The sequence below is a fragment of the Malania oleifera genome, chromosome 1 (assembly GCF_029873635.1).
Source record: "Malania oleifera isolate guangnan ecotype guangnan chromosome 1, ASM2987363v1, whole genome shotgun sequence".
NCBI classification, from domain to species: domain Eukaryota; kingdom Viridiplantae; phylum Streptophyta; class Magnoliopsida; order Santalales; family Ximeniaceae; genus Malania; species Malania oleifera.
The window spans coordinates 151,169,537-151,281,487 of record NC_080417.1 but is presented as its reverse complement, the minus strand read 5'-3'; the positions used below and the strand labels follow the sequence as shown (position 1 = coordinate 151,281,487).

The following is a 111,951-nucleotide window of genomic DNA, read 5'->3' as shown; positions in this document are numbered from 1 at the left end:
ATTGAATTTTTGTAGAAGCTCAATTATATTTATATATATAGTTAGGTATGGTACGAATTCACTAGTATAGTATAATTAATGTTTTAATATTTTTTATCAAGCAACTCGACTTTATATTATCCACTCAACTCAAAATTTTATCATAAATAAAGAAAATTGTGCATACTATTTTTTGCATAAAATCTAAATACTTAGGACAATTATGATTAACTACGATGCAATAATAAATAGCTATTTTAATAATTATGATAATACACAAACATCCTTACGCATTAATCATTGCATTTTGTCTTATTTAAATAGTAATTAATTGTTCTTATAAATCACAAGAATAATTATCAAATAGATATATTAACTATCTAAATCACACTAACGCAAATTTAGAGTAAATAAAGAATATTTAATAAATAAATAAATAAGATTAAAACTTTTAACCGAAGTAATTTAAGCTAAGGCGCAGTATAACTCGACTCTGATTAGATCCATAGGGCTCTTTTGATATTCAAAAATAAGAATGAGCATTTGGTCGATATGATTAATTTAGTTAATTAATTAAATTAATAAAAAGATTAATTACAAAATCTTGTTAATTGAATTGTTCCAAAATTTGTAATTAATGGAATTTAACTAAACTAAATATAGTTGACATATATATAATTTTAGTATATATATATATATATAATTATCAATTATTAGATTATATTAGTCCATTAATTTGATTAATCAAACATATAAAACGTAAAAACTGTATATCAAAATTTAATGAAAATCAAAATCAAAATAAATAGAATAAATTTTTAATCAAACCAAATCGAGTTTTTTCCCATTTTATTATTAAAAATATATAAAATATTAAATAATACTTTGATTGGGAAAAAATTTCCCAAAGTAATGCTTACGTAATCTCGCAGCTTGATGCTGCGAGATTTAAAGTGATGGGCCGCTGAAAACACGATGTGTGGCAAGGAGATAACCAAATCTCGCAGCTTGGAGCTGCGAGATTTAAAGAGAATAGCCAATGGGAAGTTAACATGTGGCGCATAAGGGGAGAAAATCTCGCAGCTTGGAGCTGCGAGATTTAAACAGAGAAGCCTCCCACTGATTGAGTTGCAGGGAACTTAACTGGATGCTGCCGGCAAGGATGGTGAGCGACGACGGCGGCAAGGGGTGTTGGCGACGGTGGCGGCGAGGACTAGTTCTGCTTCAAGAGGTGTTGCAGGGAGGCTGGGCGAGTGGAGCAGAGAGCGGCAGCGGCGGCGGCGGCTATTGTTGCTGCGAGTTGCCGAGAGGTTGAGGCGGGGCTCGGCGATGAGGTGGCCGAAGAGGGTGAGGTTGAAGTTGCCGGGGACGGAGAAGACGTCGTTGATGCCGATTTCGACGAGGTGGCGGCCGAGGGTGGCATCGGAGGACGCAACGACAGAGGTTGAGGCCGACGAGGTTGAGGCCGGGCTCAGCGATGAGGTGGCCGAAGAGGGTGAGGTTGAAGTTGCCGGGGACGGAGAAGACGTTGTTGACGCCGATTTCGACGAGGTGGCGGCCGAGGGTGGCATCGGAGGACGCAACGACGGAGGACACAACGACCGACGGTGGGATTGCAGGCGTCCAGCGCGCAGATCTTTGAGTCCATGGCCGAGAAGGAATTTTTTCCACGCCTCACCCTAAATCTCGCAGCTCGGAGCTGCGAGATTTGCTCCCTGCCACGTGTCAGCTTTCCAGTGGCTACTTTCTTTAAATCTCGCAACTTAGAACTGCGAGATTTGGTCTTCTACTTGCCACGCGTCATCTTCTTAGTGGCCATCAATTTAAATCTCGCAACATCAAGCTGCGAGATTACGTAAGCATTAGTTTGGGAATTTTTTTCCCCTTCGGAGTATTATTTAATATTTTATTTATCGTTAATAATAAAATGGAAAAAACTCAACCAAATCGGTGGAATCTATTTGGATGGTTTAGGTTTGATGGGATTGTGCTCGCTCCCCGTCAAAAGAGAGATGCCTAGCTAGCGTGCCAACAACCGGAGCCACCGCGTGGGCCCTGAACCCGGCAGTCCGCGGATGTATATATTATATGAGATGACAGCTGGGAGAGAGGGGGGCCGGGTGTCCTTCGCTGCCGCCCTCAACTGTCCACGTGTTTGGATATCATTGGATACGGAGGAAAAACGTGGGTGGGGACCACGTTTCTGTTGGATCCAGCAAAGAGACCGAGGGCGAGAAAGAACGAAAAAAAGTGAAATGTGAACAACAAACAACTGCCTGTCGTAGTAGCTAGCCAGCTGAAATCCTAGAATTTGCAGTAGGCCCGGACGTGGGTCTTCCGTCATACGCGTGCTTGGGTCAATGGGTGCGCGATGCAGCTCTACTTTAGGAGGAAAAAAATCTTCTTCTTAAAAAGAAGCTATCATGGAAAAGTAATTAAAATAAATACATAAATACAGATGTAGCAAAAATGTTATTCTTCAAACTACTAGGTTTTGAAAAAATTCACCGCAAACCAAAATATCAAAGGAAAAGAAAACAAAGAAAGAAGAAAAATCTTATTGTCTGAAAAATTTCACATTCTCTCTTCCTTTATCCATCGGGAAAGAGAAAGGAAGCAGAAAATCGACGTTATCGTCAAGTAGGAGCCATTTAGAGGTAGAGTTTCGAGATCCCTGAACAACAACGAGAGCTGTGAACTGAAGAAAGAGGAGGAAGAGGAACGCGTGGAGGCCACGCATTGTCAGAGAACAGATCGTCGGGAGCAGTCGAGAGCTCTCCAACTTCCGGCGAGTTCCAGTAGATTTGTTAGGGTTCGACTTATGCTCGAATTATGAGATTCGGCCGGAAAGACCAGAAGAAAAGTAAATTACCGAATTTTTTTTTATCTTTAGCAGAGAGAGAGATAGAAAGAGAAAGTGTAAATTATTTTATACATTTAAACAAGCTATTTATTTTTAAAATTTTTAATATGAATCTAAAAAAGTTTTTAAAAAATAAGCCAAATTTTTTATAATATTTTTAAAAACTAAAAAATAAATACAAGAAAAATTTTGTCCATAACTAAATGGCCCCGCACAATGAGTGGCAAATGTATATATCTAGGTAGTTGTAGACTTGTACGAGTCTTTAAATTGCACATCCAAAGCATTAAAACATTTTTTTTATTGTGTAAAATAAAACTTAAACAAATATAGTTGAACTTTAGTTTACTTTATGTTTCTAAAAACTTTTTATCTAACTTCTCTTAATTTATTTATTTTGATGTATTAAATATCAATGAACTGCGAAAATAAGAAAATGGAAAAATAAAAAAAAAATAATGGTAGCTTCCGACCCGAAATAACCATCTCAAAATATTTGAAGGGAATGATGAGAGACAGATTTCACATCCTTTCACAAGCTAATGAACTAGTTCATTAAATGAATTTCAATTTAAAGAAAAATTGAAACATGAAGAATAATGGTATTTTTATTCCAATAACTGAAACATGAGCACTACGTTCTTAAGGAGAATACTTGCTGGGGTATTTAAATAAGTTTATAAGATATAGTTAACATTAAATGAAATATCATAAATCCCATGAAATCTGAAATAAAATTTGCGTTGTTGACATATATGTTTCTTTTGAATCAATAGGTTCTGATTTGTTAGCATATATGATCATCAAACAATTGACTTTTAATCTTTAACACTCTTTAGTTTTTGTCATTTAAATATGCAGCGGAAAAATGCAATCATTACGACTTGCTTCGAAATTGCTTTATGTTTGAAACAATCGATGTAACCATCAACGGTATTAATCTCATTGCGTGTTGAGCTGCGATGCATTGTTAACACAAATTACTCAACTTTCAGCTTAAAATTGACCTTTGAAGTTATGCTTTGATTCAAATAATTTATTACTCAAAAATTAACGAGCTTTAACTAGTATGGTCTCGAATTATATATATACATAATGAACATGTTGAATTCAAACAAAACACTTTTAACACTGTATTTGGGAACATTGAATTCAAACTTTATATTTAAATTCAATATAAATTCAAACTCATAACGTCATATTAATTCCACAATTAAGCTAACATGATTCAATTTGTTTAAATTCTCACCCTTTCTCAATACAAACATCAATACCAAGTCAATGCATTAAATTATATCGCATGAAATATCTCAAATAACAAAGTTTAAAACTTTGATGTTTAAGGTTCAAATTCTAATATTAGATAAAACAAGTATTAAATAAAAGTAAAAAATATTTTTTTATCATACCAAAAAAGAAAAAAGATAATCACCGCTCAAAAATATATGTCAAGTAACATTATGATCACGGATAACCAAAGCATGACGATGAGGAGGATTAGGCGTGAAATAGTCGGAGATGACGTTGACGGCGAAGACTTCAGCAAAGTACATCATGATCGCGGATTGACAACCAAAACACGAGGAGGAGGAGGAGGAGGAGGATTGGGTGTGAACACGCCGGCGATGACGCTAACGGCAAAGACTTCAGTGAAGTCGTCGGAGGTGGACCAATGAAATTGAAAGGGCCACCCATTTAACATTTTGTATTGAATGCACTTCAACTTGTACTAATTAAATTAAATGAAAAGTAAAGATGCTAGTTTGGTTGATATTCATGGCGGCCATTTATTGCATGTAACTATGGCAATTGGATCGCCAACGGTCAGATTTTCATCCAAATTTGTCCTCACTTAAATTTTGTTTTATCTTGAATCCGTCGGTTTGAATTTTACTCAACGAAGTTTAATGTCATGTTATTTTAAGATTTAAGTTTGATTTTTTAAAGAAAATTTTGACAGTATATTGTTGGTATATATTTATGTATGAATGCTAATCTAAGGTAATTAATGTGAAAGGGTGTAATTTTGGGACAGGTTGATAATAATGTACACTCGCACTTGAATTAATAAAATAATAAAAAAAAAGGTTTAGTTACGGGTTTAATAATTCTTTAAGTTGACTAATATAATATAATTGTGCTCGTATATAGGTAAGTAGAATGTATGATTTTATTTTTTATTCTATTTTTCTTTCACTTAAATCTTGATGTTTAATATTGATTGAAAAATGGTAGTTGTTGAAACTTGAATCTTGACATTTAATTGGAAAATATTTTTAGGAGTTTACCAACTGAATTATCCATATCGTACTTATATCAAACTTTAAGTATTATTTTATGGGCTAATATCATAAAAATCTACTAAATTTTCTCCCTGTAAAATTCAGCCCACTAACTTTAATTCAAACAAAAAAAATGTACTAAATATCTAAATATATGGACTAATTTTTTATTGAGACAATTTTATTTCTTATCAATTATTAATTGTAATTTTTGTAATATTATTTTTTTGGGTAATAGTTTTTTTATGGCTTTACAAATTTCTTTAAACTTGAATTTTTTAATTAGATATTATTTTTTCACAGCATATACCTTATAGTAAAATTAAATGGATTATTATAACGTTGTGATTTGGAAAAAATTATCATTTAAGAAGTCATAAGAGTTTCTTTTCTTTCCATGCATACTAGTCAATTAAGAAAATTCATCCTTAAAATTCAGTAGTATTCATATAAACTATATCTAAATACTTTTTTTATACTCGCACAAAATCTAAATTTAAGAAAATCAAAATTTTTTATTTTCTTTTAGTGGTATCTTATTGTTCTAATGAAACATTGACTGCTATTATTTACATATTTAAGTGAATAGCTTTGACATTTAATAAATATTTCCTCAATTATTTACAAATAAACCAATTATTTCAAAGTTATTTTTAGGTTGCAATTTATTAAGTTCATCTTACGAGGCATATGATTATCGGATTTCAATTACTTTCCTTTTATAGTCTTAGTTAAGCTAATTTTAAACTTTCTAAGGTAATGATTATAATTCACAAGGTTCCAGAGTTGAATAAGAAAAAGTATGTGTTGTGAAAAGAGTATGAAATTGCATAGTGAAAATTATAAATATAGCAAAATAGTGAAGTACCAAAATATAATTCAAACACTCAGTTTATATGAATAACAACAAGAATCAACACACAAATATACGTGGTTTGACAAAACTTACATCTATGAGAGTAATCGGCAAAAGATTCACTATGAATAATCAAAGTACACAATACAAAGGTTTACAATGATCTTCCCAGAAAGACATATTTAACAACCATTCAGAGGTTTCCCTCCAAATACCCAACCATTCCAAAGTTCAAATTCAAAATTTGAAAATTTTTATCGCAATTGTCGGCTTGATAGAGAGATTTTAGGGAATGAGTTGACCTAGTTGAGCTCCTGGTTGAGACTCTCATGAATTCATGTATGAGATATTTATCTACTCACGCCCATATATTTTTCTTCTTTTATTTATGAACCCCACTAAGTATAAGAACCACATAAACGCAACAGTATGCAAACTACTAAATGAGGGTGACTTAAATATAAAGCTATTATTAGTCATACCATTATAAAATGCATCACTTACTGAACTTCTTGGTTTTCGATTGACAAAATTTTGGGAATAGAAAGGCACTAACGAGAGCAGCATGACAGAGGAGAAGATAATGGGGTGAGGGGGCAGTTGGATTTGTTCAAAGAAAAGAGATAGTTTGATTCTCGAAGGGCTTTTTTAGTTCATTGCATCATGATTTTTAAACTTGGATTGGACCAAGTTATAATAATTTAATATAATGGTAAATATTTAGACACCACATTATCCTTAATTATTTTGGTTCATTGATTATTTAAGTGTTAAAATTTTTTAAGTATTGCATTTTTTAAAATTTATGGTTATCTAATATTTTAGGACATGAATTTAATTAAGTACGTATTTTTGTGTTATAATTATTTTTTCATGTATTAGTTATACACTTACCAGGGATATAATAATCATATTCATGAAATGCTTATTAAGATTCACTTGTCAAACCAAATATTGACATAGGAATAATGTATGTGTACATTTTTTAAAATTTTAAAATGTGAACCAAATATAAATATTATTCTCAGCAATGCATTATGAGTCTCATTCTCATAAATGAAATATTGGAAAAGGTCACTATATTAAAATATTTTTTATACTGCGAACCAAACGATTCTGAGGGTGTCTCTAGGATGGCCAATACTTTTTTTTATATAATTATTTTTCTTTAAATTTTTTATAAAAAATGAATAAATGAACAACAACACATTATTTTATAGTAAAAGTTGTTTTATAATAATTACAAAAATATCATTTGTTTTTCAAAATATTAAACTTATATAAAAAAGTTAAAAATATTTTTTAATTATTTTTTAATTATCTTTTTGTAATAATTTTAAATTTAAAAATAAAAATAAAACTGTATTGGTATTTAAAAAATTATTTTTTATTTTCTTAATATGAATCTTCAAAGACTAAAAAATAAGCTAAAATTTTTATAACTCTTTGAAACACTGAACAATAGAAAAATAAAAAATATTTTGTACAACTAATAAATGGACTCTAAAAATATCAGATTTTTATGTTTGATTATCAAATAAAATAAGAAAGAAAATAAAAAAAATGCACAAAGTTAGAGAACAAAAGATTAATTAAATATTGTTAATATTTTTTTTCTTAATTTTTTAAATGAATGAAATAAATATATTTTTTAAATTGTATTTATTTGATATGCAAATAGCGTAATGAAAGTGGAACTGTTCAAGGGCTCTTCCCAGCTATGACCTGTTCAAGGCCTCATTTGCATGTCTTTTTTATCATTTATTTCCACGAGAAAGTAAAAGTCAATGGCGTTTTTTAAATGAATAAAATAAATATATTTTTTAAATTGTATTTATTTGATGTGCACATAGCGGGCTCTTCCCAGCTATGACCAAGTTCAAGGCCTCGCATGTTTTTCATCTTTTATTTCCACAAGAAAGTAAAAGTCAATGGCGTCGCCCGGACTCGAACCGGAGACCTTCAGTGTGTTAGACTGACGTGATAACCAACTACACCACGACACCTTTGAACTTTGGCTGGTAATTGTTTTTATTTTATATTATAAATCGTGTGTACTCGTTCACGGACGTTTCGTGAAGCCCACGTGAGACCCAGACAAAAGTGTTAAGCCAAACCATCCCCGTGTGGCATGTGGGGGTCACGGCTTTTCATTTTGAAATTTGAACACCATATTGAAAACAATGAAAAAATGGTTTCACTTTTTGGGGTTGGGTGCGTGGACACACACAAAATAAAAAAATAAAAAAGAGGACAACCAAAACCAACTCCACGGTATTTTTTTTTTAAATATAACTAAAAATATTAAATGACAATTAATTGTTTAATTTTCATATTTAAACTCTTATAATATAATATCTACACTGTACTATTGAAATAGATCATTATGTGTATTATATATATATATAATATATATATATATTATTTACATATATATCTATAATATTTATATATAGGAATCTCTTCAAACTTCCACCATTAATTTCTCATATTAAATAAGCTAACACTTTAGTTAATCCATACAACCATTAATTCATATCCTTATCATATGGGACATATTCCCTATATGTGAGATCCACATCATTCATGTGGGACATATCATTTGGGATATAAATCCTACATTCTCCCACTTTACTCATATGAATGATATTAATATGGATTAACAAATAACCATAATGTGCACAAAACCTTAGCTTATTTATACTTTTCAATGAGATTACCATAATATCATAATTAAACAACCCATTAGCACAAGTCATGGCTATAAATATCATTAGAGCGACATCTTCCCTTCCATGTACCACAATACTAATAAATTACTTAACTATGATTTATAATAGGAAGTTATCATACTGTCCCTGTAATGTCTTTGTCAAAGACCATTTCTGTTCAACACTGAACCATCTCCATAATCACGTGATTTATGGTAAACAGGAATAATGTTCAGAAACACTTTTATTGATATCATTATACATATTATAGAACAAAACATAAAGATCCACTATTATACATCAAGGATTACAACAAAGACCCATATGATCAGCATGTTCTTTAAATGCCTTTGATGTCAATCCTTTCGTTAAAGGATCTGCTATCATTAACTTAGTCCTTATATGTTCTATAAGTACTGTCTATTTCTGAACTTCCTCCTTAGCAGCCAAATACTCGAGCTCCATATGCTTAGCACCATTAGAGTATTTGTCGTTTTTGGAGAAAAAGACTACTACGGAGTTATCACAATAAATTCTCAACGACCTAACTATATTGTCGACAATCCCAAGTCCTGAGATAAAGTTTCGTAACAACAAAGCCTGAATTGTGGCCTCAAAGCACGCCACAAATTCAGCTTCCATAGTAGATGCTGCTATGATAGTCTGTTTGGCGCTCTTCCATGATATTGCTCCTCCAGCTAACAGGAAAAATAGTCATACGTTGACTTACGACTATCAACGCATCCAGTAAAATCTGAGTCAGAGTAGCCAACCACCTCCAATTGATCTGTTCTCCTATATGTGAGCATACAGTGTCTGGTTCCTTTTACGTACCTCAAGACTTTCTTTGCAGCTTTCCAATGCTCCATTTCGGGATTACTTTGGTACCTCCCGAGCATCCCAATTGTAAAACTAATATCTGGTCTCGTACAAGTTTGCACATACATCAAACTCCCAACAATAGATGCAAAAGGAATATTTTCCATACTTTTCTTTTCGAATTCATTTTGTGGACAATCTTTTAGACTGAACTTGTCCACTTTACAAATAGGAGCAGGAGTTGGTTTACAATCAGCCATATGAAATCTTTATAGAACTTTATTAATATATCATTTCTGAGACAACCCTAACAATCCAAGTGATCTATCCCGGAATATTTCAATTCCAATCACATAAGTTGCCTCGCCCATATCTTTCATTTCAAAGTTCATAGAAAGAAATCTCTTGATATCATTCAATAAGCCAAGATCATTACTAGCAAGTAAAATATCATCAACATATAGAATCAGAAAGATAAACTTGCTCCCACTGACCTTTAGATATATACACCGATCAACAGTGTTTTCTTTAAAACCAAAGGTCGTGATGGTATCATGAAATTTAAAATACCATTGCCTAGAAGCTTGTTTAAGTCCATATATTGATTTCTTTAATTTGCAAACCATGTGCTCTTTTCCTTTAATCATTAAACCTTCAGGAAGATCCATATATACCTCTTCATCTAAATTTCTATTTAGAAAAGCAGTTTTCACATCCATTTGGTGTAACTCTAAATCAAAATGAGCCACCAAAGCCATAATGATTCTAAGAGAGTCCTTTTTAGACACAGGAGAAAACGTCTCTTTATAATCAACACCTTCCCTTTGAGTGAAACCCTTTGCTACAAGTCTAGCTTTATATCATTCAATGTTACCATTACAGTCGTGTTTGGTCTTAAAGAGCCATTTACACCCAACTGTTTCAAACCCTTTAGTCAAATCAACGATGTCCTAGAATTTATTCTGTTCCATAGATTTCAACTCATTATTTATGGCATTGATCCACTTTTCAGAATCATCGCTCTTAATGGCTTGTGAAAATGTAACCGGATCCTTACTAGTTCCTAAATCATAATCAGTCTCTTACAGATATACTAAATAATCATTAGAAATAGCTAGTTTCCTTACTCTTTGAGATCTCTTTAATGCTATTTCTTGTGATTGTTCTACAATTGGCTCAATGGTGACATTTTCATCATGAAGTGATACATCATTAAATTGTTGTTCAGTGTTATCACCCCTTTCAACAACGAAAGGGACAACAATGTCTGTTAAAGGTCTAGATATCGGTATAGGAACCTAAATTTCTTTAATGACCACATTTCGTGATATATCACTCCCACTAATTTCACCATTTTCAAGGAACTTTGCATTGCCGGATTCAACTATTCCCATACTATGATTAAGACAGTAAAACCTATACCCTTTAAACTTTTCTGGATATCCAATAAAATACCCACTCACAATCCTTGAATCCAATTTCCTTTCATTTGGATTATAGACTCTAATCTCTGCTGGACAACCCCAAACATGAAAGTTCCTTAAACTTGGTTTCCTTCCCATCCACAGTTCAAAAGGAGTTTTCTGAACTGCCTTACTAGGAACCCGATTTAGCACATACACTGCTGTTTTAAGGGCTTCCATCCATAATGAAATGGGTACTGAGGAATTACTCAACATACTCCTAACCATTTCTATAAGAGTACGATTCTGCCTTTTAGCCACACCATTCTGCTGAGGCGTACCAGGCATTGTGTATTGAGCACAAATACCATGTTGTTCTAGGAATTTAGCAAATGGTCTTAGACATTGTTTTATACCATCATACCTACCATAATACTCACCACCTTTGTCAGATCTAATGATCTTCACTTTCCTATCTAATTGTCGCTCCACTTCCGCAACGTATGCCTTTAAAGCATCTATTGCTTGAGACTTTTCATGCAATAAATAGATATAGCCATATCGTGAAAAATCATCAATAAAGGTGATAAAATACTTTTCTCTACTTAAAGATGGAGAGTCAAAAGGCCCACATACATCAGTATGAACAAGTTCCAGTAGATTCTTACTTCTTGTGGCTCATTTCCTTGTATGTTTAGTTTGCTTTCCTTTAACGCAATTAATACATACATCGAAATCAGTACAATCAAAGTTCATGAGAACCCCATCCTTTACCAATCTCTCCATTCTTTCCCTGGATATATGACCTAGTCTTTTATGCCACAAGAAAGAGGAATTCTCGTTTATTCTATTACGCTTAGTTCCAATATTATGATGCAGAGTGAGGAGTGTTTCAGCAAACTTTTCATTAAGATTAAATTTATACAACTCCTCATACAAAATACCAGAGTCAACACATAAGTCACCTTTCATAATATGGAAACCTTTATGTTCAAAATACAAACCATAACCTTCATTATCTAATCTAGACATGGAAATTAAGTTCCTAGAAATATTTAGAACATACAAAGTATCAAACAGGTCTAAACAATGACCCGATTCAAGATACAACCGAACAGTTCCAACACCCATAACTAGCACTTGATTTCCATTCCCTAAGACTATCATGTGTTCATTTTCCATTACGCTCTAGATCATAAGGTATCCCTGCATCGAATTGGAAACATGAACAGTAGAACCAGAGTTAATCCACCAAGTGTTAGAAGGAACTTGTGTCATGTTTGATTCGAAACATACATAAGCTAAAGGCTTACCTTTCTTTTCGAACCATGCTTTACGTTTCAGGCAACTTTTCTTTAAATGCCCATAGCTACGACAAAAGTAACACTTGGGACCATAATGTTCCTTCCTGCAAGCCTCACTACCATAGGAAGTACTCGCCACCTTCAATGGATCTTTCTTTAAACCTTTCTTTATTTTCTTTCCTTTACTTCCAGCTGCGTTACTCGTGACATTTATTGAATGTTGTCCCTGTTGTTTGAGTCTTGCCTCTTCTTGAACAAACATGCTTGCCAATTCATTCACATTCCATTTTTCTTTAATTGTGTTATAGTGAATCTGAAAAGGCCCGTACTGAGGATGCAAAGAGTTCAAAATAAACTGAACAAGGAAGTTTTCATTAACATTCATTCCCAAAGTATTAAGTCTAACAGCCAGATTAGACATTTCTAGGACATGTTCATTAATTCCTTTGCTGCCATCAAATTTCATTGTGGTTAGTTCAGCCATCAACCTTCTTGCAAGGGACTTATTAGCTGAACAAAATCTATCTTCCACTGCCGTAAGATATTCCTTTGCGTTATCTAGTTGAGGGAGTGTTGATTTAATATTATTTGTTATACACATTCGCATAAACATCATACTTAATCTGTTCGATCTTTCCCATGACTTATACAAAGCTTGCTGCTCCAAACTACTGGTTTTAGTAATAGCAGTCGGTTTATCCATTCGCAAAGCTAAGTCTAGATCCAGAACACCTAGGTGAAACTGAATCTGTTCATTCCAGTCAGAGAAATTTGTCCCATTGAATATTGGAACAGAAGAAGCCAACAAATGCAATGAAACAAGAACAGACACTACAATAACACAAAATGCTCACTACATTAATGCTTTGAGTTTAGAACATTTCATTAGTAAATTGCGTTCAATCTTTGGATCAACTTATGCAATATACTAATCCTTACACTTACTGGTAATTTTCATTCATCAAGACATAATTGATAACCTTTATAAAGATTGATTGGTCTGTCACCTTTGAGCAGACATCCCAATCTAACTATCATTCATTAATTATCCTGATTAAATCAATGATCATTTGAAAGTTGGTGTACCTTTGGGCTAGCCATAATATTCAAATAATCATTCTGTAATAATTTTGCAAGATTATATCTCAATACAATGTTTATAATTTTTCTTAATGAAATCACTTTGGTGATAACAAGCTAATCATAATATAAACATTGATTGACTCCATACTCAGCAAAATCAATCCAAGTTTAAAGCAGATAATCAATTTCTTACAATGAGAATTTTACTTGGATTAACATTTTGTTTTATTTTATGTAAAATCTGGCAGCCCATGTATTAAAAACACTACAGCCCGTATATAAAAAAAAACTGACAGCCACTGGCAGCTCATGTATTAAAAATAGTGCAACTCGTATATAAAAAAAAATTGACAATCACTGGAAGCCCATGTATTAAAAAAAAAAAAACTGCAGCCTGTACATTTAAAAACTGGCAGCCCGTATATTCAAAAACTTCACGGTACAGCCAAAACTGCAATTACTTTTTTAAAAAAAAAAAAAAAAAACAAAACAACTTATCTATGCCATGTTTCATATTCATTTCAGAGTTCATTTCAAAATACCAATCCATAATATACAACAAATAATCAATTCCCCAATATAAGAATTTTACTAACTTACTTTCATGTAAAATTCTCTAACTTATGCATGCATAACATGTGAGTGTTACATTATTAATCAAGTTATAATAAAATTATTCGCATGCATATCATTCAGCAGCCCTACTTTAATATCACTATATAGGGAAAAACCGTCAACGATCCACATGTAAGAAAATTTTCAAACCAACAAAAAACCCCATAAATCCATCAAATATCATATATATTTTCAGGAATCATTTATCATATGAATTCTTCAATTCGATTACAGAAAATATCATGAATATAAATTTTCACACGAACCCATAACAAGATTGTAAGGGGTTAAAAGAAACAATCTTTATCATGAAAGGAAGATCATGATAATTTCAAACCTTGCTCTAATATCACCTGTAAAAAAACTTTCATAAATATATTGCAGCCAAGGATCTTCAATTATCATGAACTTTACATCAATTACTTTATGCAGAAAATAAATAAATCATAAACTGTAAACTTTACATACCGGAATCGGCCATATCGAACCTATCGAGAAGAATACCTAGCGAATCTGAAGAAATCGTTTCTCCCACTTCTCCTCTTTCTCTTTCCTTCCTTCACCAGATCTATGAGATCTCCTGATGATTAAAGAAATAGAGGCAGAGAGAGGACAATTCATTTTTTCCTATCTTTTCTTTAATGCTAACACCACCATGTAGCTAACCCCTTAGAGCTTAACTTGATGTATAGCATACCTTATAACTACACCCATAATAGTAGCTAATATATATATTATATATATATATATTATATACATATATATATATATAATATTTATGTATAAGAATCTTGTGACGCCCCGATTTTCGTACAATTTTTTTTATAATAAATAAATAATCACGTCATAAATCCACAACATCCACAAATCGGCCACGTCAACAATCCTAGTACCATTCATACAACCCGACCGCATTGGGTACTGGGTAAAAAGTATTTTATTATATTCAACCTAACAGCGGAAGACAATATGCACATATCAGTCAGAATACAATACCCAGAGTATCAACATACATACAAATATTCACACTACCTTCCCATACTAAAAATTACTATTCAACTCTAAGGGAATTACATCTCCCCTAGTCCAAAAACTCACCCTGTGTATCAGGGTCTCAGCTCCCTACTATCACGGAGCTCTATCACCCGGCCGGTCTCTGTTCCCTGAAAAATTTAGATAAATTAGGTGAGACACATCTCAGTAAGAAGGAATAAATTATTTACATTGTATGGCCAAATGAGTACAATTATAATACACTTTACTTTTCAAATCACCATTTCATTTGAGAAAATACAATGATATTCACATACACATAATCATATAGATATACAACACAAGCTTTTATAAGCTTTAAAATCATTTATCAAATTCAATGATTTCCAACACATATTTACCCGCGAAGTTCCTGAGAATAGGGAAGATTACCCGCCCATACAGGTAGCTTCCCTTTGCCCTAACATGTTGTGCAGCCGAGTATAGCCACATCTGATACCCATCAGGGCACTCACCTTACTCAGTAAGCCCTCAGGCGGAGAGTTTCACTTCGCCTTAATTATTTATATTATTAACTCACACTGTTCCATTTCTCAATTTTATCATTCTTTATTTCTCAATTTCCATTCTTTCTTTCATTCCTCATTTAAGCCAATTTAATCATTCTTTCACTTTTCATTTCCACTTTACTTTCCGACTCATGAGTATCCTCGGTATCAAATACCAACATCACGTCTGTAACTCATGGCCACCCTGAGGATCTTTCTATACACGCCATGCTTCCCCCCATAATCAAGGTTGTGCAGCCCGAAGGCTGGATCTAATCGAGGTTGGCCGACCCGGTTAGATCAAATATCATATTACATATCGCGTCTGTAGTACGACTGGCCGGCCTAATACCCTGATCCGGACTCAGGGGGCCCAACAACCCTACACAATGGCACAGTCGACTGTCACGCCACACGCTTCAAGAGTCCGTGTGGTTGCACTAACACCACTCGCAACGGTACCATGCTGAATATCATAACCATCCAACAGGGTTTACCACCACATACCCGCAATCATTATGCAGTATTGGCATTTCATCAATTATATTCCGGTATATCACAATTCAGTTTAATATAAATATTCTTATCATTTTCTGTGCACATTTCATCATCTCGTAATATCATATATCACATTTTATGTATTTTTCACATTTTCCCAAAATACTCATTTCTTATGCAAATAATTTCCACTCACAAATAAATACCACATTTCATTATTTTCCAATATCAATAATTCACAAAATCCCATTTTTTAGGCAAAACATTTCTACTCATATAATAATACCATATTACATTATTTTTCACTAATCAGATCAGTAATTCTCATTTCAATATTTTCTCAGAATTTACACATTATTATAATTTACACTCCAAAATATCACAATTTACAATTACTCAAATGCGACACAATTTATCTGATATTTATATCATAATAATTTTCAAACAAAATATCATATACTCAATTTCACATATTCATTCAAATAATAATTCTAAAAACACTGCTATAATTTATTCCTCTTACCTAACTTACTGAGAATCTCCCTAGAATCCCAAATTCTACGCTCTTGGCGCCCAAAATTCAACTCCTGCAATTTGCATTTTTCCCTAAATTAATTAATCTATTTCTCCAAAATAATACCCATCTAGCCTTCCCTAGACTCCATATACCTCAAATTAATATTTAAACTACTATTTAACATCCCCACTTAATTTTCTAAATTTTGCCTGCGGGTCCCAAAATTACACCCGCGGCTCTCACCCGGGCCCTAAATTTCAGAAATCCTACTTCAACCCAAAATGTTTAATATTTTAGCATTTCTAAATTAATGCTAATTAATTAAAAATAAGCCCCTTAATAACCCCCGCACCCCAAATTTGAGGTTTTGGCCCAACACCCCCACGAGAATTCCGTCCCACTAGACTTGTAGAGAATCATCCCTAGATTCTCGTGGTGGTGTCCGTTCATCAATTGGACTTATATTTTGCAAAAAATTAAAGAAAAAGGAAAAAATGGCTTACCCCAGGGAATACGCCTACGCCGGTCCTACCACCGATCCACTCCGATAGAAATGACGGCAGCGACGAATGGAGTCCAGTGGTATCTTCAGATTTTCGATCCGGCGAAAATCCGTCAAAAAATCGAGGAGAGAGGGAGAGAGAACGTGAGGCGAGAGAGAGAGAGAGGACATGCGCTGCTGCAGGAGAAAAGAAAAAGAAAAGAAGAAAGAAAGAAGAAGAAGATTGGGGGGGTGGGTGGGTGAAGAAGATAATTTAAAAAAAACAAAACATTCATCCTGAAGCTTTCTGAAGCTTCAGGATGTTAGTTACAATAATAATAATAATAATAATATATTTAATTAATATTAATAATAATATATTTTATTAATAAAAATAAAAATAAATTTTAATTATTATTATTTTTAATTATATTTTTTTTCTTTTTTTTTTTAAATTCAATTAATTAATTAATTATTATTATTATTATTTTTTGATTTTGAAATCAATCCACTAATCTTCTATAACCCTTTTTAGGGTTATTACAAATCTCTTCAAATTTCCATCATTAATTTCTCATATTAAATAAGCTAACCTTTTAGTTCACTTATACAACCATTAATTCATATCCTTATCATATAAGACACATTCCCTATATGTGGGATCCACATCATTCATGTGGGACATATCCTTTGGGATATAAATCCTACACATTATGCCCCCTATGCTTCCAAAATCCAAATCCAATTTTTTTAGAATTTTGATTTATTTTTTTCAGAAAGTGGTTGACTATTTCTCGAGTGTTTCACTATAAACATAGGTCATCATACGCATAAAATACACATAATTTATAATAGATTTCTCATTCTAATTTATGTAACCATGTGTATTTAATTATTATTTTTTTCATAACTTTTCTTCTTTTTTTAAAGTGAATTTCTTCTCCTTTGTTTTATCTTTTTCATGATTGTTTGTTATTATGGTGTGATTATCACGAATCAAACTCCCCAAAGAGGAGTTCTTCTTATGATTTTGTTAGGGTTTTTTTTTTTTTAAAGTTAATTTCTATATTTTGATAATAAAATCATAATCTTCTAGCATTCATAATTTATCATTAATTTAATACCAAAAACTAGGATCTTGATTTCTATTAGTGTTGTGTTTTGATTATAATTGAACTCACAATTTCTCTATTTTCAATCATTGTTGATAAAACAAGTTAAAAATACCATTTTTTTTACTTTCTTATGGTATTAAAATTGAATTCTATTAATTAATTGTTAATTTGACTTCTATTAATTAATTGTTAATTTTTTACAAATTATTTGTATGATCATAAAATTTTGATTATAAAACTATAGAATGAAATAGTATAATCAAAATTATTGGAGTATCCGACAATAAATTGAAGGAAACATCTGAGCAAAAATAACAACGGAGGAGAAGGATGAAGAAGATGAGGCCTGACAAGGCTAGTCTCAACACTGTTTGATTATTCAACTTAATCACCTTCGAAACTTACTAAAACCACTCAATCGCGAACGAGTATAAGACGAGCAACATGAGGATGTCGATAAAGTGAACAATTGTTTTATTTTTTAAATTAATTTTTTGAGAAATTAAAATGATTTTATAGGTTTCATTATGGTGTTTAATTACGAATGGGTGTTAAGAATATTAGAGAAATATACACTTTCCATTTAGAGTAATATATACTTTCCATATTTTTTCAATTCTCTCATGTATATATACCTTTGTAATCCTTGTATTATGAGTGAATCAATAGAGAAAAATTAACTTTTCTCTAAATTTAACATGACATCACAGCAAATTCAAAACCAAATTCAAAACCTAATTTTTCTTTCTTTCTTTTCCCTAACCTTCATTGCCGCAGCCTCCCGCAACCTTTCGCTCGTTTTTGAACGCTTGCAACAGCTTCCCATTGCCGTTCCTCACCGCAGTCTCCTGCTCGTTCGCTCAAGCCTTCCGTCTCTCTACAGTAGACAACAGTTGTAATAACCCCAAAAAGGGATATAGAAGATTAGTGGAGTGATTCAAAAAAATAATAATAATAATTAATTAATCAAAATTATAAAAAAAGGGAAAAAATAATAATAATTTATTTTTATTTTTATTTTTATTAATAAAATATATTATTATTAATATTAGTTAAATAATAATAATTATAATAATAATAATAATAATAATAATAATAATAATAATTATTATTATTATTATTATTATTATTATTATTATTATTATTATTATATGTTTACAATCCACAATCCTCGTTAAAGTTTATGAGGATTTCAAAAGGGAACAGAAAAAAAAAAAAAGACCTAGAGAGGGTCTCTGTGCAAGAACCCCTGTAACGACCTGCTCCTTTTTCACATATTTTTTTTTATATATATAAATAAATTATCATCACATCATACATCCCAGCTCAGCAGGTCACAATCCACCCGGCCCGTGGGCACCAGGGATATAACAAAACATACAGTAGAAGCCTACGCAGTAGAAAGTATAAAATCATATACATCTCATCATAAAGTGCATAACACATACCAGAGTCACTACAATTACTATCTCGCAGTATATACATCTCAAAAATGAAATCTAGGGACAATCCCCACAAAACCTAACTGTCCCTACCAAAAACTTACCCTTCCAAAGAGGGCAAACAACTGATCTAGATCAGCGGGGCTTTTCCCGCTCTCCTATCAGGGGCTCCTGAAAAATGTATAAGATTTAGGGGTAAGACACCTCTCAGTAAGGGAAATAAACTAATACCAGTGTGTGGCAACATGAGTATTATGTGTTCTACATATACCATACATAACATATTCAATACTATTTATCAAATCTGGGAAAACATACATGTCTCATCTCATACACTAATAATAATATAAAACAATCCTGGTAGGTTAGCTGGCTGTTGTCATGTATCACCCCCACATAATTGGGTTGTGTGGCCCGAAGGCGAGACCTGACAATGGTTGGCCGACCATTGCCAAGTCAAACAGTAGTCTGTAGGTCCGATGGGTCTACCCAGACTGGTCCGTACACCAGGGGGGATAACAGCACACTTCTTGAAAATAACCACATCGACCATCCAATCTCACACCACTCCGTACAGTGGCGTTAACACAGATATCATGATCACGAAGACCATGGACACATAGCAACGGTACCGTGCAAGTGCTAGCCTAGACCAAGCCAACCAGGTTCTGATATCATATACATATACTAAAACCGTAATACATAAATATCTCATATCATTTATTTTCACATCAATCATATCATTTCACATATATACGTGCATCATGAAAATCATCGGCCCGTACGCCGGTATTACACATTTTAACATAGCACGGCCCATATGCCGGTAAATCACATAGCACAGCCCGTACGCTGGCAAACCACATAGCACGGCCCGTACGCTGGCAAATCACATAGCACGGCCCGTACGCCGGCAAATCTCATCCACATAACATGGCCCATACGCCGGCAAATCACATATACATATAAAAATATCTCGGCCCGTACGCCGGTTTTCCATCATAGAAATCCATATCGTCCCCATTCCAAAAAAAACAATATTTCACAACATTTTTATACTCATGCCACACTAAACAAATTTTCTACGTATTCAACATATCATCATTTAAACAGTATTTTCCAAATATAAATCATATATATAAATATATTTATTTTTCCTGAAACCAGATGCTATATATATATACATACATTTTCTCAAAATAAAACTAATTTAGTTTATCCCCTTACCTGATTCCTGAAAAGCCCCTAAGAAAATCTTTCCCGTACCCACGAGGTTCTCAACTCAATACCCTGAAAATGAAAACTCGCAGAATTAAAGTTTAGTATTTTCGTACGTACAATATTTTCTATAACTACCACTAAGTCAAATTCGACTTAAAAAGTCTTACCTCAACTTAGGGATGATTCCTAACGTTCCCAATCAATACCCTGGAACTGAAAATTTCCAGTATTAAAGTTCAGTATTTTTACGCGTATATTACTTTCTTCAACTGTCAAAAATCCAAATATTGAATATAAAGTCTTATCTTGGATTTGGGATGAAATCCAACTTCGTTTTCCTGACGATCCGTTCCGGCAGACTTGTAGAGAACTTCGCCAGGAGCGTCGTGGTGGCTTCGGTTTGTCGATCCGGCGTAAAACTAGCCCGGAATCAAAGAGAGAGAGAGTCGTAGGAGAGAGAGAGAGAGAGCACTTCCACAAATATCCAATTTAACTTCTTGAAGAAGCTTTCCACTTTATATATATATATACACCTTTAACCTTTATGTTAAATACATATCCTAATAACTTACTTTTATATATATATATACACACACACACACACACACACACACACACACACATATATATATACATGCTTCAATATATATATATATATATTTTCCTTATCATACTATTCATTTTACTATTTAATTTAATTAATTAATTTTATTTTATTATTTTATTATTATTATATATACATATATATATTTTTAAATTAAATTTTATTATTATTATTATTTTTTCCGGATACTACAACCCCCCCCACTATACTCTCTCTCTCTCTCCTCTCATTCCCTCTCCCTCTCTCCTCAGTTTCGTGACGAATTTTCGTCCGATCGAAAATCAGAAGATACCGCTGGACTGCATTCTCCGCTGCCGTCTTTTCTACTGGAACGGATTGGTGGTAGGAGCAGCGTAGACGTATCTCCGAGGGTAAGCTAAATCTCCATTTTTACCTCATTTCTTGCAAATTATAAGCCTGATTGACGAATGGACACCACTATGAGAATCTAGAGATGATTATCTACAAGTCTAGCGGGACAGAATTTTTGTGGGATCGTCGTGGGCAAAACCCCAAATTTGGGGTACGGGGTTATTAAGGTATTTATTTTTAATTAATTATGATTAATTTAGAAATGCTAAAATGTTAAACATTTGGAGTTGAAGTAGAATTTTCGGAATTTAGGACCAGGGTGAGCGCCGTGGGTGTAATTTTGGGACTCGCGGGCATAATTCAAAAAATTAAGTGGGGGTGTTAAATATTAGTTTAAATGTTAATTTGAGGTATATGGAGCCTAGGGAAGGTTAGATGGGTATTATTATGAGGAAATAGTTAATTAATTTGAAAAAAATGTAAATTGCAGGATTTGAATTTCGAGCGCCAAGGGCGTAGGATTTTGGGTCCTAACGAGATTTTTAGTAAGTCAGGTAAGGGGAATAAATTATAATAGTATTTTTAGAATTACTGTGTGAATTAATATGTGAAAATGAACATATGGTATTTTGCGTGAAAATTATTATGATATAAATATTAGATAAATTGTGTGGCATTTGAGTAATATTAAATTGTGATGTTTTGTAGTGTGAAATTAACATATTATGAGTATTAGATGAAAATTGTGTGGCACATGACATGTGTTAAAAAATGTGAAATATAATGATGTGTATTTTATGAGAAAATATTAAAATGAGAATGGTTGATGTGATATTTATATGTGAGTAGAAATTATTTGCATGAAAAATGAGTTTGTACAAATTATTGATATGAGTATTTTGGAAAATGTGGAAATACGTGAAATATGATATATATTATTATGAGATGATGAAATGCGCACAGAAAATGATGAGAATATTTATATTGAACTAAATTGTGATTTACTAAAAATATGATTGATGATATGCCAATACCGCACAATAATTGCGGGTGGGTGCTATTCCTTTCCTACTGATGTCGTTAGGGAGGTATGCTCAGTATGGAGATTGTGTGTGTGTGAAGTTCCTACTGATGTCGTTGGGGAGGTATGCTTAGTATGGAGATTGTGTGTGTATGTGAAGTTCCTACTAATGTCGTTAGGGAGGTAAGCTCAGTAGGGAGATTGTGTGAATGAAGTTCCTACTGATGTCGTTGGGGAGGTATGCTCGGTATGAAAATTGTGTGGTGGAGTTCCTACTGATAATGTTGAGAAGGTATGCTCAGTATGAAAATTGTGTTATAAGTTTCATACTGATGTCGTCGGGGGGGGTATGCTCAGTATGGAAATCGTGAATGTGTTGAGAATTGTAATTATGTGACTATTGTATTGTTGACCTTATTGGTCACACCCAATTTTGATTATGAAAAATACTCTTAGTACTAATGGTTGTACTGAAAATTGCATGTAGGTTCACCTTATGCGCGCTTTGGGACTAAAAGACATATCATAATGGCGTGAGGTGTTCATGCCGAAGAATGAGAATCTATGTGTTGTATTTTGTATTTATTTGTTTATTTCTTCATTCTGGGATGTAATTTATTATGAACTGTGCGCGTGTATGGCTTGTAATAATTTGCATCATGCATGGTAGGTAGGTATGCTCAAAATGACCATAGTTAGATTTTAGATACCTACACAAACCTTAGGGATAATAAACAAATGCACAAAAAGTCTGGATTTTTTTCGGTAGGATAGAAAGTCCTTAGGTCTCTAAACAAATGCACAAAAGTCCCCATTATCATCTTTATATCAGGGGAACTAAATTAGCTAAAATTGGACTCAAATTGAAAAGGTTGAGAGGGTTTGGGCGACCAAACCTATGCCGTGTAAAGCGGCTCGTGCGACCGAACAAGTCAACATGTTGACTTGTTTTTTGGCGACTGAACCTATTTTGAACGTATCTTCCTTGGGAACCCGAAGGCTTTTTAAAGCATTTTTCAACTACTCCGGCGACCGAACATTTACGTTCAAAAGAGGCTCGGGCGATCGAACTGCCTAGTTCGATTAACCGAATTGAGAGTCGGGCACCCGAATTATCGAACATTTGCTACTGACTTTGAATCAGTTGACTGACTCTTCCTTCAGGCACCCGAACCTCTGAAAATTGAATTTATGACTGTGTCTGTTCGAGCACTCGAACCTTGCGGGATAAAATAATTTTTACTGATTTTTTAAATGGGGTAAACTGGGTTAATTTTCTTAATGGCCTTTTAGACAATTCTAATTATAACCATTGTGTCCTCAACGGTCAAAAAATCCTCCTTGCCTATATATACCAGTTCATTTGTCTTAATTAGGAAGGATTAGCAAACTTAATTAAGAAAAAATTTTCTTAACTCTTAAAATCCTAAAAACCCTATATTAGCCAAATATTTCTTGAAAACACTCAAATACTCCTCATTCTTTTTCTCTAAGCAATGTCAGTATTTTTATAAGGCTATTGTGCTTAAATCTCTCTAGCTTATCTCTTGGTATATTGATTAATTGATTTTATTTGAGGGTATAGCCTAAAATTACTTCCACCAATTTCATTTGATAAATCTAGTGTGGAAAGACTTTGAGGGTTTTTGGTTCTTGCATTATTGTTGCAAGTTACCTAAACCTAGATTTTTGTGTGCAAAATTCCTTTTATAAAAAGTTAGTCTTTCAAACAACTTCATTGTGCTTTATACATTGAAACATCCTATTGAGTTTGTTTGATTTATCTTATTTAGCATATTTGAAACCCTGATCTGATATTGTGATACTCAAATATTGTGTTTCAAATCTTACTTAGATACACACTCTAGATCTTGATTGATTATCATACTTGATTGAGTGGTTAGCACACATTAGAACACTGAGCATATCTACATATCATTCGTACTTACATTATTGACTGAGCTATATTAGTGCACAGATCTGCTTATGCTAAAGCGCATTTCCGTGTATAAACATTTTTATACACATTGATTGTATTTTAGGCACGGGCTTAAAGAGGGAGACTAGCTGTAATAACCCCAAAAAGGGTTATAGAAGATTAGTGGAGTGATTTTCAAAAAAAAAATATTAATTAATGGGATTTAAAAAATATATATATATATAATAGTTAAATTTTTTTTATTAATAAAATATATTATTAATATTAATTAAATATATTTATTATTATTATTATTATTATTATTTCTTTCCTGAAGTTTCAGAAAGTTTTTTTTTTTTCTTCTTCTTCTTCTTCTTCTTCTTTCCTTTCCTTTTCTCTGCAACAGACTTTCATTTTCTCTCTCTTCATTCTCTCTCCCTTTCTCCTCGATTTCATGACTAATTTTCGCCCGATCGAAAATTCGAGGATACCACTGGACTCCATTCTCCGCTGTCATCATTTCTACTAAAGTGGATCGGTGATAGGAGCGGCATAGGTGTATTCCTTAGGGTAAGCCATTTTCCCATTTTTCTTTAATTTCTTACAAAATATAAGCCCAATTGACGAACGGACACCACCACGAGAATCTAGGGATGATTCTCTACAAGTCTAGCGGGACGGAATTCTCGTGGGGGTGTCGGGTCAAAACCCCAAATTTGGGGTGCGGAGGTTATTGAGGGGCTTATTTTTAATTAATTAGCATTAATTTAAAAATACTAAAATATTGAGCATCTGAGGCTGAAGTAGGATTTCTAGAATTTAGGGTCTGGGTGAGCGCCGCGGGTGTAATTTTGGGACCTGTAGGTAAAATTCAAAAAATTAAGTGGGGGTGTTAAATAATAGTTTAAATATTAATTTGAGGTATATGGAGCCTAGGGAAGGTTAGATGGGTATTATTTTGAAGAAATAGATTAATTAATCTGGAAAAAATGTAAATTGTAGGAGTTGAATTTCGGGCGCCAAGGGCGTAAGATTTTGGGTTCTAACGAGACTCTTAGTAAGGCAGGTAAGGGAAATAAATTATAACAGTCTTTTTATAAAAATTATGGGTTGAGAAATATGTGAAATGACATATGTTATTTTACTTGAAATTTATTATGATATAAATATTAGATGAAATTTGTGTGGCATATGATTTATATTGAGAAATGTTTAAACTGAGTTAGATGATTTACCCTGTGAAATATGTGATATTGAAATGTGTTTTAATACGAGAATTGAAATGTGGGAAAATGATGAAAATGAAATGTGCAAAAAATGTATTCTCTAAGAAAATGAAGAAAGGTGAAATATGAAAATGTGTTTTGAGAAATATTGAGTAATTGTGAAATAAGATATGTATATGATAGTATGAGATGAGATGAATTATGAACTGAGAAAATATCATTTAAATGATAAAATGTGTTGAGAATACTGATATTGAAATGTGAATATGTGAAATGAAAATATTTCAATGTTAATTCTACAATATGAAAATGAGAAATGTGAAAATACGTGAAATATGAATGATAAAATGCCAATATCGCATAATGATTGCAGGTATGTGGTGGTAAACCCTGTTGGATGGTTATGATATTGAACACAATGTTGTTGCTAGTGGTGTTAGTACAACCACACGGACTCTTGGAGCGTGTGGCATGACAGTCGACTGTGCCATTATGTAGGGTTGTTGGGCCCCCTGAGTCCGGATCAAGGTTATAGGCCGGCCAGTTGTACTACACACGTGATATATGATATGATATTTGATCTAACCGGGTCGGCCAACCGCGGTTAGATCCCGCCTTCGGGCTGCACAACCTTGACCATGGGGGGAAGCATGATGTGTATAGAAAGATCCTCAGGGTGGCCATGAGTTACAGACGCGATGTTGGTATTTGATACCGAGGATACTCATGAGCTGGAAAGTAAAGTGGAAATGAAAAGTAAAAGAATGATAAAATTGGCTAAAATGAGAAATGAAATAAAAAATGGAAATTGAGAAATAAAGAATGATAAAATTGAGAAATGGAACCACCTGAGGTAATAATATAAATAATTGAGGTGAAGTGAAACTCTCTGCCCGAGGGCTTACTGAGTAAGGTGAGTGCCCTGATAGGTATCAAATGTGGCCATACCCGGCTGCATAACGTGTTAGGGCAGAGGGAAACTACCTGTATGGGCAGGTAATCTTCCTTATTTTCAGGAACTTCGCAAGTAAATATGTGTTGGAAATCATTGAATTTGATAAAATATTTTAAAGCTTATAAAAGAAAAGCTTGTGTTGTATATCTATACGATTATGAGAATGTGTATATCAATGTATTTTCTCAGATGAAATGATGATTTGAAAAGTAAAGTATATTATAATTGTACTCATATGGGCACACACTGTAAATAATTTATTCCTTCTTACTAAGATGTGTCTCATCCAAATTATTTAAATTTTTCAGGAGACAGAGATAGGCTAGGTGGTAGAGCTCCGTGATCATAGGAAGCTAGGACCTTGATATACATGGTGAGTTTGGACTAGGGAGGTGTGATTCCCTAGGGTTGTGTTGTTTTTGGGTATGAGATAGTATTGTGTATATGTGTACGTTGATACTCTGGGTATTGTATTTTGACTGATATGTATATACTGTCTTCCACTGTTAGGTTGTATAATAAAATAACTTTTTACCCGGTACCCAATGCGGGTTGGGTCATATGAATGGTAGTAGGTTTGTTGACGTGACCGATTTTTGGATGTTGTGGATAGCGAGTAATTATTTATTATTATTAAAAAAAAATTGTACGAAAATCGAGGCATCACACTAGCCTAGTGGAATAGTCCCGGTTTGGCTTAGACCTTGTTAGGAAAGCTAGGTGCATCATCCTGTTAAGGCGTGTCAGTTGAGGTCAGCCCCTTGAATTGACCTGGATTGTATAGGTGCTACTCCACCCGTTTAAGTGAGCATTATAGTGGTAATCCTTATGTTGGTGTGTCCAAGGACGTAGGCACAGTTGGCCGAACCCTGATAACACATCGTGCGTGTTCTTTACTTTTCGGCATTTTACATTTACCACACGTATATGTTTGTTTGATGATTGCATAGACTGACCCTAGGCTAAATTGCATTGTTGTTAAAATCAGTAGACCTAAGCAACAAATTTTAAATACCCAATTCACCCCCCTCTTGGGGTTGCACCATAACTATCATGTATTATGTGAAATACATAAATATGAATTTATGTATACATAGATATGTAATAAGTTAGAATGTGAAATGATTATAAGAAATGAAAGAGTGTGTGTTTTATAATATAAATAATTGAGGTGAAGTGAAACTCTCCGCCTGAGGGCTTACTGAGTAAGGTGAGTGCCTTGATAGGTATCAGATGTGGCCATATGTGGCTGCATAACGTGTTAGGGCAGAGGGAAGCTACCTATATGGGCGGGTAATCTTCCCTATTCTCAGGAACTTCACGGTATATATGAGTTGGAAATTATTGAATTTAAGAAATGATTTTAAAGCTGATAAAAGCTTGTGTTGTATATCTATATGATTATGATTATGTGTATATCAGTGTATTTTTTCAGATGAAACGATGGTTTGAAAAGTAAAGTGTATTATAACTGAACTCATATGGCCACACACTGTAAATAATTTATTCCTTCTTATTGAGATGTGTCTCACCCAAATTATCTAAATTTTTCAGAGAATAGGGATAGATCGGGTGATAGATTTCTAGCATCATAGGGAGCTGGGACCCTGACACGCATAGGGTAAGTTTTTGGTGGACTGGGGAGGTGTGATTCCCTAGGGTTGTATTGTTTTTGGGCATGAGATAGTATTATATATATGTGTATATTGATACTCTGGGTATTGTATTCTGACTTATATGTATATACTGTCTTCCGCTATTAGGTTGTATAATGAAATAATTTTTAACCCGGTACCCAATGTGGGTCGGGTTGTATGAATGGTAGTAGGATTATTGACGTGGTCGATTTTTGGATGTTGTCGATGACACGTAAATTATTTATAATTGTTTATGAACAAAAATTTGTAAGAAAATCGTGGCGTCACAGCAGCGGACGACCCTGCTTCCCGACGGCCGTCACCACCCGACAACGTCTTCTCCGGTGAAGAGCAGCAGCAACTCCCAATGACGTCTTAGTCTCTCGGTTCTTTGTCATCATCTCGGTTCTTCTGTCTCTCTACAGTAGATAGTCAGACGACCCTTCTTCCCGATGGGTGTCACCACCTAACAATGTCTTCTCTAGCGAAGAGCAGTAGCAGCTCCCAATGATGTCTCAGTCTCTCGGTTCTTTGTCATCGTATCAGCTTTTCGCTCCACCTCGTCTGTCTCCGCTCATCCTTGGCTGATTAATCTCTCTGCTTCTCTTGTTGTCATCGACTCGTCCTCGTCACTTGTCGCTGGTAGACTACCTCTCTTAGGCTCTTAGTCTCTCTTTGCTGCCTCTCTCTTTCCGGCGTCTTCTCTAGTATTCTTGGTTTGTGTCTCAGTCCTTCGACAGTTTCTCGGGAGGGGGCAAGCAGTAGTCCTCTCCGACTCTCTCTTCTCGGTTGGTGTGTCTTCTGCAACAACTCTGGTAGTCCCTCTCTTAATCCCTCTCCGTTCCTAGTTCTGGCAGCATCTCTCTCGGATACTCATTCCTACCATCTCTCATACATGGGAAAAACATTATTCCCTCATCATTTTTTTCGATATTCCTCGGCTTCTCAGTGGTTCTCCGTTCGCCATCTTCGGCTGTGATGACCTGCTTAATTTCCACATTTTTTTTATATTAAAAAATCACAGATCTCACTCAGCAGATCATAATCCATTTGGACTTGTGGGTACTAGGGATACATCAAAACACATAACGGAAGCCTAAGCAGCAGGAAACTTACAATCACAATATTATAAATACGAAAACATCCATCACATTACCATAAATACTAGAGTCATTATATCCACTGTATTTCAGTATATACATTCCAAAAATAAAATCTAAGGACATTTCCCACAAAATATAACTGTCCCTACTAAAACTTACCCTTCAAAGAGGGCAGACAAACAACACTAGATCAGCGGGGCTTTTCCCGCTCTCCTATCTGGGGCTCCTGAAAAGTTTATAAAATTTTGAGGTGAGACACCTTTCAGTAAGGGAAATAAACTAATACCAGTGTGTGACAACATGAGTATTCCGTGTTATAAATATACCATACAGAACATATTCAGTATTTGTTTTGTCAAATCTGGGAAAACATATATATTATCAAAACATGCCAGAACATACTGCATTTTCATAAACGTATTTCATCTCATATAATTATAATAATATAAAAATATTCCTGGTAGGTTAGCTAGCTGTTGTCATGTATTACCCCCACATGACTGGGTTGTGTGGCCCAAAGGCGGGACCTGACAATGGTTAGCCGACCATTGCCAGTCAAAAGTACAGTCTGTAAGTCTGATGGGTCTACCAGACCTGGTCCGTACACCAGGGGCGCTCACATACTTCTTAAAACCACATCGACCATCCAATCTCACACCACTCTGTACAACGGCGCTAACACAAATATCATGATCACGAAGACTATGGACACATAGCAACAGTACCGTGCAAGTGCTAGCCTGGATCAAGTCAACTAGGTTCTGATACCATATAACATATACTGAAACTGTGATACATGGATGTCTCATATCATTAATTATCAGATCAATCATATCATTTTGCATGTATACGTATATCATGAAAAATCATCGGTCCATACACCGGTATTTCACATTTTACCATAGCTCAGTCCGTACGTCGACAAGTCATATCATAGCACAACCTGTACGTTGGCAAATCACATCCATAGATCGGCCCATACGTCGGTAAATCATATACATAGCTCAGCTCGTACGCTGGTAAATCACATCCATAGCACGATCTGTAGTGAACCGAAGAATAATAGCTTTTTAAATATTAAAGAGGGAGAGAAAATAGAAACAGAAACAGAAGGAGTTCGTTGACGACATTGCATTTTGGAGAATAAAATAAATTTAAGAAAATTACAAGGACTCATGGACGAATACAGGGCTTCGTCGACGAGTGGTTAAGAAATTTCGTCGACGAACATAGGGCTTCGTCGACGAGAAAATATCGAGAGACAGTTCGGGCTGCTCTGAATTTCGTCGACGAACACAGGGTCTCGTGAACGAATTTTGTGAAGGGCTCGTCGACAAGGTGACGTGTCTCGTCGACGAACCTGGCCTTATGAATAGCTAAAAACCTGGATATTTCTCATTTTCACCGCACCTCTCTCTCTCTCCTACGACTCTCTCTCCCTTCTCTGTTCGTTTCCGGCCCCACTAGTTGCCGGATCGATGATCTGAAGCTACCACGACGCTCTTGGTGGAGTTCTCTGCAAGACTGCCGAAGCAGATCGTCAAGAAAACGAAGTTGGATTTCATCCCAAATTCAGGGTAAGGACTTTTATCTAGTTTTTGACTTCCTGGCAGTTATAGGAAATGATGTAGGCAGAAAAATACTGATGTTTAGTTATGAAAAATATCTATTTCAGGGTGTTGTATAGGACGCCCTGCGGGTATCGGGTTAGAGTACAATAGGGCTTTTCAGAGTTAAGGTAAGGGAAATATGCTATGCTAGGATATTTCTAAACATTATACAGTTTATTTAATTATGAAAATTATGTATTTAGTATCGTGTGGCTTGTGAATATGAATATGGTACGGATATACATTTTACGAATTTAATTTCATGATTTTTATGAATTTCAGTACCATGATTTTACGGATTTTAGTACCATGATTATACGAAACTCAGTACCATGATTATACGAATTCCAGCATTACGAATATGCAGTTCCATGTTATGATTATTCAGATTTCAGTACGTTTTGCAGCATCATGGTTATTATGATTACTTCAGAATCATGGTAAATCAGATAGATATAAATAGAAATATATTATATGATATTAGACCCTGTTGGACTTGCAGCTACAGAGCACGGTACCGTTGCTGCAGATACTATGTTACTTATTTAGTGCAAGCACCTATTCAGATAATACGTGGTAAGGTCGGCCACCTAGGCCCTTGAAGAGGTTAGGCTCCCCATCCAGATATGGGTTGAGGTGGGCAAGTCGACTGATGGAGTTCAGTGATTTATTCCTGGTTGGCCAGTTAGGGTAAATCCAGCCTACGGGCCGCACAACCTCGTCATGAGGGGCATGTCATGACACAGATAGTCATAAGGAACAGTTTCAGCTACTATTACTTACGTATTGATTTACAGAAATGGGGATCCTATTTATATACACTAGAAGTATTTTGAATTATAACCATAATACTGATATGTCAAGCAATAGGGAAAAAGGGGTGGTGTACTTTATTATTTGTGCCGTCCTTTTGCACTCAGTTATTCATGTTTATATGAAATAGATTTCATGATATATATATATATATATAGTAGCTCATTTGCCACACATTAGTAATAGCATATTTCTTCTTACTGAGCGCTGCCTCATCCCAATGTTGAAATATTTTTCAGGTGATCCAGGTAGGCGAGCATATCAGGCTCACAAATAGAAGGGCGTTTGTAGTGCCCTGTCAGCAGAGTGAGTACAATTTTGGGGAGTGTTTTTGTATATCCCAATGTAGTTAAGGGAAATTTTTGAAAAATAGTTATGTGTGTATATTTTGGGGAAAATGGTAGCACTCTAGTATTGATTTTGTATTGTATATAATGGTTTATGGTTATGTTTGAATGACTTCTGCTTCATGCTGCTTAGGTTAATACTATGGTATCAGAGGAGGTTATTTGCTATATAAAAAAAATATATATCAATTTATTAAGCAGGTCGTTACACGACCCGTACGCCAGCAAAATATATCCATATCTCAGCTCGTACGCTAGCAAATCATACACATAGCACGGCCCGTACGTCGGAAAAACATATAAAAATCTCAGCCCGTACCCCAGTTTTCCATTATAAAAATCCGTACCATAATCACATTTCTCAAAAAACAGTATTTCATAACAATTTTTACTCATGCCACACTAACAGGTTTTTCGCATATTCAACATACCATCATTTCCAACAGTATTTTTCCAAATATAAATCATATATAAATATATTTAGTTTCCTGAAATCAAATGCTATAACAATATACGTATTTTTCATAAAATACTAGCTTAGTTTATCCCCTTACTTGTGTCCTGAAAAACCCCTAAATCAAACACTCCTGCACTCGTAGGGTTTCCTGTTCAACACCCTAGAAACAACATTCCCCAGAATTAAAGTTCAGTATTTCTACGCGTATATCACTTCCTACAACTGTCAATTAACCAAATATTGAGTAGAAAGTCTTACCCTGGATTTGGGATGGTTTCCACTTCAACCCCACTGACGATCCGCTCTGGCAAACTTACAGAGAACTTTCCCAGGAGCGTCGTGGTGGCTTCAAATAGTCGAACCGGCGAAAATTTGGACTGAAATCGAAGAGATAAGGAGAGGGAACCAAATGGGAGAGAAAAAGAGGGTTCTGTGCTGAATTTCCATAAAAAATTTGAGTTTTTCACTATTTATAGAGTTGGATTCATCGACGAGCCACGTCATCTCGTCGACGAGTCCTTTAATAATTTTGTCGACAAAGCCCACTCCTCGTTGACGAAATTCAAACTGTTCAAAACCTCTCTCAGTATTTCCTCGTTGACGAAACTTGGCTTCGCCAATGAGGCCCTCTTATACCCTCGTCGACGAATCCCCTGTGTTCGTCGATGAGGTCCTGATAATTTCTCTTGGTTTATCCCTTCCAAAGTGCAATGTCATCGACGAACGCTTCCACGAAGTCGAACTCCTTCTTCTATATTGTTTCCATTTCCCTTCCTCTTTATTATTTAAATCTCATTATTATTCGGGCTGTCACATCGGCGCTCTCCATCTCTAGCGTTTTTCAGAAGGTTCTTGATTTTCTAGTAGCTTTTTCTCGGCGTTGTCTCTCTCCTCGTCAGACCGTCGTCTTCGTAGTGTTTTAGTTGTTCAGTGGCACATCATCTCCATCTCTCTAAACCCGATCGCGGCTTGCCTCTAGTCATCATTCTCCGGCATCTGATCGTGCTCATTTCTCAGCGGCAGCCCCCCTTCAGCTCTCTCAATCTCTGGCATCTTATCAGTAGCTTCTTGATTTTATGGTGACTCGCCAGCACGCAGTTCTCTTTTGGCTCTCTCTCGTTTCAACTCCGGTCGCCTTCTCCAGCATCTAGTCAGTTTTCTCAGTCGTCGGTGGTATTCCTTGTCTCAGTTTCAGCTCGCCTTAGTGGTCTCAACACTTCGACGGCATCTTCAGCTTCTCTAATTAAACTCAAAGATGATCAAATAGAAGGTTTATATTTTTTATCTTACTCTGACGTTATGGACGTATCTAATTCTTTAGTGGCTGCAAATATTGTCATAGATTCTTCAACCTCTTATAAGATCGCTATCCCTGGTCTCACCAGCGAACAATATCATCAACTGGATCTTTTATAGCCTTTGAACACCAACTCTGCCAATTTTGCTGATAACCTTGCCTCTTGTCATTCTGCTTCTTCTTCTAACATTGAATGAATTATTGATTCAGGTGCCTCCGATCACATGACTTCCAATTTGTTTTATCTTGATAATATTCAGCTTCTCAATCAGTCATGCCCTATTAAGCTTCCAAATGGTGACATTGCTCCCATAACTCATATCGACACGATGCGGTTTTCTCCTAATTTCTCTCTCTCTAATGTTCTTTATGTGCCTTCATTTAAATTTAATTTATTATCCATCAGCAAACTTACCAATGATCTCAATTGTGTTGCTATATTTTTTCCCACTTTTTGTGTCTTTTAGGACCTATCAACGAGGAGGCTGATTGGAACGTGTGAAGTACGGGATGGGTTTTACCTCTATAAACCTCCCTCCGCCTCAATTTTCCACTCTCAACGTGTTTCTGACACTACTCTTTGGCATCAACGTCTTGGTCACCCTTCTATTTCATGTATTCCAAAAACCTTAAATATTTCTTATTCTCATTTGTCTTGTGATGTTTGTGCTAAAGCAAAACACACTCGTTTACCTTTTTCTTTAAATACAAATAAGAGCATATTTTGTTTTAATCAAATTTATTGTGATATATAGGGTGGTTATCCTACTGTTTCACTTTATGGTGCACAATATTTTTAACAATCGTGGATGACTATTCGTGTGCTATATGTTTCTATCTTATGCGCATGAAATCTGATACTTTCTCTTGCCTTACGAATTTTTATGCCATGGTTTAAAAATCAATTCAATTGCACTGTTAAGCACATGCACACTGATAATGGTAGAGAATTTTTATCCACTCCACTCCAAACCTTTTTCCATGATCAAGGCATTTTTCATGAGCACACATGTATGGATACACCTCAATAGATGGTGTTTCTGAATGCAAATGTAGAGACTCGAAGAATTATCACAATTAAATAATAAATAAAAAAGATAAAAAGGAATTTTCTTAAGGAATTTCAGTAGGGTTCCGTCGAGGAGTGAAGAAGTGCTCGTGGACGAGTAGAGTTCTTGGGCTCGTCGACAAGGACATGCGTCTCGTCGATGAGAAGTTACCGAAAAGACTGTTTCCGGACTTTGAAACTCGTTAACGAGGAGACGGTGTTCATCGACGAGCTCCCTTCATTGAATCGTCGACGAGGCCATATGGACAAGCTTTCTATATAAGCTCAAAAACCAATTTTTTCTACGAAAAATTTACAGAATCTCTCTCTCTTTCTCTCTCTCTCTCCTATGACTCTCTCCCCTTTCTCTCTAGAAATCCGGCCCCGTTCTTTGTCGGTTCGACGATCCAAAAATTTGGGTATGTTGATTATTTTAATATTTATCAAGGTATTTGGTATTTCTGGGTTGAGGAAATGTATTAGATGGGTTTCTACTGAAGTTTTGTTGGGGGAAATGCAAATTTTAGGATGTTGAGCTGGGGAACACACAGGTGTAATTTTGGAGCAATTTGTGGGCTTTTCCATAAGTCAGGTAAGGGGATAAACTAAGTCAGTATTTTCATGAAATTATTTATTAATATTCAGTTTTTATTTTCAAGGAAATTATGTATGTTATAGAACTTAGTTTGGAAATATTGTTGTTATCATGAAAATGATTTTAATACAGCTCAGTAGGGAATATGATTTTGTGCAGATTTTATGAATAGAACAATATTTATTTTTGTGTAGCATGAGTATGAAATTATATGATTTTATGTAATATCAGAATATTATGTTTTCAGAATAAGCATGTTATTACTAATTTTCAGGAAGAAATTAAAAATGGTATAGGGATTTCAAACTATGAATGTTATATGATATGCCGGCGTAAGTGTTAACCTGACAGGTCATACCTAATTTTGATAATAACAAATATTCTTGGTACTGATGGTTGCACTAAGGCTTGCATGCGGGTTCACCCTACTCGTGTACTTGAAGTGAAAGACATATCATGATGGCGTGCGTGATCAAGTAGAAGAATGAAGAAGTTTGCGTTGTATTTGTAATTCTTTTACACGTTCTTCATTTTAGGATGTATTATTTTTATGAACTATATACTCCTATGACTTGTAATAATTTGCATCATGCATGGTAGGTACGTATGCTCAAATCGACCCTAGTTGGACTTTAGGTACCTACACAGACCATAGAAAGACCTTAGATCCATAATAGTTCCTATATCACTTACATAATTAGGGGAATTAAATAAGGCAAAATTGGAATTTAATTGAAAATCTTGAGAGAGCTTGGGCGATCGAACCTGTGGCGTTTAAAATGCCTTGGGCGACCGAACCTGGACAAAGTCAAATTGTTGACTTCTTGTTCGGTAGACCAAACCGACTTTAACACATCTTCCTCGGTCACCCAAACCCATGTCAGAACTCTTTTCACCAACTCGGGCGCCCGAACCTTTGCGTTCAAAAAGCCCTCGGGCAATCAAACTTGTATCTAGGCACCCGAATCACAGACAGAAACATTCTATCTTATGTTCAGCCAACCGAATCTAATTTTGGGCACCCGAACCTCTAAAAAATGATTTTTTGAGTGAGTCTATTTGAGCACCCGAACCTCAGACCGGGCAGCCGAATCTCGCGGAGTAAATCAATTTTTACTAAAAATTAAAAGGGGTAAACTGGGTTAATTTTTTCTAAACCTGTTTTAAACTTTTCTAATCATCCCCATTGAGTCCCCAACGGTCAAAAATTTCTTCTTGCCTATATATACGTGTTCATTTGCTTAGATTAGCAAGGATTAGCAATTTGATTTTTGGCCAAAATTCTCTCAATTCAAAAATCTCTTTTTAGCCTATACTACTCCCAAACACTCATACACTCCATTTTTCCTTGATCTTTAAGTGTTGTGAGTATTTCTAAAGTGATTGTGCCTAATCTCACTAGCTAGTACTCTCATTTGCTATATTGTTTGATTGATTTTATTTAAGAGTATAGCATTAAGTTCTTCCATAGATTTCATTTGATAAATCTTGTGTGGGAAGACTTAGTGGGTTGTGTTTCTTGCATTGTCATTGTAAGTTATCTAAGCCTATATTTTTGTATGCAAAAATCATTTTCAAAGTTTGCATTCAAACACTCCTTATGCTTAGTATATTGAGAACATCTTGCTGAGTTTGTTTGAATCAACTTGCTAGCATATTTGAAACTTTGATTTGATATTGTGATATTCAAATATTGTGTTTCAAATCCTGCTTAGATATACACTCGTGATCTAAATTGATTATCTATACCTATTTGAATGTTAGCACACATTAGAGCACTGAGCATATTTACATATCATACGTGCTTGCATTATTGCTTGAGCTATACTGGTGTACATATCTGCTTGTGAAGAAGTGTATTTCCGTGTACAAAAATTTTATATCATTTGTTGTATTCCAAGCATGGGCTTGAAGAGGGAGACTAGCCTTGTGGAGTAGTCCTGGATTGGCTTAGACTCAGTTAGGAAAGCTAAGTGCGCTACCCTAATAAGGTGTGTTGTATTAGGTGCTGCTCCACCCTTTTAAGTGAGCCGTAGTGGAATTTTTGTGCTGGTGTAGCCAAAGCGGGGATGTAAGCAATTTTGCCGAACCTCGTTAACATATCGCATGTACTGTTTACCTTTCCGCACTTTTCTATTACTGTACGTGTATGTTTATTTATTGATTGCATAGATTGATCATAAGTTTGTGTAATACTGTTGTTAGTGGATTGACCTAGGGGATAAAATTTTAAATACCAATTCACCCCCCTCTTGGGATTGCACCAAAGCTAATAATTGGTATCAGAGCCTCGTAACTTAGACTGTTGTAAGAACCCGAACTATGATATATGGATTAATTATGTAAAAGAAGAGTAAATTGGTAAATTGTGCAGAGTTCTTTGACGAGGCTATAGTTCGTCGACGAAATCCCTTCTGATCTCGTCGACGAAGTTCAGAGGCTCATCGACGAGGAGAAGCCGAGAGATTTTAAGATACCAAGAATCTCACGCTCGTTGACGAGGTCACCATTTCTTCGATGAGGAGTCTTTGGTGGCTCATCGACGAGGATGCCATTTCATCGATGAGGGCGGCCGACTGAAGGGCTATTAATATTACTTTCCTTTGCTTAATCACTAAGTTATCTCAAGAATATCCTTTCCCTCTATCTCTAAAACTTGAAGAGCTCTCTCTTTCTCTAGGTTTCTTCGCCGTTCTTCACATGATTCATAAATCCGACGTTACCGCGTAGATCAGGGGAGGATTCTCTACGTTTTTAGTGGATCAGAATCTCGATTCGAGTAGTTTTGGGTTTTAGGCTAAAATTGAGGTAAAGCTCGATTTTCTTTTCTCATTCGAAATATATGTAGTAGTATGAGTTGTAAGCTTGTATTGTACTGTGGTTTATAGGTTTTGGAGTCTCGATTTGTAGTTTTGGGGACCGTAGAGTTCGTAGTTGGAATTCAGGTTAAGGTAAGGGGATTCAGTTTATATCGGTTCATTTTTCGAAATCGAGATCGGTAAACCTGTAGGTTACGATCGTATGTATGTTTTGGCTACTTATTTGGGGAAATCTATTGGGTAAAATACAGGATTTTCGAGTTACAATTTTTTGAAAAATTGGGGATTTCGGGTATCATCTCTCCTTTGTTTGGAAAATCGTTGGTTATGTTTAAATTGTATTATTGAGATGACTGTAATCCATACTTGTATAAAATTGTATTCTTGAATTGGAAAATGATATGATTTTCAGTAAACCAAATAAGTGTGGAATGTATGGTTGTATGTAATTGTTCCACGTATTTTGTAAAACAGCTATGTGGCGGCTAATTACCGTACGCTGATGAGTATAGAAACATGAGTTTCAAAATGATTCTAGGTTTTGTGAAATCGGCTAGTGGCGGCTAATTATCGTACGCCAAAACAACTATGTGGCGGTTAATTACCGCACGCTGCTCCATGTACTAGTTCATTACCGCAAGTGAGAGTTTCCGGCTCTATATCCGAGGGTGTGAAATATCACCAGTGTGTTCCGGTTGGTCACCGAGCTACATCGTATTGGCAACGTAATCGCTGTGAGGCTCCTGTCTTCGCAGGATAGTTGCGCATTAGTGTGACGACACTGACCGTATGTTTGGGTATTGTATGTACTGGAATGGATTTGTGAAAATACTGGAACTGTTTGGAACTGTATGGAAATGTTTTCAAACTGTATCGTATTGTATGGTGTTATGTTTTACGTAAAATAACACTGGTATGCCACACACTGATATAACTTGCTTTCTTCCTTACTGAGAGGTGTCTCACCCCGAATGTATATACAAGTGTTTTCAGGTCCTTCAGGTAGCCGAAACTAGTATCCTAGCATCCGGAAGCAGGGGTATCATTTAGCTAAATTTAGTGCCTAATTAGGTACGAGTTTTGTAACCGGGTTGTCGTGATGGTTTTTGTAGACACTCGGAGTATGTATTGTAATTATGGGATCGTATATCTTAGTGTTGTATGGGTTTGTATATCCTAGTTTTGTATAGACTCTGGTATGGTATGTTATATGGATAGATGAAACATTTCCCGCTGCGTATTTGATGAGTATGGATGTATATGTGTATGTGTATAGGGCATCCGTATACCCCACGGGATTGGACCCTCTTATTGTATTGTATCATGTATGTTTCAATTGATACAGAGACAGATTATGTTATTATTTTCACTCTTGGAATCCATCTGCGGGTTCAGGGCATGACAACTTGGTATCAGAGCTAACCAGGTTGTTAGGTCTTGTAGACTTAGTTAGGTGTATTTATGTGTACATACCAGAGTATAGGATATAGGAAATGGGTAGTGTAGGTTGAGGATTGTGTTGTTACTAGACGGGGACTCATTGACGGTGTTCTGTGTCCTTCCTGGAATGACGATTTCAGAAAGATTATGGCAAACCATTGATGGATTTGTGTCAGTGTGACGGGACAGGCCTAGACCTGTGGGACTAGTAGTTAACATGATTAGGTGATTGAATGTGTTAACTGTGCATAATATAAGAATTCTAATCGATTCCTATTGTATTTTTAGAATGGAGCCCAAGGATAATAACTTGGAAAGCGGTTATGAGGGAACTGCGAGTGATGAGACTCCTACTGTGCCTCGAGGATTGACAAGGTAGGTTATGCGAGAGATCGGGCGCAGCGTTAGGAGATGCGAATGCTCTCCTACTGATGCGAGATGTACCATTGATAGGTTCACACGCATGCACCCTCCGACATTTACAGGAGGACCCGATTCGATTATAGCGGTGGACTAAGTCGAGAAGACCGAGAGAATTCTGGAATTATGAATTTGGGATGAATTCCAAACCAATTCCATCAACGATCAGCTCCAACAGTCTTGCAGAGAACTTCACCGGGAGCGTCGTGGTGGCCTTGGATTTTTGATTCGGCGAGAAATGGGGCCGAAATCGAAGAGAGAAGGAGGGAGAGGCGTTTAGAGAGAGAGAGAGGGGGGGGGGGGGAAGATTTACACCATTTTTTTTGCAATTTAACCCGGGTTTTGCAATTCATCGCAATAAATTCTTTTTACTCATGCCATACGATTTAAAATAATACACATATTCATACATTTACTAAAAATACGCCAACCCACATTCATTATTCACATTACTTAAAATACACATTTAATTATCTCCACAATTATCCAGAAAATCCATTACTTTCATCATTTCATTTTCAAAAATAATAACTAATAACATAGCCTTAGGCTCAAAATCACAGTTCAGACGGTTGACTTTTCTAAAATCCGCATAATAAACATATACCTACACATATTATTTTTCCATTTTTAACCGATAAAATCACAAAATTACTGGCTTAATTTATTCCCCTTACCTGATTTCCAGAAATTACTCCAGTAGGGACCCCAAAACAATGCCTGCGGTGCTCACCTGAACCCTAATTCAATAACCTTAGTTCAATCAAATCAACCTCAAATAAAATACTATTTTAACATTTCCTAGGTCCATAAACTCCAAATAAACAATTAAACTCCATAAAATAATCCAATTTGCTTAATTTTCTAAATCTTACCCTAACCTTGGGGTGGTGTCTTGAAAGCCTAATTCAAAAATCCGCTTCGCTAGACTTGTAAAGAAACACTCTTGGAACCACGTGATGGTTTCAGATCATCAGTTAGGCTGAAGATTTGAGAGAAATTGAGGAGAGAGAGTGAGTTTACCTTACCCCAGGAGTGGTGCCTACAACGCTCCTACGAAAAATTCACTTTGGTGAAATTGACGATGGCGGAGAATGGAACCTAACGATATTTTATGTTTTTCGATCGACCTAATATTTGCCGAGAAAATGAGGAGAGAGAGATGGAAGGCGGAGGAGAGAGAATTGAGAGAGCGCAACTCTCTGTAAATTTTTTTTTCAACTTCACTCTGTAGAAGCTTACAAGTTAAACTTATATATATATATATATATATATATATACCTTTATTCCAATTATTTATTTTTTCCATACTATTCATTTGATTTGTTTATTTAATTAACTAATTTAATAATATTTAATTAATTAATAATATTTTTTTTTCTTTCCGGGTTACTACACGCTAATTAAAGCTTATGAAGGGGTATTTATAGATTTTTAGAAAATTATAACCGGTAGGGACACATCCCGTGACAACTCGAACAATAATGAAATTTAAATAATAAAGAGGAAGGGAAACAGAAATAGTAACAGAAGGAGGAAGTCGACGAACGCGAACGCTTCGCGTTCGTCGATGACATTGCACTTTGGAAGGAATAACCGAAGGAAATTATTAGGGCCTCGTCGACGAACACAGGGGATTCGTCGACGAGGTTATAAGAGAACCTTGTCGACAAGAAGATACCAAGAAAGGGTTTTGGGAAGCTTGAAATTCGTCGACGAAGGTGCAGGTTCGTCGATGAACTTTTTATAGGACTCGTCGACGAGGTGACGCGTCTCGTTGACGAATCGAGTCTTATAAATATCAAAAACTTAGATTTAAACTTCCTAATTAAGAAATCTCTTTTCCCTTCGATTTCGGGCCGGATTTCCGCCAGTTCGAGGATCTAAAGCTACCACGACGCTCCTGGGGAAGTTCTCTCCAAATCTGTTGGAGCGGATCGCCGGTGGAACTCCGTTGAAAATCATCCTTGAATTGAGGTAAGACTTTTTATGCTGAATTTGATCCTACTATAGTTATAGGAAATGATATTCGCATGAAAATACTGAAGTTTAGTACTGAGAGTTTTTATTTTCAAGGTATTGAGTAGGAAATCCTACAGGTGTGAGTCCAAAATTTATAGGGGGTTTTCTCAATAGTCAGGTAAGGGAATAAACTAAAGTAGTTATTTTTCCTCGCAAATTACCATTATTTCTTAGCAAATTGATTTTCAGAAAAACATGTATTATATATGAATATTATTGAGTAAATGTATATTTGGGGAAAATACCGCTGTATACAGGGGTTACGATTTTAGATGGAACGTATGATTTAATTCAGCATTGTGTGGCATGAGTATTATTTTTCATGAAATGTATTATGTTACGACAATTTTACAAATAAGCATGTTTTCAGGAACTACTTAATAATGCAGTATATGATGATTTTGAAATACATGATAATTGTTAGAAAATGTGTATTCCCAAGAGGGGGGGGGGGGAGGGTGAATTGGAATTTTAAACTTTCTTCCTAGGTTCAACTAATCCTACAATCAGTATTACACAAACCTAAGGAAGATGCGATTCCAAATGCGTAGATAAAAATGATGTGAAAATTAAATCAAACGCATCGTTCACACCAAAATATACATGTGCGGTAAATATAAAGTACAGAAATATAAACAAGGCACACGATATGTTATCAGGGTTAGGCCAACTGTGCCTACGTCCCCGCCTCTAGCTCGCAAGTCAGAAGATTCCACTAATAGCTCACTTAAGGGTGGAGTAGCGGCACCGTTTACAACCAGGTTAAATTAACACAGGGCTGACCTCAACCTTAATCAGGTCAATTAGCGGGGCTGACCTCAACCTACACGCCTTAACAGGACGACGTACCTAGCTTTCCTAACCAGGTCTAAGCCAATCCGGGATTATTCCAGGGCTAATCTCCCTTTTCAGACCCGTGTCTGGAAATACAACAAATGTGTATTACAATCAAATGATACAGTGATTGTGCTTTCGTGTAAAGCAGATAAGTACCTAGATATGCGCAATAATATACACCACAATATGATTCAATATGCAAGCTCAATGTGGTCTATATGCTTCAACTCTCGAAAGTATTTTCTATCAGTGTAATGCGTACGTGAGAGTGTCAAACAAGCAATCTTTGTATCACAAGATATTCAGCCTATAAGTTCACACAAAGATGTCAAGTCTTAAGGATTTCAATCAGCAAGATATCTCAAGCATGTAAGTATTAAATGATGTATATGCTTGGTTTGCAAAAGATAAGTAATCTTTGTATTCAACAAATAAAGTATGAGTGAGCGAATATTGCAACAAAGATCACTATCACAAACACAAATATTTTTTCACAAATATATCAATATAAATCACACAAGATATTTGAGCGTATTTTGAAAATGATTTTGCAATCCAAAGACAAATACAAGCTTCCTAAGATATTGTAACACAAATGCAATACTCAGAAGCTTAAGCAAGTCTTCTTAGGATAGGCTTATTAGCAAAAGCCCCCTAAGAACACTTAGGTCCAGCTCTCGTAAAAATTGAATCAATCAATCAAGAGAGGGAGAGCAAACCTATTTAGACTAACACTCAATCAACTTACAAAGGATTTAATCAGTATGAGAAGGTAAGTATGAGTGTAGGAGGCTCAAATATGAGTATTATAAGATTTGGAAATTTTAGAGAATTTCTCCTAATCAAAGTGGCTAATCCATACTAATTTTCTCAAATGATCTCATATATATAGACATGGGAGAAAATATGACCGTTGGGGACCTATTAGGGATTGTTGAAAAAGTTTAATGACATTTTAACCAATTTAACCCTGTTTAAAAAATATTAACTGCGGTAAAAAATTAGGGCAACCCGAGAAGTCCGGTCGACCAGAACAAGTTCGGTTAACCAAGTCTCATATGGTTCGGTAAACCAGGAGACTTTTGAACCGAGGGTTCGGTCGACCAGATCATTTTGAACTGGCTAGTTCAGTCAACCATACCGCTGGGATTTCTCCCGAGGACCCTCGGTCGACCAGGTAGTTGGAGAACAAAACTGGTTCGGTTGACCAAATGGTCAAATATTTGACCCAGGGAGGTTTCGGTCGACTAGGAGTTTTTGAACTACCTGGTTCGGTCGACCAGGGCAGAATGAACTGCTTGGTTCGGTCGACCGAAAGTGCACCAAATGTGCATTTCGGTCCCGTTTCGAATCATACAAACTCTATTCAAGTGCCTAACAAGTATATGTGAAAATGTGTGTGTCCTAGGGTCACTTGGGGTCCAATTTTAAGACACCGAAAAAGTCCAGTGTCGGTTGACCGAAGGGAAAATCCTAAGGTTTTTCTAAAGTCCTTTCTCATTTATGGTTTGTTTGAGCTTACGTATTATCATACATGTGATGTGTGTGAGCTTAAAACAAACCAGAGCCCTAGTTACTATTACAGACCAATCAAATGAAATTTATTACAATATTGAATAGAAATTGGTTTTCAAACTTTACTTGTTTTGTGCACATTTTGATCTTAACACTCTTAGTTCCTGCACAAAAACTTAAACACTCATTAGATATAATGAGTATTTGTCATAATCAAAACCGGGCGTGACCAATAATGTCAACAATAATTGATTTATTTTCAAAATGATATATATGAAATGTTCGGCACGAGGCTGTATTTATGAAATATTCGGCACGAGGTTGTATTTATGAAATGTTCAGCACGAGGCCGTAATTATGAAATATTCGACGCGAGGCCGTATTTATGAAATGTTCGGTATGATGCCGTAATTATGAAATGTTTGGCGCGAGACCGTATTTATGAAATCATGAAAAATGCTATAATATCATGTATTATATATTATCAGAACCCGGATGTTAGTTTAGTTCAGTTTCAGGAGCTTGGTACTGTAACTATATAGATTAGATATCTATGTTCAGACTTGTGCTAACCACCCCACGAGGGGGTGGAAGATGGATAGTCGATGTGGCTTTCAGTGTAGAGTTGTAGATGTCTACCTGGCAGTCTAGATCAGGGTGCGGCGGGCCCATCGTACTTACAAACATTTTTGACTCTGCAGTGGTCGGCCAACCATTGTCGGGTCGCACCTTCGGGCTGTACAACCCGTCATGGGGGGTAATACATGACATCGACTAGCTATTCATCTTAGGTATGTTTTCAGTATTATCAGATATAACAGACGATTTATGAATGATATGAGTTACTAGAAAAATATGAAAGTATACGATGATTCAGTATGTTATGACGAATGTTTACAGATATATGAAATGTATTGTATATGTATAACTGCATTATATATTCATGTTGCTACACAGCTGCATTTAGTTTATTTTCCCTTACTGAGATGTGTCTCACCCCCGAACTTAATTAATTTTTCAGGAGACCCTGAGAGACTGGCAGGTCGTGGCCGCCGTTGAGTGAGTTGAGCTTCCCTGCTATAAGGGTAAGCTTTGATCTAGGATCAGGAGATTTTTGTTGTAAGATCCTAGGTCTATATTGATGTTTTGGAGATTGTATTCAAATACTGTATTTTGGGAATGTAGTAGACTCTGGTATTATGTAATTAATGGCTTGTTGGATGTAAATTATTTTTACTGCTGCTTAGGTTTCCGCTGTTTACGTCATGCTATCCCCGCGACCCACGGGTTCGGGTTGATGTTATTATTATTTATGTTTATTATATGATAAGAGAAGCAGGACGTTACACACTCAGTATTTTGTAATTTGTTTAGTGAAAAATTAATTATGTTTTACCGCGGGTAATTACCGAAACCCAAGAGGTTTGATCGATCGAACCAAGGCGTTGGTTGGCTGTCCTCTCACAGCGTATTTTGAATTTTAATAAGGCTCAGTTGGCCAAGTAAAGGGCGATTTCCCCTTCTTCGTGGATTCGGTCGACTGGCCAAATGGTTGGTCGGCTGAGGCTGATTTTGAACTAAAAGGACGGTCAGCCGGGGAAGGTAGAAAAGTCAATTTCTTTGGTTGGTCAACAATGAACGCTATGTTTATTTTAAGGTCAGTCAGCCGAGACTTAGTCAAATTTGACTTTTACCCTACGATGTGGTCAGTCGAATGAGTTGTTTATCATATAAATAGGTCGGTCGACTAGGCCTAGTTAAAACCTAAATTTAAGCCCTATTTTTGACCTTAAAACATTTTAAAACCTTTTGTATGATTTTGACTTTTATGAAAAAAGTTTGTCTTTGAAAGGTTAGGTCTCGTAGGGTCAATATATGGTCATTCTGAGCATTTAGTCATATCATGCAGATGCATGCATTATTATAAACTAGAGATATTCTTCTTTTACTTTTCTGCTCTTCATGGAATGCGCCATATGATGTATTCTTTAAGTCTTTTATGACTTTTATTTTTAGTCCCCTTATGTATGTGTTGAATTATAACTTATTCACAAATTAAGTACACACATAAGATACTTGTACTCTGTCAGTTTTAAAATAGGGATTAGACTTAAAAAGTCAACAATACATTTATTGGGCTGAAACAGAAGTGTTCAAGCTTGTGGTAGAAATTTTTTCTTAATTTTAAAGACAGATACTTAAAACTAATTTGAGTTCTTATTGCACTTTAATATATTTTGAACAATTGTTTCTTATACTGTTTCAATTTGTTTAAACATTATTTGGTAGATTATATATTAACTTTGTCCTATAATTTTTGTTTGTAGAGTTTTGGATGTGGTTTATGGTGATGTTGATAGCAATGGTGATGACGATTGCTTGGAAATTATTTATTTTTCATAATGTAGATGAAGTAACAATAATTATAATATTGTAGACATTTATAACTTTATCATACAAGTAAGAATTATGTTTCAATTTTGTTGTATGAATGGGTTACAAAAATTAAGGGTGTACCAAAATTATGGGTTACAAAAATTTGATTTTCTAAGGGATAATAAATTCGATTTGGTTTCGACTTTGGTTTGTAATGACTAAAAATTGCAAGGTTAAGTTCGATTTTCAATATTAACCATGACCAAAACGTAATAAATTGATTACACCCCTAATAAAAATCACGTGTGTACAAAAATTTTCACACAATAGAAATCTAAAAACAAAAATTAAATTAGTAGAAAATAATCACTATTAGTCTTGACTAGAGACCAATGACTTTCACCATCACAAGTTGACTTTAGTATTCATTTAATTATTTGAAATTGATATTTAATTTTTAGCATTGATTTTTAATGAACTACTAATTAGTTTAATTTTTAGTGAAAATTTTAAAAATTATCTACTAATATTGCAGTTGATCAAATTATTAATGATTCATAAGTAATTGTATACAGAAGGTTTTTTTAGACGGTTGTGCTGTGCGAAGTATTCGTGCATCAGTCAAGTTTTCTTTTTGTTATACAGTGAATCCCAAACTTCAAGCTCAACATGACACGTGTCAACCACGTCATGCATCATGCACCACGTGGCATTTACACAGCAAACAGTTACTAGCTGTCTCGCGGGAAAGCAGAATCTCCTTGCGAGTTCATCAGTGTCTATAGTTCGACCTAGCTCGGGGAATAATGAAGATTTGATTTGAAGTATGGTGATGGGTTACGAAGAATTTAGGGCTGTAATGAACTTCGGGGACGGTCACGCGCAGCAGGTGGTGCCTATAACGGTGTTCGTCGCGGTTCTGTGTCTCTGCTTGATAGTGGGCCATTTGCTCGAAGAGAATCGATGGGTTAACGAATCCATCACCTCCATTTTAATCGTACCTCTATCTCTCTCATTGATTAATTTTTTTATTTTATTGTTTGTATATGGTGTATTGAAAAGGGGAGTTTGGTAAATCCAAAATCTAACAGTTTAAATTTTTAGATAAAGTGGTAATCTAACACTCTGGTTATCATGAGGTCCTGAGTTATAGTCTGGCCGCTCTGTGATATTTAAAAAAATTATTATGTGTTTATCTCCACGTGCTGTCCGACTGCACGGGGGAAGTATTAAAACTTGATGTATATTGTTGTCCACAACCTAACAGTTCTAACACATTGTATGATTACTGGATTACTGGTATATGCAAGTGAAAAATGATGTTGATCTCCTTTAGCCTGCTTCTGTGCTGCTTCAGCACGATTTTTTTTCCAGAATTAATTGTAAGCATGGGAAAACAAGGATCACTTCTGCACCTTTTCCTATCCGATATTCTGTTTTCAATTTGTGTGTATACGCCTACGGGGTAAGGGCAAGCTCTGAAATGATCTGTCACCTCAAATGTCTTGATTGAAGTCTGGGATCAAATATATATGTGACTAGAATACGTGGTGGGTAGCTAAATTTACACTCCGGTGTAGTTAAATCATCCAACAACCACCACTGTTATCCCTATAACTAAATTAGAAAAATTATTAGGTTGACCAGGTCTACCATGTATATTGAGAATTCCACTTGTGAGGTTATCCCACATTGAAAAATTTGAGAGGATGATGGGTGCTTATATTCATGATTGAGCCTAAAAACCAATAGACTTAAACTTTTGGGTCAAGTTAGTGTTCACCCATGTGTATCAAGCCCACCTATGGGCTCCTCCGATCTTAACAAGTGGTATCAGGGTCGACGGTTCGTAACTCTGGGTGAGTAACATCATAAAAAGTCAAGACGTGAAGTTAATTCTTTTGACGTGCTAATAGTTGGAGGATCAAGTGTGTGGTCGAGGCTAATAAGGGTCATCTAGGCTGGAAATGGATCCGAATAGGGCCAAGACGTGAGAGGTAAGATTGGTTTGGAGGCACGTGGAATGCAATCCGACACACATAAGGCGCCAGTGGTAAGACCCACCTGAGCAACTGTTGGGGAATTGAGCTTATTCCATAAAGGAGATGAATTTTGTTTAAGGGGGAGCAATTGGAACTCACAAGTGAGGGGGGAGATTATTGAGAATTCCACTTGTGAACTTGTCACACATTGGAAAATTTGAGTGGATGATGGGTGCTTATATACATGGTTGGATCCAAAACCCAATAGGCTTAAGCTTTTGGGTCAAGTTGGTGTTCACGCATGTGTATCAAGCCCACCCATGGGCTCCTTTAGTCCTAACCATGTTATCCATAGGCTTTTAACTTAAAAGAGTGTGACAACTTTAGTTTTGGAGAAATTATTCAGGGGATCTCCTCCTCTGTGTGTCTATTATCTAAATCATACATATATTGAAAATGGGTTCCCCTTTTTACATGTTTGCCTGACATTTTCGTTTGTGTGGTTTTTACTTTTTTAGTATATCGTTTCTTAGTTATCAACATGCCAATCCATATAGTGTAATTTTTTCCAAAGAGAAAATAATATTGGCCAGGCATCAGGGGGATGCCAACCTGCGGTACAAAACATCAATCACTTTGTTTGGCATAATTGGTTTATAGCTGTCATTTAGAACTTTATTTTTAGTTTTAAATGTGTCATACTATCATGCAACATGTCTAAAGTAATTCTCTATTTTTGGAGACTTGCTTTAATTCTATGTATCATATTATCGTCATTTCTATTGCAACTTACTCAATAGATTTAAGGTAAACAAATCTTTGGTACTATGAATTTCTTATGAAGCTTAATCTTTTCTCCATTGTTCCTCGTAGAGGGACTAAAATTGCAGTTGGTGTATTTTGTATTGCTTCTACTTATCTATTCCTCCCCTAGTTCATAAATCAATAACATATCATTTGCAAACAAGCTACTCTTTGGAATCTGACTTCAAATACTAGTGAGTTCATGCATAATAAATGTGAAATATGAGGACTTAAGGTAGAGCATGGACACCTGTTTTGATTGAAAAATTCCTAAATTCTCTTCATCATATTAGTCAATATTCCATTGTAGATATCGTTGATGACATTTCTATACATGCCACCTAATCCCTTATTTTGTAAAACCCCCATAAGCCCTAGTACGTAGATCCTATCATAAGATTTTTTTTTTTTTGGTTAAAAGAAACCATGTGAGTTTTTTTATTATTATTTTTTCCTAAAATTTTTCATGAATTTTATTAACTGATATATAGCTTCCATTGATGATTGCTTGGGCATAGGATGAAACTAATTTTTTGAAATCATTGTTTCTAGTTGTATTCTTTATATGCATACCACTTTCCAATTTTATTTTATTTTTTAAATTCCGTGAAATTGGTTAATGTTTCTTTATTTTTTTATATAATGTATACGGGTATTTGTTAAACAACAATGTACCTAAAAGCTTGGGCCAGCAATGTATATCAAGATTTAACACTCCGCCATGCATGCCCGATTGCATGTGGAGAGAGAAACAAACAATGAATAACTCCCATTACTTGGAAGAATATAACATTTTAACAAACTTCCAATAAGTGCAAGCAATGAGACTAGTACTTAGGACTTCCTAGAAACCATAGATTTGATGCCATGTTAGTTTACCACTTCATGTAAAAACTTTAAGTTGGTTGTTGGCAAAGAATGTATGTCAAGCTTTAATAGTATTAAAGTGCCTTTCCTCTACATTCTTGTTCTTCATAATTTTGTAAATAAACTAATTAATCATATTATTGTGTGATACCCCAAGCATTTCCAAGATTTGATAGGGATGTTTTATGGTCTTACGGCCTTTTCTTTTTGTTTTTCATCTTTTGAAATGCACATTAACTTCATTGGCTCTAATTGTGCATGTATATATCTCAAATTTTAGCTTTTCCTTATTCATCAATTTTACGGTTATGCTTTCTACTTGGCTTTCATTAAATAGCTTTTTAAAAAGGAACGTTTATCTTTTTTCTCTTGTTTCTTCTTCTTCTTCTTCTTCTGTACCTAGTATAGCGTACAAATTGTATATGCTTTAGCTTCACTAATTTTTTTCCCTTTGCATATTTTCATGCATATTAATATTTTTCAAAAAGTTTTCATATTTCTACATTTTTGTTACGTGTTCTTTCTAACTAATTGTAGATGATCTACTATAGAAGTTGTATATCTTTTAAGAATATTATTGGAAAAGATTAGGGGAAAAAGAGGGACCTGCATATGGTTTTTATTGATTTAAAGAAAGCTTATTTTAGGGTACCTAGGGAACCCCTACAGTGGATTTTAGAAAAGAAAGGGAATGTGGTAGGCATACAGATGTCATTAAGGATATGTACGATGGAATAACGATAAACATTAATTCTATAGGTGGAGAGTTTTGGGAATTTTCAATCACAATATGTGCACATCAAGGGGCTACTTTGAGCCCTTAGCTTTTTTGCTGTAGTGATTGAACTTATTAGAAGTATTCCAAATGAGGTTCCATTGTGTATGTTGTTTATAGATAATGTCTTAATTGATGAAATCAAGAAACTAGGGTGGAGTAGAATCTAAGTTAGAATTATGGCGAGAAGCTTTAGAATCCAAGGATTTTAGGATAAGTAGAAATAGTACAAAATATATGAAATGTTATGTTAGTCATAGTAGGAGAAATAATACAAAATATATGAAATGTAATTTTAGTAGAAATTTGATGGTCAAGAAATTAATAGCACTAGTAAGATTTGATACCTTGGATCTATTAGGCAAGTTGAATGAGAAATTAAGATGCAATACAAAAAGATAAAGCAAGTTGGAGAAGCACTTCGATTATGCTGCGTGATAGTAGAATATTCTTACAATTAGGAAAATTTTATAGTATGATTGTAAGACTAGTTATGTTATATGGTTAAAATGTTGGGCAACGAAGAGACAACATGTCGATAAAGTAGAAGTTGCCTAAATGAGAATGGAAAGGTGGATGAGTGGTATAACATTAAAAGATAAAAACAAGTTATGTATAGCTCCTATAGAAGATAAGACAAAGGAGGGGTAGATTAGATGGTTTGGGCATCTATAACTCCGTCATATAGTGCATGTGAGGAGTGTTGTGCTAGTTACTAATAGGGTTTGTAGAAGGGGGTGGAGGTTGACCTAAAATAACTTGAAATGAGATAGTGAATAAAATTTTAATGGCCTTGAAGTTGTTGGAGGAAATTTATCATGATTTCGTAAATTGGCGGAAGAGGATTCATGTAGCTGACTCTACTTAGTAGGATTTAAGGCTTGGTTTTTTTGTTGTTGTTGTTGCCAATCTTTTGAGATTTACTTATCTCACCACCAAGTCTCTGCTCTAGATTCATCTAAGACCTCTTTGAGATATTTCTAATTGAACTAGACCTTGTACTCAATATGGTGTTAGTGTATACATCATCTTATATTATCTAGCTGCCTTTTTTTATTATTTATCTTTTGATTTTGTTATATTTTGTACCTTTATGCTTGATCATTTAGCTCTCTCAAATTGTTATATATATAACTCTCGGATAGCATTCATGGTATGGCCTCGCTCTGGTCTCTTGCAGCTGGTTGTTTTCAAGGATTGTGTTTTTTGGATTACTGTGAGATTGTTAGGTGTTGTTATTTGGATTGTTTTTTTTTTTTTTTTAAGGTTAACTTCACTTCATAGGAAGATCTCTTATTCTCCTTTTGTACATTCTTTCTTCTGCATTGAAATCTCTTCTTTTTTTAATCAAAAAACTTTTTCCTGGGATGACTAGACCAAATGTAATGATGACAAAAATTAAATCATCCAAAGGAGATTTATTGTGAAACTCTTTTTTTTTTATTTAATTTTTTTTAAAAAAATCTGTGTTGGAACCTTTAATTTACATTTGGAAGGTTGTTGGATCTTCTGTGCTTGCTGTTTTCAGTGTCCAATTTCCTATTTTCATACAGGGATGCTTGGCTGGAACAATAATTTTGTTACTGAGCAAGGGAAAAAGTTCTCACATCCTGAGATTTAATGAGGAGCTGTTCTTCATCTATCTCCTCCCACCCATAATATTCAATGCTGGGTAATGACAGTTTTCTCATGGCTATATTCTCAAACTGAATAATTGCCTTGCTTAGTTGATTTACCTTGTCTCACTCTTTAAATACATCTGACAAAATACAAGAAGTGCAAATAGCGATAGAAAGGTCATACATTCCAAGGCATGGCTTCATTCCTTGGCTAGCTTTCTGGAGGAGGTCACAGATAGAGGACCAACTGATGGATAAAAGGGGACTCTTTCTTTCCTCTTACTGACTTTCTGTGATGGATGCAAATGAGGCATTTCCTATTTATTTTCTGCCTGAGTGTTTACCAAAGCAATTCGGGTTAGTGCGTTGGAGAAGATGGATATTAGAAGGAAAATTGGAGATCCCTTCTCTTGGCTACAAAGTAAACAAAGGAGCTATTTTTGCAGTTACAGTCTATCATGTTTGCTCACAAAGAAACAGTAGGTTCTTTGGAAATGTAAGGGAGATTCTTGGTAGAGTTATCAAATCCATTTTAGAAAAAATAAGAATCATCCACTGGGATGTTTGCACCTGTCTTGTTAGGGGCTGGTTTTTCATTTGGTAGGTTGCAGCTTTCATTGTCCTTTGTCTTTCTAGTGTTAAAATGGTTATGGTTTTGGTTAGCGAGATGTTTATTTACTAGATAAGTGTTGATAATTCCACTCTTGAGTTTGTTCCACGATGGGTGCTTATATACATGGTTGGGCCCAATACCTAATGACTTGAGCTTTTTAGGTCAAGTTGGTCTCACCCATCTATATCAAGCCCGCCTTTGAGGACTCTGGTCCCAACAAGTGTTATCAGATCCAGTGGTTGGAGTTGGGCTCGAATAATCATGCATGTATTCCTGCAGCTCTCATAAGTGAGGGGGAGATTGTTGAGAATTACACTTGTGAAATTGTCCTTGGAAAAATTGAGTGGATGATGGGTACTTGTATAAATGGTTGGTTTCAAGACCTAACGGCTTAAGCATTTAGGTCAAGTTGGTGCTCACCCATATATATCAAGGCCATTCATGTGGACTTCCCTAGTCCTAAAAGAAAGAATCTGGGTTTCTTCATGCAGATTTCAGGTCAAGAAGAAACAGTTCTTCCAAAATTTCTTAACCATTATGCTGTTTGGAGTGGTTGGTGTTTTCATCTCTTCACTCATCATTACATCTGGTAATTTATAAATCTAGCCAATACCTTTTTCTATTGATTACTTCTTGCTGCCAACTTCTATTAACATGGGCTTCTAAATTCTTGCATGTTATGTTAGTGCAGGCAGCTGGTGGCTGTTTCCTATATTTGGACTTCACGGGCTGAGTGCACGCGACTATCTTGGTGGGAATTGTGATCCTTGCCCAGTGTTATATGATATTTCAAATGGCATGTGATTTCTATATGGTATCTCATCTACTTTGTAATATTCTGACTGCAATATATTTTCTTCTTGTTTGGTCTCAGCTATTGGAACAATTTTCTCATCAACTGATACAGTGTGTACACTTCAGGTTAGATTTGCATAGATGAGTTTAGCCGTTCACTTTCATTTTGTCAATGGCTATTTCAGGGTTGGATGTTTTGTGACATTATATTGACATGTAGGTTTTACATCAAGATGAGACTCCTTTACTTTACAGCTTAGTATTTGGGGAAGGAGTGGTGAATGATGCGACATCTGTTGTTCTCTTCAATGCAGTTCAAAAGCTTGATATTACCAGACTTAGTGGCATGACAGCCTTCTATATTCTTGGAGATTTCCTTTACCTATTTTCATCCAGCACAGCCCTTGGAATCACTGTAAACTTTGACTCTTAAACTACTGCACAAGCTGTTCAATGTATATAACTATGAGTTGAATAATGAACTGATTGTATTATTTTCATGTTATTATTGGAAAACTATGAACACTCTGCAAGCTAAGCATATCAAACTGCACAGCTTAGCAAGAAAAGCATCCATCCGTCTGCTCGGTTAACATAATCCTACATCCAGAGATATAGGAGAAAAATCCGCAAACGTCAGCAAGGTGAATGTTACAAGGACAAGGAGTACTCAGTCAAAAACCTTACCTTGCTTGTGCCTACTTGTTCCACAGCAAATGCACACATCTTTTCCCTTCAGTCGCTTGGCCTCTCTCCCATGGCCCTAAAGCTCATAAACATGCACATTTTCAACCACAAGTTTTTATTCACATAACTACTTTCCACCTTAGTATTGTTGTTCCACAGGGAATAGGTCCTCTTCACCCACCAAGAATTCCTCCAATTAAAAACTTGAGGGGGTGCTTTAATCAAATGGCCACCAATTCTACATCGACACCATGATCTGATCATGTTGCTGTTACAAACATAATTTTGCTTTGTTTTGAGTTGAATCTTTGTGGCTCAACTTTGTAGAGCTTATACTGCCTGAAACATGTTTCCAGCAGTTTAGACTGTCTGAGTGACTAAGTTCTGATACTTAGAATACTCTACCCTAGCCATTATGTGTATAAGCAAGAAATGATGTTGGTGTTGGTGCACCCCCAGGATGTGGTTCAGGTTGTAGTGTGGGCTGCGGGAGTGCCTCTCATGAGGTCAGGTGTTCAAACCCTCCTGGACTCATTTCTGCCCCTGAACTCCTGAATTTACCCTCCCTTTGGAGTTGTGGGGTCAACTTCAAGGGGCGCAGGATTAGTCACGTGGACCGTAAAACGGACACGTGGATACCCGGTGCGTAATCCCAAAAAAAAGAAATGATGTTGGTGTCTGCCACTTAATGCGGCACATGTTTCAGATGATCATTACTTGGCACACACTTCATCTTTCACCTGATGACATGGCTGCTGCATGCATAATTTTGCTGTGATTTCTATGTTGGGATGTAGGAGTTGTGTGGTTCTATTTATAAAGTTATCATGTTTGAAGAACATTTTAAACACATCTCCTGGTTGGATTCCCTAGATGATCTAGTCAACAGAAATTATATTCTGGGATTACAAAGAATGAAAAGGAACAGTAATATTGAAAATGACTGAAACAAGTGAATTAATACCCTTTCAGCTGAGTTTTCCAAAGAAATCTGATCTTATATGTAGTTCGTTTGGTATTTAGTAATATATATTGAAATTTGAATGCAAGATCACAGAACATATTGAACATTTTAACGACAAATACTGTTTCTGGGTATCCATATCGGAGGGTCGTTCACTTAGTCGATAAATATCAAATGCCAGGTGAACCCTTTTATGAAAAAAAACTAAGTAAATCACTTTGCCAGTTGGGTCCATCTTCAATTGGCTTTCGATACGTTCCACAGCAGGTCAAGGGTTGAGGATTGGCCCCATATTCACTTGGCTATGGATATGTTGCACTGCCCAGGCCAAAGGTACATGATTATTAAAATTTTCTTGAAGAACCTTAAGCATCACCCAGAAATTTGTTTCCTCCATAATTACACACACACAAGATTTACAGTTCTTGGTGTTCGAAATTTCAATATTTTGTTTGCTCAACTCATAAGACTCATTGACAGTGTATGATCAGATTAAGTAATGACCACTGAATCAGATTAAATATCAATCATTGAATCAAATTAAATAACGACCATGGAACTTTCTTTGTAACAAATAATCGTGGAAGAGATACAAATCATCAATACACAAGACAATCTGTAGAAAACTTGGCAAATTGGAAAAAGACCCGAAGGAAGTATCTAATATTCTATTGATTCTTCTTGTTTTCAAGCTGGCTGAACTCCCTTGGTGTAATGAGTACTCCACTTGATTATCTTGCTCATATATGCATGTTAAAAGTCATTTACTGAAAACTTTGTGTTGCATACTGATTTGCATGAAAACTATCTTCACATGAGAATTGCTATTATCTAAAATTGATGAATGTTAATAGTGATTTAAGCATGAATTATTGTCAATTGTCTAACTGCAGCTAGTTTCAGTTTCTTGTGATTGTCTTTTATCTTGATCTGCTTCTTGGCTTATTTGTCTCTTCTTTTCTTGCAGGCTGGTCTTTTGACAGCATATGCCCTTAAAACCTTGTACTTTGGAAGGTCAGTGTTATTTTTGTAAAATGGATCACATAGAACGTTATATGGTAGATGTAATGGAACATAAGAAAGCTTTTCTATTTTAGACTCCATACACCAATAAATTACTCTTTTTTCACAGACATTCAACTGTTCGTGAAATTTCTTTAATGATTTTAATGGCGTATCTGTCCTACATGTTGGCTGAGGTAAGAAGGCATGCTCATAATTTCGATCAATTAATATGTTTAACTTTGAGAGCCTGTGGTCCTAAACAAGCCAAAGTTCAATAACTATAGGAGCTAAATGTTATATCTGCAGGAGAGACTCCACTACATGTCTTTCTTATATAATTCTGATTGCATGTGGCATTATGTTCTCCTATGATGATCTAATAAATAGAATACATTATTTTTCGAGCAAGTAATTGAGAGAGCTTTAAATTGTGCGTAACGGTTTGGTGAAGCCCATTATTTGCAGGCGTAAGAAAAAAACTCATTTAATCTGTGTATTTCACACTGCATGATAAATCTTCCTCAACTCTTCCTTTGAACTGTGCATCATATCTCCTTTTATTTCTGGTTTTATTTACCTTTTTTCTCCTTCACACATCACAACACTTCCTTAACTCTTCACTAGTAACAATTCTTTTGACTGCAGATTGTGCCCCTATACTCACTTTTGTGTCTGCCTTCTGCCCCCCCCCCCCTCCCCATAATGGCCCATTGGTAAAACTAGGAGAATGACAAAGTACAAGATGGGAAGGGATGAGCTTTGGTAAACAAATCAGCAAGCTTCATATTAGACTTCACATAAGCGGTAGTAATGAGCTTCTGCGCAAGTTTCTCTTGAACAAAGTGGCATTCAACTTCAATGTGTTTCGTCCGCTCATGAAAGATCGGATTGGAGGCAATATGAAGAGCAATTTGATTATCACACATCAACTTTATAGGCTAAGAATGTGAAAAACCCAATTCTTCCAACATATTCTTCAACCAGACAAGTTCACCAGTAGCATGAGCCATAGCTCTATATTCTGATTTAGTACCATAGTTTGTTTCGTACTCTTCCCAAATTAGTGCCAACCAAGATATAATACCCGGTTGTGGATCTCCTGTCGGAAGGTAACCCAACCCAATCTGCATTTGTATATCCATGAATATAGGTGAGACCTTAATCACGATATAAAAGACCTCTCCCAAGTGCACCTTGGAGATATCTTAGGATGCAAATTACTGGGAGTCCCAATGACTTGCCCTCAGAGAATCTAGAAATTGACTCACAAAACTTGTTGCAAAAGATATATTCGACTGAGTGACTGTAAGCTAATTCAATTTTCTAACAAGTTTTTGGTATTGTCTAGGGTTAGGCAGCAAATCATACATATCTGACACTAACTTGCTATTAGGATGTATGGGTGTATCAATTGGTTTGGATTCCAATCTAATTTCATTCAACAGATCAAGAACATGCTTTCTCTGTGATAAAACAATTCCCATATGAGATCTTGATACTTCTATACCCAAGAAGTATTTTAACGACTCAAATCTTTGGTTTGAAACTTAGTCTGTAGAAAAAGTTTGAGACTCTGAATACCTTTATCATCATCACCTATAATAATAATATCATCCACATAAACAACAAGAAAGATCTTACTTGATGAAGTACGACGATAAAACACAGAATGATCCACTACACACCGTTGAAGACCAAACTCAAGTACTACAACACTAAAACGACCAAACCATGCTTTGGGAGTCTGTTTTAAACCATATAGTGCCTTCTTGAGCCTACACACTAATGCTGACCTTCACCTGAGCAACAAACTAAGGTGGTTGGTCCACATAAATGTCCTCCTCAAGATCACCATACGAGGCATTCTTCAAATCTAATTGATGTAGAGGTTAGTGACAAGTAGTAGCCAAGGAGATGAATAGACATACTATTGTAAGTTTGATAATCAGGGAAACGGTGTCAGAATAATCTAAACCATACACCTGAGTATACCCCTTAGCAATAAGATGGGCCTTTAGACGAGCCATAGAACCATTAGGGTTGACTTTCACAGTGTATACCTAGCAACAATCAATCACAAACTTGTCAGGAGGAAAAAATACCAAGTCACAAGTGCCGTCGTCCTGTAAAGCATTCATCTATTCAACCATAGCATTCCTCCACCTAGAGTGGGCTAAGACTTCCGAAATAGATTTAGGAAGGGTAGTAGATGATAGAGCAGTAACAAAACAATAATAGGAGGGTGATAAGAAGTCATAACATAGTTGGAAATGGGATGTTGGGTACATGTGTGTTTACCTTTCCGAACAGCAATGTGAGCATCAACATCATGGGAAATATGATCATTACACGAGGAAACCAAAGGCATGGTAGTAGAAGCTAAAGGGGACTCTCTTTCTTGGAGCTGTTGTTTTGAATACCCCTGCAAATTAGAATGATTGAGACGATGAGAAGGACTAGAACTACATGGAGACTCAGATGGTTGGTTGGGCAAGGACAACAAAGTAGGACCTAGAAGATTAGATAGAGGAAGAGCCTCATTAAGCTCGAAAGAATTTAGGGGCTGGGTGTGGTACGGTGTAGACTCAAAAAAGGTAACATCTGCATGAACAAAGAGGCAATGCAGCATGGGATTATAACAACAATATCCCTTTTCACTATATGAGTAGCACAGAAAGACACATTTTATAATATGAGGATCCAACTTATCCATCCTAGGACTTAATTGATGAGCAAAGGACTCACACTTGAATATATGAGGAGGGAGAGAGAATAAAGGTGAATTAGGAAAGAGAATGGAGTAGGGAATTTTACCGATAAGAATAGAGGATGACATCCTATCGATTATATAGCGAGTAGTAAGTATAGTATCACTCCACAACACTTTAGTTACATGCATATGATAAAGTAAGGTGCGAGTGATTTCAAGGATGTCTATTTTTCTGCTCTACAACCCCATTTTGTTGAGGAATGTGAGCATAGGATGATTGATGGATAGTATCAAACTGAGTCATATAAGTAGTGAATTGTGAATTGAAATACTCTTTACTATTATCACTTCGAAGTATTCAAACTGGAAAACCAAATTGATTTTTTATTTTTAAACAAGGCACAAAATATATGAAATAAGTCGGTATGATCTTTTGTTAATTATAGCCAAGTTATTCTTGAATAATCATACACAAAGGTTACAAAATACCAAAAACCCAACTTGGACACAGCTCTACTAGGACCCCAAGCATCATAATGGACTAACATGAAAGGGCTTGCAACCTGTTTATCGACTTTGGAAGTGAAAGGGACATGATGGTGCTTTCCCAACTGACAAGACCCACGATCAAGACTCGACACAAAACTCAAATCAAGAACAAGACGTTTCAAATGAAGGATGACCAAGATGATAACAAATTTGGAGAGGTGTGGCAATTGCAGTGCAGGCAGTAGAAGGAGATAGGGGTCAAAGTCATAAAGTCCACCAGTTTCACACCCTCTGCCAATTGTTTTCCTCATCTTTAAATCCTAAATAACCGCAGAATTAGGGAAGAATGTTACTGAACAATTCATGGATTTAGTAGTCTTCCTGACGGACATAAGATTGAAAGGAAACTTTGCAATATACAAATTAAAGGGGGAGAAATAAAAGAAGTGGGATTGACAATCCCAATTCCCTTGACTGTAGTGGTGGATCCATCAGCAAAAGTACAACAACAACAACAAAAACAAGCCTTAAGTCCCTCTAGGTGGGGTCCGTTATATGAATCCTTTTCCGCCAATTCACCCAATCAAGATTGTTTTCCTATATTAGATTAGAACTATTAAATCCTTCCTCACTACCTTATTCCAAGTTATTTTACGCCTACCCCTACCCCTACCCCTTTTCATGCCAAACACAATAGCTAACTCACTTCTCATTACAGATGCTCTATTTGGCCTGCGTTTCAAATGCCCAAACCATCTAAGCCGCTCCTCCTTTATCTTGTTTTCAACTGGTGCTATGCGTAAATTATTACATATATGTTCATTTCTTACTTTATCTTTTAATGTTAAACCACTCATCGACCATAACATTCACATTTCGGCAACTTTATTTTTTGTACATGTTGTTTCTTAGTTGCCTAACATTCTGAAAAGCATAGCTGGCCTTATAATTGTCTTATATAACTTTTCTTTTAATTTTAAGGGTATTCTACGATCACACAACACACTTGACGCACTCCTCCGTTTTACCTAGCCTGTTTTAATTTTTTGTACTAAATCTTCTTTAATTTCCCCTTCAACTTGCATAATAGATCCAAGATATCTAAATCTATTAGTGTATTAATAGATTTAGATTTCTTGGATCAATTATGCAAGTTAAATGGAAAATTGAAGAGTAGAGAAAAAATTAGGTATACTTGTGATATGATCAATGGCAGTGGAGTCTATGACCCAATGACTAGGATGAGAAGTATTGGATAATAGGCATACTGTGGGATTACCTGTTTGGGAAAAAGAGGCAATGGGAAGAGAAGCTTGTTGTGATGCTTGATACTACTAGATCTTGGAAAACTCTTCCTCTGACATGGATACAGTGCGTTGCCACCCACTCGGCCCCAAAGATGTGGAGTCGGTGGTGGATTGGCTGCCCCCAATGGTGTGAAGTTGGTGATGGGTGCATGGGCAACACGCGAAAGTCTACCATGGAGATCTCATCACTGCTTAATATTATAATTACTTCGTTCACAATTGAGTGCACTTGCGAGGAATGCCTTTACCTCGTCCATCTCTACTACCATGACCACTTGAACCACCTCGATAAATTTTTCGATTGTTTGGTAGAGAACTAGAATCACCCTGTGTAGCAAAGGCTGTCCTCTCAAAGCTAGATGCAAGAATAGGAGAATGTGTGTTAAAGGAAGCACGAAGGAAACGAGAATAAACATCAGCAAATGATAGCAACTCTGCACTACTAAGTATCTGGGACTGGATTGCCTCAAACTTGGGTCTTAAGCCCGGTAAAACCTGAAGAACTGTCATCTTCTCCCTTTGCTTCTGCGTCTCATGAAAATCGGCGGTTATAGGCTGCACGATGTCAAGCTCCTCATGAATACTCTTCATCTCTCCAAAATAATCTGCAATGCTCCTGTCTTCTTGTTGTAACTGAAAGTACTCCTAGGATAAATCATACATTCTTGTAATGTTACTAGAGTATAGAAGCTTGGCATAATCCTAAATCTCCTTACACGTATCTAGATGTATGCATATCTGTACAATATGTGACTCCATCAAATTACACAAGATGGAACAACCAAGGCATCTTCTTGAATCCGCACGTCTTTTCTTTTCTCATCAAAAGGATCAGATTGGAGCAAGTGGTCAGATTTTCCTAATCCTACTAAAAAAACCCGAACAACTTTAGACTATTGAACGTAGTTCTTTCCATCCCACTTTTGAGTCGTTATCTATGGCAGCGATGAAGGAAACATATTTTTGGGATTCATAGACTCTATCCCAACACTCACGAACTTGTAGATACTCCAATGTCAAACAAGAAGAACAATCAAAACTAATTGGGACAATCACAAACTATGTGAAGCATTGACACAATCATAGACGAGGTGAATGACTTACCAACTGATATAGCACTGCCACAACCTCACAACTTAACTTACGAAAACTGCCACTGCTCCAAGAAACTCACAAAGAAGCCTTTACAAACATTGAACAAAAACTAACGGATTACCACGGGTGCATGGTCTATAGAGATTGGATAATATTGTCTAGAGAAGGAATTTGAACATGGCAGAGGAAACAAAAAATAAAAAGTGGTAAAAAACACTCTCACACGCTTGCATGTGGAATCGGCATTGTCAGTAGTTGGCCATCGCGTGGAGGCATGTGGGTGTAGGCTTCAGAGGGTTCTGTTTTTGGCTATATGGTTGGTTTTGTGAAATAATGAAGGATGGAGGTGGATCTGAGAAGGGCAGCGATGGGAATGTGTTTTTCGGCAATGACCGAGTATGATAGGGTTTTGGTTGGATCATGCTCTGATACCATGTTGAGGTTTTGATTAAAATGAATGATCTAACTTGAAGATAATCTCTCCTTCTATTTACAATACAAATCAAACACATTCCAAGGACAATAATACTCTTTACTACTAACTCTCACTAATTAACATACTAATACACTTAATAATAATAATAATAATAATAATAATACTAAAAGACATAAATAACCTCTAACAACTATTACACATCCTACGTATTATCTCACATCCTTGATGCAACACAAGATAAAACCTATATTGGATAAAGGAATTGTGCTCGTTCCATTATGATAGCAAGGTCTTAAATTTTGATTTCGACTCAAATTTTGAAGCTCCAAAAGTACGGAAATTTCAATTTCGATGTCAATTTCAATTTTGATTTGAAAAAATATCGAAAATTAGTAGTAAAGCATGGAATTCTTTGTGAAACTTTAGAAATGGTTAACAAAGATAATAATATAAGTTTTAGGACTAATATATTACAAATTAAATACATCTATGTTTTGTATAAGGTGGAAAAGTTGTAAAATAGTATGTGTATCAAACATATTTGTAAGATAATGTAATTAAGCATGTTCAGTTAATACAAATGAATCATAAATCATTTTAATATTATTTATTATACAAATAATGATAATTTAGACATGAATGGTTAAATAAAATGTTACTATAAGTTTATTTTTTCATATAATTTCAAAAGCACTTGTAATAATCTTTTGTTTCGATAAAATAAATAAAATAAATTAAGATAGAAATTTCACTTCACTCCTAAATTTTTCATTTGAATTTTGACAAAATTTCATCGTATAATTAAAAATTTGAAAAGTTTCACTAAAATTTTGATATTTCAATAAATTTCGGATGATTCGTTGAGATTTCAATGGAAATTATGCTAGACGGAAATCGACTACCAATTAGATTTTGAGGGTGACAGAAATCGGAAATTTCGACAATTTCATGGAAATTTAAGACCATAATTATGAGACAACTCCCACTATCCCATATAAAAGAAAAAAGAGAGAGAAAGAGTGGCTTATATACATGGATGGGTCATGACTTAGCTTAAGCTTTTGGGTCAAGTTGGTGCTCACTTTATTTGGTATCAATTTTATACAACCTTCTTTGGTGCTAAGAAATTGTATCAGAGCCAATGGTTCATGACTCAACAAGCAGCTAGTAAGACAATAACAGTGAGTGGCAAGTATGCGGCCGAGGCCAATAAGGATCTTTAAGTTGGTAGATGGGTTTGAATCAGATCAATACATGAGTGGTGGGATTGATTTGAAATGCATATGAAATTAGTTCACTTGCGTGATTATTGGAAAAATAAGCTTGCTAACATGAGAGATGACTTTCCCTTAAGTGAAAGTATTACTAGAAGTTCACAAGTGAAAGCAAGTTAATGGAAATTCCATTTGTTATAGTTGTCTCACATCGGAAAAGAGAGTGAAGGTGGAGTTTGCCTATACACATGGATGGGTCAAGACCCAATGACCTGAGTTAGTAAGCTGGTTCTTACCTATGTCTATAAGGACTACCCCAGCGCTTAACAAGAATGTGGGATATATTTTTGTTGTTGAAGCACCTTCCCACCTGCCCACAAGGTCACTGCTGCTCTCTTGTGCCAAGGTATACCACCTACCCTGGGAGATGATTTTATCCTATAAATATGGAGCGGAATCCTTTGTCCATATCATGCAACCAAAGATTATGGGGGTGGATAGGATATCATATCCAAGTCTACCCCTTCTTATCCCATTAAAAAAGAAGCTGGGACCCAAGGATCTTTTTTTTACTTCCTTTCCTTCTCTTAGTTTGTCCTCCCCTCCCCTCCTTTACTTTCTGTTCCCCCTGTTTCTCCCCCCACCCCCACCAAGGAGGAGGTGTGGTTTCATTAAATAATGAGGCTTTTCTAGTAAGTGCTAAAAGATTGCTATATTATGAGTCCTGGGAGTCATACGACTCAAACTTGTCGTGTTGTGTAGAACTGAGTTCATGTCTGTATAGTGTAGCAATATATCCTGTGCAACTATTGTTGTGCCGGGCACCCCACTTGTGCCAAACACTAATATTACAACTATTGCTATTGAATATATAAGAAACTAAAGTAATGCAGAAACTAATAATAAAATAGTAAAAAGAACAAGACAAGAAATTAACGAGGTTCGGTATAGAATTACCTACGTCCTCGGGCGCCGACGATCAATCCACTACTTCTTGACAAAGTACAACTTTGAGGTGTGTTTTACAAATGAAAAGTTGAGCTCTTTATATAGTTTCAACCTCAAGTCCAAAAAACACTTCTCTCCAATGTGGGACAAATAATACAAAAAATTCAAAACAACTTTTTATATTAATGTGGAACTATTCTACCAATGTGGGACAAAAAACAACAAATCTCCACCTTGACGATAAATTCAACAAATTTTTTAGTCACCAACATTTTCTGGAGTTCCACATCATCAGTGCCTTCAAAAAATATTCAAACTTGCAGGGTATTGATCAAGTCCAAACAATGTTTAAATTTGATTGTTGTCACAATCTTGGTCAACATATTTGTGGGATTTTCAGTTGCAACAATCTTGTGAAGAAGTATCTTGCCTCCATTAATAATATCCTGCATAAAATGAAACCGAACGTCGATGTGCTTCGTTTGTGCATGATAGACTTGGTTCTTTGCTAAATGAATAGTATTCTAACTATCACAGAACACAACAATGTGCTTCTGAACAACTCCCAAATTTTCAAGTAAACCCTGCAACCAAATAGCTTCCTTAATAGCCTCTGAACCTGCCATGTACTTTGCTTCTGTTGTAGACAAGGCAATGGTAGACTGTAAGGTAGACCTCCAACTCACTGGATCATTAGCAAATGTAAAAACATATCCAGTAGTTGATCGACGTTTATCCAAATCACCTGTAAAATCAAAATCCACATACCCAACAACACGTTGATCAATAGTATTATTTTTCTCAAATACTATACCATCAACAATGTATTCATAATATATCTAAAAATTCATTTCACAGCTTGCCAATGTCCTTTACCCGGATCATGTATATGTCTGCTCACCATACTAACAACTTGTGAAATATTAGGTTTAGTACAAACCATTGCATACATCAGACTACTAACAACACTTGCATAAGGAACCTGTGACATATATTTACGTTCCTCATATAATTTAGGAGATAAAGCCGCACTAAGTTTGAAATGAGGAGCAAGAGGAGTGCTTACTGGTTTTGACTGCTCAGACATGCCAAAACTCTATACCACCTTCTTCAAATACTGTTTCTGATACAAACTAACTCTTCCTCTCATTCTGTCTCTACGAATCTCCATGTCAAGTATCTTCTTTGTTTCTCCAAGATCTTTCATCTCAAACTCTTGATTTAACTGACTTTTCAACTTGTTGATTTCTTCCCTATTCTTTGAAGCTATCAACATATCATCAACATACAAGAGTAAATATATAAAAGATCCATTTTGTAGTCTGCGAAAATAAACACAATGATCATGTTTATTTCGGATGTACTTTTGACCCATCATAAACTAATGAAATCATTTGTACCACTGTCTTGGAGACTGTTTTAAACCATACAACGATTTACCCAGTTTACATACCCAATTTTCTTTTCCAGCAACCTGAAATCCATCTGGCTGATTCATATAGATTTCCTCTTCCAAATTACCATGTAAAAATGCAGTTTTTACATCGAGCTGAACTAGTTTAAGATCAAATTGTGCTACCAAAGCCAACAAAATTCGAATGGAAGAATGTTTAACAACTAGAGAAAATACCTCATTATAATCAATGCCTTCCTTCTGTGGATAGCCCTTAGCTACCAATCTAGCTTTGAAGCGAACAATATTGACATCTGGAAATCCTTCTTTCTTTACATAAACCTATTTGCAATCAATTGCTTTCTTACCCTTGGGTAGCTGGGCTAGTTCCCAGGTCTGATTCTGATGAAAAGACTGCATTTCTTCATCCATCGCTCTTTTCCACTTGTCTGATTCAGAGTTCCTTCTTGCTTTTTTGAAAGTGTAAGGAACATTATCATTCACAATTGGAAGTGCATAGGCCACCATATCAGTATACTGAGCAGGTTTTCGAATTTGATTCTTGTTGTTGTGAAGATTCTCGAATTGAAATCTCCTCTTCTTGTAAACTATTCCCCACCATAACTGGAGAGTTACCTTGTGTAGTCTCATTTCTCACTGGGTTTACCAAAATTGTCTTAACCTCCACCTGTTGTTGAGTACCACTGGTCTTCTCTTCAACTCGTAACTCCTTGCGTATTGTTTTCTTCATCATCGCAAGTTCATCAAAAGTCACTTCCTTGCTTAAAATCATTTTTTTCGTCTCTAGACACCAAAGACAGTATCCTTTGACTCCTGCACTTATCCCCAAGAATATTACTTTCTTGGCTCTTGGATCCAAATTAAATTATTTAACATGATAATAAGTCATAGTACCAAATACATGTAAAGAATCATAATCACTAGCAGGCTTTCCAGACCATACCTCATAGGGTGGTTTTTCCCCTATTGCAAATGATGGCAGACGATTGATGAGATGACATGCATATCTAACAGCCTCAGTCAAAAACCTTTTATCTAACCCAGCATTAGACAACATACATCAAACTTTCTCCAACAAAATCCGATTCATGCGCTCTGCCACCCCATATGGCTGTGGTGTATCTCGAACTGTGAAGTGTCGAGCAATACCTTAATCCTGACATACCTTCATAAACGGGTCACTCGTGTATTCACCATCATTATCTGATCTGAGCCGTTTAATCTTTCTGCCAGTTTGAGTTTCAACTAATTTTTTCCACTTAAGGAAAATATCACACTTTTCATTTTTATGCTTCATAGAATGCACCCAAACTCTTCTGGAAAAATCATCAATAAAAGTGACAAAATAATGCATACCACCCAACGAAGCCGTTTTTTTGGGCTCCCATACATCTGTATGGATGTAGTCTAAAATACCTCCAGTCTAGTAGATTGCAGTGCCAAATCTCAGTCTAATCTGCTTTCCCAGAATGCAATGCTCACAAAATTCAAGTTTGCATACCTTTGCACCCTTTAACAAACCTCGCTTAGCTAATTGTTGCAAAGATTTTTCTCCTACATGTGCTAATCGCATATGCCCTAACCTGGTTGTAACTGAACCTGCATCTTTCTCAGAAACAACAATTGCTGAGCCAATAACTGTACTACCTTGTAAATAATACAAGTTATTTTTCCTTATTCCTTTCATCACCACCAGCGCACCTGATTTAATGTTTAAGGTTTCATCTTTCAAAGTGATAGTGAACCCTTTAGATTCTAAGGCACCCAATGAAATCAGATTCTTCTTTAGGCTTGGAACATATCTAACATCAGTCAAGGTCGTAATAGTTCCATCTTGACATTTCAACTGTATTGATCCTATTCCAGTTGTTTTACAAGTATTATCATTTTCCATAAAAAACAACCCTACCATCTAATTCTTCAAAATTAAAAATACATTCCCTATTGGGACACATGTGATAGGAACAACCACAATTCAAAATCCACTCACCAAAATAATGTGACGAAGATGTTCCAATAAGAGAAAAATCTGACTCACTTCCATCATCATTGGCTATATTGGCATTAGAATATCCTTTGCCCTTATTCTTTTGTTGTAATTTAGGGCAATCTTTCTTCCAATGCCTTCTCTTATGACAAAAGGCGCATTCATCTTTAGCAGGTCTCCCACGAGTTTTACTCCTCCCATGAGATTTACTCTTCCTTCCAGGCATACGACTTTGAGAACGTCCCCTTATTGTTAGTGCTTTTGTTGTTTCCTTATGGACCCTCTAATCCTTCTTTCTGCGTTTAGTACTAATCAATGCAGTACAAACAACATCATAAGTAACTTTATCTTTCCTATACAATAAAGTGGTGGTCAAATGTTCATACTCATCAGGGAGAGAATTCAGTAACAATATGACTTTATCCTCATCTTTCACCTTTTCATCCAAATTTAACAAATCGGCCAAAATTTTATTGAAAGCATTTATGTGGTCATTAATCGAAATACCTGGTTGATACTGGGAGCGAAACAATTTCTTTTTCGAATAGAGCCGATTTTACAGACTCTTGGTCATAAATATATCTTCCAATGTCTTCCAAATTTCTTTACAGATGTCTCCCTCATAATACAATATTTCTGATTTTTAGCGAGACACAGACGAATCGTACCACGTGCCTGACGATTGATCTTTTCCCAATCTTTGTCACCCATATCTACCGGTTTATCATCCAAAGCAATATCTAGTTCTTGCTGATACAAGATGTCCTTCACCTCACATTACCACATACCAAAATTATTGGTACCATCAAATTTCTCCACCTCAAACCGAGCATTAGCTATCGTCTTCGATGATAATGTCGAAACCGAAGGGGCTAGAGTTCGTGTGGACAGAGTTTCTTCTATTGCTGCACTAGTTTCTGCCATCTTCTATATATTCAATAGCAACCAACAAAACAAAAGGCCTAGGATGAATAGTACGTACCAACTGTGTCTACTCTATTTTATCCTATGAAATTCCACTTTGACCAGGCTGACCTCTAGGGAGCGATTGAGCCGCAATGGTCTCTGAGCACTCACTTAGATAAGGTCTTTCTTAGGCATCAAACATGGAATCAAGGATCTTAACAGAGGAACACCTCCGTATCGACACTATTCAACTTAGCTCTGATACCAATTGTTGTGTCGGGCACCCCACTTGTGTCAAACACCAATACTACAACTATTGCTATTGAATATATAAGAAACTGAAGTAATGCAGAAATTAATAATAAAACAATAAAAAGAATAAGATAAGAAATTAACGAGATTCGGTATAGAATTACCTATGTCCTCGGACGCCAACGATAAATCTACTACTTCTTGATTAAGTACAATTTTGAGGTGTGTTTTACAAATGAAGAGTTGAGCTCTTTATATAGCTTCAACCTCAAGTCCAAAAAACACTTCTCTCCAATGTGGGACAAATAATACAAAAAATTCAAAACAATTTTTTATACTAATGTGGAACTATTCTACCAATGTGGGACAAAAAACAACAACTATGATACAGTATGTTTTATTTCCATTCCTGCAATTTTATCTTCTAATATGTAGTTATATATACTGTTGGTTAGGTCAATAGGCACCCAAAAAAAGAGGGAGGGTTGAATTGGATGATAAAAAAATTATCAAATTTTAATTATTTTCAAGTATGATAGCAAGTATAATATGCAAAAGCAATTTATGAAAGCACTCAACCAAATCACACAATCAAGAACACAAGCTATTTATAGTGGTTCGGTTACCTACATCCACCCCTCAAGCAACTTCTTAAGAATTCACTATTAAAGAATAGTACACCCTGTGCTAGAAAGCGCATAAACAATTGTCTAATAATCCTTTGGGTACAAGACCCTTGTCAGCTAGAAAGGCATTAACAAATCATGCTAAAGAGCACTAGGACTAAGAGATACAAATGATACAAATTCGGAAGAGACCCTATTTGTATCAAGAAATCTCTGCTCTTGAGAGATACAAATGATAAAGATCAATATAATACAATTCTCAGGCATTTCCTTTTTCACACAATAAATCCTCAAGGACTTGGTGAAGCGAGAGAAAGCTAAGCTTTTAGCCTGTGCGTGAAGAATAGAAAATAATATATGAATTATAGCACAATAAATTTCTTAATAGAAAATAATATATGAATTAAAGCACAATAAACTTCTTAGCAGAATAAGAAATCAGAGCACTATAGATAACTCAAAAGGCTTTTGGTTTCCATGGGAATAAACTCAGCACTTGTCTATTTTTATATGCAATATCAGGATTAGCTCTCTAGAATTCTATCAAAATGGATAACTCAGCTCAACTCTCAGACTGTTAGACAACCACTTTACCTAAGAGCTTAAGCTACTAGGTAGTGGGCAAACAATGTATATCAAGATTCAACACTCCCCACCGCGGCAGCCTGACAACATGTGGGGTGATAAACACACGATAGATAACACCCATTACAAGAAATACAATAATTTTTTATTTAAATGCGGGCAATGAGAAAAGAGCCCAGGACCAGATTTGATACCATATTAGACAACCACTTAACTTGAAAGCTTAAGCTATTAGGTTATAGGTCAACATGTATATCAAGCTTGAACACAGATATTGAAAAAGTTTATGCTCAAACTAGCTCGAGTGATCCCTTTTTAGCCATAAAAATATCAGATCTGTGATTTTTTCTTTTGATTCTCTCTTGCATTCGGTTTCTTTTGGATGTATAGCACTTTGAAGAACAGGAAACTATGCATAGCCAGTGGGGCTGCCAACTACCAGTATTAAAGCTCAACTTTATTTAGATTCAGATTTTGAGGGGCAATAGGCAATAGGCACAGCCAGCAAGACACAATTTGTTCCAAGAAAAACATTGTTGATTCCCAAGATAATGGAGCTTAAAGTTGACTTAAGTTTAGAAGAATACAAGGGTGTTTCAATTTAAAGACTAAAAAATATTCATATTGTTCTAGTCTTAAAATAAGAATAAAATCCAAGTTGAAAATCAAGTATAATCTATGAAATGAATTAATCATGATTAAATTCAGATTTAATGCAAAATAAAAATCATAATTAACCGAATTGCAACAAGAATCACATCTGTCTGTAAGTTTCTGGATAGTAGATGCATTAAAAAATCGTCTATAGTAAGTATGCAACAGATTTAATAACTGCATCTATAGAGAATATTTTGCGTCCATAAAGAGTATGAAGCATCTATTCTATATGCAACAGATTTTCTTACTGCGTGTATAGAAAGTATTTTGTGTCTATAGATAGTATGAAGTGTCTATAGATAGTGTGCAATATATTCACTTACTGCATTTATTAAGAGTATTTTGCATCTATAGAGGGTATGAAGCATCTATAGATAGTTTGCAACATATTCATAACTGAGTCTATAGAAAGTCTAAAGATGTAAAACTTTTCTTGCAATGTCAATTCCTAAAGACAAATGACTATTAGAAACTTTAATGTCTTGGAGATATCAAAACTACTTATTTGGAAAGAGTGCGCTCACACATTCTAAAGGATGCTAATCCAGTTGATCCTTGCATCACAAAAGAGTGTCTGAATTTTTTTTTGCACTTGTACATAAGTATTTAATTTTTGCATTGACAATCAACATATGTTCCTTTGGTGCAGCTGTTAGAGTTAAGTGGTATTCTCACAGTCTTCTTTTGTGGGATCCTCATGTCGCACTATGCATGGCATAATGTGACTGATAGTTCAAGAATCACAACCAGGCATGTATGAACAGCTTATATGAGAGGTTTCAGTAACTTTACAAAACATACCCTAATTAGCCTTATCCAAACGACTGTGTTTGGTCACTCTTCTTGTATCTTTCCTTATGCAGGCATGGATTTGCAGCAATGTCCTTCATTGCAGAAACATTCATATTTCTTTATGTGGGAATGGATGCTCTGGACATTGAGAAGTGGAAGACGAGTAAATTAAGGCACTATTTTCTTCTTTAGTAATTCAGTTTATTTATATATCGGCAATCTATTATTCGAAATTGAAATGGCTTGGTTCAACCATTCTATTCTGCTTGTCTGCCTGATACATAAAACCTTACTCATGCCAGCACCTTGCTATATGTACACCAATTCTTCTGGAAACCTATTATTGAAAGTGATTAACCCACAGACGAATCAAATGGGTGTGTCACTTTGGATTTGTTATCTTGTTTAGGAGGGAGTTCCTTTGGGGGGATAATCCTAAATCTGCCAATTTTTGGGACTCTGTTGCTGAGAGAGTGTCTAAGCAATTAGATGGTCGGAATGGTGCTCTCTTTTCTTTAGGAGGTAGGATTACTCTCATTCAAGCTTGTCTTTCTTGTATCCCACTGTATTTTCTTTCTATTTTCAAAATTCCTGCGGGGGTGGTTTGTAGGATTGAAAGAATCATGAGAGATTTCCTTTGGTCAGGGGTGGGGGTGTTAGGGATCATTTGGTGAGATGGGAGGTGGTCTGTAGGTTTAAATGGGAGGGCGGCTTGGGTCTTGGTAATTTGGTGTCCAAAAACATGGCTCTCTTGGCCAAATGACTTTGGTAGTTTCCTTGAGAGGTTTCATCCCTACGGCATAAAGTTATAAAAAGCAAATTTGGACTTGATAGGAACACATGGGAGACTAATCCGAGTCTTAGATGTTCTTCAGGAAATCCGTGGAAAGCCATCTCTCAAATTTATTCCCTCTTTATTCTCCATACTAAATTTCTATTGGGTAGAGGTTGAAATATTAGCTTTTGGAAAGACCTATGGTTGGGGAATGTTGTTTTGTCCGCCTCTTTTCCTTGTCTATTTCGTTTGAGCTTAGGACAGGATGGATATATTTCTTCTTTCATTGTGGAGCTGGGTGGTCCTTTACCTTCTTGGGATTTTCAATTGAGGAGACCCTTGAATCATAGAGAGATAGAGAGTTATCCTCCTTGTTAGTCTTGTTGACTAACTGTTAGTCTCATTGGAAGCTGATAGCCGCTTTTGGTCTTTGGATTTCGGGATTTTACTCCTGCAAATCTTTTTGTGAGTTCTTGACTAGGTCTGGTTTTTCTTTTCCTCTTGATAAAAATATTTGGAAGGCCAAAGGGCCCCATAAAATCAAAGCTTTTCGGAGGATTTGGAATAAGCTATTTAATTATTTTGGGGACTGTTGGGTTTGTCTAAAGACAGTGGAGGAGTTACGGCAATTCATTTTGTTGATTTTGGCAGGAAGAAGGAAGGTTAAGAGTTACGGAGTTGTGCCCTATTTTCTGAATTTTGGGGTATGTGGATGCAACAAAATGTGCATATTATTTTAGGGAAGTAGTAGTTGTTTTCACTGGGTGAAGATTCACTATTTGGCGTTGTTGTATTTGTGTGTGGCTCTTATACTTGGTGGGAATCACAAACAAAGGAAGGAAAACATGAGATGGAGGTCTTCTTGTGCTGGCAGCAGAAGACGTCGACGAGTGTTCTGTGTTCGTCGACGAGTAGATACTAAGAGTCAGAAAATCTCAGAGCAGAAGACTCGTCGATGAGAGGATAGACTAGTCGACGAGTGGGCTTCTTGGACTCGTAGATGAATCCCCTATTCTCATCGACGAGTGAGCCTGGGCTGCGAGAAGAAATTCAAATTTTGAACTTGAATGTTGGGGTGGTTGGGTAATTGGAGGGAAACCTCTGAAGGAAAGTCTATTTATCCCTATCTGAGGGTATTGTGAGATATGAGAGGGATCATTGTAAAACTTGTGTATTGTGATTTTCACATTGTAGTGAATATTTTGTGCCATGTGCTTATTCTTGTGTTATTGATTGTTGTTTTTCTCATTCATATCGGTTGAGTGTTGTTGAGACTTAGTGCTTCATTTGTTGCACATTTACATCTTCCGCTGTGTGTGTCCTATACTCGATTTATACAACAGGCGTCTCTTTGATGCATGAATAATGGGAACTTAAGGGGGATGTGTTTTTCAGATATTCAGCATGATTGGCTTTCCTTGTTGAATTGATAATGCATGCTAATTATTTTGGGTGGTTTCTAGTGGTGGTGGTAGTGGTGTTGTTTATTTTTTTCTCCCGGCTTTCCCTTTTCATTTTTTTGGGGTAACCCAGAGTTTTGAAAAGAGATGCCTTATTCCCCTGTTTGTTGTACACTCCTATTCTATCAATGGAATACTTTTGTTACAAAAAAAAAGTCCTTGCTGAACAGATTTTATGGCAAGAAGCTTCTTAATATCTACCACAATTAAGCATAAATTCCATATATGAGCAAAAATTTATTCTTGATTTGATTTTTAGATTGGATGATGGATGTGTGTGGCAGTCTGCTGAGTTCAACCAAGTTTAGTTGCAATCTCTTGGAATTGGTCCATATTGACACCCCCACCGCTGACCGGATGGCATGTTGCCCCATGACGGATTATATCCCCATCAAAACATACCTTTCAACTTTTTTATATTTTCTTTCAATTCGCCATAATAGCCTCAATATTACTGGGAATTGTGATTGACTAGTTGCTTTGCTAAGAAATGCCTGGTTTATTTTGTCTGAGATTAACAGTTCAACAGGCCTGTGATAAAGGGGGGAAATCACAACTGTGATTACATTTAGTTGTGTTTGCAGGGATTTTGCAAAATGTCAAGGGGGAAAAATGGTGCTAAGGGTGGCTTCCTTTAAAAAATGGGACTCAACTTTCTTTCTGCTTCTAGGATTATGATTTTAATGGTCAAGCAGACCACAGTTGTTCCTCAAACCCATCTGCTTGTGCAATTATGATTTTAACATGGTTGACCACAAACTGCTTTTGTGGTCAATGGAAGAAAATATCTTTCAGACTTGCACAAAATTATTTATAACGACTTCCAGCTGCGGGCGTGTGCGCTCAGCTGGTGCTCCGTGGCTCTTAGTTATGTATTGCCCAATACAGTGAAAAGTGGTTACAAAAATGCTGTTACTTGTTGCCATTAGTGTTCTTTGGTAGTTGTAAAGGGCATTTTATGAAGAAACAAGAAGGAAATCTTCTCTCATGGATTCAGTGTAACTGGTGATTGATTGTTGTTCTTTCCCTTTTAAATACCTTACAATAGGCGTGAAGGGCACTTAAGGAATGACAGAAAAGGGGACCAACAAGCAGAATTCCCTGAATACAGTAGTAAAGATTAATATCTAAGAGAAGCAGAAATGGAATTTTATTTTTTTGATTCCATGTTTTTGGTGGCAGTTTTGGGACATCAATGGCCATATGGAGTACCATAATTTTACTTACATTGCTTGGTCGTGCTGCATTTGTGTTTCCTCTCTCTGCTTTGTCAAACTACATGCACAGAAAAGTTGAGAGAGCATCATCAATCTCATTCAGACACCAGGTTAGTATTTGCATAATATCCTTTAGTACAGATAACTAGGAAGGGCAAGGAAAGTGTTTAGCCCAAAAAAACAAAAAACAAAACAAAAAACAAAAACAAAAGAAGAAGAAGAAGGGCAAGGAAAGTTAACTCTTTGACAGCAAGTGTTACTTTATTTTCTGTTTTATTTCTATAGATAGTGATTTGGTGGGCTGGGCTTATGAGAGGTGCCGTCTCAATTGCTTTGGCATTCAAACAGGTAGGAGATTTACTGTTTTTTGTAGTTACATATGGTTTTAACAGTTGTCACATTTTGAAGTAATAATGCAGACAATAATTAAGCTGGATATATGATCACTTGAATTATGATATTATGCCTTGTTAACTTTTGTGAAGTTCACTTACTCTGGTGTGACGTATGATCAAATTAATGCTGCTATGGTGACCAGCACAGTCATTGTTGTGCTCTTCAGTACTCTGGTATGTATACCTATCAGTTCTTTTTTTTTTCTTTCGTTCTCTCTCTCTCTCTTCATTTTTCTTTGAATGTAGAAAATTTGAACTTGTAGAATCTTCCACTGCATACAATCCAAAGCTCCAAATTTTCTCCATACCTTCTCCCAACTTTCATGTGCAGCCAAAAGGAACATAGTTCATAGTCCAACACATTTTTCAGCAGTCTTGAAAATTGTTTCAGAATTTTACAAGTTGTTCTATATCTTCTACTCCTAGCTTTTGAGATATTAAAGAAATATTGAGACCATTCCCGGGAACACACCTAACAAGTTCAGGTGACTTGATTTGTTGACATGAGAAAGTCATGAATCCCTACTTTCTGAGGATATCTTGAATATTTCTGGTTGCAGGTCTTTGGTTTTCTGACGAAACCACTCATAACCTTTCTACTTCCCAGCCCTGCGGTTGACAACAATTGTCGGAAAGAGAAGGACACAACTCTTCCTTTGCTTTGGACACAACAATTGGCCTCAGGCAACATCCTTCCTACAGAGGATAGTTTGTCCGTGTTAATAGAGCAGCCTGTGCGTACCATACATTTCTATTGGAGGAAGTTTGACAATACCTACATGCGACCCATATTTGGTGGGCCACTTGGCAACCAATCCACCTATTAGAAGGGAATCCCCAAAGAGGAATCAATGCTGCATGGATGTAGCATTCCCGACGACAATGGTAATCCAAATGAACCCAGTTCTCAAAAGTGACCAGAATATCTACTAATTGTACGGGAAAGCAATGAGATATGCACATGATAGGACGACGAGCATTCTATAAGATGGATCGATGAGTCGGCTAGTGTTTGTGTGTTGGGAGGGGGGGGGGGGGTAAATTTATGGGGGACTGCTGAGATAGACACTGGCTGGATTTTGATGAATAATTTTGTTGAGATTAGATAATAAATTGCTTTTGTTTTTTGATTTCATGGTCTCCTGGGAAATAAGTTGGTTCATGCAAGTTCTGAGTTGCCTTATTTTTTATCATTTGCCCTTTTCGGCATGTCAGTGATAAGTGAATTGAACTGACTGGTTACTCAAGTTTAACTCACTATGTCACTCTTGACTAGATCCTGAGGAGTTTAACGAGTCAAGTTCAAATATTACTTGCTAGTCTAATTGAATTTTTATAATTTTATTATTATATTATATAATCATATAATATGTATTTAATACACATATAATACTATATATACAACATATTCTTTTATGGGAAGTATATTTCACCACTTCTCAAAAAAAAGAAAAAAAAGTGACATCCAATGTGCATTTTAATGTTTAGAGGGAATGTTCTATGATATGGACTCTGTAATTTTCAGGTTTAGATATAGCTCCCTTGTTATTGGGTGAAGGTTTGTTCTTAAAGGGGTAAGAAAATAGGCAAGTCAATTGAAAATACAGTAAAGATGGCCTAGTATTGAGCGCTTGCTCGGAAGAGAGAAGTTGGAAAGTGAAATTGTTAATTTTATTGTGGTGTCATTTTTACCATTGCTCTAACATTATTTTTAAGTATGGAAGGTATCGTAAATGTAAAATAAATTTAATATAATTTTTTAATTATGCAAATGAGGTTGAGCAGAGAGCTCTTCCTCGACATCACACTTCCTTCCTTCCTCCCGGCATCAAGCTTGGGCAGTACTCGCGGCTTCCGTCCCCAAGACATGAATTTTTCCATAGGCAAACTTAGGAAAGTACTTTGGAGTTTTTGTTCACAAGTTTCGATGGCTCAATTACTGGGTGGTGGTGGAAGATTTTTACTGTTCATTTGCTGTTTCAGTTCAGCAGTTGTGAATTTGTGAATTTGTGGAGTGCCTTCCTCCCCTCCTCTCCCCTCTTCTGCTAAGCAAGTATGGTGGAGACTGGAGAGGTTCTGTTTAGGTCTTTGACTTGCATAATGTTTTTTGGTGGAATACTCATTACAAGGAAAATAAACCTACTGTGAATTTCGCACTCTTTTTGAAAAAAAAAAAATACTCGATGCGGAATCTGCACTTAGCTTTGCACTGAAGAGAGTATTTTAGAGCAACTTCAAGGAAGAAGAAAGAATGACTCTTCTGCTCCATTCTGCATTTGGCAATATAGAGTTTGCAATTTTAATTTAAATGAAATGAAATTAAATTCAATATTGTATTGTACTCTGTTTGAATTCATGCAAGTTGAAATTTATGTTTTGGAGCACTGTTTACCATTGCTATGTTGTTATCAAGTAGACTGTGTATGAGGCTTTTGAAATCGATAAACAATTTTTACGCCTTGTTCATATAATTTTATTATGATCCTATTTTATTTTGTAAATTAAACGTGTCGTTAGTGTAGTCATTCAAGTCCATATATAAAACAAACATGAATTTGTTTACCACACTACGTATGCTCACCCCACATTATTGCTTTGTATTAACTAAATTATGTTGAAGCCACACATAACCTCTATATTATTGCTTGTATTAACTAGTTGTTTTGACGATCATCCTTAATATAGTTATTTGAATGCACCTTTTTGTAAATTGCTTATGCATGTCCCTAATTTGGAAACTTTATAGGCATAATTAAGTGGAAAACTTTTTTGTTTGTTTTTAATTTTTAAAATTTTAATGGTCATAGAAATCAATAAGTAGCTTAATAAAAGACTTCTTTTCCTAGCGATTATTTTAAAGTATTTCTAATGGGCGGTTCAAACAATTTATAATTCATACTTTTATTCTATATCGAGCTGCCTTCTTGTATAAATTGGAGGAAAATGATTTATATAACCGATCCCATCTAGTGAGACTTAACGCTTAATTTTGTTGTTGTTGTTGTTGTTGTACTTTTATTGTCAACTGAAAATGAGTTCGATTTTTATTTTTACGATTACAATCTAATGAGTTAGTCGAGATTGAAACTTTTGACAAATATATTATACAAAGGGATGTTGAATGTATGGAAATTTAGAATGTTACCCTATTGAGGAAGGAAAATGTAACTTTTTAACATGCGTATGGGAGTATGAAAATGGGACTTTACATTTAGATTTATCTAAATATGAACAAAAATGTAGTGTAAAATGTTAGCACTGGAGGAGTTCATAGGTGTGCTTGATACATATGAGTGAACACCAATTTGACCAAAAAGTTTAAGTCTATTGGGTTTTTAGCTACACCATGTATATAAGCACCCGTTATCCACTTAATTTACAAATTCATAAGTGGAATTCTCAACAATCTCCCCCTTACTCGTGAGTTCCAACTACTCCCCCTTGAACGGAAGCCATCTTCTCTCCTATGGGAAAAATTCTCCAATAGTTTGCTCAAATGAGTCGTCTTACGTGTCTCAGATTGTATTCCAAATGACACCTCTAAACCAATCCTACCTCCCACGTCCTGACCTAATTTGGATCCATCTTGGCAGCTTAGATAATTCTTCTTAGTCTCGATCACACACTCCCACACCCAGAGTTATGAACCATCGGCTCCGATACCACTTGTTAGCAACGGAGGAGTCCATAGGTGTGCTTGATACACATGAGTGAGCTCTAATTTGACCCAAAAACTTAAGTCTATTGGGTCTTGGGCTACACCATGTAAATAAGCACCCATCATCCACTCAATTTTTTAATGTGGGACAAACTTCACAAGTGGAATTCTCAACATAAAATGTATTGAATTTCTTTCAAATTCACAAAAATTCAAATCCCAACTTTGAAATCCATGCTCCCAAAGACTATCTAATCCTACGTTTGGAGGCACCTTAGATTTGGGTTTGTATTGATTTGGATAAGATGTAATATAAAATTGTATAGAAATTTATTTAAATCTACCCAAATTCAAGTCCAAGGTCAGAAATCCATGCTCCAAAATATAGCATAAATGAACTTCTAATTTTTCTCTAAAAGTTTTGCAGTTAACATATCAGTCCTATCATGGGGCAACAAGGATTGCCTAGAATGGAAAGGGTCAACTAGGGGAAAGAACATGCAATGTCTCAATTACCAAACCAAGGTATAGGATTTTAATGTATGCGAAAGTTTTGGAAGGAAAGTGTCGTGTAAATCCCCTAAATATGTACAGCGAAATATATATTTGTAAGTAAAGAATCAAACATATAATACAACACTCTAATGATGAAAATACAGAATAATCCACAACCACAATAAATTAAAGGAAGCAATAACAATCACAAAGACACAAGAAATTACGTGATTCAGCAATGCTTACATCCACAGGAGCTAACGACAATGATTCACTATCTTCTTGTATAAATTATAAGAGCAATACAAGAATCCTCTCAATTATCTCAATCAACATCAACCAAATCTCTAAATATATCAAATATGACATATATATAGAGTTCCCGGAGGTTTTCCCTCCAAGCCCCAACCATACTAACGTTCATCTTTCAACATTTGGAATCTGCATTGGGCATCCCGAGCTAAACTGTCGACAGTTTAGGCCAAACGTTCGACAGCTTCAGGCAGAATGTAAATTGTCTAAATTCTACTCCAAATCATTGCAGTTTCCATCGACTGACTGGTTAAATTGCCGACAATTACTGTCAAACCATCGGCGGTTTCCCCTGCTACATCCAACATCTTTGATTTCCTACCATGTTTTCTTCCTTGTACATGTGTACCACTCAGTATATGAGTCACATATTACAACAAAAAGGATTCATTATGGTCAAAAAAATAAATAAATGCCAAAGTTTAATAGAGACTTTTTGTGTTAGGAAGTTTTCCAAATTAGCACTAATTTAAGATATGGTTTTTAATTGGCAAGATTTTGGGCAAATATGGTTGTCGTTTGTAGTCTTAAGAGTTAACTTGTGAAAAGATTTCGCCCAATACTAATACAATCCGCCACAATGCGACTTTATCGCCTCCCTGCACCCCCCATCTCTTTTTCTTTCTCACACACACTTTTCACTATCTCTAGTCTTACTGGTTCTACCTTTTAACTACTTCCCACTAATTTGAGTTTGTTTGCCTCCCTCACTTTTCTCTCCTTATACAACTCTTACAAATTCTACAATTTTAATCCTCCATGTCAAAGGGTATTTCTTGTGTAATAAGGCAACCTTCCCACACCTTTGAAGAAGGCAGAGATAACAATCCCAGTATCACATCCACATTCTACCAATACCAATCACCCCCGCCCCTGCAATCCATATTAGAAGGTGTTTGCACACATTTGTAACAAACATCATTTTTTTTTTGCACACATAATAATAGGACCTTTCATTTCGCCAATTACCAGAGGTGAAAGAAAAAAAATATTAATATGAAGTTACATTGTTGATGCCAGCCAAATTCACCAATGTTGATTTGGTGACAATTCGATAACAAATAAATCTTCATTCAGCTTGTAACACATCGAAGATTATGTTTGCCGATTTAAAGGGTAAATTGAGATCCTGAATGGAGAATATGTGGAAAAATATGTTAGGAAATACAAGGTCTACAACAAAAACTCCTGCTTTAGCTTGCCCTCAATCTTTCCATGGGTGTAGCCAAACCATCATTTATAATTATTTTGATCCATGGGAGTTCGGCCAACCAGCTCTTTGTCATGTAGACCTTGTGGACAAGTATTGATCACTCCACAATCTTCTTCTGGTTGCGGAGAGGGAGGATTTTGATCCAACTAAGTTTGAAGAATTTAAAAACTCCTTACCAATTGAAGATTTGAAGGCTACCAATGATGAAGGTTTCAATGACAGTGAAATAGAAAATCGCCTCAAAGGTCATGGACATCTTAAACAAATTGACAATATATGCTTAAATTCTTATATTGAGACTTGGATAACTAAAGAATAAGTTGATTTGGATATGGGTTAGTTTGTCGAGGATATTATTGAGCTAAGGGAGAATCACTCTCTGGCTTGGCCCAAGTTGGGTATAGGATAATTGGATTATTTTTGTTAATTCATTAATCCGTCAAATTTTTTTTTTTAAGGAATTTGACTAATCAAGACATCATTCAGCTTATAAAAGCACAAATAAAAGATTACTAGTATATATCACCTGTAACGCGTCGACCCCCTACGTGGGCTCAGAGTGCTACTAATCCATACATTTACCTTATAATCTACATACTAAAATTATTTACGCAGCGGAAAACATAAATATAATCTCCACAAATATAATACTAGAGTTTTCTAAATCTATCTACCAATCATAATAAATTAATCATCCATCAGTATTCAAATATATACATATCTCCAAAAACATAACCTACACTTCTAGTATTCACAACAAAACATTTCCTCGGAAGACTTAAAATATAAAACATAAATTTTATACATCCCAAAATTAACATAAAAATATACCATTTTCTTTTTCTATTTCCCAATAATACTATAAAAACCTCGAACTCTCTAAACTCAATCTTGAGAAAATCCTGAAAAAGATAAATTCATATTCGGGTGAGACACATCTCAGTAAGGGAAGAAATAGTATATTAAAATAGCGTGTGGCTAATATGAGGTATATAAATATCATTTTAATAACATTTTTCAACTCATTAACATAACACTGAAATTATTCTCTAAACCTAATTAATCACATGCAAAGATTTAACCTACGAGACTACCCAAGGATAGAGGTGATTACCCGTCCATACAAGTAGCACCCCTCTGCTCTGATATTTAGATAATCCTAAGGTCACTACTAAAGCATACCAGGGCACTCACCTTACTCAGTAAGCCCTCAAGTGTTATATTGATCTCGTACTCACACCGTTCAACAATGACTTACCGACAAAGGCCTTAAGGATAGGGAAATCTACTCGCCTATACAAGTAGATTCCCTCTGCCTTAGTACGTTATACAGCTAGTGCTACATCTGAAGCTACTAGTGCACTCGCCTTACTCACTAAGCTCTCAAGTGAAGAGTATGCCCTGCCCAGTCATAACATGTTCTACGTACATAAGTACTTCTAGTATCATAATACATTATCATTTTTGTCCTTATTCAATCATACACATCTATTCATGTTCATAACGTATACATTTAATTGCATTTCACTTTACGTGATCTTCAACATTTTATCGTTCACATTTGTCATTTCATATCATGGTCATTTCATAACATTTTCATTTCATTTCATTTCCTTTGTACTACAGCTGGTCTTTAGTCATCATTAGTTAGTTTACAGTTCCTTTTAGCTGTCATCAGTTAGTCTACGTAGAAACATGTTAGATCTGCTTACATGGCTATCTTTCAGCTGTCTTACATTTATATGGTTGCATTTAACATACACAGACAACATAGTCCATATCATGTTTTATTCACAATATTTTACTCACTTAACCTACATCTCATACATTTAACATATATTTGCACTGAATCTCATGTTACACAGTTTAGTAATAAAATTTATACATTACCTGTAAAATAAGTCAACCAACATTTAACGTTTATATACCGAAAATACCTTTCATTTCTTACATAATTATCTTGAAAATATTTTCCACTTTCATCAGTTCATTTTCGCATATACATATCTAATAAATAGCCCTAAATTCGGAAAAATATAATTTAAATGATTGACATTTTAAACACATACCGAAACATATACACGTATATATAACATAATTCATTTTTCATTAAATTCATAAAAATTCTGATTTAATATATATTTTTCCCCTTACCTAGTTTCTTGAACTACCTGCGGTGCTCCCCCGAACCCTGAATCAAAAATTCTAATTCCATTAAATTAATCATAAATAAAATACTATTTTAATATTTTCTAAGCCCATAAATTCTAAATAAATAATTATACCCTTAAATATAGTCAATTTACCAAAATTTTCAAATCTCACTCTCGCTTTGAAGTGGGATTTAGAAAATCCCAATTGAAAATTTACTCATATCAAAATGACGACGATCATGACTAGGATCCCGTGGTGGTGTCTGATCGTCGATTTAATAGCAGATTTAACGAAAAATTGAGAAATTAGGGAAAAATTGTCTTACCCCAGGAATAACGCCTACGCTGCTCTCACGACAAATCCACTTCATTAGAAATGCCGATGGTAGAACTAGAAATCTAACGACACCTTCCGTTTTTTGATCAGTCGAGTATCCGTCGAAAAATTAAGAAGAGAGGGAGATGGATACGAAGGAGTGGACGGAGAGGTACTGAAAGACGAGTTGAGGCGTTCTGTCTGCAATTCTTCAGGAAGCTTCAAGCTTCCTTCTTTTCTTTTTTCTTTTTTTTTTTAAACTTACTTTAACTTAACTTTCATATATATAATCACCATTTTACTTAACTTAATTTATTCACTTAACTTAATTAATTCAAGTTAATAATGTTTAACTAATTAATTGATTAATAATTTTAATTTTTTAATTTTTTTAATTTTTTTTTCGAGTTATCATCACCACTTAGATAGAATGATCAAACTCATCCTTCAACCAACTAAGTTACTAGAATGGTGGTCAATCATCGATCTCAAAGAGTGAGGCTACCCCTTTTACAAGCAATGATTGCCTTTAAAAAAGAGCAACATTGAGAGATATTGTTTGTGTAATATTTGTATACCTTCAAAAAAAAAAAAATGTAATGAGGATATCGAATAATCGGCTACATGGTGCATGGGAAGTTGTGGGCATTCGGATAGGATCTCGCCTAGCTTCATGGAATGAAGACATTCTTGCCTAGTCTTATGAATGTTATCCTATCGTCGAGCAATAGGGTTGGCCTAGAATAGAAAGGGGCAGCCAAAGGAAGAAAAATTGCATGGTCTCAATAACCAAACCAAGGTATAGGGTCCTAATCCATGTAAATATTTTTGAAGGAAAGGAGCTATTATGGTCAAAGACACAATAAATGTCAATGTTAAATACAAGCTTATATCTTGGGAAGTTTGTCAAATTGATGATAATTCAAGATAGAATTTTCATTTGGTAAGAATTTTGAGCAAACATGAGGGTTGTTCGCAAACCTAAAGATTGACCCATGGTGAGTATAAATAGTACCAAATTTACTGATGAAAAATTTGTGAAGGATATCTGACAGATCAATTTTACTAGCACAGTGCTAATAAAACCATTAACAATGCCACTTTATTCCCTCTCCGTTTCTTACTTTTCACAATCTTCAACCTTGTTCTCTCTATATTTTCCTTACTCTCTCTAATATAGTATGTTCACCTTAATCACTCCTTCCTCCTTTTATGATTTTTATGAATTTTGCAATTCTAATCTCTTATTTCACATGATATCCTTCACGCAAGAAGGCAACTTTCCCATACCTCCGTCAAGGCACATAACAATCCCAATGTTGTATCTTGAAGCAAGTCGCACATTGATTTTAGTATGCCGGATCATATGGGGGAATGTTGAACTTTCACTATGCTTCATTACTTTAGCTACACCAAGAAATTTTGTTCTTTTGAGAGGCACAAAATTTTGAAAATCAATTGATCCATCTTAAAAGAAATATTAGTACATTTATCTTTTACATTTGACAATAGGAAAATGAAAAATCTAAACTAAAGTTGCCTGAAATCACTTGTGAGGAAGTACATTTCTAAAAAAAAAAAAAAAAACCACTGAATTATGAAAATAAGTACTGAATTAGAAAATTAGTGAAGTCAAAAATAGTGGTTATTTGTATCTGAAAATAAGAACTAATTATAAACGGTTATAAAATAAGTGGTGTTTGAATACTTATTTCTATTATTATAATGTTCGAGTATATACTATTATCATAAGAATATTATTTATATATGTATATAGTTAATTTATTATGATATATAAAAATTAGTATATAATTATTAAATTAGATCAATATTTTTAATTAATATTGTCAAATTACTATTTGAAATTAAAATTTTTAATTTGCAAATTTAATTAAATTTTAAATATTATCTAGCCAGCTTTAATATTGTATAACATTTTCAATTAGTAATTTCAGTTAACATTATAAAATGAATTGGATAGTTACTTTTATTATTAACTCTTGTATGAATTTATTATAATTAATATTATCAATTAAAATTCAACATATAATTAATGTATTATAATGCATATAAAGAAATAATATATGATTATCAATTTATGACAATAGTCATATTTTTCAATAGAATAATATTTTTAATTAAAATTTTAATGCTTTTTTAGTTAATAATTTAATTAATATTTGTATTAATTAATATTTATAATTAAATTAACCATTAATTTTTAGCTAATGAATTGTATTAGGAAAGAGGGAGAGGGGCAAGAGAGGGAGACAACCAGAGATTGTAACCCTTCATGTCTATTCATAAGAGATCTTAATGGCACTACTGACATCAAGCATCAAATCAAAAATTCATTTTCTCTCCCTTTATTGTTTCTCTCACAGTACTATTTTCAAATAAGTTCTATAGAGAAATCTTTATGCCTAGTACTTGCAATTCTAAAGTGGGGACAAGTATCACCTTAAAGAAAGGGATTTATTCATGCCAACTAAGAGTTCATGGATGATTGGAGGATTGATGAAGTTTTAAGGTATTTCTATCATTTTAACCTCTACTAATATATCAAACGATATATAAAACCCAACATATGTATAGGGGTTTACCTTTAGCCCTTTTCCAAAAAGTAAAAGTATACTCCTTAAATTTTAGATGAACAAAATAGACTCTTCATTTATTAGCTATTGCTAAAGGTTCTATCAATTCATAAAATTAAGTGGCTCATAAGAAAAGAAACATATTCTATCTGATCTCAAAGTCCTTATAGAGCACTTCTTCGAATCCCGAATGGGGGATCACTTGTTACTCCACTTATTATGATGTGGATGACTTGCAGACCTATATTTCTTGACTTCAATAAGAAATTTTGAATGACAATAATTTATCTTTTTAAAAAACAAAATGATATAAAATTAGTTAGGCAACATATGTAAGAGCTTGAAATAACACAAGCCTTTAAAAAAAAAAAAACAACCAAATTATGTAAAAGTAAATCAAGCAAGCTCACTATATCATCTACTTGCTTGCTGTGTTAGAATTGAGTCAAACTCAAGTTAATCAAGTAGAACATAACTTAAAATTCAAGCTTTTGTTATTAGTGTAAATCAAATCTAATCAAGTTGAACTTGGAATGGAAAAAGCTTATGCAAAGGGGATCTGCAAGAGGCCATGTGGACAATCAACTGAATCAGTACACAAATCTTTGTAGTTTTCATGCGGTTCAAGTAGGCGGAAAATTTGGAATTTTGGAAACAAACAGCTCCCCCACACTGGATTTGACAATGCACCAAAGCAAAATGACGTACAACTCACGTCAGTAGACTCTGCTAAAATCTGAATTTGTATAAATTCATATTCACAAAATCTATCTATATATTTTTTACTTATCCTATATTTAGAGGAACTTTGAATGCAGAATTAAATTTAAATGAGATATAATATATTATTATATTAAATTTTATCCAAGTACATTCAAATCTAAGGTTCGAAATTCATACTCTTAAACGCAAGCTTTATATAAATTCAATTACATACATTTCATAATTATTGAAAGATTCACTCGTGGACCTTTCTCATTCCAAACTCTCCTAACAATAGTTTTTTGGTAAGCATTTTCTGAAACAAACTGAAAATAATAAAGGGCATGACCGTTCACTATAAGAATAGAACTTAATTATCCAATATGATTAAAAATAATTTTAAAAATTAACATTAATGACAAGTGAAACAATTTTATTTGATTTCTTTACATCTTTTTTTTTTTTTTTTACCCTTGTACTCTTCAATAACCAAATGAGAAAAAAATTTGTTTACCAAGTTTTAAAATCCTAACAAGATTTTTTTTCTCCAGACAGTTTCATTTTTTATTTTGGGGATGGTTCCATAGCTAATAGATCATAAACCATAACCAACCTGTAGCAGTTTCCTGAAATGAACATTATGGGAAATCATTCAATGACATTGTAAATGCTTAATCGCGCCATTTTCAAAATCACAAATATAGGCAAACACAGGCTCAAGAAGATCCATTGACAAACTTACCTTAGAAACCAGCATATACAACAAATTGTCAGGCTATTTCTAGGCATTCGTGTGACCCCCATATGAACAAAAGCAAGACTTTTTGACAGAAACCTTGAATTAACACCACACACATAACTCGATCCAGATCATTAACACAATAAATGGTGTCTTTCATGTGGAGGGGAGTAGGTTAATATCATCTTTTACATTTCCTTGTGCTTTACTACTGTCTGCATTTTACAGGTGTTAGAGAAGTCCCAAGGGAAAATGTAACCTAAGCCAGTCAGAAAACGGAAACCCTAGGACACTGGCGTCCGCTACAGCATAAGAGTTGCCATTAGTCCAGAGTACATTTCCATTCAGTTCATTACTTACCGGTAAGTGAAGAACCTAACAACACAACCATAATAGGGAAAACCAGACGAACTTTAGACAAGTAGATTGACATCAAGGCTGAGCATCTGCAAACAATAATAATATCCCATTAGTTTTCAAGACCAAATTTACCAAATAGAAAGCACATACCATTGTACAGTTCAGTAACTGCTTGTGGGAGAAATAGTGGTTTATGCCATCAGAGATGTTCTAACATGAACACTTTAGGTTAGCCTCAATCTTCAAATTATACAGTAATCCTGCATTTGGGAGCATGGAGTTTGAATTTTAGATTTGGATTTGTGTTGGTTTGGACAAAACATAGTATAAAATTGTATTTAATTTCTTCCAAATCCACATAAATCCAAACCCAAGACTCGAAATCCATGCTCCCAAATGCTACCTATATTGACCATAAACTAAGACTATTATCTTAAGTTGTGAACCAGAAAAAATCCAAGGAAGCTCCAATCAAGAAAAAAACTGTGTTTGAACATGAAATCCTACGTTGTCTTCCAATCATTCATCCAAATGAAGTATGCTTCACTAGATGATATGTTGAATTAGTCACAGTTGAGGAAATTACCAAAAGAAAATGAGGGGTAAAAAAGCCATAAGATTCATGTCCAACAAAACAAAGAAAGCTGCAATTTATCGTTTATACTAACCAGCCAACAAAATCAGTGGTCATGATCTCTTGAACAGATGATGGCGTGCCAGCATTTCATGTATCCCCAATGCAGAAATGCTTTCACATCCTAAAAGCTCTTGAAGCTTTGCATCACATACTATCACCATCGGATTAATAGGATCCTAAATGCAACAAAATAAATTGATAGGTCATGATTCCTGCATGCTATTCATCAATAAATAATCAAGAACTGATTGACTAGGACAGAAACAGTTGAAAAAACAAAAGTTAAACTTCTTGTCAACAAATTTTAGTACAAAAGCAATTCTCAAGTACCAGATCCATGGCAAATTAAACCACTTTCTTCCTACTTCTATCCTATGTATTTTCTGGATTTGGCGCCCGACCAACCTGGTAAGAATCAGCCCAAACCGGCATAAGCTGGGATCACTAACAGGTCAACGTACTCCAATCGCTTCCCACTTCTCTGTAATTTCATAATTCATTATTATCTTTTGACTTCACCGAGAGAGACGATTCTTTGTGGTTGCCCTTGACAGGGTCTTCCACATAAAAAGCCCAGAGGTAAGAACAAATGTTCGTATCTTTTTAGCTAACCAGTAAAACTTTGGGGCCGGTACTTTGAGAGCTCTGAGATTAAGTGTCATGCCCTCTGTTCACTGCCGTGCCAAAACTAACAAAGGCTTACTATTAGATATGATCAACACTTCATCCCAAGAACATATTTGTCATCATGGTTAAAATAAAAAACTTGATGAGATCCTCGCCATAATGATACTCTAACCTGTTCTGCAGCACTAACTACTACAACAAAACCTAAGTCCCACTAGGTGGGATCATCACTGTGAATCCTTTTCTACCATTCCCCTCAGTCTAGGACAAGTTTTGCAACTAGTCCTCCTTAAACTTGATCCACCCTTTATTGGCAACATATCTAGTCTTATTGCTTCTTACTTCCTGAACAGTTTGTGATGTGGGAAGAAAGAAGAGGATTTGATATGACTTATTTATTTAGGGATTTTAGAACTTCTTTTCATTTTATCTTCTTTTGTTTTCCATTACTTTCTCTGTTGCTAATCGGTCATGCATCAATTTGATAAACAATCCAAGCTGCCAATAAAAGCAAAAGCCCTAACTTACACGAGGGTATCACAAAGGACCATTATTTTAGTCAACAACTAAAATTACATCATGTCAAGTGGGAATGAGGCTTTCTTTCTTGTCTTTGTGGGGGTTCTTTTGTAGAGAGCTGGCTTATGCATTATGAATTGCAACCAATGAAACAATTGACAAGGAAGAAAGAGAAACAATAAAGAAAAAAAAAAACATGATAGAGAACATGATGATACAATTGGTCCTCCTATAGTGGAAGCACTTCACAACAATTCTCCAAGTGAACAGCACCATTTATAATGTAATATCAATTCAACCTTGACATCTGAGAAAATTGGATGCCTGCTTGCAATTTTTAGTATTCAAATATCTTAAATCAGAAAAAATTGTATTCAAAAGAACCCATTTTCATGTATTCTTCAATTTGCCAAAGTTCTCACATAAACATATTAGAAAGTTCAGGTTCTTGGATAACCATAGGCCTTATGCTTATTATAATCACAACGATCTCATCTATCAGTTTTTCCTCATCCCCCAAATAATTAACATTATAAAATCCCTAATGGCCCGTAATTCTAATGGTTATGTGGGTGTGTTTTAAAGAGTTAAAATAAATCACTTTAGCACAAAATATAAGAATCAAAATACTACAAGCAACATTGCTGGTAGTAGAAATGGTCCCCACCCACCCCTCTCCCACAAAAAAAAAAAACTTTTTATGACAAAAGGAATTTACTAATAAAGAAAAAAACATGATCAAAAGGAGAACAAGTCTTAGAAAGAAGAAACAAAAAAAAAATCCACTCAGTGACAAAATTGATAATAACAGCAAGGCATATCAAAGAATGACACCCTCAAGGCCAATCACTGAAAACCGATTATGAACAGAAGAAAGACCAACATAGATAATAATAAATAATTGGACAATTGCATATAACAATATAAAAGGAGATTAATTGATGCTTCAACGAATATTTCTTCATTTTTTGGGATAATGGACAAGTAACCTTCAACAGAAAATACTAATTGAATCATTTAAAAAACAAAAAAAAAATATTTTAAAAAAAATGGCAAAGGCAACTATCCAGTTATGCTCCCACTAAGCAAAGTCTCGAGAGGTGGTTTTTCAAAACTTCCCCACATTAAAACTAGCAATGACATTAGATGAAAAATGTTCTTCTATTACTAATAGGAAATATGCCTTCAAAGAATCAAGTTCAATTACAAACTAAAGAAAAATCATGGACTTCTGAATTTGATTACCTCTAGATGGTTGACTTTTATGTATTCCCAAATTCGTCTTACAGCCTCTGATTCAAGCATCTCCCTTCCACCAGTGCCAACAAATTTTGCAAGTGCTTCAGATATTATCACAGGACCAGATTCAGTACTTTTGGTTGCTGGATCCACATCGACCTTTATTTTCTTCGATTGTTGACCTGACTGTTCTGCAAGCATCTCAATAATTAGCACTTTGTATGAAACAGCAAAATCACCAAAGCAGAAAAGGGGGGAGGGGGGCGCTGGGGGTGTCTGGCACTTATACCACAGGCACATACTTGAAGGTTCAAGTGGAATAATATGCTTAGCAAGCAACTTATTCATCTTGAACATGTCAGTACAGTCCGTCTCAAAAACCAAGCGCAGCTCATCATTGCAAATTATCTTCCTTTTGTTACTTGGATCTTGGAGATTGTTCTTCCTTATGTATGCCCACAGCTGCTTAACAATCTGAGTTGGACAGAATAGAAGCTTTAATCCTCAACACATATAGAACTAAAACAAACTTGCAAACGATAATGAGGAAAATGCAAATCTGTGAGTCTGAACCTCAGTCCTTGGGAGTGCTGGCTGGCCAACAATGGCCTGAAGTGCAGGGGAAACACCACAAAGTTTGTTTAGACCTCCTGGTCCACCTTTTCTTTTTGTTCCACCTTGAGCACTGCAAATAATTTGATGAAGCATGGTAACACATCAGGCCAAGCATCAAACCACACAACCGTCAGAATGTAACAGGCATAATATAGCAAATCTACCAATAAAAATTTGGAGGGGAAAAAGAAAAAAGGAAAAGGAAAGAAGAGAGGGTGTGTCTAAATGTCCTAAACCCGTTGAGTGGCAGTGGCATCTACTCCATAACAAAGGCACCTTGTGACGAGATTATGATTTCAAGTAAGGCCACAACACAGGAGTTAAAGAACCAGAATTGAGTGATTTTTATGCAGATAGGATGTGCCTAGACAGTACTACCCACCACTAACCAGCCGCCCCCACAAGAAACTCTCTCTCTCTCTCTCTCTCTCTCTCTCCAAAAGGAACAATAGCATAGAATATCGATAATAATGTGTAATTGAAATCAACTATGCAAAATAATAAGAAATTGGTGCATAAAATAGTCCAAAGATCTTCTATGTCACTCTAAAATTTGTCAAGATGTATAAACTTTTTGAAAACCTTTTTACACTTGCAGAAAGCACCCACCAAACATTTTTCATGTTGGGTAAGAAGCTGGACCATGGGTAGACCCTTGTTGGAGACTAATTCAAAAAAATTGGATCAAAGGATTGTTAGGTTTAGTTAACTAGTTTACTATGTGTGTTTAGTTTAATTAGCAGTAGGATTATTTATTTGGGGGTTTGTCTGTCATAGATATGTCTTGACGGGTTCATTTTGCAGTTTTATGTATCTTTAGGGGTTTACTTGTAAGTTCATGTAAATTAGGCTTTCTTTTTAAATAGGTTGTGGAACCCATGTAAGAGTTAGTTTTTTATGAAACTGAATTGAGAAGTTTAATGTAAGTTCCTCCCCCGTCCCCCCCCCCCCCCAGAAAAACTGTATCTCCTTCCTCCTCTCCTCTTCCTTCTTCCTTATTTTTCTCTCCTCTATCTCTCCCAAATCATCTCTTGGCTGTAATTCATTGATGCTACTACTATGTCAGTTGAAATCAGAGCCCAAATTTGATCTCCATTCTTCCATTTTCAGTCCCCCATTTTCCTTCCATTCATACTTGTTCTTCCTCTCTTTTGTTAACTTCCAGCCTCTTTTCCCATTTGCAGTACACGAATTTCTGCAAAATCCTCAAAACAACTTATCTTTTTCCTTTTCTCCTCTTTGACCATGGTAGACCCTTGTTGGAGAATAATTCAAAAGAATTAGATCAATGGACTATTGTTTTAGTTGATTAGTTCATTATGTGTGTTTAGTTTTAGTAGTAGGATTACGTGTATGGCAGCGTTGTTTGTAATAGATATGTATTCTAGGGGTTTATATGTAATTTCATGCATTTTTTTTAAGGGTTTATGTGTAAATGTAATTTAGGCTTTCTTTTTAAATAGGGAGTGAAAGCCATGTAAGAGTTAATTTTTTATGAATTTCAATTTGAATTAAGAAGTTTAACATGAATTTCCCCAAATTGGATCTCCTTCTTCCTCCTCTCTTCTACCTTCTTCATTCTTCTCTCTTCTATTTCTCCATTCTCTCATGGTTGTAATTCATTGATGTTGTAATTCATAAATGAGTATGACTACTATGACTACATACTCTTTCACACAAAATACACTTGCCCCGGAGGTTGATCTTTGAGACAAACTTACTTGTAGCTTGTTAATGAGAATGATCTTTATAACAGGCCCTTCATGAAGCTTTACTCTTAGTACCTGAGCAAGAGGTCAGCATCATGGCTTTCATCACTCACTGCACTTCTAATTATGATTTACTTGATCTTGATTATTGTTGCATCAAGGGTCAGGTTTTAATTCTATAAATAATTTTTGTGAACACTGTCAATCACTGACTCTAGTATGAATAGTAGCTATCATGATACCCATCACTTATCATTAAGTTCAACATGTTCTGATGGGCATTGAAGTAGCAGAAGCTTATGTTCATACCATGTCAAGCATAATCCTAATAGAAGCTTCTAATGTATGGTCAACCAATGTAATAGTTCTTCTTTACGTAACATGTGCAACCCACAACAATCTCACGTATTCTTTGAATCACTATAAATCTCACCAAATATATAATTTTTTTAATCTTTTCATATGAAAAACTTCTTAAAATCTTTAGAACAACTCCCTAAATCTAGAAGCAGATCCCATTACATAAGGTTGCCACTTACAATGCTCAACGCAGGCCACATTAGATGCTAGGAAAGGATTGGCATACCTAACTAAAACAAGCAAGGTGTCTGAAATGATCATGGAATCTGAAATCATTTTATTATAGTTGTTTTTTAGTATACTATTGAACATGTTATACAGTTTGCTATCTCAGAAACTATTTTTCTGTTTCCAGTAAATGAATGCACGTTAAGAATGAAAATTAGAAATGAAGATAAAAATTGGACAGAGAAAACTGAAAACTGTTTTCAGTAGCAAACCAGGGTCCCAAGTTTTGTGAATTGCTCAAACCCTGAGTTTGGGAGCTTGAAGTTCAACCATTGTCTTTGGGTTTGTGTGGATTTTGACAAAATATTATAAAAGCATCCTGATTTTCACAAATCCAAATCTGAAGCCAGAAATCGATGCTCCCAAAACAGTGAAAAGAAAATCTAAAGCACACAAAAGCAAGAATTCAAGTTCGTGTTTTGTGTCCACAAATTAGTAACCATGACTCTAACATTTGTTATTTGCATTTTCATAAAGAGAAAATTAGCCCACTTCCAAAAACATATAATATAGGCCCATATCCTAAAACCCACACCCACATACAAGTCAAAAATGACAAATTTATTTAAAACCAACGCCCGCACAACAAAGCAAAACCATTGAACCCTCATCACATAATTAAATCTCACCAGGAAAATATTTTCTGCCAAAAATTTTTAACCAAAAAAAAAAACCCAAAAAAGGGGCAAACCCTACCTTTGTACATAACTCCCCCCTCCCCCCCAAAAAAAAAATCAACAAACAGTAAAACCAAAAACAAGAGGCAAACCCACCTCTGCTTCGGCGCCTCAGGGGTGGCAATCGCCACATTTTGAGCGGCAGGATCGGGTTTCAGAACCGCCGGCGGCGGCGGGTGGACGGCGAAACTAGGTGGAAGGTGGGAGGGACTAGGTGGGAAATTGGGGGTCTGGTGGGGGGCAAAATGGTCTTTTGGGGGTCTGTGCTGGTGGTGCTGCGGCGGTTGTTGCGGTTGCGGTTGCGGCGGCGGTGGTTGGGATCGGAAGAGGAGGTGGATCTGGGTCCGGATGAAGTCGACCTTGTTGGAGAGGTCTAGCCCTAGTTTGGACTCGAGCTGCTGGACGACGCCGTTTAGGGATGTGAAGGAGTTAGGGTTTGAATCGCGCAGGAGAGAGTCCAAAGCTTCGGCTATTTGCTGGTCAGACACCATTGTTGCAATCCTTAAACCTCTTTCATATATTAACAGAAATTAACGGACTCTCTCTCTCTCTCTCTCTCTCTGCCCTTCTCTCTCTCTCTCTCTCTCTCTCTCTCCCCTCTCTCTGTCGCTCTCTTTCTCTCTCTGCCTCTCTCTCTTCATCTCTCTTTCTCTCTCTTTGTGGTTCTGAAATTACGAAACGCTCCTTCTAAGGAAGGTATCAAACGACAACGGTTGTTCCTGAAAGCCTTGAATGCCCAACAACATAACGCCACGTTAGACGTTGTATGACTTTCTTCGCGATCTCCTCTTGAGCCGCTTGGTTACCCTATATTTTCTTCCATTTGATCTTGGATCGTCCGATGGTGTTACTCCCCTTAATACCCAAAATGACCTCCTCCCTGTTTGGTAGTTGGTGAAAACCTTTATTGCTTCTAGCGTTGCCTTTAAGATTAGCCCTTCAAAGAACATTTTTATCCAAGGAAAAAATTATTATGATCCTCTCTTGTCCATGGAATGAAAATATCCCATGCATGTATGGATGGTTGCCATGTGTCGTTACAGGGTTAATTGCAAATTTAAAATTACTGAAGTTATAATGTAAATTTAATTTTATAATTAAAGTTTAATTTAATGTCGTCCATATCCTCAAGTTATAGAATTAAATAATTAATTTAATTCAAGTCAAAATCTGATGTCCCCTTTAAGAGTTGGATGAGAGGTTGCGCTGATATAAAATCATGTCTATTTAATTAATTTATAAAATAAAAGTAATTAATACCCTAAATTTCAAATTAAAAATTAGAAACAAGAAGAATCTCTCGAAAGTTAAGATCTTTAACGAATCCTATTTTCTTTGAGGCTTCTCCTCTACGCAACAAAAACTAGGGCTTTAATATATAATTGTCACAATACAAAAGGTTAGATTAGGGAAGAGAACTATTTACAATAAGTCTCAATGTCTTGCAACGTATGATTCTCAAAATCCTCATAAGTCAGTCATCATCTGACTTCCATTTATTTCCATTATACTAAAAATGGTTGAAGTTTAGAAATAGTAGAAGAATAGTAATACAAAACAAGGGAATTCAAAATTTCAATGCAAAGTTGTTAAAAAGAATTGACACGTCCTTTGAAAACAAGTGAATATGTGATTAATGAATTTGGGTTTCATTATGTTCCAAAGTGCCCAACATAGAGAACAAAGCCAAGGAAGAGAGTTTATTATGGGTCCTAGGTTTTAAATTTCTTGCTCATATAGGGCAAGCTTACAATACATGTCTTGTTTATATAAAAAGTGGGACCTCACCAGCATACACCATCATCACGCAATTTCTTACATTTTTTTTACAACAACAAAGGGTTGAGTCATATTGAATTTTACATAGTTTAGACAAATATGAAGATATATATAGCTACATTATCAATGTCATCAATGACTCTAGCATGTGGGAACTAATGTTTCCACTAAAGAGGGGTGGGTCCATATAAAGGAGGAAGCAAAAAGTAAGGAGGATGGAGGTATAGGACTAAGATCCACCAAAGTCCTTGGGAAGGTGCTATAATGGAATGCTTAACGTGTGGGGGAAAAAAAGGTAATGGACTACCTATGAGGACAAAAGGAGAAAAGTTACAAGTATCATATTTAAATAAACTATTAGTTATTATGATAATTACACACAATGAAAAAGATTAAAGCATTGGCATTCTATTTATGCTAAGAGATCATAAGATCGATCATTCCATTCAATTGACCATGTCATTAGTGCTAACACGAATGTGATGTAATGTGGGCCACATGTTTTTGTGTCTTAACCATTCATTGATTTCCAATGTTGGTATTGTGACTTCTTGTATTATATACTACCTCTCTCTCTCTCAGGCCCCGAACCCGCAGATGGGTCTCAGGGTGTGATTTAGTAACCTAACCTGGATATGTATCATTTAAAACATACATGATATTATACTGAATGAGGGTCCGATCCCGTGGGGTACACGTATACCCTATACACATTCACATACACATACATACACATCACATACGTAGCAAAAATGTTCCTTCTAATACATATAACGTACCATACTAGAGTTTATACATAACTGGAGTCTATGCTCCAAAATATAGTACATACCCCGGGTGTAATGCCCCAAACCTTTAAACCTGATCCAATGTGTTATACTTAATTAAATCCTGATAATCCATAATTAAGTCATACATACGCATACACCTAATTTTTCAGTTCTATTTTTGAGAAAAACAATTAATAAGAGAAATAATTAAAAAAAAATCTCACAAACCTATTACAAATAAATCTAAATCTATAAAAAGAATAATTATAAATAATTTTTATAAAAATAAAAGAACCAATTCAAAAAGGTTAAAATATGTGTTTTCATTTTTAAAAATACTATTCTTAGGAAAAAAATTTATTAGTAGAATGGTATCGTGTTCCCTTTAATACCCTTCTTGTTTTAACAAAAGGCGAAAAACATAACTATAATCCTCAATCATAATAATAAATACTAGAGTTTACTAATTCTATCTGTATTTTATAATAGTCATTCATCACATGTATTCCCATATATCCACGTATCTCCAAAAATATAACCAACACTTCCAGTATCACAACCATCCATAAAATCCAGAAAACTTAAAATATAAAACATAAAACATAACTTATTTACATTCCAAGTATCATAAAAAATATTTATACCCTTTTCTCTATCTAGGACTCAAAAATGCTATCAACCTCAAGCTTCTCTAAGTTCGTTTACGTGGTAGTCTTGAAAAGATAAATTTGTAATCGGGTGAGACACATCTCAATAAGGGAATAAACAATATATATTAAAAGAGCGTGTGGCCAACAGGAGATTTATAAGTAACATATTAATATCATTTGCAAACCATTAACATAGTTTCTGAAAAACATTTCCTGATCCTATTCATACACATGCAAAGTATTTACCCACGAGACTACCCAAGGATAGGGGTGACTACCCACTCATACAAGTAGCACTCCTCTGCCTTGATACATTAGGCAACCTAAAGGTCACAACTGAAGCATACCAAGGCACTCACCTTACTCAATAAGCCCTCAAGTGATAAATTAATCTCGCACTCACACAATTCATACAAAGGTTTACCAGCAAAGGCACCCGAGAATAGGAAAATATACCCGTCCATACAAATAGTTTCCCTCTACCCTAACACGTTATGCAGCCTACTGCTGCATTTGATACTACTAGTGCACTCGCATTTCTCAGCAAGCCCTCAAGCGAAAAGATTGTCCCTCCCTAACGTAACTTGTTCTACTAACATAAATACTTGATAATACAATAATACGTTATTCTGTCTGTCATTATTCAACCATCCATATATGTTCGTGTTCATAACTTTAACATTTCTTAGCATTTCGCTTTACGTAACCTTTAACATTTTTGAAATTAGGAATAGCTTCCCAAGAAGGGGGGTGAATTGGTTTTTAAAATTTTCTTTTAATTCCTTTTGAGATACCTTAAACTTCCTTTATTTCTTTTAACCAATTATTGACTTATTTGTTTAATTAATCAATCAAGAACTTAGTTCTTTTATCCAATCAATAACACAATTAAACAACCAATTAATTAAACAATATCTTGAAGTCAAACAATCAATTTACTTGTCAAGTACAAGTTAAACAACTAACAACCGCATCAAGATATAAGATATTCAGCATTTTGGTAATATAACAACTCAAGATGGTTGTTTGTTTATATTTTCCAAATTTGAACCAAACCCTATAGTGAATGAGAATTTATGCTTGTTGATGTAAAGCCCTGTATAGATGAATCAAATCACTCTTTCCAAATATTTAGAACTCAAATAAACTCTTGGTAAATTTATCTTTGGGATGTTAACCAAGTAACGTACTCCCGTAAGGTTTCCGCAAGATATGGTGTAACCAATGTACTCCCTTTCGGTTTCCGTAACCCAAACCAAAATTAAACCTTAAGTTTGTTTGATTTCCAAATATATGTAGTTTATATGATTTTCAAATTTAAAACCATCAACACAATTTAAATATGCTGAAAATAAAAAGTAAGGGAAAGAGAGAATGAGACGGAGATTTTTACGAGTTTCGGCTTATACCCAACCTACGTCCTCGCCTTTGGCAAACCACCAAAGGATTCACTAGTTCAGTTTCGTTGACGAGTGGAACAATACCGATTACAGCACTCCTTGGTTAAGGCTAAAGCCCGCCTTCTCCAAACGATATCCCCTCGTTCGGTCACTCCTTACATAGGCTAGAGCCCGCCTCTCTAAGTAATGTCCCCTTGCTTAGCCAACAATCCAAACAACCCTTGGAACGTCAAAGAACTATAAGAAACAAGATATAATTTGTTACAAGTATACTCTCTCAAAGAGCAAGTTAGTACAATTTCAGCACTATATACTTGAATGTAAAATATCAATATAAAATACAATGAAGCTCAAGTGTAGAATTCACCAATATCCTTCTTAGAAGAGGATTAACAGTAGGAACTCAGAGAAAGAAGGATTAGCACTTCAGAATTCTCAGCAAAATAATTTTTCAATGAGTGAACAAGAGAGCTTCGGAAGAACAATAATACTTTCAATTTTACAAGCAGATTTTTCAATTTTTGGATGAGTTTTGATTTCAAAACCATGTATTTGTAGGCTTTCAAACTTGTTTCCATGTTGCAAAAGTTTCCTTTGAGAGTTTCTCGAAATTTTATAAAGTTTAGATGTAACGACCCAGAAAAATATTCATATTTAAATATTAAGAGAGAGAGAAATGAAAGCAAAAATAGAAGGGAAGCTGCCAAGTTTCATCGACGAACACAGGGTTTCATCGACGAAGTCTTCAAGGATTCCGTCGACGAACACAGGACTTCGTCGACGAGAAAATACCGAGAGGGGTTCTAAGGCAGCCTGAATTTCATCGACGAATACAGGGCCTCATCGATGAAATTTGTGAAGGACTCGTCGACGAATACAGGGTCTCGTCGACGAAATCCCCTGTTTATATATATACGAAATCCGGGAATAAATTCATTTTTAAGAAGTCTCTCTCTCTCTCTATGACGCTCTCTCCCTTCTCTCTTTGTTTTCGGCCCCACCAGTCGCCGGATCGATGATCCGAAGCTACCACGACGCTCCTGGTGGAATTCTCTACAAGTTTGCCGGAGCAGATCCTCGAGAAAACGAAGTTGGATTTCATCCCAAATTCTGGGTAAGGTCTTTTATTGAATTTTTGACTTTCTGACAGTTATAGGAAATAATGTAGACTAAGAAATACTGATGTTTTTTTCTGGGATATTATGTTTTCAGGATGTTGAGTTAGGAATCCTACGGATATAGAGCTAGTTTTTATAGGGGCTTTTCAAAGTTGAGGTAAGGGAAATATGCTATACTAGGAATTTTTATAAAGTTATTAGAGAATTTATAAACATATATTCATACCATTTTATTGTATAATTTATACAGAATATGAGTTAAATGCTTGTGTGGCCTGAGTAGATTTTTATGAGATAAAGAATTTATGTAGTTTTGTGATGTATCATACTATACTAAATACACAATTATTGACAGTACATACAATTTACATAGTTTTTCCAGTATATGGGTTTACACAGAATATATAGATATAGATTTGTATTCACAGAGAAATATACATGCTTATACAACTTTTATATGAATGGTTTCATGAAACAAATATATACATATATCCATATACATGTATACAGATACTCAGATCAGTATTTTATATTACAGTTTTATATAGAACAGTATATATATACAGTGTTATAGCATGTCATGTTTTCCTATTACCATAACATAGAGAATATACAGACAGAGTATATATATATAATGCACAAATAGATATACAGAAGTAGGATCAAGATGCTACAGATACAGTACACAGAGATACAGTAATTACAGTACAGAAAAATAGAGTTATGGTAATTTTGGAAATATGATGAAAACAGTAAAAGAATATATATGTATATATGTATATAGTATCAGATCCCTGAGGAAGATACATAGACAGATACAGATTACATAGCACGGTACCGTTGCTCGATATAGATAGAGTGCAACCACATATCTCAGATGGTATGTGGGTACTGTCAGCCGTGTTCGGAGAGTATGCAACTCCCCAGTACACTGGGTTGAGGGGACCGATTTGATGAGGTAGTGGCCAGTCCCGAGCTTAGGAGAGGATGCGGTTTGGCCGGGCTGAGGTAGTGTAGAGTATGATGACTTATCTGGAGGGCCGACCAGATAGAGTCCCACCTACGGGCCGCACAACCCTGTCATGAGAGGTCAAATCATGACGTACAGAGTCCCAGGGATAAAAGCATAGTTTTATATATATATGTTTATAGTTTTACAGTATAGTATGATATTACCAGTATGAAAAGTAGAAAAACAGATGATACAATATGTTTTAAATTGTGAAAGAAATATATGTTTTATAAATGATTTATGACATTGCAGTTCAGTTATTATTCTTAAAAGTATCCTTAACTTAGTTGTCACACACTAGTGATAGTATATTTCCACTTGCTGAGCCTCGACTCACCCCATTACCTCAACATTTTTCAGGTGAACCAGTTAGGCGAGCAGATCAGGCTCATAGATAGAGTGTAGCTTAGATCACCCTGGTTATAGGGTGAGTTTTTTGACAGAATTGTGTATGTTTTGGGATAGATGATACTTGAGGGGCATTTTTGTATGGTCTGTATATTCTGGAATCTGGTATTGTACAGTTTCTATATAAATAGTTTTATGATTTATGTTTCCGCTGCATAGGACTGGTTATTGTATATAAAAAAAAAATGATAAGAATTTTGAGGTCGTTATATTAGAGCTCCAACGGCTATATTTTAAAAACAAGAGTTTTAAATTTTTTTCCCGTTGAACTGTGTTCAGTCATCTGAAGTGTCGATGTCAGTCGACTGAAGTTTCTTAACCCCTTAAAAAATATAGAACTGGATATAAGGTCAGTTGACTGAAATTAGGGTTTAGTCATCTAATTTCGCAGGTTCAGTCAACTGAAGTTGCAAGTTCAGTCGTCTGAACTTGCTGCTGTAACTTTCTGTCTATTCTGTCTTGTTCTTCTGCCAGCAGTGACCCCACTTCAATATTTTGGTCATAAATTTTTCGTTATAACTCAAAATTAGGTGTTCTTAGTGTCAAATCAAAGCTAAGAGAAAATTATACAACTTTTATGTTGATCACTTTTCATAATAATAAAGGTTTGATAGTGAAACATGCACTTGAATATGGCTGTATAAAAACTAACAGCATTTGGAAATACCCTCTTTGGTGCTTTTTATTCCAAAAATGATTCTAACCCTTTTAAAATAATTTTTAGCCTTATAAAAATATTTTTCAGGTATTTTAAAAAGTATCTAGGTCTAAGTTAACCTAAGAGTTTCAAAATATTTCAAACGACATTTTAAACATTAAAGTACTTACATGAAAACTTCTAAAACTTTTCTCATTCCAGGTTCTTGAGTCTTCATGTTTTGTTTCTTCAAGCTTCCATCTTTTCTTCAAGCTTTCACATTCTTTGAGCTTTCTCACTTTACTTTTCTTTGACTCTGTGGACTCTTTTAAGCTTCATTTGAAGTTTTAACTCCTTTAAGTTTCATTTGATCATTGTGAGCACTTTGACCTTGCTTTCTCATATATGAGCCCTAAAACAACATTACTCACACAAATACATTAAATTACACTTGTTTGTTAGCATCAATTAAGATAACAAGATTTTAAGCCTTGTAAGGCCAACAATTTTACATCATTCACATTTCAAATTTCATATCCGTTTCATTCACATTTCCATTTCATTTATTTTCATTTCATTCATTCGTACTACAGCTCATTTTCATTATACATCAGTTAGTCCACATAGATATGCACTAGATTGTACTAAAACAGCTCCTTTTAGCTGTCATCAATTAGTTTACAACTCCTTTTAGCTGTCATTGCATATATGGTTGCATTATCAAACACATGCAACATGGTCTTTATAACATTTCATTAACAGTGCATTTCTTACATAGCTTGCATCTCATACATATGACATATGTTTACACCGCATTACCATCTACTCATGCCACACAGTTTTGCAAAAAAGTTCATACATTGCTTGTAAAATATGCCAACCAACATTTAACGTTTATATACTGAAAATATGCCTTCATTTCTTACATAATTATCCTGAAATACTTTCAACTTTCATCAATTCATTTTCACATATATGTAGCTAAAATAGGCAACCCTAAGCTTAGAAAACATAATTTAAACGGTTGGCATTTTATACCCACATGAAAACATATATACATATATAACATAATCCATTTTCATTTAATATATGAAAACATAATTTAACATATAAATTTCCCCCTTACCTGAATCCTCGAACTACACCAACAAGTATCCCAAATTGATGCCTGTGATGCTCACCCGGTCTCTGGTTCAAAAACCCTAGTTTAATTAAATAATCCCAAATAAACCACTATTTCTGCATTTTCTCAACTTAATATCCTTAAATAACTTTTTTTAAAACCTAAAATTGGGAATCCAAATCCTTACCTCAACTTATGAGCGTTTCTCAAAAAACCCAGTTTAGAAAATTGATTTGCTAGGTGTATAGAGAATTTTCCTTAGAACACCGTAACGACTTCCGATTGTCAATTCGGGCTGAATCCGGGCCAAATTCTTAGAGAGAAGGGAGAGGAGACAAGTTAGAGAGAGAAAATTGAAGGAAAATTAATTTCCTTCGCATGGAAGCAACTTTGGTTCAATTTATAGACGTTGTTGCCACATGGACTCATTGACGAATCACTAAAGAACACTCGTCGACAAGGTCGGGAGCTCGTCGACAAGTTTCAGAATAGCCAAAACCCTCTTGGTTAATCCTCGTCGACGAGACAAACATACTTGGTGACGAGTTTTTGAAGATCTCTCGTCAACGAGAAAATCATGCTCGTTAACGAGCACGTGTTTGTAGCCTTTTACAATTTCTTTTCCTTTTTTCTTTTAAACTGTTCTTTTCCCTTCTTTTCCTTTATTCCTTATTTATCTTTTTCATCTATTATTTTTTATAATTATTTTATCATTAAAAATTTTTAGGTCACATTGGGTGTCTACAAAACCCAACAATGACAACCCGATTACAAAATTCGTACTTACACAAGTACTATATGTAGCTAACCGACAATGACGCTCCTGAACGCTAGGATGCTAGTTTCGGCTACTCGAAGGACCTGAAGCACATTTGTATATTCGGGGTGAGACACCTCTCAGTAAGGAAGAAACAAGTTATATCAGTGTGTGGCATACAAGTGTTATTTCGACATAAAACTTAACACAATACAGTTACAGTACTTTCACAATTTAGTTCCAGTACATACGATACAAAACATACGGTTAGTGTCGTCACACTTTTCGGCCGAAATTGGCCGCATTACACGGAGCACCTGATAACCTAGCATTAGCCAAAGCCCCATAGTGATATTGTTGCTAATACAAACATGCGATAACCTAGCATTAGCCGAAGCCCCGGAGCGATATCGTTGCTAATACGGTGTCAACTCACACCCATCGATGACCAACCAGAACAAACAGGTGATATTTCACACCCTCGGATATAGAGTCAGATACTCTTGCCCGCGGTATTTAGCTGAAACATGGCGTTTGCCCACGGTATTTAGCTGAGACATGGCAAATTTCACAAAACCTGGAATAATTTTGGAACTCATGTTCATATACCTCTCAGCTTACGGTAATTAGCAGTCATGGCTGTTTCACAAACCTAGAACATTTTACATACAACAGTTCATTCCACACTTATTTGGTATACAACAAATCATATCGTTTTCAATTCGAGAATACAATTTAATACAAATATAGGTACGGTCATCTCAATATCATAGTTTTATACAACATACAATTTTCCAATAGAAATAGAGATGATACCCAAGACCCCCAAATTTTCACAAAATAGTAATATGAAAATCCCGTATTTTCACTCGATAGATTTTCCAAAATAAGTAGTCAAATCATACATACAATTGTAAACTATATGTAGAGTGCAGGGAGGGCGAAAGAGATGTCGTGAGAGAGAGAGGGGGTTCAATTGCTTCTAATGGTTCAGGATGCTCTCAGAAGCATCCTGAACCTTTTTATAAGTATATATATTATATTATATTATATTACATTATTATATTATTATATTATATTATATTAATATATTATATTATTTAATTATTAATTATTATTATTATTATTTTTTTACACTTCCATGCATATTATTTTTGGGGTCGTTACATTCTCCCCACCTTATAAAAATTTTGGTAGATATAACTCTAATTGAAATTTAATGTAATCGTAGGTTTAAAACCATCCTAGCATACTCATTCATACCCTTATCCTAATTAATACCTATACTCTGGTGAAAATCATTTATAGAGTCTACAAAATCTATAGCCTAAGTTATGATACCAACTGTAGTAACTCCAAAATTTTATACAACGGAAGACCTCAAATATATTCACCAGAGTACTAAAAACCTCTTATTACAACAATATCTCCAATATCAAATTATATACATCCTTAAAAATTCTAAAATATACCAAAAATAACAAACTTAATATTTAATCCAAACTGCTCTTTACTAATTTAAAATCTATTCTAAATAACTCTTCTATCCCGCTCACACTTCAGCTACTGTGACGCCCCGATTTTCATACGAATTTTTTTTCAATAATAAATAAATATTCATTCATCATAAACAACATTCACAAATTGGCCACGTCAACAACCCTACTACCATTCGTACAACCCGACCCGTATTTGGTAGTAGGTAAAAAGTCATTTTATTTATAAAACCTAACAGCGGTAGATAGTATTTTTATATCATCCAGAATACAATATCTAAAGTATTAACTTGCATATTTACACAATACTGTCTCATACCCAAAAACAATACAACCCTAGAGAATCACACCTCCCTAGTCCAAACTCACCCTATATATCAGGGTTCCAGCTCCCTGCGATCACAGAACTCTATCACCTGGCCTATCCCTGTTCCCTGAAAAATTTACATAATTTGGGCGAAACACATCTCAATAAGAAGGAATAAATTATTTACAGTGTGTGGTCATATGAGTTCACTTATAACATGTTTTATTTTTCAAAACAACATTTCATCTGAGAAAATACATTGATATTCACATTCTCATAATCATATAGATATACAACACAAGCTTTTATAAGCTTTAAAATCATTTCTCAACTTTATTCATTTCCAACACACATAATTACCCGTGAAGTTCTTGAAAATAGGGAATATTGCCCGCTTATACATGTAGTTTCTCTCAGCCCTAACATGTTATGCTGCTAGGAATGGTCACATTTGATACCTATTAGGGCACTCACCTTACTCAGTAAGCCCTCAGGAGAAAAGTTTCACTTTGCCTCAATTATTTATTTTATAAAACACACACTCTTTTGTTTCTCATAAACATTTCCTATTCCAACTCATTACATATTTGTATATATATAAATTCACATTTATGTACTTTACATAATACAATAGATCACAAAATTCCAATTCTCAACACATTCACGATTTCCATACTAAGCATACCTCCCAAATGGCATCAATAGGAACTTCACACACATACAATCTCCATACTGAGCATACCTCCCCAACGACATCAGTAGGAACTTCACACACACACACAATCTCTATACTAAGCATACCTCCCCAACGGCATCAGTAAGAACTTCACACACACACAATCTCCATATTAAGCATACCTCCCCAACGACATCAGTAGGAACTTCACACACACACACACAATTTCCATACTAAGCATACCTTCCCAACAGCATCAGTAGGAACTTCACATACACACATAGTCTCCATACTAAGCATTCCTCCCCAACGGCATTAGTAAAGATTTCACACACACACACATACACAGTCTCCATACTGAGCATACCTCCCCAAGGACATCAGTAGGAACTTCACACATACACACAGTCTCCATACTGAGCATACCTCCCCAATGGCATCAGTAGGAACTTCACACACACACACACAGTCTCCATACTGAGCATACCTCCCCAACAGCATCAGTAGGAACTTCACATACACACACAGTCTCCATACTGAGCATACCTCCCCAACGACATCAGTAAGGACTTCACACACACACACAGTCTCCAAACTGAGCATACCTCCCCAACGACATCAATAGGAACTTCACACACAATTTTCACACTGAGCATACATCCCCAACGGGATCAGTAGGAATTTCACAACACAATTTCTATACTAAGCATACCTCCCCAACGACATTAGTAGGAACTTCATACACACAATCTCCCTACTGAGCATACCTCCCCAATGACATCAGTAGGAAAGGAATACCACCCAACCGCAATTATTGTGCGGTATTGGCATATCATCAATCATATTTCAATATATCTCAATTTAGTTCATTATAAATATTCTCACCATTTTCTATGCACTTTCATCATCTTATAATAATATATATCACATTTCACGTATTTCCACATTTTCCAAAATACTCATATCAATAATTTGTACAAACTCATTTTTCATGCAAATAATTTCTACTCACGTATAAATATCACATCAATCATTCTCATTTCAATATTTTCTCAGAAAATACACATCATTATATTTCACATTTTTCAATATATGTCATGTGCCACACAATTTTCATCTAATACTCATAATATGTTAATTTCACACTGCAAAGCATCACAATTTAATATTACTCAAATGCCACGCAATTCATTTAATATTTATATCATAATAATTTTCAGGCAAAATACCATATGTTCATTTTCACATATTAATTCACTCAGTTATTCTAAAAATACTGTTATAATTTATTCCCTTTACCTGCCTTACTGAGAGTCTCGTTAACACCTAAATCCTATACCCTTGGCGCCCGAAACTCAACTTCTGCAATTTGCATTTTCCCCAGATTAATTAACTTATTTCCCCAAAATAATACCCATCTAACATTCCCTAGTTCTCATGTACTCCAAATTAACATTTAAACTAATATTTGGCACCCCCACTTAATTTTTTGAATTTTACCTGCGGGTCCTAAAATTACACCCGCGACGCTCACCCAGGCCCTAAATTCTTAAAATTCTACTTCAACTCCAAATGTTCAACATTTTAGCATTTCTAAATTAGTCCTAATTAATTAAAAATACGCCCCTTAATAACTCTCGTGCCTCAAATTTGGGGTTTTGCCCACGACGACCCCACGAGAATTCCGTCCTGCTAGACTTGTTGAGAATCATCCATAGATTCTCATGGTGGTGTCCGTTCGTCAATCGGGCTTATAATTTACAGGAAATTAAAGAAAATGGAGAAATTAGTTTACCCCAGGAGATACGTTTACGCCGCTCCTACCACCGATCCGCTCCAATAGAAATGACGGCAGCAGAGAATGGAGTCCAACAGTATCTTCTGATTCTCGATCGGGCGAAAATCCACCACGTAACTGAGAAGAGAGGGAGAGAGAACGAGAGGAGAGATAGAGAATTGTGGGGAGGGCGCAAGTTTTCTGAAGAAGAAGAAGAAGAATAAAAAACATCTTGAAGCTTCTCAGCTTTAAGATGATTAATAATAATAATAATATATTTTATTAATAAAAATAAAAATAAATTTTAATTATTTTTTTCTTTTTTTTTAAATCCAATTAATTAATTATTTATTTATTTTATTTTTTTTGGAATCACTCTACTAATCTTGTATAGCCCTTTTTGGGGTTATTACAACTACGCTACTCTGATTTTGATTAACCTCCTCAAGGTATCTGAAATGTATGAAAATAATCGGTCGAGACACCTCTTAATAAGTAAGGATTAGATTATTATCAGCGTGTGATTAAAATATGCTGTAGTATAAAAATACATTCAATGATTCTATTCTAATAAAAACCGCATTTGTAAACATTTAATTTAATAATTTAACTCTTAAACCCACATTTGTAAAACAGTGGACCACATATAAATAAATTTATGTAATTTCCTTCAAATCATAATTTAAGTTTATCATATGATCATAATCACATAAATACACAAATATGTTTAAAGAACTCCTTTTTGGCCATGCCATGTTTAACCCCAAGATCGGGTTCTATGGTTTGAAAATTGGACTTAACTGGTTGGCCACCAACCAACCAGACTAAATCAAAAGTTTATGTCTATAAGATCAGCTTGTCTGTCACATCCTTATACTCATTCCCATACTTAAGCCAAACTGACTATCCACGGCCAATACTTCCACAATAGTGTGACTGCACTAATATTCATCTGTAACTACAACCATCCGGGTTCTTAAAACATAGGATACAATTTATGCAATTAAACCGTATAATAATCTGAACATTTCCCTAACATCAAAATTATAGTCAAATCGCATACCTATTTTCAATAAATCACATAATAAGCACAACACCGCAAAAATCTCAAATTTGCTCAATTATGCAAAAATATAAAATTAATTCATGTGACACGATTTGTCTAATAATTATAATTTTAACAAATTACCATAAAAAATGTATAATAATCCACCTATTTAATTTGATACCAATATAATCAGAAGACCCAATATAGTCAAATCCCCGCTATTTAATTTAACCTAGGCATATATTTAAGTAACACACATATAATTAAATTCACGTACTCAAATTTAATCGGAAACATTTTAAAATTAAATCTGACATAATCTAACCCACTTACCCTAATCCTGGAGTGGTGTCTACGGCGTGTGAAAGACAAAATTTCTCCGATTAAATCCTTGGAGACCGGAGCTGGGACCTGGGAATGATAGTCGGTTTTTAATTTGACCAGTAAAATTAAGAGAGAGTGAAGAGAGGAGAGAGAGAGAGAGAGAGAGAGAGAGAGATGAGAGTGCATGGAGGGCGAGAGAGATGTCATGAGAGAGAGGGGGGGTTCAATTGCTTCTAATGGTTCAGGATGCTCTCACGAGCATCCTGAACCTTTTTATAAGTATATATATATAAAATTAAATTATTATATTATATTAATATATTATATTATTTAATTAATAATTATTAATTAATTATTTTTTATTTTTTTACACTTCCATTCATATTATTTTTCGGGTTGTTACATTCTCACCTCCTTATAAAAATTTTCGTTCTCGAAATTTTGATAGATATAACTCTAATTGAAATCTAACGTAATCTTAGGTTTTAAACCATCCTAGCATACTTATTCCTACCCTTATCCTAATTAATACCTATACTCTAGTAAAAATCATTCATAGAGTCTACAGAATCTATAGCCTAACTTCTAATACCAACTGTAGTAATTCAAAAATTTTATACAACGAAAGACCTCAAATATATATACTAGAGTACTAAATATCTCTTATTACAACAATATCTCAAATATCAAATTAAATACATCCTTAAAAATTCTAAAATATGCCAAAAATAACAAACTTAATATTTTATCCAAACCACTCTTTGCTAATTTAAAATATATTCTAAATAACTCTTCTATCACACCCATGCTTCAGGTATGCTACTCTGATTTCGATTAGGCTCCTCAAGGTATCTAAAATTTATAAAAATAGTAGTTGGACGAAACACGTGTCAGTAAGTAAGGATTAGATTATTATCAGTGTGTGATTAAAATGAACCGTAGTATAAAAATACATTCAATAATTCTATTCTAATAAAAACCGCATTTGTAAATATTTAATTTAATAATTTAACTCTTAAACCCGCATTTGTAAAACAA

At 35.2% G+C, this 111,951-nt stretch overlaps 2 protein-coding genes and 1 non-coding gene across 5 annotated transcripts; 1 reads left to right on the top strand and 2 right to left on the bottom strand.

The window, feature by feature from the left end:
* Positions 1-7,912: 7,912 nt before the first annotated feature.
* TRNAV-AAC (transfer RNA valine (anticodon AAC)) lies at positions 7,913-7,986 on the bottom strand. The gene has a single exon. It is a non-coding gene; the product is annotated as a tRNA-Val (tRNA).
* A 39,838-nt stretch (positions 7,987-47,824) lies between these two features.
* Positions 47,825-77,608, top strand: LOC131168245 (sodium/hydrogen exchanger 4). Of its 2 annotated transcripts, XM_058127937.1 has the most exons (14): positions 47,827-48,099; positions 53,084-53,202; positions 54,254-54,351; positions 54,454-54,513; positions 54,637-54,683; positions 54,778-54,972; positions 57,176-57,222; positions 57,341-57,407; positions 72,489-72,589; positions 72,703-72,804; positions 76,049-76,193; positions 76,369-76,431; positions 76,569-76,652; positions 77,039-77,608. In XM_058127937.1, the coding sequence occupies exons 1-14, from the start codon at positions 47,929-47,931 to the stop codon at positions 77,303-77,305; spliced, it is 1,566 nt and encodes a 521-aa protein (XP_057983920.1). In that variant the 5' UTR covers positions 47,827-47,928; the 3' UTR covers positions 77,306-77,608. The 2 variants fall into 2 exon arrangements, with proteins under 2 accessions (XP_057948024.1, XP_057983920.1); XM_058092041.1 differs by lacking the exon at positions 54,778-54,972 and having other exon boundaries at positions 47,825-48,099.
* An 11,186-nt stretch (positions 77,609-88,794) lies between these two features.
* Positions 88,795-96,412, bottom strand: LOC131167044 (formin-like protein 18). 2 transcript variants are annotated; one of them, XM_058126731.1, is made up of 6 exons: positions 95,728-96,412; positions 92,616-92,727; positions 92,345-92,516; positions 92,049-92,233; positions 89,689-89,833; positions 88,795-89,106 (listed from the first exon to the last, which is right to left on the bottom strand). In XM_058126731.1, the coding sequence occupies exons 1-5, from the start codon at positions 96,120-96,122 to the stop codon at positions 89,708-89,710; spliced, it is 990 nt and encodes a 329-aa protein (XP_057982714.1). In that variant the 5' UTR covers positions 96,123-96,412; the 3' UTR covers positions 88,795-89,106; positions 89,689-89,707. The 2 variants fall into 2 exon arrangements, with proteins under 2 accessions (XP_057982714.1, XP_057982093.1); XM_058126110.1 differs by lacking the exons at positions 88,795-89,106; positions 89,689-89,833 and having other exon boundaries at positions 90,719-92,516; positions 95,728-96,287.
* Positions 96,413-111,951: the final 15,539 nt, after the last annotated feature.

What these genes read in the sequence shown, in the direction of transcription:
- LOC131168245 (XM_058127937.1), top strand. Translation starts at nt 47,929, where the DNA reads ATGGTGATGGGTTACGAAGAATTTAGGGCTGTAATGAACTTCGGGGAC. An exon ending in CCCATAATATTCAATGCTGG is followed by an intron (nt 53,203 to 54,253) that starts GTAATGACAGTT and finishes TTCTTCATGCAG; the next exon opens with ATTTCAGGTCAAGAAGAAAC. An exon ending in TTCACTCATCATTACATCTG is followed by an intron (nt 54,352 to 54,453) that starts GTAATTTATAAA and finishes ATGTTAGTGCAG; the next exon opens with GCAGCTGGTGGCTGTTTCCT.
- LOC131167044 (XM_058126110.1), bottom strand. Translation starts at nt 96,122, where the DNA reads ATGGTGTCTGACCAGCAAATAGCCGAAGCTTTGGACTCTCTCCTGCGC. An exon ending in CCTGAGGCGCCGAAGCAGAG is followed by an intron (nt 92,728 to 95,727) that starts GTGGGTTTGCCT and finishes AATTATTTGCAG; the next exon opens with TGCTCAAGGTGGAACAAAAA. An exon ending in CAGCACTCCCAAGGACTGAG is followed by an intron (nt 92,517 to 92,615) that starts GTTCAGACTCAC and finishes TGTCCAACTCAG; the next exon opens with ATTGTTAAGCAGCTGTGGGC.